We start from the raw sequence: 121,896 nt of genomic DNA, 5'->3' as shown, positions 1-121,896 counted from the left end.
GAGGCCACCGCCCGCTGGCTGATGCACGGTCCTGGGAGCTAGTTCACAGTCCCCGGCGCTGATTTACACTTCTGGGGTGTCTCGGGTGGGGTGGGGGGTCTCACGTTTCTTTTGATCGCAGGGCCCGGCTTGCTGCCTTCCTCAGCAGTGTCAGGGAGATCTCAGGGTCCAGAGCCTGGTCCTTGAGGACCACGGATTTAGACCCCAGCTGCGCGTGTGTGTCTCTCGCACGCCCCTTTGTGTAGGGCCCGCCTGGCTCCCCCACGGGAGGGGAATGGGGGGGGGGGTCCCTCTCACACTCACCAGGGAGCCCAGGGGGGTGAGGGAATCGCTTTTACTGGACCAGCTTCTGCTCTGGTACTGAACTAGGGTGACCAGACGCCTTGATTTTATAGGGCCAGTCCTGACATTTGGGGTTTTTTAATAGGGTGGCACCTATTACCCCTCGCTTGCTGTGGGGTCGCCCCCGCGCTGCAAGGGCAGGGCGCCTCCCGGCGGGGGCGTCACGCACACGGGCTCACCCCCGCCCTCGTGCCCAGCCCTTTAAAGCCGGCCCGGCCCCGCCCTCCCCGGCCCGGATTGGCCCGGCCCCACGCTCCGCGGCGGGGCTGGCTCGGGCGCCCGGCTCCGCTTCGGGCTTGTCAGTTTCACCGCGGAGCTTGCGCGGCCCCGGGCCCCAGCCCCGCATCGCTCCGCGGGGGGGCGGATGGAGCAGCGCCCCGCGCCCGGCATGCCCGCGCCCCCCGCCGCCGCCCCCCGCCCCTGCCTGCCTCCGTCCCCAGCTGAACCGGGGCGGCTCCGGCCCCGGGACCCCCGGCCCCGCCTCGCCTCCCATGAGCTGTAGCCCCCCCACCCCCCCGCAAGACACGCCGCGGCCGGGGTGGCGAGAGGCCGCGGGCATGGCGGCCCCCGGGGACTGCTGCGTCCAGGTGGCGGTCAGGTAAGCGGCCGCGGTGAGGGGCTGGCGCCGGGAAGTGGGGTGATGGGCTTGGGGGGCAGACAAAGGTACCGGGCGTTGGTCCAGCCCCTTCTGCGGCTCGCCCCCTTCCTCCTGCTGCTGGGGGGGGTCCATGGGGTTAAACAGAGGTGCAGAATTCGGGGGGGCGGGGAGGGGCTGCATGGGGGCGGGGGGCTGGGTGTGCAGATCAATACTGGTGGGTTGCGTGCCTTGCGGGGGGGGGTGGGTTGTGTGAGCTTTATCTGGATCCTGGATAGGCACAGATCAGGATGGGGGCTGTGCGCCTCCGCAGCTCGAGGTTGTTCTGGTTTTTGCCGGGGGGGGGGGGGGGTGTTGTCTAGGATGTGTGTTTCTGAGGCACAGATCAATATTGTTCTGTCTTCTGAGACAACACTGGGCTGCTCTCTGCCTCTCTCTCTGAATCCGGCCGGCGCTGACCGCTCTGAAAGATAACCAGTGAGGAAATCCTGTATTTCGCACACTAGCCTAGCAGTTTGCTGGGTTTCCTCCCCGCCTGGCGTGCGCTCGATTTATTCTTGTTATATTTTTGTAGCCCAACAAAGCCCCGGGTCGTACAATGAAAGAGCTGTCTGAGTCCCTGAGGCCTGGATGACCCCCCCCTTTATCTCCAGCCACCAAAAATCCGTTTCCTGGCCTGACAGTTTGGGGGGGTTTGGTTTGGCAAGAGCTGCTCCTTTCTGTTGTAATTTGGGGTTAATCTGTTGTAACCAGGACTCTCCTCTCCCCTTGGTCAGAGTGGCCTTCCAGGTGTGTGGGAGAACATCCCAAATGTCCTTGTTGAACGTCAATGCTGCTTTACCTCCGTTCTCCCTTGCGGGTTTCCGCTTTGCAGCTTTCCCTCATCAAATGTGCTTGTTTCATGGCCATTTTGTGTGTGTTTTAAATGCAATCGGTGACAAATGTGGCTGCAGCAGTCCCTTTATCCTCCCCGAAGGTGTGAGTCTCCTGCTTCAGTGGGAAGGTCGGAGACACTGCCTCAGCTCGGCATCCTTTGTGCTTCCTCCTGGCCTGGGAACAATAGGGGAAAGATTTTGCACTTGCATTTTTTTTAATAAAGGATCTGTAAATGGCATCTAATCTGTTTGCAGTTAATGGGACTACTGTGAGCTGTGCTGTGTGTCTCTAGGTGGTGGTAGGGTGCATGGGGCGTTAGGGGAGAAACTGAGGCAAGATTTCTAGTAAGGTATCGGCACTGGGTCTCAAGGAGGATTGCAGAGCCCTTGTCAGATTCGGGGGTTCTTTGTTGAAGCCGCAGGGCTGGGTGTATTCTGAGTGCAGCCACTAGGATCCTGGAGCCGACTGTCATCTTCATTGCGGCTCGTTGCCAAGAAAGGAGCGGTGGGGTGAGGGAGGGGAGACCCTGCTGCATAAGCGCACCTTATTGAGCTACCGTCGGCGCTGGGGCAGGTGGGAGGGGAGGTAAGCAAGTCTGTTGCAGACTGAGCCACTGTCCCAGCGTGGAGGACGGGCTTTGACTTCTGGCCCTGGGCAGCACTTCCCCTTTGGGAGGTGGCCGTCTGCCCCGTGTTGAGTGGTCACCAAACCCGGGAGCCTATCTGCTGGATCACCCAGTTCAAGTGACCCTGGCCTGGGCCCTCTTAAAGCCACAGTGCTTGCCTAAAAGCACCGAGGGACTTGGGGGGTCTAACGGAGGCAGGATTAGAGGCCCTGGTGTTTAAACCTGGTGTTTCTGGGGAGTTGGTCTCCATGGAAAGTCTCTGAAATATGGTCCAGCTGAATCGGTTTTGAATCTGATTGGGCCAGGCTGTGTAGACAGGGCCTAATAGTCTCTCCAAATTCTTCTCCCTGCCTTCGTTATAGTGGTAACCTCTCTTGTTTTCCATTGTCTTCTGTGATGGGGGTGAGCGGTGGGATCTCTGCCTGTGGGGAGTGCTGCAGACCCCTCCGGGAGGCGGCGGGCAGCTAGTGCTAGACTGATGATGCAAGAGACTATTTTAAATGCAGCATTTGAAGCAGGCCTGTGTGTGTCTGGGGAATGGCCATCAACGGGAGCTGCCCTGCGCCCCAGGTCACTCAGATCTCCTATGGCTTTACCTGGGAGGCAACTCGTCCTTCCCCCCCCGCACCCCCGGCTCAGGAGAGGATGGCCCTGGTGGCCCAGATTCTGATTTGGCTTGAGCTGGTGTAAATCTGGAGTGAAGTCAATGGAGTCTGCACTGACTCACTAAGAACCCCTTAAGTGGAGCAGCCAAGCCCCTGACGTCAGGGGGAGGAGCAGGTACTGCTTGGAGACCTTGTCAGCTCCGGGATATTAGCTCAGGTAACCTGCACAGTTACTGTGTTGCACGGGTTTAAATTGTCTCCCATGGGGGTTTGCACTGGTGCCCCAACACTGGGTGTGTGCCCAAGCACAGGGGTTTCCCACTGGTTGGAGACCCACCCGTCATTCATCTTGCATTTCTTTCAGGACAGATCCTCTAACAAAAGCCCCCAGTCTGGGCTGCTGGAAGCTCCCCCTTTCTGAGGTGAAAGGATGGCTGTAGTCCTGGTGAAGGACTATTGTGGGCCTTTATAATCGGCGGTGCCTTGCTCCCAGCTAATCCCCATTAGCCTGTGTCTACTAGAGGGATTCTCAGGCTCACGTGGTGCATTGCTGGCGAGCAGCTTTTGAAAGCCCTCGGTGGCCCAAGGGTGAGCAGAAGGGCTGGGGGAGGGAGAGAGGGTATCAGTCTCCGAATCGTGCGTTCTGGAGAGCGTCAGCGACGTTGGTGTTTGGCTGCGGCTTAGCTCGGATGGTGGAGGATGAGATCAGCAGAGGGAAGGGTGTGTATATGGGAGCATGTGCGCTCTGTGGGTTCTCAGGCTGATCCTTACCCAATCTGCCCTGTGCTCCATTGTCTTTAGAGCCTCTCCTAGCTCCAGATATTGGTTCGGGGCGAGGCTGTTTGCAGCTGATCTGGCCAATGAAAGCTGGTTTGGGGCGGGGGGAGGAAGAACAGGGCGCATGCATTGGAAGCGGAAGGTGAATTGGCAGGACAAAGGAGGGGGTTTAGAAATAAATGGTAATAATGAGGCCAGTGGTGGCCAATGGGACAGCAAGGCAGGATTGCAGCACTGGGCTGGAACAGTACAGAAAGGGTCCCAAACACCAGCCCGGGCTGTGGAAGGGCCTCGCGCTTTTTGGCTGTTTCCAATACAGTGCTAGGACTTCCAGTGTGTTGGAAGGGGGAGGGGGTTGCCTGTCCAACTCCCCTGCAAACCCAGGCCCGAGCGTGCTGGGCACTTGGAAATCTGTAGCGCGTTATCTGCTAAGACCCAGACAGACACGAATGACTCTGCCCTGGGGGGTCGAGAGCTTTAACCCCATTTTCAATCAGGCTGTGGGATCGCCGCCTTTGGAATGATACCAAACCGCCCTTGCCCAGCCAGCAGGAGCAGCTGGACTCTGGCACGCCTGGGGTGTGCGAACCCCTCTGTGCGTGACCAGGTGCCTGCGTACGCAGAAGTGGGGAGTCGCAGCTCTGCAGCGTGACCCGATCTGGGAGGTTCTGGCTCCATGGAAGGCAGAGAAGCAGAGGGGTTTGAAAAGCCACCTTTGGCATGGGAAGGAAGGTGAGGCGATGGCCAGAGGTTTTACCCTCCCCCTTAGATGCACAATGTCAAAATTTGCCCAGCCAATGGCTCATCGGACTGGTGCGATCGAGGCAGGTCAGTTTCATAGCTATGGCAGGAAAACCATGTGGCCAGCATCCCGTCCAACTGCCTTTGGCTGTCCTGCCCCAATGGATCAGGTACCCGGTATGCAGCTGGGTGAACTGGAGGTGGCCTTTCAGGGTGAGATTGAGCGAGACTTGAACCCATGACCTTCAGGACTTGCAGTCGAGCGCTCAGACCCTGCACCTCATTCCATGGATCCACCCTGACCCAGAATTCACAGGAATCTTTGGGGTACCCCTGGCTTCTGCTGTGCTGCGTGCCCCGCCAGTTCCCAAGGATCCTGGGGCCACACAGCTATGGAGGTGCTTATATGTCCCTCCTCATGGTGGCCTCCCAAGAACGCTGCTCCCAGGAGCTGCCTGAGTGTGGCTGTCACATGGGGGTGGGAGCTGCGGCACCGTGGGAGAAGGAGCCCATGGTTCTGGTTAGGATCAGGCTATTAACCCCTTATGCCCCTGGTGAGCAGTTCCTTGTGAGGGTCCGTGCTGGAGCCAGGGCTCCCTGAGGGAGGAAGGGACTTTGCAGACTGGCCCTGTAGGGAGGATCTGTCAGGCTGTGCAATGCCTGGATGGGACAGCACAGAACCTGCTCCAGCACCTGCTTGGAAAGTCGAGACCTGTGGAATTGAGTTTTCAATGCATTGGGGAGGGGAATCCCAGCACCATCTGCAGAAATGCAGTAAAACCCTTAAAAAAAAACCCAAAAAATAAAAACAAAAAAAAAACCAACACAATACCAAATACCTGCTTCTGGATCAAAGAGCCGAGCCTGCAAAAGCAACAGGGAGAGAGGCGAGTCTGTTTAATAGATGCACTTTACACATCAAAGCAAAATCAGCGAAGACAGTGGCTCTTCCTTGAATGGCTGCTGGTTCAAGGCACAGACCTGCCAGCAAGGTGTGCTGGGATGTGCTTTTATTACCTACCTATGACAGGCAGTGATGTGGCCAGCTTCTGCTCATGTGGCTGAGCTGGCCCTGTTGGCTCCCCAGCTTGCTGCTTATTCAGATGCCTTTTTAATCTTCTCTCATGATAATGCAAACAAACAAACAAACCCCTTTCCGTTTACACTGCCCAAGGGCTGGACTGCCCATCTGCTCTGCTACAGAGATGGAGCCAGGCCTGTCCTGGAAACTTGAGGGCAGAAGGGCGAACAACCCATGGGGTTTAGGCCCCTTTTTTGGTTCATCTCATGATGTGCAGTAGGAGGAAAGCCTAGAAAATGCTATTTTTGTTTTCTTGACTGTTTTCCTACTTCTTTTACTGCCGAGAGTGAGGCTGTCTCTCTTCCCTGGATGACTCTGTGTATGGCTGCAGAACGACTAGGTTTATGACATCACAAGTCCCATAGAACTTAAAACTGAGCAACTCATTATGATGTATTGAAAATGCTGTTAAAATTGTAGGCTGTCGCTTTAAATTTCAAGGGTGTGTTTTTGGTTTGGTTTGTTTTTGATCCGGCCTGCAGATTAGGGGGCTCTGGAGGGAAATGTGCAATCTGGGCCCAGCAGCAGTCAGCAGATGCTTAGAATAAGGTGGGGTGAATTGTGCCTCTCTAGTTTAGGGAGCAGCCTGTTTTTTCTCTGTGTGTGTGTGTGTGTGTGTGTGTTTGGATCCTTGTGTGTTCGGGTTCTGGATTCTAAGGAATAGTTACATTGCAACCTTCTGGCAAGTGCATCTGTTTTGATCTAACTCCTCTGTGTGTGGGCCATGAAACATAACACTGGCAAGAGAATAGCAAGGTCTAAATAAAAACCTTACGCTGGATTTTTAGCCACGGATGTACATGTGCCAGACCAAAGTCCTAATATACAGTTTACACCAGGTTTTCAAAGCAGGGTAAGCTGCACCAGCAAAATTGCATCTGTGGATTTACACCAAAATTAGAGTGTTTTGAACTTCTTGTCTTTAACACCACTTCAACTCAAACACCTGACAATCAAATGGGAGAAAAGCTCTTTGTTCAATATGTAACATGTTTGCCCTTTCAATTAAGGGCAGTGAAAGCTTCCACTCCAGTTCTCTGGTCCTCCAGGGAGACCTCTGGCAGAAAGAGGAAAGGTAAGGCCTTGTTTAAATATAAACTGCTCTTGTTTAGTCAGTTTCAAAACAGCTTTTGTTAAACTGGTGCAAATCCCTGTGTGGATGCTCTTAATTTGCTTTCAGTCTTGTTTGGATTGATGGGGAAATGAGTTAAGAAAAATGGAGATTAAACTGTGCTGGAACTAAATGGATTGTTCCCTGCGTTTACACTGGTTTAACTGAACTAGTTTAAAATCACACTGTTAGTTAAACAGTGCAACGCTAATCATAGACAGGGCTGAAGACTTTATTCCTGATAGTCCTAAAGTTTAAAAAATCTAGTAGTCTTTCTTTACTGAAGATGGGGGAAGAGAACATGCCCCTTGTTGTTTTTCCTTCTCATAGGTGACCTCCAGGCTGTGGCCGTCACAAGTTAAGTGTCTTTGCATGTAACTAGACCGCGAGCACTCTGCGTTTCCTGTTCTCAATTCCAGAAGACTTTCTTAATTTAGCCTCCCATTCGCCCCGTCCCAACTGCCGGCTTCACAGACTCCGCCACAGGTCCGAACTTCAGCTGGTTCTGATGTTGTCGGAACAGGGCTGGCGATGCGGCTGATGGTGGACAGACTCCAGGCCCCACTGGGCTCATGGGAGCAGACCCTGGCTCCCTCTCCCATGGCCAGGCTGGCCCTCCAGGCTTGTTTGTGTCAATAGAGAGCCCACTGAGCGCTACTGTTTCTGTGTGTGCCCAGGGTTTGATTGGAGGGTTGGGGAGGCTGCGGGGATGGGATTGGGCCCTCCTAGAGCTGCTTTGGGGTAGGGGTTGGGGGAGTTCTTCACAAAAGCGTCTGTGCTGGGTTTCAAAGAAGTTTTCAAATATAAAATAAATACAAAACTACCCTCAAAGTCCCTAGCCCACGTTTCCTGCAGCAGCTGAGCATGCCCGAGAAGGGCCAGGAAATGGAGCTTGTGAAATTGGGGAAGGAAGTCGAGTCAGATTTCAAGTTTATTTAAACCCTGCAACCTCCAGACCTCAGGCTCTCTTCTAAACACACTGCTGAAACATGCAGCCTTCCCCTAACCAGGCTGCTGATTCGCTCGTGGCCAGGCCGAGCGCCTGTTATCCCCAAAGCTGCTGGGGCTGCTCCCCTCTGCCCTGTCAAGTGGGGAGGGTGCATACCCCCTCCAGCCACGGGGGCTGGCTCAGGTTCAAATTTGGCACTAGTTTTGCAAGTGGGGTGGAGAGACCTGTGTAGCCAGAGGGAACAGCTTGGGTCTTGTGGGGGTGCATAGAACCATAGAAGATTAGGATTAGAAGAGACCTCAGGAGGTCATTTAGTCCAACCCCCTGCTCAAAGCAGGACCAAGCCCCAACTAAATCATCCCAGCCAGGGCTTTGTCAAGCCCGACCTTAAAAACCTCTAAGGATGGAGATTCCACCACCTCCGTAGCTAACCCATTCCAGTGCTTCACCACCCTCCTAGTGAAACAGTGTTTCCTAATATCCAACCTAGACCTCCCGCACTCCAACTTGAGACCATTGCTCCTTGTTCTGTCACCTGCCACCACTGAGAACAGTCTAGATCCATCCTCTTTGGAACCCCCTTTCAGGTAGCTGAAAGCAGCTATCAAATCCCCCCTCACTCTTCTCTTCTGCAGACTAAACAATCCCAGTTCCCTCAACCTCTCCTCATAAGTCATGTGCCTCAGCCCCCTGATCGTTTTTGTTGTCCTCCGCTGGGCTCTCTCCAAATTGTCCACATCCCTTCTGTAGTGGGGGGCTGAAAACTGGACGCAATACTCCAGATGTGACCTCACCAGTGCTGAATAGAAGGGAATAATCACTTCCCTTGATCTGCTGGCAATGCTCCTACTAATGCAGCCCAATATGCCGTGAGCCTTCTTGGCAACAAGGGCACACTGCTGACTCATATCCAGCTTCTCATCCACTGTCACCCCTAGGTCCTTTTCTGCAGAACTGCTGCTTAGCCAGTCGGTCCCTAGTCTGTCGCGGTGCATGGGATTCTTCCATCCTAAGTGCAGGACTCTGCACTTGTCTTTGTTGAACCTCATCAGATTTCTTTTGGCCCAATCTTCCAATTTGTCTAGGTCACTTTGTATCCTATCCCTACCCTCCCGTGTATCTACCTCTCCTCCCAGCTTAGTGTCATCTGCGAACTTGCTGAGGGTGCCACCCACACCATCCTCCAGATCATTAATGAAGATATTGAACAAAACCAGCCCCAGGACCAACTGTTGGGGCACTCCGCTTGATACCAGCTGCCAACTAGACATGGAGCCATTGTTCACTACCCGTTGAGTCCGACGATCTAGCCAGCTTTCTATCCACCTTATAGTCCATTCATCCAATCCACACTTTTTTAACTTGCTGGCAAGAATACTGTGGGAGACCATATCAAAAGCTTTGCTAAAGTCAAGGTATATCACGTCCACCGCTTTCCCCATATCCACAGAGCCAGTTATCTCCTCATAGAAGGCAAACAGGTTGGTCAGGCTTGACTTGCCCTTGGTGAATCCATGTTCACTGTTCCTGATCACCTTCCTCTCCTCCAAGTGCTTCAAAATGGATTCCTTGAGGACTTGCTCCATGATTTTTCCAGGGACTGAGGTGAGGCTGACCGATCTGTAGTTCTCCTTCTTCCCTTTTTTAAAGATGGGCACTATATTTGCCCTTTTCCAATCGTCCAGGACCTCCCCTGATTGCCACAAGTTTCAAAGATAATGGCCAGTTGCTCTGCAATCACATCAGCCAACTCCCCCAACACCCTCAGATGCATTAGATCTGGACCCATGGCCTTGTGCATGTCCAGCTTTTCTAAATAGTCCCGAACCACTTCTTTCTCCACAGAGGGCTGGTCACCTCCTCCCCATGCTGTGCTGCCCAGTGCAGCAGTCTGGGAGCTGACCTTGTCTGTGAAGGCTGAGGCAAAAAAAGCATTGAGTACTTCAGCTTTTTCCACATCCTCTGTCACTAGGTTGCCTCCCCCATTCAGTAAGGGGCCCACACTTTCCCTGACCACCACCTTGTTGCTAACATACCTGTAGAAACCTTCTTGTTGCCCTTCACATCCCCTGCTAGCTGCAACTCCAGGTTTGCTTTGGCCTTCCTGATTACACCCCTCCATGCTCAAGAATATTTTTATAGTCCTCCCTAGTCATCTGTCCAAGCTTCTACTTCTTGTAAGTTTCCTTTCTGTGTTTAAGTTCACCGAAGATTTCTCTGTTAAGCCAAGCTGGTCGCCTGCTATATTTGCTTTTCTTTCTGCACGTCGGGATGGTTTGTTCCTGTGCCCTCAAGAAGGCTTCTTTTAAATACAGCCAACTCTCCTGGACTCCTTTCCCCTTCATATTAGCCTCCTAGGGGATCCTGCCCATCAGTTCCCTGAGGGAGTCAGTCTGCTTTTCTGAAGTCCAGGGTCCGTTTCCTGCTGCTCTCCTTTCTGTCTTTTGTCAGGGTCCTGAACTCGACCATTTCATGGTCACTGCTGCCCAGGTTGCCACCCACTTCTACTTCCGCTACCAATTCTTCCCTGTTTGTGAGCAGCAGGTCAAGAGGACGACGGCCCCTGGTTGGTTCCTCCAGCACTTGCTCCAGGAAGTTGTCCCCAACTCTCTCCAAAAACTTCCTGGATTGTCAGTGCACTGTTGTATTGCTCTCCCAGCAGATGTCAGGGTGATTGAAGTCCCCCATGAGAACCAGGGACTGTGCTCTGGAAACTTCTGTTAGTTGTCCAAAGAAAGCCTCGTCTACCTCATCCCCCTGGTCTGGTGGTCTGTAGCAGACGCCCACCATGACATCACCCTTGTTGCTCTCGCCTCTAAACTTAACCCAAAGACTCTCAACAGGCTTTTCTCCAGTTTCTTCCTGGAGCTCTGAGCAATCCTACTCTCCCTTACATACAGTGCAACTCCCCCACCTTCTCTCCCCGGCCTGTCCTTCATGAACAGTTGACACCCATCCATGAGAATGCTCCAGTCATCTGAGTTACCCCACCAAGTCTCTGTTGTTCCAATCACTTCATGGTTCCTTGACTGTGCCAGGACTTCCAATTCTTCCTGCTTCTTTCCCTGGCTTCTTTTGTTCGTGTACAGGCACCTAAGATAACTAGCCGATTGCCCTGCTTTCTCAGTATGAATCGGGAGGCCTCCCCTGTTGCACCCTCCTCCTGGTATCCCACTTCCCCACTTACCTCAAGGCTTCAGTCTCCATCCTCCAGCGAACCTAGTTTAAAGCCCTCCTCACTAGGTTAGCAAGGCCGCTTCCAAAGATGCTCTTCCCTCTCTTCGTTAGGTGCATCCCATCTCTTCCTAGCCATTCTCCTTCCTGGAACAACATCCCTTGGTCGAAGAATCCAAAGCCCTCTCTCCGACACCACCTGTGTAACCATTTACCTCCACAATTCGATGGTCCCTACCTGGGCCTTTTCCTTCAACAGAGTGCATGTGATTGCAGCCCCTCCCGCTGGCCCTGGGTGATGCTGAGCAAGAGCCAGGGCTGTACTGAGAACATACGTCCCCTTGGAGCAGGGTTGCTGGGGGAAGGGAGCAACCAGGCCTGCCCAGGATGGGGCGTTGGCTTCTCTGCTGTCAAACAGGTGGTGCTAACGTTACCAGCAGAGATCGGCTGCGTGTGTTTGTGCACGGGGGCCGGAGGGGGGGGCAGAATTAGGTCCTGGGCTTGGCTGTCTCTGCTGTCTGAGATCTCCTAGGAGGCTGGCTGGCAAACCAAAGAGGTTCTTGGCTTTTCAAGGCAGCAGGGGAGTTGAATGCAGTTCCAGCTCCACTTACTGCCAATTCTGGTGTAGATGGTGGAACGAGAATTGGCTAACTGCTGTGTTAGAAGGACCCTGCCACCGGGTGCCCCCAGGGCAGGGAAGATGACTTGGGATTGTGTGGGAGATGCCAGGCCAGGATCTTGGTCTTCGTACTCATTGTAGATGTTGGCATCTAGAATTTGTTTGGTTTGTTATAAGAGAAAAAGATTGAAACAGCTGAATGAATAATAATTTTTTTAAACAAAGATACCAGACCAGTATGAACATGGACACCAGTGATGATCCCAGGATTTTTAAACTGGGAGCAGTGGTGGAAACTGGCTCCTGAATGGGTGATAGCCCTTGGAGGATCCTAGCACTGACGTGTGGGCAAAGCCTCTTTCTGGGCCGAGAGGCGGCAGGCTGGGGTCCCTGTTTCAGAGCCGGCCCTGGCGCATTACCACCGGAAAGCACCTGCTCTGAGCCTGTATCTGGGGAGGGTGGTGGGAGTGCAGTGCGGGCACTGACGGAAGCCTAGGAAGATGATCATGGTGGGAGGCCTTCATGACCATGGAGGGCAGCTCTGAAGTGGCCACAGGTGACAGCTGAAACATGCAGGCAGGCTGCCCATGTTGCAAATCCTCCAGTTGGGGAGCATCCCGAAGCCCCTAGCTGGCCCCTGTGCCATGACATGGGGCAACATCTGCCGCCTCTTTAATTGTCACTAGAATGCTGGTGGGTTTCGCCATCTGTAGGAATGCCTGACTATTGTGAATCCCACTAAGCTTTGGGACTCAGTGAAATCTTGTGGCAGTGAGTTCCACGGGTGTGGGTGTGAAAAATATGTATTTCCATCTCTTTGAAACATGCTGCTTTTTCAGTCCATTGACTGTCCCCTCGTCCTTCCACTAGGAGATGGGCTGAATAGCAGGGTCTGACCAGCCTTCTGTGCCCCATTCGTTGTTGTGGACATTGGCCTCACGTCCCCTCTCTATGCTCACCAGCCCCAGGCCCTCAGATGAGTGGCTCTTATGGGCTGTCTCTGACCCGCATCTCCCTCTACTCTGCCCCCTTGGAGATGGGCTGACCAGAACTGGGCACAGGGCTCTAGACCCCAGAGCTGCACTGTGACCCTCACTGCTAGACTGGCTGAGGGTTCTCTCTGCAGGGCTCTCTACACGGAAGGGAATTCAGTGCAGCTGCAGCTAATCTGTTGCCCCCCTGCCTCCTCCATTTGGGGTCCATAGTGGGCTTAGTGTCATGCTACTTAGATCCCCATTTGCCTCTGCAGCGTGGGGAAGGTGCAGAATCCTGTGGGGAGGAAGCTTTCCCGCAGTAATTAGCTAATCGTTTACTCAAATTACAAGTAGAATTAGCTGCTCAGGGAGCTGCTGCGGAGGTGGCAGCTGCTTCAGATGGGAATCTGAATCCGGTGTGGGGGGGATAGTCAGGTCTCTGGGAGCTGGGGCAGGTGGGATGTCCTGTCTGCTCTTGGAGAAGTTCACTGCAGCTCGGTTTATCCCCCAGATGCAGGGATTGGAGCAGGCAGTTCAGGTGGTGCTCGAGAATCGTCAGGCTGGCCCTGGTTGCACACCCTCCATTGCTGGTCAGTATTTCAAACCCTGGGGAATGCTCTGCAGGGCTGGGGGAGGAGAAATGGATAGGAACTTGGTGCCGTCTCCTGTCCGTCTGCATGGATGGAAATAAATGGGGAAGCTCCCGGAAGAGAGCAATGAATGGCTTTTTGTGCACTCGTGGGTTTAACTGACTTCAAACTAACCCCCACAGGTTCCCTAACCTCGGGTTTCAAGTCCTTCGGTGCCTGGAGCCAGGGGTTCATATTACAACCCCTGGGTTCAGCGCGTTCCTAGTATTAACCCTTGACAGAATGCTCCTTGGGCTGGGGATCTCATGGGCCTTCCTGGGGTGGGAGCGTGTCTTGAAGGCCACATAGCTGGAACGGAGAGTCTTCCAAAGACGGGAGTAAAAGCCCCTGTTCAATGGGGCCTGCACCTAAATAGGGATGGGTGGCCCAGAGGTTAAGGTGCGTGCCTGGCATTTAGACCCGGGTTCAATTCTCTGCTCTGCCACAGACTCTGTGTGTGACCTTGGGCAAGTCACATGGCTTCTCGGTGGCTTTGTTCCCCGTCTGTACCATGGGGATAAGAGCAGTGTGTGTGTGTGTACGGGGGGGAGAGGATAAACATGTTTTGTGAGGCATACAGTGATGGGGGGAGGGGGCATATAAATACCTTAGATAATCCAACAGATTTTCTAGCTACCTAAAATAGTCTCCAGCATCCTGATCCAAGCTGGACCCAAGGCGACTCCGGTCTTGTGCCCAGATCTCATGTGAGCAGCCCATTTGCTGCATCTGAGCAGCTCTGGAAGAATCAGTCTCTTGTGGTTTGGGATCCGAGCCAGTCGGCTCTCCGAATAGGTGGGAAGGGGTCATCCTTGATTTGATGGGCCTCTCTGGTCTGGTTCCCTGTCGGTGGGGTTTATGTGGCCTCCTGCCCTGGCTGGTAAGATACAAAGCCCTAATGGGCTGACGTCCATTGTCACCGCGGCCTTAGGAAGTCAGGCAGTGGCCACGGGGGAGAGCAGGCTGCCCTGCTGCGGCTCGGGGCACGGCCCTCTCGGGACGGTGCGAGTGAGGCTGAGAACAGGGCACCTGCAGCCTGGCAGGGCGAGAGCTAAAGTAGGCTGAAAAAGTGTGTGTGTCTGTTGGCTATGGAAATGAAAGTGACGTCCCATCTGCCTGTCCTCCCCAGCCCACATCTGGTCTGCCCCCTCCAGACCCACTGTGGGCCCTTTTCAGTTCTGTCCTCCCAGGCCTGGGAGAGCTGCAGCCAGGCTCCCTGTGTTGGGGGGCACACCCCATTACACCAAGGATGGGAGGGGGGAGAAGAGAATAGAGCCACTCCGAGCTGCGTCTGCGGCACCCCTGACTGGCTGCTCTTCTCCAGGGGGCGAGAAGTGGGGGAGGCAACCAATCGGGGAGATTCCCCCTTTGCAGGGCTGAAATGAAGCCCCTCAGAGACTGGCTCGAGCTGTGGTCCTCGGTTCTCAACCTGGCATGGTGTGAGCACTGGGCATGGCAGACCAGGAGCACCCCCCGCCCCCATCTTCCTGATGCTCTTCACACTACAAAACCACTGGGGGTGGGGGATGAGGTGACATGGGCTGGACAGGCTGGAAGGAAAATGCAGGAGACTCAGTAAAAGCTCCTTGGAAAATGTAACTGTTCCAGCCAATGGCAGGGGCCCCAGGGCCTGGGCTCCCGCCTGCAGAGATGGGGGGATGGGCGGGAGGTCGCTGCCCCACCTGGCCTAGTGTTGGCTCCAGTGGGGGGAGTGAACCCTGATGCTCTCAATGGGCTTCTGGCTATTTCCTCTTGCAAGCAGCTGCAATCCCCCTCGGCCCTGCCCCCGCTCCCCCACTGCTGGCTCAGACCTCTTTTTGAATCTGGGTTGGCCGGTGCATCCCCCCCAGCCACCACCTGCCCTGGATGGCCCCAGTCCCCAGGAAGGCGAAAGCAGCCAGTGTCTTGGCGGGGGGCTGTGGGTTATGAGGATGGGACCCAGGTGCGCACATGAGATGGACGTAGAGGGAGATAAACAGGTGTGATTGGGGTGAATGGCTGCAGGAGATCCAATCTTCAGGGGAGTGGGTGGGGGCTCTGCGGGAGAAAGCAGTGTCCGGTCTCATGCTCGGGACCGCTGGCCCAGGGGGTTGGGTGTGGTGGCTGCAGGTTTTCAGGGAGCTCAGTAGTGTGAAGGATCAGCTGGCCCAGCTTCTCTCTAGAGAGGATTTGGGCCTGTGACAAACACAGGGGAAAGGAGCTGGGTGATCTTTGCCTCGTCCCCAGGGGGTCTCTGGCCACTGGGCTCCCTGCCAGTCGGCTTCTGTTCAGGAGAGTTGCCGGACAGGAGGCAGCAGTTCAGAAATGACGCATCGGTGGAGCTGTGTGGGGCGGCCCAGAGCTGGAACAAGCATGTGGCTGTGGGTCAGCACCGAGTGGAGAGGGAGCTTTAGCCAAGGCTTTGCTCCGCTCCAGCCACTGCTGTTCGGCTTTGCATTTTCATGAACACTCAGGTTCACCCAGTATCTATTCCCCTAACTCCAAACCACCGTAAAGAGAACGGAGCTCCAGTTCCCGGGGGGGCCGTGGCTAGGGCTGGAACCGCGGTAATCTCCACTGTAGGAGGTAGCAAATCTTTGCGTGGCTGAGGGCTGAAGTCTGGAGAGGTGTGACCTCGTGGAGCAGAAACCTCGTGAAACCCCAGATCCCGTGGGGTCCTGTACAGCACGTTTTGGGGGATCTAGCCATGTGAGGCATGGAAAGACAGCTGCAGCTTCCCCTTTCAGGTGCCTGCATACAGCAAGGGGAGACCTACCCCAGTAGCTAAACTGCAGGGGAGTCTGATGGGAATTGTCTGGGTCAGAGAGCACCAGGCAACTAGGCAGAGACCACTAGACCAGTCAGTTTCTTTTTCATAGCTAGTCAGTTTCACTTCCGGGTTCCCATGCCCTAGCAGACCGCTGTTGTGTGTTTGGCATCCATTGCCGCAGAGAAGTGGTTTAAATCAGCCGCTTAAAATGGTCACAGGAACTCTCCAGGGCAGGCGCGACATCGAGTCACTCACCCTTTCCGCTGTCGGCTCGGGGAGCGTTGGGTGACTCATTCCGGGGCTGTGCAAAGATCCTGGAGAAATAAAGCGCAACTGACTTGCTCTGTAAACAGTCTCTTGCCTTAGATGTGTGGCTGAGCTGGAGTTTTACAAAGCTGGCTTCTATCCGCCGCATTTTTCGAACTGATGTGAAGAACGTAGATCAAATACCTCGTTGGTAATGGGTTTTGCTCAGTCTACGTTTTTGTGGCTAAAATACCCGACCGTGCCCCTTTGATTTAAACAAGAAGAATATTCCATGCTCTAGGAGCCTCTTCCCAGGCTTGACCGGCGTCCTTCGCTGGCTGTGCGATTCGTATGTTCAAAAGTGATTTAGGGGCTCACTGAAAGTCAGTGGGATTTAGGCATCTAAGTCCCTTTGGTGCTTTTGCCCACCGCATGTAGCCCACGTGGAAATGCCTCCACGTTCTCTAGACTCACTCTTTCACGGTGCATTTACAGCATTAAGTGGGGCAGGTTCTGTTTGCAATGCTCCGTCTCCGCACAATGAATATCCCCCGTCCCATCTCTGTACCCAGCACCTCCAGATCCAGAGCATAGACCATTACCCCGACACTTCCGAAGTAACTTCAGTAACTGACAGCAGTAGTAGATTCTTATCCTCTATGTGGACCAACTAGTAGAGGGGACAAAACACACTTAGCTATTCCTATTCTGTGCCTTCCAGCCTTACATAAGAAGAACGAGGTAATTCCCATCTGAATAACCTTAATTTTATACGAAGAATGAAAGAGAGTTCTGCATATGAGGGGTGTGTGTGTGTGTGTTTTCCTCCTCCTTTTCCTGGGCTTGGATCTCGCCTGGAAAAGGAGCCCCCCATGGAGATCAGTGTTGTTCCAGGGGATGCACCCTGCAAGGTGGAAAATGGGGATCAGGGGAGATTTTAAGGCTATGGGACAGTTGGGCTGTGGCAGCTCTGACCTGGTGGTTTAGCAATGTTTAATTATGGTCAAGCAGCATAATTAGGGTGGAGGTTGTGGGAGAAAATGATGGAAGGCGAAGCTCTAAAAAAAAAAAAACCCCCAAAACCCCAACCTGCTCAAAATAAGAATCCAACATATCAGCCGGAGGCAGGGCACTTCTCCCAGTGGTCCCTGGTGCTAATTGAAAAGCAGGCAAGCTTCTTGTTTTCCCCATTTGTCAGGCAGGCCTTTTTGGTCCCGGAGGGGATATCCCCTACCAGAGGCTGTCAAAATACGAACGTGTTGTTAGATTAAACAGCTGAGAGGCTTGGGACCTGCCTAATTGCACCAGGAGGTCATGCAGGGCTCTGCCACAGAGGCCTCCCTGTTGGGAGGTGCGCAGTGTGGGGAGGCCTGTGGGCAACTGGGTGGTTTCCGCCTGTGTTAAGTGCTAGCAGGTTTCTGCCCTCTCCACAGTTTCTCATTGGAGGTTAAGCATGTGACCTTGCCATACCCTGGTGATTTTCTTAGCAGGCGCGTGGCTCGCACTAGGCAGGTGCTGGGGGTTGCTTTCCCGGGATGGCTCCTTTTCCATGACTTGAATGGGTTGGATACGTGGGCACTCGGCCCATTGAGCAGATCGGCTGCTGTCTGTCAGGCTTCCCTTCTGCACACAGCAGGCATGGTAGGTTTATTCCCAGCATCCCGCTTTCACTGGAGTTAATGTGTTGGGAGCAAAAATCAAACCCTGCTGTTTCTTTCTGCTGCCCGAGAAGGTGGGGCTCAGACCCAGCTGTTTGTCTGCCAGGCTGTCTGTGAATTGGGGCGCCGACCCTGGGGGTGCAGTTCCCTTTGTAACCATGATGTTTTTGTTTTCTGCGGGCTGTCCCTTTAAACCTGCAAGGACTCGGCTGCTTATCTCTAGGGACAGTAATAGCGAGTGCAGCCTGTGATCTGTCTCTTGAACTTCTCTGGACCTCCCTTGTGTAGTATCTGAGCCCAGCAGGGCTTTTACTGTCTTTATCCTCAGGCAGCCCTGCAAGGTAGGGTGGTACTGTTATCTCTATTGTGCAGATAACATCTAGCTCTTCTCGAGCACTTGTCATCCATAGATCTCAAAGCACTTGACAAAGGAGGTCAAGTTTCATTGTTCCCATTTTACAGCAGGGGAAACTGAGGCACAGAGACTAAAGGGTTTTGCCCACATAGGGAAATTGGCTGGAACAGCTCCACATGTGGACACTCTGGTTCTGGAATAAGAGTGTCTTTTTCTGGCTTAAATTTACACCCTGCCTTAATCTGGATTAATTTCCCTGTGTAGACAAGCCCTGAGTGACTTGCTCAAGTCACACGGGGAGTCGGAGGTGGAGCAGGACTCTGAACCTGCGTCTCAGGAGTTCCAGGCTAGCGCCCTGACCCTGTTTAGAATCAGAGAATCTTAGGGTTGGAAGGGACCTCAGGAGGTCGTCTAGTCCCACCCCCTGCTCAAAGTAGGACCAATCCCCAATTTTTGCCCCAGATCCCTAAATGGCCCCCTCAAGGATTGAAATCACAACCCTGGGTTTAGCAGGCCAATGCTCAAACCACTGAGCTATGCCTCCCCCCAATCCCTGACCCTGGGCCATCCTTCCTCCTTTTTCTCATTTTGCTTCCCCTCGACCCAAGCGGAAGGTCATTCGGGCTGGCTGGTCTTTATGCAACGGCAGTACCCAGCTTCTGACCCCACCCCAGGCTTTGCCCACCTCTGATACAGCCCTGAGTCTGTCACGCCGCGCTTCCCGTCTGCCCCTCGCCCTATGACACAAGAACGTGTTGGCAGGAGCCTCTTCTGGGTGAGACTTTTCTGCCGCCGTTGCCCATTTCCAAGCCTCGCCTTGTGGGCTAGAGCGCGGTGAAATGTGTCATGCGGGGGGGGGGGGGGGCGGGGGGGTTGATGGCCAATGCGGTTTCGGCCAACCCAAGACGATGCGCATAGTTGACGTGAATAATTTTGGCCCTTCACAAAATGGCCAAAGGAGAAGGTGCCGTCCCAGCCTCCCTTTTCCGCCCCTACTAACCTTTAGCCAGGTGATTGGGCACTCAGCTGGGGTGTGGAAGACCCAGGTTCAAATCCCTGCTCTGGAACAGACCCCAAATGGACATTTTCAATTCACTGAAATGTCCCAAAAGCTTCAGTCTGTTCAATACGAACAGAATATTCATTTTATTTTTTTGGGGCGGGGGAAGCTGCTGCCAAACCAAATGTTCAATTCTTCCCCCAGCTCTGCTGTCGTCCCCAAGGGGCAAAGCGCCCATGGATGTCACAGGCACCTTGGCTGGGAGCAGGCCCTGTGGTTCTCACCCTGCTCGGCTCGCTCTGACCCGCGCTCTTTGGCTAACCCTGCACTGGCATCTACCGCTCGCTTGCTGGTGGCCTGGCTCTCTTCAGTGTGGCACTACTGCCTGCCTGGCCATCCAGCGGGTCCCTGCCATGGGGCTGACCTAGTCCAGGAGAGTCTCCCTGAAGGAAACCCAGGGGCCATCGGGTAGGTCCTTGTGGGCCACAGGGGTTTTTCACTGGCGTGCAGTGCTTCTTCTCTCCCAAGGCTACGGTAGGGCAGCACGAGTCTCCGCATCCCCTGGCCAGGGCTTGCTGGCGGCAGCCCCTGCCCCACCCTGACTGCTCTCCCCATGAATTTTCCTCTCTGGAAAGGCCCCAGCCGCAAGCCTGGGGTGGTGTCGCTTTCAAACAGCATGGGTAATGTGTAGACATGGGACAGCGACTGCAAACTCCAGCCCCGAGCCCCCAGCAGATCGATGAGTGAAGGACCCCGGCCTCTCTTACAGCCGGGCTTTGCCGCAGGAAGGGAGCGGGGCAGCTGTTAACTTGTCATGGGCCCGTCTCTCCCCTCCCTTGGAGAGAGGTTCCCGAGGGAGCGTTATCCCTCAATGTCCTGACCTTTACCACCGAGGGACAAAGCCTCCCGTTATGGCCCCCACTGGGCCTCTTCTCCTTTCTCGCCTGGAGCAGCCTCAGGCCTGAGGCCCGCGTCTGGGTCTGGCGGGCACAGAATGAATCCGCCCCTGTGTGTCCCCGAGCTCAGAGCGCCCGGGCCAGCCCCCTCCCCGAGCCAGCTGTGCGGTGCGGGTGGTGGCAACGGGAAGAGCTGGCTGGAGGGGAGCCTGGGTGATGAGAGAGAGCTCTTAACTCTCGCACCCGGGGGCCGTGATCCGACACCCCTGTGGTCGGGGCTTGTGTCTGTATTAGCCACCCTAGGGCTCTGGACCTCAAAGGTATTTAGGGGCTTCAGAGCGAGGAACAAGAAGTGCCCCCTAGTGGACAATGATGGAATAACCTGCCAACGGGGGAAGCTTCTTCCTGACCCCTGTCAGCCAATGGCTGGTGCATGCCCTGAAACATGAAGGTTCGTATCCCTTAGGTACGTGTGTCCTGCCCAACGGAACTGTGGGTGACCATTTTTAAAGGGCCCCTGCCAAAGCTCTAACTCCCCCATTCCTTCTTGGCTTGTGTAGGCATCACCCTGGTGGTGATCCCCACCGTGTAAGTCTGTACGTAGGGTGGGAGCTCTTCAGCGCAGGGACAGTGAAATATTCTGTGTCTGTACAGCACCTACCACTATGAGGCCCAGGCAACTAGGGGCTACCTCCATAGACCTGCAGTTCAAATGGGAAGGTGCCAATCCATCTCCATAGCCGTTCCTGAGTCTGAATCTAGCTGAACCTTTTGCCAGGTGGTGCTTGTGTGTATTGGGTTTTTCAGAGTCCGTGGCCAGAAGGGAGCCCTGACCGTTCAGTCTGACCCACTACATAGTGCAGGGTGGAGACCTGCCCCACAATGAACCCGAGAGCAGATCTCTCAGAAAAACCTTCCCACCTGGATTTAAAAATTGCCAGGGCTGGAGAAGCCACCACAACTCAGGGCTGGAAGGATGGCTCAGTGGTCAGGGCGCTCGCCAGAGACCTGGGTTCAGTACCCTGATGTCCTGCCTGACCGTGAGCGAGTAAATCTCTCTGGGGCTCCATCCCCATTTGCCCAGTGGAGGGGACAGCCCTGCCCTGTCTCATGGGGGGTGAGGATAAATACAATGAAGACTGGGAGGTGCTCCGAGACTCTGCTGATGGTGGCCTGAGACGGACAGCCGTGGCCCCTTAGTGCTGGGCACTGCATGCTTGCATAACAAAAAGGGAGGTCCTGCCCCAACGAGCTTGCTGTCAAAGTCATCTGACTGATAAGCCTTTCCATCCCAAAGCCTGCGACCGAGGGGGGGTGGGGGGTGGGTGCTTTCGGTGAAACAGGACTGCGGCGGTGCTCACCGAGATTCGTCCAGAAGTGAAGCCGGCACTTGTGAAAGCTCAGACAGCAAGTCGTACGCGTGGCAATCGCCTCGCCCAAATGGGGAAGTGCAGCCACCTCTGGGGTGGGAGGTAGCAGCTGTTTGACAGTGCACAGAAACATGCAAGGTGACACCGGGAGGGAAGAGGGACTGAGGTGTCCCACTGAAGCTCTTAACTGGCTGTATTCCTGCCCCTGCTCCTATGGAGTGTTTAAATATATGGCAGAAAAGGATTTACAGTCCAGTGAGCCGCTGTTTCCATACCCCATTGACGCTTCCTTCCCTGGCAGCTGGGCCGGCAGGCCTCAGAGCCTCATGCCCTGCAGCACCCCCTGTGGCTGTGGTTTAATAGGACATGCTTCCTTCCTCCCTCTGAGGGCAGCCTCTTGCAAACCTGCTGCCCCATCAAGCAAAGCATGTGTGCAGGGTGCTGTAGTCACTGAGGGAATGAGACCCTAGAGAACGTAGCCTTGGCCTTGTGTGTGGCTGAGAAGGCAGCTGGCTACAGGACTCTTGGTCCGACCTTGTTTCTCCTCTGCCAGGCCCAGCGCCTTCTCTGACCAGAGAGGAAGCACGGTCCAGAAAGGACCAATTCAGCCAGGGCACCGGGGCTTGGACCGCAGCAGCTGGAGTTCTTAGCATGGGCTCAAAGAAGTGGAGAGGGGTTGGGATGACAGCCAGCTGCCGGCCCTCACCACTGCGCTCCGAATGGGATGGGCAGGTTAGGATGGCCCGGTGAGGCAGCTGAGAACGGCAGGTCGTGTAGCAAAGGCAATAGGGATAATGCACTTTATTGTCCTGGCAGATTTCTGCATGAATCAGATGGGGCGTGTTAAAAACCAGGCGGATACTTGCCCTACGGCTGGGGGTTCCTGCTATCAGCTGTAGTAAGATAAGCGGAACAGGGTCAGAATCCAGGGGGGCCTAGTTTGGGGTGACATCAGGGGCTCAGGAGTGCAAACTGGACCAGGCTGCGACCAGCCAAATACTGGCCTCTAGCAGTGAACTCTGCTTCTTGAGGATGAAATACCCTGGCGGTGAGCTGTGTGTATGTGCTGGGGGCTGTCTGGTTTTCAGTTCCCAGAACTACTGACCTGCAGCTCCTAGCGTGGTGTGTGTGTGTGGGGGGGGCTGCTTGCTCAAAGTGTGTGAGGGTTGATGTCTGCCCGTGGGTCTGCACTGGCTGGGGGGGGGGGGATGTTGTTAATGCTCTCAAAGCAAATAGCACTCTCTCTCCACTCCTCCCTCTCCGCTGGGGGCGACAGGCACTTGGACGGAAGGTCCGGCTCCGGCCTGGCCAGCTGACTAACAATGTGGCCATTGCGGCTCAGGCTCCGAAGCCTCCCCGACCCCCTAGGCTGGAGAGTTTGTGCCGAAATGTCCACGCCGCTGTATTTAGCGTGTTAGAGCGAGTCTTGTCCGCCCACCTGGCCTGGGAGAGTTGCTCCCGGCAGCAGGGCAGACGTTCCCTGCAGGGCGATCGCCCGTTTCCTGCCTTGCTTGGCTGGAATGGGATTGTGTAACTGACAAGCTCCTTAGGGTTGCTCCTTGCAGTGTCTCCTGTGTCCCCACCACATGCAGAGTGAAATGCTGCTTAGATGGGAAGCTCTTTGGGGCAGGGACCGTGACTGTGGTGTTTGTCCAGCGCCTAGCACCGTGGGGTCCTGGTCTGTGACTGGGGCACAGAGGGGCTCTCGTGATCTAAATAGTAACACATTATAATAGTGTGACTTGGCTTGCACCAACATGAGAGGAGAATGCCATTTGCGCTTGTTTTGCATAGCTGGAAATGCTGATGTAGGGGGCAGGGGCGTGAGCGGAGTTTCGTATCCCATGCACAACAGAGTGAGAGCTCTTCCCATTCTCTTGTGGGGGAATGGACGGGGGAGGTCAGCCCAGAAAATAGGGAACCCCCACCTTCTACGCTTGGGCTCCAATGGCCCCAGCTCCCCGCTGTGTCTGCGGCTGAGCTGAGCTGGTTTGTTAGGACAAATGGGCCCCTCTGGGCCATCATTGCCGGAATCTCTGCTCATCTATATCTCATGATAATATCCCCCGATGGCTTCCTTGCTCTGTCCTGCATTGATTTATTCTAGGACAGCCCCCTGTTGTCAGCGAGTGGGCTCAAACCTGGGACCTCTGGAGCTTAATGCATAAGTCTCTACTGCCTGAGCTAAAAGCCACACGGCTCTTCGCTAACGCTGTAGCAGCCTCATTAATCTCTAAGTCGTCTCAATGCCACTGCACGGGACAGAGCACCACACCCAGAAGGTGTGTGGGTTACACCGGGCCTAGGGATTCTGACCCACTGAACAAAGGACTCGTTCCCCTCCCCATTCACAGTGCTGGGGCAGGGCCTTGTTTTCACCCAGGGGTGCAGTGGGGTCGACCCCGTCCATGGGTTCGGGTTCCAGGCCAGGATTCTGGGAGACCTTGTGTTGACTCTGGGCAGTGCCCATGGCATCCGTTGGCCAGGGAGCCCGAGAGAACCGCGGGGTCAGTCTGTGTCCAGGAGCCTCAATAAAGCATCCCAGCTGTATTCGTCTCCACCCAGCCCTGCCCTCCTGCACTGCTCCAGCGTCCCTGCCCCGCATGGCTGATCCAGGGGGCAGCCTGGAGAGGGGAACAAGCTCTCGGAGAGCCAGGAACTCTGAGAACCTGGGCTCAGGGAAGACAAGCCTTTAAAGCTTCTCGCTGTGGAAAAGCAAAAAATCCACCAGCCCCTTCTCCCACCTTCCTGCCCCCCCCCGGGTGCTGCATTGTCTCACCCCCTGGACCCTGCATACCTTCTGCCCCGCCCCCGGGTTGTCCTGTGCCCCTAGCTCGCATCGCACTGCTCTGTTTGGTGGACTTGCCGTGAGAGAAGTTCGAGCCGGGGCTCTGGTGTTACTATGCTGTGGCATCTGGTTTTCCAGGACACCGTTTGTTTCTCCGCATCCATCAAAGAGGATCAAAGTGGCAGCAGCATTCAGGGCCGCGAGCAGAAGAGAGCAAGGCGAGAGGGAGCCCTGCCGCTGCAGCGCTGTACCCTCCAGTTCTCGTGGTTCTCAAGCTAAGCAGGCGGAGGCAGGTTCAGTCGTGGATGGGACACGGAGAGGAATGCTGAGAGGCTGCAGGAGAGGGTGCCGGCGACCCGGTAGGAGGTGCCTTTCCCTCTGGATCCGCCTGGCCCCTGTCCCCCCTCAGTCATCACCAGTAGTAGTGCCTACCCACCACCCCAGTCATGGACCGGCTCCCCATTGTGTAGGCCCTGGATAAACACTGAGCAAAAGGCCCCCCAAGGAACTTACACTCCGTGTAATAAGCCGCTCCAATTTCGGCAAGGACGTGAAATACTCCAAGACCCCCTAGGCCCGTGCACGGGATAAGTCAGCCAGCCATCGGCACACGGCCCATTTGAAGGCAGGGGTCAGGGAGGAGGAAGCCTAGGGCCCGCGGCACAGGTATGGGGCTGGAATGAAAGCGGAATTCCTCTGCGGTGTTGCTGGCATGACCGAGCGTTGGCCAGCCGCTGCTTTCACACTAATAGTTCAGTGGCTGGTAGGGGTGGGGGCCCAGAATCTCCCCAAAGAGCGTGGAGGGCGGCTCCTGATCAGAACCCTGCCCGTCTCTGGGAGGGTGGAAATACCCAGGAGAGGGCAGTGCTTGGGCACCAGCCTAGCTCAGGGCCGCATTGTGTTAGGGGCTGTACGAGCACACAGTAAGAGACCAGCGGCCACTCAGCTGCTAGAACCAGGGCCGGCTCCAGGCACCAGCGAAGGAAGCAGGTGCCTGGAGTGGCCAATAGAAAGGGGCGGCACTCGATGCGTTATTGGGGCGGCACGTCCGGGAATTCGGCGGTGAGTCCTTCATTCCCTCTCTTCCTCTTTGGCAGCAATTCGGCGGCAGCTCAGTCGGTGTGGTGTGTGGTTTTTGTCCCCCCCTCCGTCCCCATCCCCGTCCACTTGGGGCGGCAAAAAAGCTGGAGCCAGCCCTGGCTAGAACAGACAAGCCGAGTGATCAGAGGGGAGCTGCAAAGGGCATGTCAGCGCGATTCTTCTTTGCAGGGATGGGTTGGTGTTTTTTTCTTTTATTATTGTTTTTCTAAGCTTCGTTAGCGTGTGGCTCTAGAATCCAGCACCAATACGGACAGCTTTGTGTGATGCTATTCGAGACTCTGCTGAGAAACCCGACGGCAGAATCCTATAGCTGGCCTGCCAGCCCCCCAGCCCAGCGTGAGGCTAACTTAAAATAAGGTGGAGCACTGGATGCTAATGTTTGCCCCTTGTGTTTCTCTGCTGGGGTTTTGGTTGGGCCCCTGAGGTTGGGGCTTCCCTTCTCCGATGCCTTCTCTGGTTTAAACCCTGTGTGTTCGTTCCTCTCTGAAAACCCACCCAGAGCCTGCTGCTATGAAACACGCAGGGCAGATGGCGTGGCTCGGCACAGGTGTGCTACGCCAGAGCTAACGAGCTGCACATGTTGGCTGCCTGATGCCTGATTTAAAAGGCTTCCCTAAACCCGGGAAAGCCCAGAGACTGGGATTATAGGGGCCAGGGAGCCAGCTCTTTATGAGCTATGCATTCTGGACAACGGGGCTCGAGTGGAAGAGGGGGGCGGGCCCTGGGCCCCCAGCAGAGCCCATCAGTGTGGCTCCTGAATGGCTGGAAGGGTTGGGGGGAGGGAGGTGAGCAATCCCCAGCCTCTGCAGGGAGCTCGGGTGTTTCCTGGGCTGCTCCCTAGGGACGAGGGAAGGACTTAAACATGGCCCTTGTGGAGGGCAGGGCAGGGAGTGTCCACTGGAAGGATTGCTCCTGATGGGCAAAGGCTCCATTCTTACAGGATCCCGTGGCCAGACTGAACTTGTATGGAGTGCCATGCTGGAGACAATCCTGGTAAGGGGGGGCGGGGGCACTTGTGCAACCCCGTGCACAGTAACAAGAGAGGACCTGCTCTGGGCTGAGGGATCCCTCCAGTCTGTCCTGTGTAACCCAGGCCACAGGGCTCCCCTGCTTTAACTCCTGGTGGAACTAGAGCAGCACTTGAAGCAAACCCGCCCGTCCTGATTTAATACTTGCCAATGCTGGAGAATCCACCCTAGCCACTGGGAGATTGTTCCAAGGGTTAAAGACCCTCCTTGTTTGAGTTTGTCTAGTGTCAAGTTCCAGCAGCTGGATCTCATTAGACCTTCCTCTGCAAGGCGGAAGAGCCTGTTATTATCAGCCGCGGGCTCCCAGGGGAGGTCTTTGTAGGCTGGGATCAAGTCACCCCTTAACCCTTTGGTTAAATTAAACACATTGAGCCCCTCCCTTATCTGGCCCGCACCTCTGGGGTATCTGCACCCCTCGCAGCCAATCATGTATGCTCCCCTGTGGCAGGGCAGTGCTGTTACCCCAGAGCACAGATTGGGAAACTGAGGCACAATATGGATTACGGGACTTGCCCAAGGTCACACGAGAACTCTGTGGCAAAGCCAGGAATTGAGCCCAGCTCTGCCGAGTCCCAATTTAGTGCCCCAGAAGCTAGGCCATTCTGTCCGGTCGTGGGCTTTGCTTGCTGCTGGGGGGGTCTCCCTAGAAGCTCCGCACAAAGCTCAATGGCCAGAGGCTGCAAGTGCCTGGCGCGTCCAGTACCCGCTGCAGGCAGGCGCGCTGAGGACCAAGCGAACGCCCTGCTGGAAGGTGACTAATGGTGTCTTTTAATCTGCGCCATAGGGGAGAGTGCTGGTTGATCAGGCCCGACAGTCCTGCGGGAGCCTCATTTGATTTTCTCCAGTCACCTGAGCTGCCTTCCGGCTTCTGTAATTAAATGCTTCACTTTGGCTTGACCAACCAGAGAGCCCCATGTGCAGACAGCAAACTCTCTCCGCATGTGCAGGGCCCGGCCGAACCCAGAGCCAAGCCAGTGACAACTTCTCCTCCTCCTCCTCCTCCTCCCGCAATGTGGGAACTTGGCCCCTTCCCTCCAGAGGACAAAGCAGACCCAGCATCTCTCCCCTGCCCCACAGGGAACGCCCCAGATCTGGAGTGGAGGCTTGGCTGAGCTGGTTGCCGCAGCAGAGGAAGAATGGCCTGTGGATAGGGCGCTAGCCTGGGACTCTGGGGACCTGGGTTCAAGTTCCCCCTCTGCCACAGACACTCCGTATGGCCTTGGGCAAGTCCCTCAGCCTCACATAGCTCCTCTGGGCCTCAGTTCCCCTCAGTACAATGGGGTAACAGCAAAGCGCTGTGGGGGGTTGAGGGTCAGTGCATTGGTCGCTGAGCATTCCCCAGGAATGGGGGCTGTGTAAATACCTTGGAGAGAACTCATCTGAACATGTCCACTGCGCCTCTTCCCCCCCCCCCACTCCCGGGAGGCTGGCAGCCCTCTCTTGCTGTAGCCAGAGGCTTAGTCCTCTGCTGGCCGGATGTTACCGTGATCAGAGCCACGGCATGCATATTAGCCTGATTCTCCCCACCTCACGCCTTGTGCCACCATGTACGGCGAGGTGAAATGCTACCAGTGATCCAGGGCACGTGGTGACATGAGGGAGGCGGGGATCAGGGCCTTTCACTGTGGTCTCTGGGTCGCAGCAACAGCTCTCCTGGGTATGTCCCAAGGGAGTCGGTCTGTGTGGGCACTTGCACCTGCTCAACACTGTGGATCTGGACCTTGTGCTGTGGGAGAGTCGCTCTGGATTGATCTTACCAGTGCCAGAACAAGAGGCCTCGCTCTCTTGCTGTTTGAGAGGCGAGCGCCCCGTCTCCTTGGAATCTCTTGCATCCTTTCTGCAGTGGACAAGGGACCAACCTGTGAAACAGGGTCCTCCATCCCAGTCTCTCTGGGTCCTGGGAGAATGGCAAAGCAGTGGCCAAAATGGGTCATGGCTATTGTGTTCCTACAGATATGGTGCACTTACAAGAGTAGCAGCCTATGGGCCAAAGCGTTTGGGGGGCGATACTGGCTCCAGTCCTCGTCAATATTTTTAATTAGCGACGTGGAGAATATTCATCACGCTGGTGGCCAACAAGCTTGACCTAGGCACTTATGCTGCCCGCAAATAGTATCCGGGTGCACTCGAGAATCAGGAGCGACCCCTAAGCTGGGGAGGATGCATGGGGCTGAGCAGCAGCACTGGAGATGCAGGCTGGAACAGAGCCCCCCACTAGCATGGTTTGTGTGGGGAGAGCTGATCAGAAGCCCGATGAGAATGGAGAGGACTGGCTAGGCAGGCAGTCGCACCACATCGAAAGCTCAGGGGGATTGGAGCGGGTGATGGATTGAGTGAGTCATCCAGGCGTGGCTGCTGCAGAAATAGACCAGCACGGCCTCTGCTGTCCACGAGGTGACAGGAGCCGGAGCTGCAGGGGAGCAGATGTAGGTTACACGTGAGGCAGGATCTGCTCCGCCCTTCCAAGGTAGATAAACGGAGGCTGGGACATGTGGCTAGAAGCAGGACTGGATTCCTCCAAGTTGCTTTGACCTCCTTCAGCTTCCCTGTGCAACCCCATGGCCAGTGTGTGTTGCAGGTCCCCTCTGGGCTGATCCATAGAGGACACGAGTCTGAGACTGTTCGCTCTCTCTCGCTCTTGCTTCTAGCTGTGAGCGTCCCTGGTGCATTGGCCAAGGTGGTACCTCTCACGCTTGCGACCCTCACCCCGCCCATAGCGAGCTACAGCTGTGTTTGCAGACCTGACCTCTGAGGTCTCTGCCAGGGGCAGATGGTGCTAACTTAGCAGTAACACCCCATCCGTATTCCAGCGGGGCCAACGAAAAGCCACGTTTGAGTGGCACAAGGGTAGAAGCCCCCAAGGACTCTGAGCAGCCTGTCCACTCAACTAGTCTAATCCCTTTGAAAAGGGGAGCTAGCTGGGCTAAACAAGAAAACCCTCTGTCTAAGCCAGCTGCTGGCTGCCTTCTAGGATCCCAGAGATGAGTGTACCAAAGAGACATTTCTATCCTTCCTAAATGTAGGGCTTCCTGCCCCACCATGTGGGGGATCTCTTCCCCCCATCTTATGTCAGAATCTTCTGTCTGTCAAGGTAATCTTTGGCCTGGATACTGACTTGCATTGAGCAGAGAGATTTTCTTGCCTCCAGACCATTGATTGTTCATCAGTCAAGTGTTTTGTGTGAAAACTCCCTAGAGTGTGTGTGTGTGTGTATTGAGCCACTGAGGGGAGAGTTCCCTGGTCCGGTGCATCGCAACCCCGAGAGTTTGCATTGTTTTTATTTAATGATTATATCCCCCTGCCTGCCTGCAGCTGTCTGTCCCTGCAGTCTGCAAGACCCTGCTGTCCAGTGTGGGGTGACCCTTTGACCTCTACAGCCACATCCATTCAGCAGCTGCTCTGGGCAACTGTGCAGACCGCAGCAGCAGGCCCTAGCATGAGCTACAGGTTACCAAGCCCCTAATTGATCAGACAGCATAGCAAACTCTCCTGCTACTCCTGGGCACAACTCGGTGGGTGTCTCGGAGGGTTTGGGGATGAGATGTTAAAAACTGTCTGCTTAGCGTGGGTGATAAAGAATTCTTTCCCCCTGTGATAAATGAATGGGGGAGGGGGGGTAGCTCCCTTTTATGAACAGCCAGCCAGCTATAAAATCCCTGTTAGTAGCTGTTTTCTACTTGCTTTACCTGTAAAGGGTTAAAAAATTCCAGAGGTAAAAGGAAGGGAGTGGGCACCTGACCAAAAGAGCCAATGGGAGGGCTAGAACTTTTTAAAATTGGGGAAATTTTTTTCCCTTTTTTCTGTCTGTCTGCTCTCTGGGGAGAGGGGACAGAGCAGACACAGGGCTGGAGCTATGCTGTAAAAAGCTGTGGACCAGGTAGGAAAATCACCAGGTCATACCTAGAAACTACTCATTTGAAACCCCAGCTATGTCAGTAGATCAGGGAATGTCCAGGAAGACGTGAATAGGTTTATCTCTTTTTATTTCTTTATGGCTTGTGGACTTCTCTGGGCTAACCCCAGGTGCCTTTGTTTTGCTTGTAACCTTTAAGCTGGACCTCAGAGAGCTATTCTTGATGCTTAATCCTTGTAATTGCCTTTTTTTTTTTAATCTATCAAAAAGCGTAGGTTCCAAATGTATTTATTTTTTTCCCCCAAACAGGATTGGATTTTTGTGTCCTAAGAGGGTCGTGCACACGTTGTTTAATTAGCTAGTGGCAACAGCTGATTTCCTTTTTCTTCCTCAGCTCTTCCCTGGAGAGGGGGTGACAAGGCTTGAGGGTATCCCACAGGAAGGAATTTCCAAGTGCACCTTTCTGGGTTCCAAAAGGTGGTTTTTGCACTTGGGTGATGGCAGCATCTACCCATCCGAGGTCAGAGAGAAGCTGTAACCTTGGGAGTTTAATACAAGCCTGGAGTGGTCAGTATTAATTTTTAGAATCCCTGCGGGCCCCCACTTCTCATAAGAGCAGAGGGTTTTCCCAAGTGTCCAAGGTTGTTTTTCTCTTTCCCCGTTTCTACTGCATGCCTCTGCCCCAGAAGTGGCTGCATTTCAGTGTTGCTGTACACTTACCGTGCTGGGGGTGGGGGGGAGGGAGGAGGAAGCACTGGAGATTTAATTTAGTGCTGGATTTTCAAAACTGCTCAGCTCCCAGCAGCTCAGTGGGTGGTGGGGGCTGTGGGGAGCTGAGATCTCTTGAAAGCCAAGGCCAGGTTAGGGTCTGTGCTGGGCTGTTCAAGTATTACTTGGCAAAGTGCTGTGGACAGAATGGAGTTTGATCGATGTAAAATATTCCCACCGAGATAATTTAGCAATGGAAGGGGAAACACAGCAGAGGTGACCGGACAGCACCCTCTCTAGAACTTGAGCAAATCATCTGGGTTTGTGCCCTGAGCTTCAGGGGAACCAAGTCCTCGGGTCTGAGTTGCGCGGACTTCATCTGCAATGAGGCTGTGTGTGAACACAGCTTCAAAAGACTCTTATGTAATCAAATGCTTCTTAGGGGCCCTTGATGAGCTGTGTATGCCGGGACAAGGGGACATCCCCTTTTTTAAAAAGCTGGTTTCCCTTCCTGTCTGGTCCATGGTGCAATTGGGTTATTGATTTGATACCTGGAGTGGTGGGTGCCATACAGAACATTGGGGGAATGAACCCCTGATCTTCCATACTGTTACAGGGAGCCTGGGACCCGTCTGGCACAGTTCTGTGGAATTGTAGCATCTTTCTGGACCAGCTCTTTCTGTGCAGTGGGTCACTGAGGCCTCTTACTAGAAGGAAGCAAGGCGGGGGAAGGCTCCTTGAATCACTCGCTGCTGGCGTGGGGACTGCGGACTCGCTGTTAGGCCGGTGCCCATTCAATACTTTGGATGCCAGCCCAATTGGTTCCCCCTCTGTCAATGTTGGCTTACGGTGACGGAGCTGAACAAGCCAGCCATTGTGCAGCTCAGGGCCACTGGAGAAATTGGCTGGGGATTTTTATAAGCGTGTCTGTGTGTGTGTGTCAAAGCTTTTCACCCTTCGGGTTCAGTGTCCCGCTCCCTCTTCCTCTCCCTGCAGATGCTTGGTTGCCATGACAATCTTGCCATGGTGACGGCTGCTTTCACATCCTGCCAGCAAAGAAAGAAAAGACCGAGAGGCTCCCAGTTGGGGAGCCCCCTGTACCGCCTCTATTGCTTTACAAACTGCTCTGTGTCTCTTTCCTAGTCGAGTCTGGCTCCCGCGCAGCCCGGATGCAGGATAGGGGCTCCCTGGCACACAGGGGCCTCCTGGCTCTGGGGGCCCAGCACTGTCCGTCATCGGCCCAGCGAGAGCTCCCAGTTGGAAAGGGCAAGATCTCTCCCCCTGCCCGTGTCTCTGTCTCTACCAGTGTGTCTGTCGGCCTGCGGCGTTTGTGCCTTGTGTGTTGCTGGCTCTGTCAGCTGGCCAGGCCCAGGTCTGCGAATAGACTGGCCCTGCAGGAAGGATCTGCAGCTCCGGCCGCCCGTGTCAATCAGCCCAGGGGCTCCAATGGTCCTTGCTCGGACCAGATCTATTTGCTGCTTTCCCACCACCCACGTCTCCAAACAGCTCAGCCAGCTGGATGCGCCTTAGTAGGGCGGGGGACTCTTGTCCCTCCCCCCCCTCAACTCCTCTTGCACCCAGCTGTGGCATCTGTCACACCCCCATCTCCTCCCTCCGGAGGGTCAGGAAGGCTCCAGCCGGAGCATCTTGCAGGGCTGTTTTGCTAACAGTGAACGCTGTGCGGTCCTTTGTCCTTTCCCTCTCCCCCACCCTGCACCCCCATCTGGGGAACCCCGGCGCCGATGATCTCGCGATGATCCTGTCTCTGGGCTTGTCAGCCAGTCTGACTGCACCCAGCCCCGAGGGTGGCTGTACTCCCAGAATGCCTTGCCAGTGCCCCCGGGATGCTGTTGGTGTCGTGTCTCCTGTGGGGCTGTCCGTAGGAGGGAGCGGGTGCTGAGCCAGGGCTGGGGCGCACACCCTACTCCTAACAGGGCTCAGTGGGAACTTTCAAGCCCCCCCCCCCAACCCTAGAAAAGTGGCTGGCAGACGTTTTCCCCCTGAAATGGAGACTGGAAGCGGCTCATGTGGCTGGAACAAGCCCTGTCCTGTGCTTCCTCATGCAGATGGGGCTCGGGTTCGATCCTTTCCAGGCAGTGCCTGCGGGAGGCTGCCTCGTATCCGGCGTGATGAATGATTTCCTGGCCTCTGAAGCCCTGGTCTGTTTGAGCTGCCACTCCATGACCAGTGGGTTACTCCCTAACTGCCAAATGGGCTTAGGCATCTGGGCGGACAAGTGCGATGCTTGATGCACTTTGGAGCAGCCCCTGGAGTTACCGGGAGTCTTGGCACTGGCTCCCGTGGGTTTGGGATCAGGTTGGGAGCAAAGTCCACGCCCCGCTTTGCTGTTTGGGCTACATGGATTCTGACGGGACGCCTCCAACATCTGCAGTGTCCCGCCACTCCTCAGCACAGCTTAATAACCGAGAGGGAGCCGCAGGGAGGCCTCCCGCCACGCTGACCTCCAGGGGCCAAATGCACCCCGGTGCAACTTCACTGCTTTCGTTACGAACGCTTTCCCGGCCTGGGCTCTCGCTGTGCTTTGCGATCACGGCTGGATCCAATTTCCTGGCTCTGTGTGAGGCTAATCAGTGTGATTAGCCCCACTGAGTAGGTGGGGAAACTGAGGCATAGTGAGGTTGAGGCAAGGTCACATGATGGGTCAGTGGCAGATCTGGGATTACAACCCTGAGTTTTGATATGTAAGGGTCTAGTCTTGTCCTGGGCTTTATTTTAATCTTCTGTGAACATAGACCTGCCGTGCCTTATCCTACCTACCTCAGGCATGACAGTAACTGACTAGAACAGCACCATCTGTCTGGCCTCATTAGTGCTGTAATACTGTAACCATTAGACACATGATCAGGCAAGTTCGTTAGTTATACAGGGTAATCGTGTGGCTATTTCCGTCTCTAATTTGTTATTGGGAGCTTTCGGGAATGCAGCCGAGATAAGGCATGGAGCGAGCATCATGGGGGCTCTGCAAGGTGGACAAATCTGTGCTCTACTAACCCTCCTGGAGGTTTCTTCCATCTCTAATGCCGGTAGGTCCGGTCCCGTCCATCTGCCTGCTCCCCGGCCAGCAACCAGGTTTAGGAACTGGCATAGCCCAATTTCTAATAGGGGGCAGCTGCTTCAGGGAAAGGTACAAGAACCCCCCCTCCAGCCCCCATGAAAATTAAGGAATAATCTGCCCACAGAAAGTTTCTTCCTGACCCTCATTGCTTAAGAAGTTGGCTCATGCCCTGAAGCATGAGGATGTACAACTTTTTAAAAATAACCTTCTCAGGTTCTCATTATCTTTGTAAAATATCCAGCCCTCTTGAGTCCAACTAAGCTCTTGGCAACTGGGCTATGTGATAGCCTGTGGAACTCATTGCTAACTCTGTGCTGGGTAATAAAGGATTATTCTCTTCATTATATTCTTCATGACTTTTGTTCTGCATTTCCTGATGTTCAGTCTTGATTTCCTTTGCTCAGTTCTATCCCAGTGCTCCTAGCTCTCCTGCCCCATCCTTCCATGTCACACTGAACACATCCCCTGCCTCTTCATTTTGCACCACCCTTCAGGTCCCCATGGTTTAAAAGATCTCGGGCATGGGGTGCTGTGCTCTGGGCATTTGCCTGGTGAAGGTGTACAGAACCTGCCACTTGGCTCCTGTGTCTGGGTGCCATTTGACAAGCCCTGATGTCTTTTTTTTTTTCTTAAAATCTGGGGAAGAGGCGGAGCAGGGGGTGGGGCCTCGGGGAAGAGGCGAAGCCTCAAGGGTCCAGTTACCAGCCATGAAAAAGGTGGCAACTCTTCTGTCGCTATAGGGCCTCTATCCTGACTTGTACCTCCAGGCACTCCCAGAACTTCAGTGTTAGAGGACACCAGGCATTGGCCTGAAGTAGGACTCTGAGTGGTTGGGTGTCTGGTGAGATCAGGTCTGAAAGCTCAGCCAGGAATACCTTGCCTAGCTCAGACCCTCTGGCTCTGCTTATTGGTCTAAGCATGGGCCCTGCGACACTGTGGGTTCTGTTTGCCTCCCTTAGCACAGAAGCAGAGCAGCGAACGGCAGGCAGGGTGCCGGCTCTCCCAGCTGTACAGGGTGGCATAGGGAAGCAGGGCACGGGATGGGGGACAGCAGGGTGCTATTGGGCATTAGGGTGAAGGCCAAAGCATTTAACAGTAGCTTCTTGTGACTCAAAGGGGAGAGATCTCAGGGAGGGTGCAGCTGTCCATGCACAGTTGCAGTGGGCCAGAGCATTCAGAAGGGCTCAGCAGCCCCAGCTGGGGCTACCTATTCCTGCTGCTCCCAGTGTGACACTTGCAGCCAGGCTTTCATGCGAGCTGTGCATGTCGGGTGCTGGCTCCTTGCCTGAGGAGGTTGTGAAGGCTGGAACGATAACAGGGTTTAAAAGAGAACTGGAGAAATTCATGGAGGTTAAATCCAGGATCTGAGTTACTACAGAGAATTCTTTCCTGGGTGTCGGGCTGGTGACTCTTGCCCACATGCTCAGGGTTCAGCCGATTGCCATATTTGGGGTCGGGAAGGAATTTTGCTCCAGGGCAGATTGGCAGAGGCCCTGGGGTTTTTTCGCCTTCCTCTGCAGCATGGGGCACGGGTCACTTGCTGGAGGATTCTCTGCACCGTGAAATCTTTAAACCACAATTTGAGGACTTCAGTAGCTCAGACATAGGTTGGGTTTGTTACAGGAGTGGGTGGATTAGATTCTGTGGCCTGTGTTGTGCAGTAGGTCAGACTAGATGATCATAAGGGTCCCTTCTGACCTTTAAAGTCTATGATTCATTAATGGCTATTAGCCAGGATGGGTAAAGAATAGTGTCCCTAGTCTGTTTGTCAGAGGGTGGAGATGGATGGCAGGAGAGAGATCACTTGATCATTATCTGTTAGGTTGACTCCCTCTGGGGCACCTGGCATTGGCCACTGTCGGCAGACAGGATACTGGGCTGGATGGACCTTTGGTCTGACCCAGCCTGGCCGTTCTTATGTTGAAAAATATCCATTCTTTTTGCAGGAAATATTTGAAAACATTTTACTCCCCTCTTCCCCCCAAGAAACAATGAAAATTTTGATCAAAAAAGGTTTTTCTAGTCCACAACAAAAAGGTTTTTCTGGTCCAAAACAAAGCGCTGCGTTTTACTTACACACACACCCCGTTTTTGTCAAAAAGCCATTTTTTTGCCCAAGGGGACAGGGAAGGAAATCTCTTTGGGGAGAAGAAACCTGAGCGGCCCCAGTGCTGAGCCCTTCTGAAACTCTGAACCTTGCTGTTGTCGCTGAGCTCTCTTTGGAAATTTGGGCCCAAAGGGCCCAGTTGAGCCTTGGGCTGTTTGATTCTGTTTGTACGCTTTAAACCAAGTGCCAGCTTGGGAACCCTGGGGAAAAGCCCCCACTTAGTGAGACTTTTGTGCTGGCATAAGCTGACCTCCCTTTCCGTCCTTCAGTGGTACACAAACTACAGAGGATTCTTTCCCAGGTGTCTTGCCCACATGCTCAGGGTCTACCTGCTCACCAGATTTGGGGTCTAGAGGGAATTTTCCCCAGGTCAGATTGGCAGAGACCCTGGGGGGGCTTTCGCCTTCCTCTGGAACATGGGGCACGTGCAGGTTTAAACTAGTGTGAATAGTAGATTCTCTACCTTGAAGTATTTAAACCATGATTTGAGGACTTCAGTAACTCAGCCAGAGGTTACGGGTCTGTTACAGGAGTGTGGGGGGGGGGGTGAGGTTTTGCAGCCTGTGATGTGTGGGAGGCCAGATGAGATGATCACGAGGGCCCCTTCTGGCCTTAAAGTCTGAATCTTTAACACCTAGCTCTTACACAGTGTCTTTCATCCAGAGATTTCAAAGAGCTTTACACAGGTATTTGATATCATTATCCCTGCTTTACAGATAGGGAAACTGAGGCACAGTGGCCATACAGGATTTGTTTCGCCCATGGCTAAAGTACATTAAACAGTAGCTGAGGATAATATTGGACACTATTTGATAAGCCCCACTTTAGTGAGAGGGGGCTGGTGGTGGTATTAAGCATGTGGTCCATTCTCCTGGCTTCCATGGCTTTAAAGGAATTAATATAAATATTTATAAAACAGCCAGTGAGGGGAGTTGTTTTGTCATGAAGTCTCCAAAAAGCGTTTTTATCAGGGTCTTTGGTGTCATGTTGTCTCTTCTCCCTGATTCTTCCCAGGCAAGCCAGCTTCAGAGCTGCCAGGCCAATCCCCTGAAAACAGGAGACTTTAAAATCTCAACAAATGCAGCTGTCTTACCAAGCAAAGCTGCAGGTCATTTTGTTAGCAGTACATTTCTATTAGTTGATTCCTGTGTAACAGCAGGATTTTAGGTGGGGGTGCGTGTGAAATTCCGACTAATTGATCTGATTTGGGTTTTTGGGTTGTGCAGATGCTAGGGTGGTGTTCATGGCCTGTGAGCTACAGAGGTCAGATTGGCTCATGGTTTCTTCTGGCCTTCCGCGCTCGGATTTAGGCGGTAAGCAAGAACTTGAGAGCGAGTACTGAAAAGACCCCTAGCAGAGCTCTTACCTTCCTGGCTCAGATTGTGTTGGTTTTCATCTCTGGCTTCTCCGGTCTCGCTCATGTAGGGTTTGTACTGTCCCTTTGCCTTGTCAGTTTTGATTAGCAATATTTGGGGTTTATTTTTAATGACTGATTTGGGGCAAAAATGTTTAAGCCTCGAATTGGTAGGATGGGAAACTGTCAAGGGAGCTTTTAATGGTGTGGATTGAGCATGTGCACTGCAGTAGTCTATCTGACAAAGGAACAATGAGTCTAGCGACTGGGAGCTGACGGGTGAATTCAGACCGGAAATAAAGTACAGGTTTGTGTTTTATTTGAACAGTGTGGGCAAGTAGACCCCAGAACCATTTACACAGGGCTGCGGTGGATGCTCCATCCCTTGAAGCTTTGAAATCAAGAATGTGCATCTCTAATACATCTGCTTTAGCTCAACCACGTGTCATGGGATTGATTCCGAAGTTACTGGGGAAAGACGGTGTTATGCTGGAGACGAGACGGCATGATCAGAATGGCCCCTCCTGGCCTTAAAATCTAGGTATTGATAAACAGCATTTTAAATGAGCGAGCGTGCATTCTTCTATATCCCTGAATTGGGCATGCAGTTTGGGGCTGTGCGCAGATGTGGGGGCCTACCTACATATGCCTTGCAGATTGAGGATCTGCTGGTCTAAACCAGGTGTTACGTGTCCTAGTAGTTTGTATATGCCCAGGCCATCCAAACCTGTATTCCAGTTAGGACTCTGATGCACCGACTGCCATAAATTAGCAGCTGGGACCCCTACGTATTTAGTGGGGTGAGGGGTTGCAAGCAGTAAAGGAGTGGGAGAGAAGTCTGGAAGGAGAAATAATCCACCTGAGGGCCCAACTTGCCCCTGGGAGCAGTCTTTTAGGACCATCCAGCATCTTCTGACCTGACCCACTTATTGTGCAAACGAAAATGGGAGCTGGTCAATACAAACTTTCAATATCAGCCACGGATTTGGGGTGCCTCTGCTTCTGGGGGGGCCAGCATGAGATGGAATGGGCCTTGTTTCCCCCCCCCCCCCCGAAGGTTTGAACACAAGGAAATCCAGCTGAAGTCAGTGGGAGCTGTGGGACAATCAGTAACTCTGGGAATTGGGCCCCAATTGTCTCAAAATGGGCTTCCCAGAAAGAGAAGCCTCCAGAATCAGAGGCCACTGCTGAAAACATGGGCCTTACTCTTTTTCTAGCAGAATGGGGTGAGGAGGAGGAGAGAGACTGGCATCTGACTAGGCCAGGGAGCCATTCATAAATAGGAAAGGTGCTTCTAAGACTTTAGTTAGCCTTTGGCAGGGCCATGTTTTCTTGTGCTCGTCGTCTGTCAGCAGCCACTTGTGGTCTCTCTCAGTTGATCATCAGCTCTTTGGGGCAGGGACTGTCGTCTTGTTCTGTGTTTGTACAGCGCCTGGCGCCACGGGGTCATGATCCATAACTTGGGCTCAGATGAGCTACTGCAAGACCAATAATAATAAGGAACTATTTTTATAATAGCGGAAGGATATTTCCCATAAACCTTCCCCTACAATTTACTGTCCCTCATATATAATGCACACACGTACGGACACGCACACGCATCCTCTTCAAAACACCAGAAAATGTACCAAACCTAGGCCAGGCCAGGCAGTGCCATGGGAGGGAAGGGCTACTCAGTGTTTAATTTGTGCCAGGACTTGCCTGAGCTGAGCCCCGGCACCTCTGATGCGACAAATTACGCACTGAGGCTACTGGTGTGAACTGCTCCAGAGGTTGAAAACACAAGGCCCAAGTCCTCACTAATGTGTCCCCCTTTGCAGCTTCCTGCTCTAGCAGGGAGAGCTGCTTGGGGGATATTTCCATCATGTTTTTTTCTGACAGAAAATCCCTTTTTTTGTTTTTTTTTGTTTTTTTACTAAAAGTGACATTTTTTCAAATGTCTGGGTTTTGGTCAAAAAAGCAACATAATTTCTCTTAAGTGATCGTTTTCCTTACAATGTGTATTTTTTCATGGTCTGTGTGTATATAAATCTCCTCACTGTATTTTCCACTTTATGCATCTGATGAAGTGAGCTGTGGCTCACGAAAGCTTAAGCTCAAATAAATTGGTCAGTCTCTAAGGTGCCACAAGTCCTTCTTATAATTTTGTAGAGAATAGTTGACAAAAATGAACAATTTCCTTTTTGGACTGATTGATTTACTTGGGGGACTGGGGCTGGGAATCTGCTTTCTCAATCAGCTTGCGTGATGCTTTTGTGGGAATGATCCTTGGGATTCTCCAGAGGCTTGAGAATAATCTGCTCTTAAACGGTTTTCGTAAGTGTAACTCCAGTTTGCTAGCGTCAGGCATCCCGGTGAGTCACCTCTCTCTCTAATTCTATAAGCAAAGTGTCTTTCAAAAGGAGCCGAAGTTCTCATAGAGTAAGTTCATCTCCAGCACTAAATATAGTCCCTTCAGAAAGGGCCCAATTCCCGCAGTGCCTTCTGGCTTGTGCAGTCACTTACAGCTGGGTAAATTGCTTATCTATGAGCATTAATTCGGTCTACTTGGTATTCCTGAAACCCGGTGGGATGATTTGCACAATTGGAACATTAAAAGCAATGGTTCTAATCTATTTCGGAAGGACTGAATGGGCAAAAGGGGTGGGGGAGGGGCACTCTAGGTCCAAAATGGCATCACCTGTTTCCGAGTCACTGATAACTTGGAAGAAAATGATCTTGAATGCTCACAGATCAATGTGCTAACAGAGAAAGCACAAGGTGGGGACTTATTTGGTGTCTGCTACAGAGCCCCAAATCACACTAGGGAATTGGATGACCAGCTCCTTATGTACCGATCGATGACGTGTAGGGGGAAAGAACCCTGTGTGATGATGGGAGACTTCAATTGGAGTGACTGCTGGAGGTCTCCTGCTGCCGGTACTCAAACATCCTCTGAATTTCTAAATATTATTATAGATGACAATTTCCTAACTCAAAAGGTGGTGCAGCCAACCCAGGGGGATTCTGTATTGGACTTTGTTCTTACAGGTAAAGAGCAACTGCTCACAGAACTAAAATATAATGGTAGCCTAGGAACAAGTATCATGACTTGATCACATTTATAATGTGCAATCAGAATAAAGTGCAGACCAGTGATATAGATACTTGGTGCTTTAATAGGTCCAATTTCACAAAGCTGAAAACAAGTATGAGCCAAAGCTGCTGGGAGAAAGAATTTAAACAGAAAAATGTGAATGATAATTGGGAATTATTTAAGAACTCCTTACTAGATGCCCAAAAAGCCACAATTCAGGAAGAAGGCCGCACTGTTTAAAAAACCACCCAGGTTTAGAGGGGAAGTGAAGGAAGCTATACAAAATTTTAAGAATGGAAGAAAGGGTAACTAGGTAGTAATGAATATAAATCAGAAGTTAAGAATTGTAGAAAATTGATCAGGGAAGCTAAGAAACACAGGGAGAAATTGATGGCCAGCAGAGTAAGGACAATACGGAGTTTTAAAAAATATATTTGGAACCAAAAGAATCTGGACAATAGTATTGGCCCTTTAGTTAGTAGCTGGAAATGGTAGAATTATTAATAATAATGCAGAAATGGTCAGATGTAGAAGTGGTATTGGGGGGCAAAAAATGAATGATTCAGTCTCATCATATGGTGATAACACTCTTTCCATTACCCTTGTATCTCTGGAAGATGTTAGAGAAGCTACTAAAGTTAAACATTTTTAAATTAGCCAGACCAGATAACTTACATCCAAGAGTTTTAAAAGAGCTGACTGAGGCACTCACTGGACGGTTAATGTTGATTTTCAATAAGTCTTGAAGCACTGGGGAAGTTCCAGAAGACTGGAAGACAGCTAATGTGCCAATTTTTAATAAGGGGAAATGGGATGACCTGGTAATTATAGGTCTGTCAGTCTGACATCGATCCTGAGCAAGATAATGGAGTGGCTGATATGGGATTTGATTAATTAAAGGAGGAAAATATAAGTAATGCAAATCAACATGGGTTTATGGAAAATAGATCCTGTCCAACTAACCTGATATAGATATAGATAGATATATTTTATACAATTACAGGTTTGGTTGATAAAGGTAATAGCATTGATGTAATATACTTAAACTTCTCGTAAGGTGTTTGACTTGATATCACAGTATACTTTGATTAATTTTATATTTTGTTTTTTAGTGTGCCACACATTAAATGGATTAAAAACTGGCTAACTGATAGGTCTCAAAATGTAACTGTAAACATGGAATAGTCCTTCAGCAGGTCTGTTTCCAGTGGGATCCTGCAGGGATTGGTTCTTGGCCCTTCACTAGCTAACATTTTTATCAATGACCAAGAAGAAAATGTAAAATCATCACTGATAAAGTTTTCAGATGACCCCAACATTGGGGGATTGGTAAATAATGAAGAGGACAGGTCACTGATACCGAGTGATCCGAATCTCTTGATAAACTGGGGCCAAACAAACAATGTGTTTTAATACAGCTAAATGTATAAATCTAGGGACAAAAAATTTAGGCCATACTTATAGAAAGGAGGACTCTATCCTGGGAAGCAGTGACTCTGACAAAGATTTGGGTGTTGTGGTGGATAATCAGCTGAACACAAGCTCCCAGTGTAATGCTGTGGCCAGAAGAGCTAATGCATAAACGGGGAACCTTGAAAAGGAATAGAGAAGTTATTTTACCTCTGTATTTGGCATGGATGTGACCACTACTGGAATACTGCATCCAGTTTGGGTGCCCACAATTGCAGAAGGATGTTGATAAATTGAAGAGGGCTCAGAGAAGAGCCACAAGAATGATTAAGGGATAGACTGTCAGGTTGGTGGCAGTGATCACTGGGTCCCACCAATCTCGCTTGCTATGGGCCAAGCAGCCATCACATGGGAATTGCTGTCAGTAAGTACTGACGGGGGGATTTGAACCAGCAATATTGAGGTGACAGTCAACACCACGGTCCCAACCCTTTGTGTGGTCTCTAATATCTCATTGCATTAGTCAGAGGAGTCGGGAGGGGTCACCCTGGCCAAATTCCAGCTGCCTTTCTAAAGCCTGCATCCTGCAGTTTCACCTGGGTGTGGTATTCCTGTTCCAGACTGTTACTTTGTGTGCTTAAGCAGCTGCTGCCATGTTGCAGCCCAGAGGTGGCTGCATTTCACTGTTGGGTAGGGTGATCCCCCTTGCTGCAGGGATGCAGGGTGCTCTGGGAGAGGTAAGATTGCTGTGTCCTCAGTTGTCTGTCTTCTCCCACTGGCAGGATCCGTCCCCAGCTGTCAAAGGAGAAGATTGAGGGATGCCATATCTGCACTTCGGTGACCCCCGGGGAGCCCCAGGTGCTACTGGGAAAGGACAAGGCGTTCACCTACGACTTTGTCTTTGACTTGGACACGTGGCAGGAGCGGATCTACACCACCTGCGTCAGCAAACTCATAGAGGGCTGCTTCGAAGGCTACAATGCCACCGTGCTGGCGTATGGCCAGGTACCGGCTGTCCCCGTCCTGGGCCTCGGCGGTAAACCTGGGCCATTGCATTGATGCCAGGCTCGGGTGTTAGCCGTTGTGGGCTATCTGGCTGGGCACTGAGTGCTGCGCCAGCGAAGCCATGCCGGAGGGTGGTGGGCTGGACCTACAGGTCGGAGTTGAGGCTCATTGGTGGGGTGCAGGGGCAGAGGCCCAGGGCTGGAATGTTGGGGGGTGGGGGGGGCTGCGGGTTGGGATTTTGGGGCATCAGCAGCGCTGTTGGGGAACAGTCAGGGAGGGGTGGCTGCAGGTTGGGTTTGGCAGCCCAGGGCTGGAGCTGCAGGGGGCTGCTCTTAGACTGATGCGCCGTGGGGCTGTCTAAACACCCGTCCTGTGCCCTTTCAGACCGGAGCTGGGAAGACGTACACCATGGGCACCGGCTTTGACACAAACATCTTGGAGGAGGAGCATGGGATTATCCCGCGGGCCATCTCCCACCTCTTCAGTGGCATCGAGCAGCGCAAGCGGGCGGCGCAGGAGCATGGCGCAGCCGTGCCGGAGTTCAAAGTCAGCGCCCAGTTCCTGGAGGTGCGTGTGAGCGAGCAGGGGACGAGCTGGGGCTGGGGAGTGCTCGGAGCTGCCATTCCCACACCCCGGAACAGGGCATGGGCAGGGGTGTCCGCCCCAGCGGCCACAAACCACAGCTGCTCACACGCTGCAGCAGGGGGGCACGTGCGATGGGCCCTACATAAAACAGAGCTGACAACTTATGTTCTGGCTTCTCGCGGAGGCCATGGTGCTGGTTATCTGTGGTCCCTCTGTGTCTGGGAGCTGGAGGGTGGCTCGACCTCAGACAGTGTACTCTGCACCCACTTGCCGACATTCGGATTTGGCCCAAAGTCCAGTAGCTGTACAAAGGATGCAGGTTTTCCCAGCCTTCCCCAATTCAGGGGCTAAGCAGGAAGTCTGTGGCTCCTTCTACCCCATCTATTGCTTCCAGCTTTCTTACCAACTGAAATGATCACCTTGAAAGTAACATACTGGCCCTTGCCACCCCTTTGCCCTGTTTTTTAGTCCCTAGAGCCTGAATCCAAATCTTTCCTATTGCGCCTTTCATCTAGAACGATCCCATCATGCCTTGCAGACTGCGTGTACTTTGTGACCGCTTCAGCTCTTCCGCACATGCAGCTAGTTCTGGGGTGGAATGTGAAAAAGCCAAATGCAGCATCAATCAGCAGTTCAGGACTGGAATGGGTTTAGAATGTCTTCTCTGGGCGAATGCAGGAAGGCTGTATATAGCTAGCCCCGCTGTTCTGACAAAATTTCTATTTTGGTAATGTCCCAAAGGCATATGAAAAAGCCAGGAGATCTTTAAAGATCTTTGCCAAATCAGTTTTGCATAATTTCATGGAATCCTGAAACTTCAGCTTTTTTTTTTTTTTTTTAGAACGTGCAAAATCTCAAGTGATCTGAAAACTAGTCACACTCCAACATAGAAATGCCCCCTCTGTTGGAAAAGTGGAGAGGAGAAAGCATCTGCTGTGTATCTAGCCTAGAAAGGACTGAAAGACTGGGAGCGGGGAGGTCCTGAGTTCTAATCCCACTGTTAACACTCCATGCCCTCAATGATCCTTGTATATCTATCCCTTCAGAGGCGTATTTTCTTGGGCTTCACAACACCTTGATGAATGGATATAAACTAGCCACCAGGAAGTTTAGACTTGAAATTAGACGAAGGTTTCTAACCATCAGAGGAGTGAAGTTTTGGAATAGCCTTCCAAGGGAAGCAGTGGGGGCAAAAGATCTATTTGGCTTTAAGATTAAACTCAATAAGTTTATGGAGGAGATGGTATGATGGGATGACATGATTTTGGCAATTAATTGATCTTTAACTATTCATGGTAAATAGGCCCAATGGCCTGTGATGGGATATTAAGTGGGGTGGGATCTAAGTTACCCAGGAAAGAATTTTCTTTAGTATCTGGCTGGTGAATCTTGCCCCCATATGCTCAGGGTCTAGCTGATCACCATATTTGGAGTCAGGAAGGAATTTTCCTCCAGGGCAGATTGGCAGAGGCCCTGGAGGTTTTTCACCTTCCTCTGTAGCATGGGTCACGGGTCACGGGTCACTTGCTGGAGGATTCTCTGCTCCTTGAAATCTTTAAACCACGATTTGAGGACTTCAATAGCTCAGACATAGGTGAGAGGTTTTTCGCAGGAGTGGTGGGTGAAATTCTGTGGCCTGCGTTGTGCAGGAGGTCAGACTAGATGATCATAATGGTCCCTTCTGACCTAAATAGCTATGAATTAGATAAATACCAATGGTCCATTTTACAATGGAGTACAGATAGTGTCTTGCCAAAGATCAAGCGAGCCTGGGTCAGAACCAGAAGTGGATTGCACATCTCCAGATGATCAGGCCCAAACCACTAGAGCACAGAGTCCCCCTGGAAAGTCTGAGCTCCATTTTCTCCATCTGGGCAAAGATTTGAGACCCATATGGCTTCAGACCCCCGTACCTGGCTGGGTAAGTTACCCCCATATTGCAGCTTAGGAAACCTTCCCTTCCATGACGCGCTCCTCATCTCTTCTGCCCCAGATCTGAAGAAGTGGGAAGCGTGACCGTGTTCCCAAAGATCTCTAGCCTTGGCAGGGTTTTGGCTCTTCCGTGAGCGCCCGTGATCTGGCATGGAAGCAGGACGCGGGAGGCCTTCCTGCTCATTGTCCCCTCCTTTGAAATCCCTTTGTCGGGGCGAGGCTATTCCGAGTGGTGGTTAACCCTGCTTCTTGTTCAGTACGCCAGCAGGACAGCACGGCTGGGAGTGCCCCTCTGCCCGCAGTGTTGTGTGACTGCCCAGCCCCGGGCATGAGCTATAGGATCCGACACAAGTGCTGCAGTGAATCCTGCGAGATCCCGTCTAGCCTTTGCTCCCTGCTGTGGCAGGGTTGCCTCCTATAACATCTTCCCCAGAGCCAGGCCAGCTTGTGAATGCCACAGTGTGCTGGGACTCCCACCGGGTACATTGCCACAGTAGATCTCACTGTCAGGGAAACCTCCTGTTATTCAGCCTATGTTTCCCTTTGCTCGATCCCTTTCCTCCCAGCGACATCCCCTTTGGAAACACCCCGTTAGACTTTACGGGCTGGGGTAACTCCACTGACTTCAATGAAGCTGTGTCTGATTGACGCCAGCTGAGGATCTGGCCCCACTGCGTTGGCATGTGGAGAGTGTGTGCGAACTTGGCCAACGCCGTGGACCCTTTACATGGCCTGAACCATCCCCCCTAGGCTAAGAGGAGCTACATCTGAAAACCCTTCACCTTGGCCTTGCTCCTGATCTGTAGGTTCAGCACCAGAAGCCGTCCTGTCTGACGGCAGGGCTGGCAGATGCTAGCTTCTTGGCTATAGAGAAGCTTTGACCAAGCCCGGAGGCTGCTGAGACTCCAGCACTGCCAGGGTTAATGACTGCCAGGGGCTGCCTGCCGAGTTCTGAGTTTGTGTCCTGTCTGTTTTCCGGTCAGGATATTTTTGCCTGTTAAATAGTTTCAGAGACTCAGATGTCTGGGCTACTGAAGCATCCAGTCCCAGCGTGAGGCAGGAGTTTCCTCCAGACAAACCCCTCTGGTCTATTTCAGAGTCGCCCGTTCGTAGTGCCCTGTGCCCAGCCTGGCTCGGACCAGGCGATCCGCAGAATCACAGTGACGGCGAAGGCGCTAGTGTAGGCAGAGCTCAGGCTTTACCGTCGCATCATCTAGAGCCAGCTGGTACCTAGCACTTTGCCTCAGGAGAGCTCAAGGTGCTTTACAAAGGAAGATCAGTATCTTGATCTGCATTTTACAGATGGGCAAACTGAGGCACCGAGAGGGGAAGTCACTCACCCGGCAAGTCAGTGGCAGAGCTGGGAACAGACAAGACCCAGGTCTCTGGAGGCCTAGCTCAGTTCTCTAGCCCCTAGACCACACTGCCTGCTCCTGTGCAGCTGCAGCCAGTCAGCAGGGGATGGCTTCGTTAGCTGCCTGCTTGGTCCAACGCATGCAGGGCCCGGCTCAGCTGACCTATAGCGCCTGCCCTCTCAGCGCTGAACACCCACGCTCCCTGCAAACCCAGCAGGGCAGCGCGGCCCTGTGGGAAATGGTTTGCCCCAGTGTCCCCTCTTCCCCTGGTGGGGTGTGCTGATGGCTACCCTCCACCCCAGAGGTGGCTGCATCTCAGCACCGTGGTGTGCACAGCTGGAATAAAAGGTGCCCTCGTTGGAGGGTGACCTTGTGGGTCCATTAAAGCTCCAGCATGCAAGGTGACAGGCGGCTGCTGTTACCGCTGTGTTCCGAGCCGTGTCCTGGGACCTCTGCCCTCTCCAGGCAGGTTCATTAGAGGGGAGGCTTTACTGGGGTGGAGCTAACTTCCTCCAGGGGCAGAGTGGAACAGATTAGCCTTTAGCTTCAGAGCCGCTCAGCGGTGCTTTCCCGCTGGTCCCTGAGCTGGGATTGTTGCAATGAACTGCGTGCCGAGCCTAATGCCAGCCAAATCTTCCCAAATCGATTTCAGTTCTTCCTTGAAGCAAGCTCCCGGCTGGAAGGTTGGCGTGTGACCAGCCAGGGGAGCCCCAGAGAGCAGGGGGCTCTACCAGCTGTTCCAGCAGGTGCCATTAGAGTATCTTAGTCCATGTGGCGGCCTGTGTGGGGCCAGCAGATCCAGTAGCCAGCTGGGACCCACTGGCAAACGACAACGGGAGTTTCGCGGTGGTCTGCGTGGACTCTCTCTAGGATACTCCCTCCTCCAGCGCAGCACGGCCCCTGTTCACCCCGCAGTGGCAGGAGATTAGCCGTGAAGCCAAGCGCTGGGCTCTGCCGCGGGCCCCGTGCCGCCCAGTAACCTGCTCCCGTGTCTCCCTCCCCCGCAGCTCTACAACGAGGAGATCCTGGACCTGTTCGACAGCGCCCGGGACCCTGACTCCCGCCACCGCAAGTCCAACATCAAAATCCACGAGGACGCCAGCGGCAGCATCTACACCACGGGCGTCACCTCCCGTCTCATCAGCTCCCAGGACGAGGTGGGCGACGCCTGGGGCCTGGCTGCTGCCGTGGGTTGGCCGCTCTGGGTCGCCGGAGAGCGGGCATGGGCGGAATGCAGGGGCCGGGTGCTGTGCGGGGCAGAGCCCCCGTGACGACGAGGGGCGTCGGGCACTAGCCCGCCAGAGTCCCAGGGCGGAAGCTCTCCTGCAGGCTGTCCTAGCCAGCCCTGGGAGGCTCTGGCTGCTGCTGGCCTGGGACAGCCACGGTCAGGGTGTGGCGTTGACACATGGCCGGCTGATGTGCCCCTGGGTGGCATGAGGGCACCGCACCAGGATACGAGCCCTTTGCATTTTCCTACGACCATGCTCCCTGGTCCCAAACCTGGGGGGCGGCAGAGGGGGATGGGCTGTGAATGGATTTTTCCCTCCTCCCCCCACCTGCTCTACTAGCCCCCCCTCGAAGGGGAATTGTCCCCCTGCCGATCCCAGCCCTCTCTTCTTCCCCACACTCAACAGCCCCCCTTGCAACAAGAGGGGACCCAGCTTGGACAGGGTTAACCCTCTCCTTGCCAGCCCCCAGAAAGGAGGCTTTTTAAATCCACTCCCCACCTCTTCACTCTGTGTGCTTGGATCCTTCCTTCTCGCCAGGCCCCCTGCTCCTCCCCTCTGTGCCATGTGGTGCAGGGCCTAGGGAGAGTGGTCCCCTGGCATCCTCAGTGCTCATGTGCTCCTCCTTTGTTATCCGAGGGCAGGAGTCTGGGTTCCATGCCCAGCCCTCCCTTGCCCCCCCGTGGTGTTGGCATGCGGTACCTGTCTCCCATGGGAGCAGCATCCTAGGGCGAAGGGGGGGTGGAAACGCAGCCCCCATCCTGTAGCGCCGGGGCGAGGGAATCGCTCGTCCAGCAGGCAGTGAGAGCCATTAGTTAACCAGGCATCGCTGCAGGAGGCTCTGGTCCCAGGGGAGAAAAGTCAGGCGCCAAAGGCAGGACTGTGAGCGCGTGATGCTGGGACGCGTCTCTCTCCTGCTGCCTCAAGCAGGTATCTCCGGGCACAAGTGCATGGAGGGGGTTGGTCCTGGAGAAGCCCCTGCCCTATGCGTTGTCTGTGAGCGGGAACGTCTCTCAGCCATCTGGGGATAGCAGAAATGACCCTCAGGACCTGGAGGTCAGATCCCTCCTCTGTTGCCCCCAGGCACTTTGTGTGCAGCAGAGATCATGGGGGGCAGCGTGGACCAGTGCTTAGGACTCTGGGCTGGGCCCTGGGAGAGCTAGGTTGTTACCCACCATGCCACTTGCTGCTGTGTAACCTTTGCAAGTCCCTTCTCTGTCAGCTCTGTGGGGCTGGGGCTGGCTCTCACTGCGTTTGTACAGCACCTAGCACACCGGGGCCTCGATCTGTAGAGTGTTACATTACTCACCATGGCTGTGCATGGGCAGATTCCCACTCCCTTCTCTGAGCACACAGACCCTAAGTGAGCCTCCGCCCTGGCCTCAGGTTTGGCTTTCTTGGTAACTCGTGAGCAGGGCTGTTCTGCGGTCTCCCTGCAGCGCCTGCTCCCTCGTTCCCTGTGGCCATGGGAGACGCTCCCCAGTGTCATAGGGCAGGGATCTCCCAGTGCGGGGCCCAGGCACCTGGGCCTGCATGCCGTGCAGGGGCTCGGCTGCCCGCATCCCAGGGTGACTATGGCCCATTGACCTAGGGCGCCCTCCCACTCTGGCATCGTGCCCCCTCCCAGCAGGATGGGGTGGAAGTTTCCTTTTAACCCTTTCCTTGCTGTTGCAGCTGATCCAGTGCCTGAAGCAGGGAGCTCTGTCCCGCACAACCGCCAGCACCCAGATGAATGTCCAGAGCTCCCGCTCCCATGCCATCTTCACCATCCACCTGTGCCAGATGAGAGTCTGTGCCCGACCGGACCTGGTGAGGCTGCAGCGGGATGCTCGGAGCGGGGTCGGGTTGGGAACTATCAGCGCAGAGGGATAATGCCCCGTTCCCCCGTGGGACGCGCTGACGCTGCGGCGTGTCTGCTTGCCAGGTGACCGGCCTTCCCGAGGGATCCCAGGCCACCGGCGAGTACGAGACCCTCACCGCCAAGTTCCACTTCGTGGACCTGGCCGGTTCGGAGAGGTTGAAGCGGACGGGAGCCACGGGCGAGAGAGCCAAGGAGGGCATCTCCATCAACTGCGGCCTGGTAGACGCTTAGCGGGCGGAGGAGGTCGGGACGGGCTGCAGTGGATATAAAGGGGCTGCCGGGGGGTCACGCCGAGTCCTGGTTCGGTCATTAGCTGCGCTATCCAGCGCCGTCCCTAGTAGGGGTAGATTCCTGGATCTGGGGGCTCAGGAATAAAGTGGAGGCAGGAGAGGGGCAGCACACTGTCTGGCTGATACAGCTGCAAGTGCATCTTGTCCAGAGCCCCCTGCTCCCCGGAAAGAGGTGGCTCCGATCACCCTGAGCTTTGTTTTCCGCAGGGAAGGGACCTCCCCAGCATGGGGCGAGAACTCAGGCCCTTCTGTTTTGTTGGCAGCTGGCCCTGGGAAACGTCATAAGCGCCCTTGGAGACCAGAGCAAGAAAGCCGTGCACGTACCCTATCGAGACTCCAAACTGACCCGGCTCCTCCAGGACTCCCTTGGGGGGAACAGGTACCAGGCACCCTGAGCCAGGGCATGGGGTCACCCAGCGGGTGTCCGCTGCGGCTGGGTGTGCATGACCCAGAATGGAAGAGCCGTACCCTTGCTGGGTCTGGGGTCTGTACCCTGGGTGTGTCACCTGCGGGGGGTGGGAGATTTCTGAGTAACTGGAGGGCCGCTCTGGCTCAGGGACGGATCTGAGGTGCCGTGTGCGTTTCCTGGTGCGGCGCATTGCCAAGGATCCGGTGGTGTCTCCATGGCGGCTTTTCCAATGTAATTATCTCGGCTCTCTCAGTCCCGAGCCCCAGACGCAATTAGGCAGCTTTCTCGGAATTACCTCTTGCAAAATGTGTCTGAGCCCTTCGTGATCCGGGACTTGGCAGCTGAGTTTCCCAGCACAAGATTGCTCTAATCCTTCCTGCCTCAGCGATGCCCCGGGTGCCCTGCCGTGGGCCGCCCTGGGTGGCGACTCCCTGAACATCACTTTGTAATGAGCAGGGGAGGTCGGCACTTTGCAGCACGAAGCCTGTGCTGGCCCAGGGTGGAAGGGACCCAAGGCATGGCCCGGACGTCAATCGCACCCCGGTTATAAAGTAAATAAAGGCCAACGGGGGTTGTGGCTGGAGCTGCCAATGGGCCCTCACGTGCCAGGGTTGGAATTGGCTGATCTGATGTGGCCCAGCCGTTGCGTTGTTCGATGGCTGCTCTGGTTGACCCCGCTGGCTCTCCGTCCTCCCCAGTCAAACCATCATGATCGCCTGCATCAGCCCCTCTGACCGGGACTTCATGGAGACCTTGAACACGCTCAAGTACGCCAACCGGGCTCGCAACATCAAGAACAAGGTGGTGGTGAACCAGGACAAAACCAGCCAACAGATCAGTGCCCTGCGGGCCGAGATCGCCCGCCTCCAGATGGAGCTCATGGAGTACAAGGCGGTAAGGGGCGGCTGAGTGGGCGAAGCCTCGCGCATGTACGGCCCACTCGGGTCACCGGCGCGGATCGAACCCAGGACTTTCTGTGCCTGCCACTTGGGCTAACGGACTAACTCCCCTAACTGGGTTTGTGGCAGGCTTTTGCAGTTGCTGGGGCTGGCTGCTAGAGGGAGATCTACTTCCATGTACAAAGCCTGGGTATGATAGAAACACGTGGACTCTTTGCCGTCACCGGTTCAAATCCCAGCTGCACCAACACAGCCTTGAATGGCGGGGGGAAAGTACTCCTGCCTCCCCTGCGCAGACCTGGCCCCATGGTGTGTGTACAGCTACACGTCTGCTGGCCTTGGCCAGCACCACTCCTCCTGGGTGTGGTATATGCTGTGGCATTGGGCTCCACCCCAGAGATGGCTGAGTTTCAGAGACGCTGTAGTTTGTGGGTAGACTGCAAGGGGCTATGGTGAGGTAGGCTGTTAAAGGGCTGTACATCATGCTATGAACAGGGAGAAGGCTTCAGAGTATCTTTCGGAGCTGGGAAGGCATCTCCTGCTTTATATCCCTGTCCCATGTGGCATATCGGACATCCTGCTTCGTGCTGAGCTTGTCTGGGCTGGTTTCCCATGAGCACCAGCCCTTAGGCAGCCAAGGGTTGCTATTGAGCTGAGTCATGTATCTCACCAGTCTGAGAGGAAGGATGGCCCAGTGGTCACGGCACTGGCCTGGGACTTGGGAGCCCTGTGTTCAAGTCCTTGCTCTGCCACAGACTCCCTGTGTGACCTTGGGCAACTCCCTTAGCCTCAGGGCCGCAATCCCCATCTGCCCAGCGGGGGTAAGAGCACTGCCCTTCCCCTTGGGGGTGCATGAGGGTAAATGCATGAAACTGGGAGGTGCTCAGCTCCTGCCATCATGGGGCTCAGATTAGTACCTTAGCTGTAAAAGGCATTTACAGCATGTCAGCTGCTCCCTGTTTCTGCCATCCCCCAAGCACGGCCTCCCCATGGGCACACCTGCCATTTTTTTGATTTTCCACGTTTCTCCTCTTGCTGTGACCCATCTTTAAGGGGACCACATTTCCCAAAGAGAAAACGGAACACCCTGCAGGCCTGGCCCGAGCCCTCCCTTCCTTCCCCACGTTCCTCTGCACCCCGCTTTCTTGACAAAAGTGAGTGTCCCGTTTGCTCTTGGAGACAAATGCCCACTTTTGCCAAAAAGTCGGGTCACCCGGGACATGCCTTAAAAAAGGGACTTGTCCCAGCCAAAACGGGGATGTAGGATCACCCTACCCATCTTCCTCTGTGCGGAGACATTGAGTGCATGACCGGCTGGGTTCGGCCAGTGCTGACGGATGCTGTGGCTTTGCCCTCTCTGCATCTCCCCTTATCCTCTCCCCCCAGGGCAAGCGTGTGATCGGGGAGGACGGCTCCGAGGGCTACAGCGACTTGTTCCACGAGAACGCCATGCTCCAGAAGGAGAACGCCACCTTGCGCATGAGGGTGAAGGCCATGCAGGAGGCCATAGATGCCATCAACAGCCGGGTCACCCACCTGATGAGCCAGGAGGCCAATTTGATACTGGCCAAGGCAGGTGAGGATGGACACCCCTGGAGGACGTGTATGTGGGGTGGGGAATACGAACTGGTACCATGAAAATTACAGCCACCCCAGAGCTCAGGGTGGTTGAGTGGCACCCTGGTTCCTAGGTGTTTTTGATCTTGTCCGTGATTCTAATTCTCTCACTCCAGGTGACGGCAATGAGGCCATCGGCGCCCTGATCCAGAACTACATCCGGGAGATCGAGGAGCTCAGGTGGGCGCGAGCCACGTTCTCTCCTTCCGCCCATCCGGGGGGCCGCGTATCGCGTGCAGCTTGAGGGGACCTGCAAAGGGGCAGCACGGGCTAGCAGGGCGACGCTGACCTGGGAGGCCCAGATTCCCTCCTTGGCTCTGCCGCTCCTGGCTGGGTGACTGATGTTGTGGGCACTGAGTTCAAGTAGTAGGCTGGTATTGCAGCTCTGCCAATGACCTTGGGTGACCGTGGGCAAGTCCCTTCCCCTCTCTCTTGCCATTGGTCTGACGTGACCATTTAGATTGTCAGCGCTTTGGGGCAGCGACTGTCTCACGGGTGCTTGCAGCACACGGCACAACAGGGCCCTGATCTCGTGTCTTGGAGCTGCTGAAATATAAATAAAAGCCCCACATTCGAGAGGGAAATGTCCCCATCCTGTAGGGTGTTCTGTCCGGCCGCCTTGTTCCCAAGCCTTCTCTGGAGCCTTAGCTGATCCAGACTTAAATGCCTCCGAGAGGTACGTTGAGATGCAGTCTGATAGCTAGTGCTGTTCATAAATGTGGATTTTGTTCCAGAGAAACTGACAACCCCAGAGACAGGAATCCCCTCGCTCATTCTGTACCAGATTCTCAGCTGTTGTAAAATCAGCATTGCCCCACTGGGGTCCATGGAGCAATGTGGATTTACCCCCCTCCCACTGAGGATCCAGACCCCTGTCTGTAATGCTAGAAAACAGAGGTGCCCCCTCCGTGTCTAGCCCAGCGGCTAAAGATTAACCGTTAGGCTGCTATGGCAGTGAATCGCCATTGCTGTTGAGACCTGGCTGTCGGCCAGGGTTGCTTCTCTCCCGTTAGTGTTCAGGCCTGATGGGAAGCCCTGGGCTGAGACGCCTTTGTGACGTGGTCCGGGCTGTATTGCCATCCAAGTGAAGGCACTAAATCCGGGAAGTGGCATCTGATGGGACTCTTTGCTCTCATGAGAGGCATGAGGATGGTTAGTGGTGGCCCTTCTGCAGCACCCCTCCCTAAGAGCGGAGCCCTGAGCCCCTTGGACCGATCTGAGCAAGGGCAGTTTAGGTTCCAGACACACACTCTCCCGGTCACCCCTCCTTAGAGGTTGGGGGGGGCGTGTCTTTTCCCCTGGGGTTCTTGGACATCTGCCCAGGGTGGCAGATCTCCATGACCAAAAGCCCCTCTGGTCCCCAGGACAAAGCTCTTGGAGAGCGAAGCCATGAACGAGTCGCTCCGCCGCAGTCTGTCACGGGTCTCCTCCAGGCCCCCGTACTCCCTGGGCTCATCTCCAGGGCCAGGCCTGGGGGCACTCAGCAGCCCCGTGGTCTCCATGGAGGCAGAGGCCACCGAAGTTCTTCGGCGGGCCAAGCAGGATCTGGAGCGGCTGAAGAAGGAGACCAGGCAGCGGAGGAAGAGGTGATGGCCAACTCCCTGGCTGGGCGGGCAGACGGGGGGCTGTTCTGAGTGCGCCCACGCCTGCCTCTTTGTTGTTATGGCAGGACCATAGTTATTGGGGTGCCTACTTCTCCCTGGGCTTCCAGCCCTGGCACCCTCTAGCTCCCATCAGCCCTGCTGGTCCAGACATCCTGCTCCCCCATCCCTAGGGGAAGCCAAAACCATACAGCAGAGAATCAGGACTCCTGGGTTCTTTTCTCAGCTCTGCCTCCAATGTGCCACATGACCTTGGGTGAGTCCCTTCCCCTCCTTGTGCCTCAGTCTCCCCATCTGTTAACACTGCCTGGCCTGTTTCTCCGGAGGGCTGGGTTCATGAAGGGCTCTGAGATGGAGGATGTTGGGGGTGTTCTAAGGGGACCATGTGCTAGTTCTCCCCCGTCACCAGGGCTCATCCCTTCTCTTCCTGGCAGCCCGGAGAAGGAGGCCTTTAAGAAGAGGCCAAAGCTACAGCAGGAGAACGGGGAGGAGACGGACGAGAATGAGGAGGTGAGGGAGGCTTCCCCCGTGGAGTGGGGGGTGGGAGCCCCATTGCTAGCCAGAATGGCAACAGCCTTCTCTGTGCCTCGCTGGCATTGGGACAGCTGCGTCTGGGAGGCAGGGGCAGAGTCCATGACCACCCCCCCATAGGGCAGCCAGTTGGCTGCTGTTTGGCCCCACCTAGGTGTGGGGAGTGGGGGCTGGGCACGGGCCGAGGATGGCGGGCAAGACCATCCCCTCTGCTCCCTGGCAGTGCCCTGTGCCATCTGGCGCACTGGCGACATTGGGGCAGGGCAACTAGCCACAGGACTTTCTGCGCAGCTGGGCTTTGTCCCGTGAACCATGTCCCGTCTGCCCCATCAGGCCCTTCGTATTCAGCTGCCATCTCAGCAGGGAGGGTGGGGGGCGTTCCTCAGACATGGCCCCCTCCCTTTGCACACCCCACATCCTGAATGGTGCGGGATCAGCCCTGCCCCTTGCTCTCTCTCCTGCCTCTGCCTGGCACTGGTTTCTGAGGCAATCGCTTTAATTCACCCACGTTCGGGGCTGACGGATGGAGAGAGGCCTGAGCCCCTGGGACAATAGGAGAGGGGCCAAAGGCTCCTGATCTCTGCCCTAACCCTGCGCTTGTTTCCCAGGAGGAAGAGGAGCGGGAGGAGAGTGGCTGTGAGGATGAGGACGAGGATTCGGGCAGTGAGGAGAGCCTGGTGGACTCAGACTCAGATGCTGAGGAGAAGGGTAACTCTGAGAGCACGGCGCCAGGCTCTAGGCTTGGGCTGGGGGCGTCTGCAGTGACTCGGGGCCAATGCCCCCTTTGGGGAGGTGGTAGGGGGCTGCAGCGGGCCTGTGGGGTGAGCTGGGCAGGTCTTGGCTGGAGGTGCACGAGGTGCCAGTCGGGGTGATGAGGTGGGCCTGCTCAGCTGGTGCTGAGTGGCACAGGCCTGGCTGCCAAGCTGGTGCCCCTTCCCACCTCAGCTCCCCGCATTCGCCACCGGCTTGGCTGGGCTAAGACTGCAGGAGCGAGATGCCATCTCCTCGGCGTCCTGCCTCATCTGCCTCCTTTTCCCCTGCAAAGCCAGAGTCCACAGGGGACCCATGAGCCAGGCACTGCCCCTCCCGTCTCCAGGCCAGCCCAGGGCTCCCTGGCACTCTCCCCCTGACCTCCCTGGGGTTGCCTGGCTGACTGACTCTCTTCCCACCGCTAGTGGTGAATTTCCAGGCTGACCTGGCTGACCTGACCTGCGAGATCGAGATCAAGCAGAAGCTGATTGACGAGCTGGAGAACAGCCAGCGGCGCCTGCAGACCCTCAAGCACCAGTATGAGGAGAAGCTGATCCTGCTGCAGAACAAGATCCGCGACACCCAGCTGGAGAGGGACCGGGTGCTGCAGAACCTCAGTACGGGCAGTGCCCCTTCCACCCCGCCGGCTCATCCCACCACACGGGCCCTCTGAGCCAGCACTGGCAGGAGACCCCCGGGGTTCTCCCGGCGCCCAATGAGACCCAAACTGAGGCCGCTCCCCACTCCATTCCATGCCCCTCTTGCAGTCCCCAGCGATTACCGCTGGCTGCTCAGTGTCTGGCTTCCCACCTCGTGGGATTGACCCCTCTCCACGGTCCCCCGGCAGCGTGCCACTTGTCCCACCTCTTGATCAGGGCTGGGCAGCCCACTGGCCGTGGAGAGACAGTGGGAGTAGGGCCTGTGGAAAGTCTCTTCCCCGGCACCTTCCCTCGGAGGAGCTCCAAGCTCTGACATGAGCTCTGCCCCCTTGCGAGACAGGCCCAGGTAAAGAGCTGTGCCCAAAGCCAGCTGGCATCTGTGGCCAAGCTGGCTGTAGAACCCAGATCTCCCAGCTGCTCCCGACTTCCTCCCAGCGAGGAAACTGGCTCCCCAGTGCAGGAGCAGTAGCGTAGCCTGCCCATGCAGAGAGCTCGGTCTCCAGGGCTTTTCAGTCCTGGGCATCTTCCCTGAGGGGGGCAGCTGATGCTATAACTGAGACTTTAGTGATTGAGACACCTGCTCTCAGCTGAGTCCCACCAAACTCATCTCAGCAGCGTCCCCCTCTGGGGTGGAACGGCAATGGCTGCCTGGAGGAGAACAGGGTACGCCCAGTCCCTGGAGTGGTCCAGTCCCTGGCACACGCCTGGCACTGCTCTGCTGCGAGGGTTATTGGTCTTAAATAGGCCCAGGGTTCTGGCTTGCAGGCCATGACTGGTCTGGGCTACTCAGCTATTGAACGTCTCCTGAGCTGCTGGACCAGGCAGGCTTGTCTCTGGAGGCCAAGAGTTAATCTAAAGCGCCCCACAATGAGGGTGCTTTCCCTCAGGGCTGGGTGGGATGGAGCATGAGGGGCTCGGCCTGGCCTGGCGCTCTGAGCGTCCCTGCGCCACCCTCTCCAGGCACCATGGAATGCTACACGGAGGAGAAGGCCAACAAGATCAAGGCGGACTACGAGAAGCGGCTGAAGGAGATGAACCGGGACCTGCAGAAGCTGCAGGCGGCCCAGAAGGAACACGCTCGCCTGCTCAAGAACCAGTCGCGCTATGAGCGGGAGCTCAAGAAGCTGCAGGCCGAGGTGGCAGAGATGAAGAAAGCGAAGGTACCTGGCTGGCAGAGGAGGAGGGGGCTGGAGGGGCATGGCCCTCTTGTGCCAGCTCTCCACACTAGGGCAGGGGCGGTGGATGGGCACGGTCCACTGGGCACGCTCCTTATGCTGGCTGTGGGCTGTTGGGGGTGTCACGGAGTCCCCGGGCGATGCTCTGGAACTGCTCCCCATGAAGCCAGGCAGGACTCTGGGGCAGTCACCTTTCTGCGAGCAGCCTGTCTGCAGGACAGTCAGCTCACCCGGCTTCCACCTTCCTGGGTCTGACCTCTGAGCATTCAGCATCCTCTGCCCCTCCATGCGCTTCCCCCTGCGAGTCCACCCAGGCGGGGTCCTGCGGAAGCCAGAGGGTCCTGCCCCCCAACTCTGCAGACAGACAGACTCTCAGCCAGCCAGCCAGTAAAACAGAAGGTTTATTAGACGACAGGAACGTGGTCTAACACAGAGCTTGCAGGTGCAGAGAACAGGACCCCTCAGCCGGGTCCATTTTGGGGGGGCAGTGAGCCAGACAACCACGTCCTTCACTCCATGTCCCCAGCCAGCCCCCAACTGAAACTCCCTCAGCCCCCTCCTCCTCTGGGCTTTGTCCCTTTCCCAGGCCAGGAGGTCACCAGATTCCTTTGTTCTCCAACCCTTTAGCTCTCACCTCGCAGGGGGGAAGGGCCCAGGCCATCAGTTGCCAGGAAACAGGGTGTCGGCCATTCTCTGTGTGCAGATCCCTGCACACACCTGCCCTCTAGAGCTCTGCAAGGATATCACACCCTTATCCCACCCCCTAGAGACTTAAGAACTGCCTAGGGGAAACTGAGGCAGCCCCACACTATTCGGAGGAAGCATTAAGAACAGTCCCGCTTCGTCACATCGGGCCCACAGGTGGCACTGATGAAGCAGATGCGGGAGGAACAGCAACGTAGACGGCTGGCGGAGACCAAGCGGAACCGGGAGATCGCCCAGCTGAAGAAGGAGCAACGCAGGCAGGAGGTGAGAGCCCAGGACCTTGCCAGGGCCCTGCAGGCCCGGCAGCTCCGGCTGGGGCCTGCACCCCTCGCTCGGCTTTGAGCTCCCGCACCAGCTGGCTGGGGCGCAGCGGGGAATGCGGGTTCTCCGAGGGGTCTGAGATGCCCCAAGCCAGGCTCCTTGGGGCCGGATGGGGAGGGTGCTGAAGAGCCCTTGCTGATGCATGATGTCAGGTCCCCTCCCCTGTGCGCAGGGGAGCAGTTACCTGTGTGAGACCCAGAGCCCCTGACGCAGGGTGCGGCGGGGACAGGGGTGCCCCTGTGATCGGGCAGGGCTGAGCAAGGGGGTGGAGCCATTTGGGATGTGGGGGCAGCAGGGAAGCCCTGCAAAGCTGGGCTGAGCCGCGGGGATGACTGAGCAAGGCGCTGGGAAATCTGGAGCAAGCGCTGTACCAGTAGAGGACTAGATTCCGCTCTCCATGACGCTGGTTGTAAATCTGGAGTAACTGCATTGACGGAGTCGCTCCAGATTTACACCGCTGCCGCGGAGATGTGAATCCAGCCATCGCCTGTATCAAGGACGTTCCGTGGTCAGCTCTGCCCTGCCTCTGCTTGACAGGGTGCTAGAGCTCTCCCGCGTGCCCAGCCCCTGGAATCAGTGCCCGGCTTGGCCCCCAGGCCCGTTCCTCTCAGAGCCTGTGATGGGCCGCTGGCCTGCCAAGGCCTGCAGGCTGAATCTGCATCGGGGGAGGGTCTGTGAAGCCAGCTGCCCCACCGTCTATCTGGGGACTCAAACAGCATCCGGCACCCTCCTCCCCCTATTGAAAGCACAACACGTCCCCTTCCCTGACCATGTGTCAGTCTGTCCGTCCATCCCCTGAGATCAGCACCTGGTGGGGTGGCAGGTTCCTCCCCACGGTCAGAGGAGGTGATTGCTTCCTCCTGCATCTCTGGTTGTTGCTCAGGGCAGGTGCAAATGCCACAGTTGTTCCAGGTTTTACACCGCTGCTGGTGAGATCAGAATCTGGCCCATGGCCTGCACTGAGAACATCCCATATGCTGGCCTCACGCAAGGGGGTGTGGGAGCCTGGGGTCCTCTCCCCTTCCCCCATTCCTGCCATGGGTTCTACCCCAGAGCCCGGGTTCCTCTTTAGCGGCTCACGCCCGCTCAGGACTCACCTGAGGCTCGGCTTCTCTCCCGCACAGTTTCAGATCCGGGCGCTGGAGTCTCAGAAGCGGCAGCAGGAAATCGTGCTGCGAAGGAAAACCCAGGAGGTGAGTACCAGCCCCTGCATCTGCGGGAGTCTGGAGAGCTGCTCGCGGCTGTGACCGGATGGGCACTGAGGCCTGGCTGCTGGATGGGGCCCTGGGCAGGGCCTGGGGCCTCTCCAGTCCCCTCCGCCATCCCGGTGGGTCGTACTCAGCCAGTGCTGGGTTGTTCCCAAGGCACTGGCCCTGGGTGGGGTGGATTTCCCACAGAGCCTGGCGGTTTTATGGCCAGGAGTAACCAGGCTGGAGATGACCGCGATCGGGGCGGGGGGGGAGGAAACACCTGCCTCCAGTGGCAGCTGATCTGGAGTCAGGAAGGAGGAATTCTCTGCATGCCATGTGGGAGCGTGCACAACAGGCTGTGCCCCCCTCCTCCCTTCCTGGGGCTGGATCCTGGCCCTTCTCTGATCCAGTCAACACCAGCCCCCTCTGGGTCCTGGCAGCTGAGTCGGTCGGGTGATTTGTCCAGGCTGCCTCCCGCCCCAGCGCCCGTACAGCTTGCGGGACGGTGCTTCGATCCCATCTCGGGGTCGGTAATCTGGACGGGTCCCCAGCCCCTCCTGATGCATTCTGGGAAATGGCTCTCCAAGGGTACCGGACCTCCACCCAGCCCAGATAGGCTCAGCTCTCTTGAAAGGTGCTCAGCCGCTCCCGGGCTCTCTGTGCCACCTGAGACGGGTTGGAGTCGCTCTGCCACTGGGATGGCTGGGGGGCGATGCCCCCTGCGGGTGTTCCCCAGGAGGCCCAACCCTCCGGCACTGCTCTCGCCCAGGTCTCCGCTCTGCGCCGCCTGGCCAAGCCCATGTCGGACCGGGTCTCTGGGAGGCTGAGTCAGAAGCCGGCCATGCTGGACTCGGGCGCGGAGGTGTCCGCCAGCACCACCTCCTCGGAACCGGAGTCCGGCTCTCGCTCGGTCTCTAGCATCGTGCGTCAGTGGAACCGGAAAATCGACCACTTCCTCGGAGACCCTTTGCCCTCCGTGAATGGGGCTCGGCCCGTCAGGTCAGACCAGCGCTTCCAAATCCATGTCCCCCGCCGCCCCGTTCCCTGCTTGGTCCTCAGCCCCCGGGCTCCTGGGTGTTAGCCGGGAGCGGAGTTCTGTGGCCAAGAGGCACGCGGGAGACGATCGCTCTATCGTCGTGGGTGACTCTGCCCCGTGGTTTGACATGTGGGACTCCCCCCATTGGCTGGAGGCAGCCCCGATGTGTAAATGCCCCCCCCCTGTCCCGAGCACTAGCCGAGCGCCCGCCCGGCGGGAGCCCCCTGACCGCATCCCGTCCCACTGCAGGAAGAAGTTCCCGAAGAAGGGGGTGAGCCAGTCCTTCAGCAAGGCGGCCCGGCTCAAGTGGCAGTCTCTGGAGCGGCGCATCTTCGACGTCGTCATGCAGAGGATGACCATCGTCAACCTGGAGGCGGACATGGAGCGACTGATCAAGGTGAGGTGGGGGAGGGGGGCCGTGCCCCGGTGGGCGTGGGGGGGGGATTGGGTGGCCTGAGCATGACGGAGGGCTGGGAGGCTGCTGGCACCTGGACGGCGCCAGCTGAGGCGTTCCCCTCCCACCCGCCCCCCCAGAAACGCGAGGAGCTGGCATTGCTGCAGGAGGCGCTGCAGGGGAAGAGGGGAAAGCTGCAGGCGGGGAGCCCGGAGGAGCAGAAGGGCCTGCAGGAGCTGAACGAGGAGATTGAGGTGCTGACCGCCAACATCGACTACATCAACGACAGCATCGCCGACTGCCAGGCCACCATCATGCAGCTGGAGGAGACCAAGGTGCCGGGGGAGGGGGCCTGCGGGCGGGGGCGAGGCGCAGGGGTCTGTGTATGGGGAGATGGTCTCACGGGGGCGGGGATGGGAGGGAGATCACAGCCGGGCATTGTGTGCTGTAAGGGAAAGGGGGTGCGCTGGGGGCTGGCCGATAGATGGGGCTGGGCGTGGGCAGGAGGCTGGCTGGCTGGACTCTTCCTCTAGGCAGTTTAAGCGTAAGGGTTGCAGGAGGCAGGTTTGCAGTCTGGCTGCTTTCTCTGCTCGTGGTCGCTGAGGACGGCTGTACAAGGCCCAATTCAGCAGGTGCCTGACCCCTGGCGGGGCTGGTGCAATGGGCTGCCGTAGGCCCGCAGGCGCCAGGCTAACGGACGTGGCTGCGGCTTGGCTTGGACCAGCAGAGGCCACGAATCTGCCCTCTTCGTCTGCACGGCTGGGGCCAGGATTTAGGAAGGCCCTTATATGTTGGTCCATCAGGGTCTCCATCAGTGCTGGATGGACGGCTGCTGAGACCATGACGTCCACCACCAGCCACTAGGCCCAACAGCCCTGATGGGAGTTCTGCACCCGCTGGAATCAGTGGAAGCCCCGTCCGTACAGGGGAAAATCTCTCTTCCCCCCACCCCACCCCCATGAGAAACTGGAATTTTTTGTCGTTTTTGAAAATCAGTTTTGATTAAGACAAATAATTGGGGGACTTGGGAAAGAGTTTCCCTTCTGAGAAACTGCAAACTTCTGCTGAAAGCTGTTTTCAAACATTAAGAGTCTTCTGATGTCAAATTTTTGTAAACGGGGTGGAGGGATTTTGAGCAAAAAGGAAATTTTTGTTTAATCAAAAAGCCATTTTTTCATCCAATATTTCCACCGAGAAATGCGGAACAGTAGCCCTAATAATGAGGCCTTTCTCCCTGGCACCTGTAGCATGTGTCGGTGCTGCAAGGAAAACCCCACAGCCCGTCTCGGAGCCTGGATCCATTGCCTTCGGCTCGCAGGGCTCGGGCTCCAGGGCTAAAAATAAGAGGGTAGACACTCACACTGGGGCTGGAGCCTGGGCTCTGTAACCTGGCCAGGGGAGGGGTCTCAGAGCCCAGGCTCCAGCCTGGGCAGGAACGTCTACGCTGCTACTTTTAGCCCCGTAACGCAAGCCCAGAACCATTGGCCTGGGCTCTGAGGCTCGCTGCCGTGGGTTTTTCTTTGCTGTGTGAACGTACTGTTAATGACATGCGGGCTCTGACCCAGGTTAGCACAGTGTCCCTCTCTGCTCCCCTCCAGCGGCGGGCGTAGGTAAATCGGTTTATTAGTATACGTCTATGCTTCAATGGCTACCGCTGCAAGGCTTTAGTGCTTGGTGTAGACGCTCCCCGTCAGAGTAGCTAATCCGCCTCCCAAGGAGGTGGCTGTTTAGTTCGGTCCGCATAGCTACTTCTCTCTGGGGCGGGGCAGGATTGTCACACCCTGGAGAGACATAGCTATGCTGGTTTAAGCTCCCAGTGTAAACCTGCCCTGGGTCTGCTCTGGTCACCTGACTAATGAGCAGCTCCTGCCGTCCAGGCAGTAGAAGCTCATCTTCTTGAGATCCCGCAGGTGTGTGGTTCGGTGCCCACAGACGGCCCAATTGGGGGCCTGGATCCAGGCGTGCATCCAGTGCACAGAGTGCAATGGGCCCCTGACTGCAAGTGCTCACGCACAGTATTGGCGTGCAAGTCGTCGTCCCCACCATCGTCAGCCAGTCAAGGGAACCCCCCAGTTACCTGGCGCCGGTGTCTCTGCTGGACCTCTTCTTTCTGCCCTTCACCCCGCCCCCAGCGCTGTTCTAATTCCCCCTCCCTCGGGGTCTCTCCTGCACCGTAGGAGGAGCTGGACTCTACCGACACCTCCGTGGTGATCAGCTCCTGCTCCTTGGCTGAGGCGCGCCTCCTGCTGGACAACTTCCTCAAGGCTTCCATTGATAAGGTCAGGCAAGGGGCCGTCTGGGGCGGGGAGGTGCAGCTCTGGGGGGCGGGTCGCAGAGCATGGGATCCCAGGAAGCCCCCTGTTGGGGTGGGATCGCAGTCGCTGCAGGGCAGGTTTGGAGCCGGGGCTATTGGGCTGGGTCTGGGGCATCCTCTTTGCGCGGGTGAGGGAGACTGAGAGGCTGGCCCAGGCTGTGTGCTGCTGGTCCCAGGGAGGGGAATGGGTTGCAAGCAGCATCTGAGTGAGGCTGGTGTGGAACCTGCGTCTGCCCAGGGATGGGGATTGAAGCCAGGAGCCAATTTCCCTGACCCGCCCGCTGGCCCATCCTGTGTGCGGGACGGAGGCTAACCTCCTGCTCCTGCCAAACAGGGGCTGCAGGTGGCTCAGAAAGAAGCCCAGATTCGCCTGTTGGAAGGGCGCCTGAGACAAACGGACGTGACCGGCTCCTCCCAGAACCACGTCATCCTGGATGCCCTGCGGGAGAAAGCGGAGTCCCACCCTGAGCTGCAGGCACTCATCCACAACGTGCAGCAAGGTGGGTGCTGGGCTCTTCCCTCCTGGGCACCCCCGTGGGTATGGGGCACTGGCTGGCAAGGGAGCCGGCAGCGCTGATGTGGGACCAGGGGCTGGCAGCAGCTGGGAAGGCTCGGGGTGTTTCCCTGCCCCCTACAGATGGCATGTCTGCCCATTGGGACAGATGGAGCCCACCCCAGGGCTCTTGGCATTGCTCTGACTCCGTGGGCAGGAGTGATGGGCCCGCTTCTTCCAGACGTATCCGCCCATGTGGTCACAGCCTGTCCAGCCGTGAGGATGCACTGATGGTGCTTTGGTGGCATAGAGTTAATGATACGATAGCAGTGGTCTGGGGGGTGTCCCAAGGACCTAAAGGGCCACACGCTGATCGGCAACCACCTGCTGCCTGGCTCTGATTGGACTGGCCCAGCGCAGTGCCCTCCCACCCTCTGTCGCGTTGACGCCCCCTTGTTGGCTGTTCCTTGTGCAGAGAATGGCTACGCCAGCACGGACGAGGAGATCTCGGAGTTCAGCCTGGCCTCGGAGGGGAGGTGAGCGCACCAGGGAGCATGCAGTGTCCCAGCCTCGTGTGCCCCTGAGCAGCCGGATCTATGGAGTGAGCGAGGCTGGGGGAGGGAGTCACATCTCTGTGGCACTTGTTGGCAAGAGAGACCCGTTAGAGCTTGGCAGCTAAATTTTCCAGCTTCTGTCTGTACCGAGCATGCTCCAGCCCCTCAGAGTTCCTACATGTGACCGGACAGTGCACACGCAACCCACACACGATGACTGGCCTTGCTCAAACCCAGGCGTGCAGGGGCTGTACAGAACCATCCCAGCAATCATTCCTCTTGAGGACCAGGGGCAAGATGGAGCTGAGAGTGGAGAGGGCCCTGAAAGGGACCAGGGGATGGGCTGTACCTCAGGGAATGGGAGGAGGAACCGTAGCCAGGCTGATGATAGGGTGTTATGGGGTGGGGGTGATGGACAATGGTTTCTTCCTTTAGCTTTAGGTAAAACCTTTAAGGGAGTCGGCCATTGAACCATTTGTTCCCTACAGCTTCTCCCAGTCTTTCACCATGAAGGGCTCGGCCAGCCAGGATGACTTCAAGTTCAAGGTCAGTTCACGGCCACAGACGGGGCCGTTTAACATAGTCCAGGTGGCCGCGGCTGGATGTGGGTGTGGGGTCCTCGGTCCATTGTAACCCCTCTCCCTTTGTGCTCACAGCTGGGTGGTGGCCCCTGGCTGGTGTCTTCTCCATGGCTGGAATGCCTTGAGGAGCTGGGTCTGGATCTGAAATAGCCTGGGGTCTGGTCTCCTGGTGGCGTCCGTGCCTGGCGTGTTACTTTGGCCCTATAAATGGCTCCTTGAGCGGTAGACCCCACTTGAAACCCCCAAATGTCACATCATTGGGCTGTACTGGGCTTCCCTAAATCCAGGGAAGGTGTCCTTGTGCTGCCTACCCCTCCTCTGGGAGCAAATAAAACCCACACGATACCCTGGTGCTGTGCACCCTTTCCAGCAATTAATTGACTGGACCAGTCCCTCCATGTGCCGAATCTTCCTGGGAGAGCTGCTCCAGTGCCCTGGCCATACAGGGCATGTTCTAGCCTAGCACGGGGGCGGGGGGTACTTCCTGTTGCCCTCACTAATGTGTGTATGAAGCGTTAATGCTGGCAACCAGGGCCCAACTGAAAGGTCTTCCTACATCTGCCACTGCTGAGTGCTCGGCCCAGGGTCGTCTTTGAACTGAGTGGCCAAGGGGTGCCAGACTCACTCCATGTGCTACCCTTGGGGCAGTGAACTCCTCCCCTCTCAGACTTCCTCTCCCTCTGCCCTGCCATAGGGGGAACCCAAGCTGTCAGGCCAGATGAAGGCTGTGTCGGCCGAGTGCCTGGGACCCACGCTGGACATCTCCACCAAGAACATCACCAAGTCCTTGGTATCCCTCATGGAGATCAAAGAAGACGGAATCGGTTTTTCCATCCGAGATTCCTATTACAAGGATAAGGTCTCCCGCACCATCAGCCTGCCCACCCGCGGCAGCACCTTGTAAGCCCTGGCAAGCGTTGGCTCCACATACTTACAGGCTCTTGGGGGGCGAGGTGGGCTGGGCCATCATATTCTGCCCTTGGAGCCTTGAGTGTGGACTCCTCTTGGTCAACCCAGCCTGTCCCCAGCATGCAGGGGTGGGGCCAGCTCTCCTGGCTTGCTCTCCCATCCTGGATGGACAGTTTGTGGCACTGGCAGTCGGGGGGACGGGAACTGGGGAAGGTGGGACAAATTGGGTTCCGCTGTGGGACAGAGTTGGGCGTGCAGTCTCCATGGCCGCCTTATCAAAGGCATGGAGCTGCCTTGTCCGGCAGCAGAGTCTCGGTGATGAAGCCAACAGGACCTGCAGTCAAAACACAAACCCTTAGCCGGGGCCACTGGCCTGACCTTGGGCCCTGCCGGGGCCTGATCCAGCCTGCTGGGCCCCTGGTTCGGGAGGTGGATCTGCGTGCTGCCCCAGGGCTCTTGGCTCGCTTGCTCTGCGGTAGGCTTGTTCGGTGCTGAAGGGCCCAGGGCTCAAGGAGGGGCGATTGCTGACCAGGTCTTGCTCTGTTCTAGCCCTAGGCAGTCCCGTGGCTCAGACACCTCGCCTCTGACCCGGAGGAAGTCCTACGACCGGGGGCAGCCGACCAGGTGAGCTGGGGAGCAGCTGGAGAGCACATGGGCCTAGCTCCCCGTCGGGGACCGGCCTGTGCAATCGGCAGCGCCCTGGCACAGAGCTCAGTGCTGGATCCAGCTGTACCATAGAATCCTAGAAGATCAGGGTTGGAAGAGACCTCAGGAGGTCATCTAGTCCAACCCCCTGCTCAAAGCAGGACCAACACCAACTAAGTCATCCCAGCCAGGGCTTTGTCAAGCCAGGCCTTAAAAACCTCTAAGGATGGAGATTCCACCACCTCCCTAGGGAACCCATTCCAGTGCTTCACTGCCCTCCTCATGAAATAGTGTTTCCTAATATCCAACCTAGACCTCCCGCACTGCAGCTTGAGACCATGGCCCCTTGTTCTGTCATCTGCCACCACTGAACAGCCGATTAGAGAACAGTCCTCTAATCGTTTCCGTTGCCCTCCGCTGGACTCTCTGCAATTTGTCTACATCCTTTCTGTAGTGGGGGGCCCAAAACTGGACGCAATACTCCAGATGTGACCTCACCAGTGCTGAATAGAGGGGAATAATCACTTCACCATGGGCTGGCACTGCAGGCCTCCCTGTGCTGAGTGGAGGGGTGGGGGGAATAGGGCAAGGGGGTAGGTTTGTAATCGTGGGTCTCTTTCTGAACACCCCGGCTCAGGACTTCAGACGTTGGCTTTACGCCTCCCTCGTCCCCTCCCACCAGGCCGCGCAACGACCGCAATGTCTTCTCCCGCCTCACCAGCAACCAGAGCCAGGGCTCCGCGCTGGACAAGTAAGAGTCTCACGGGGCAAGGAGTGGGTGGGGGCGTGAATCTCCGGGGAAGCCCAGCCCAAGAGCAGTGAATGGCAGATGGTGACTCCCATGGCTGCCCCCTGATACCATCCCCGCTCTGCCCCGGGGCCCGGCAGTCCCAGCCGGAGTCCACCCCGGGCTCGTGAATTGACCCGGGCGAAGGCAGAGAGCTGCAATCCTGGTGCACTAGAACCTCACACGGGGCAGCGTCTCCCTGGGCAGGAGCCCTATGCCAGGCCCCACTGATATGGGGGGTGGGGGTCTTTGGCCCCCCTCTACTGGCTGGACCTTGTCTCGGGGCTGCCCCTGAGCGGCCAAGCCTGGGCCTTTCGCTCAGGCAGAAGCAGCTGCTGTTGCGAGCCTGGGGCGGCAGGTGCCCTCCCTGCAGACGCTCCCGCCAGAGGCTCGGCGTTATGTTGCACTGCCAGAGCCCTCAGGCCAGGCCCGACGCGGTGCCCCGGCCTTGGCGCTGTGCGCGCACACATGGCAGTGCCAGGGCCCCCGCTGGGCCCGTGGGGATCCCCTGGGGGGCTGGGGCAGTCGCAGGCCCCGCTAGCGGCCCTGGGCTCCTCAGGTCCTGCTGGTAGCTCTGGAGGGCCCTGGTGTCTTGGCCAAGATGGCCGCCGTCACGCTGGCGGCCATCAGAGGGGGAGTTTCACCCGCAGTGACGCCGCTGGGTGGGTTTGGCCGCAGTTCTAAAGCGGGTGAGGTGGGCCCAGGGGGCTGTTAGCTGAGGACGCTGAGCCGCCATCCTGTCCCCGCCGAAGCGTGGGGCTCGTTGGCGCTGGGCTTGGCAGGGGTCCCCAGGCGGTGGGGAAGCTATTTCCCAGCTGGCCCCACCCCTGGTTCTGGGGGCACCGGCTATGCCATTGCACCTGCCCCTTCGGGGCCGTGCTCCCCCTCCCGCTGTGTTCAGTGGGGAGACACCGGCTGCTCGCAGGCCCCGGGCCCCCTCAGGAGGTGATATGGCTGCTCTGTGTGGGGCGAACTTTCCACCAGGGTCCCGTCGGTGCTCCCTGATTGCTCCTGGTGCCAGGGGATGTGACCCTTTGGTGGTTGGGGGCGTGCGCTCTCCCGTGGGAATCTGGGTTTCCACGGAGGATCGAGTCCACCTTAGGACCGCCTTTGACAGTCACAGGCCAGCCCCTCAGTGGGTACAAATTGGCCTAGCTGCCGTGGGGGTAGCGGAGCTGCTTTGATTTACAGCCCCTGAGGGCCTGGCCCTAGGGGAGCAGGCAGCAGCCACCTCCCATCTGCCTCCTTGCAGAATCCCAGTTTGGAGGTGACGTTGTAACCGGGGGGGGGGGAGCCCATGGTGCTGCCTGCAGCTCAGGAATAGCCCCCCGTCCCCATCCCATCTGCTAGCAAACTGCACGATAGCGCAGAGCAGGTCTGTGTCAGAACGCCCCGGCTGGACCCCGAAACCTGGGGGGCTAGGTTGGATCGCTGGTGGCAGTGATGGGACAGGGGGGACCATGGGAGATGAAATGAGGACTCGATGCAGGAATCCCCGGGCGAGGCCTTGTACAAGTCAGACTGGGTGATTGTAACAGTCCCTTCTGGCTGAACGACTCCAGCCCAGCCGGAAAGATCTTGTGTCCGAGCCACGTGTCCCTTCCTGCTCCTCTGCCCCTTTCCTCTCTCTGGTTTTCTGTGTCCGCTCCTCCCTCTCTACCCCGCTAGCTTGGATGCAATAACAACGCTCCACTCTCTGACTCTGCTACTGCCTTTCTCATCCGGGATTTTTTCTCCCATAATCCTGCTAATTTTCTGTCCCTAGGTCTGACGACAGCGATTCCTCTGTCTCGGAGGTGCTGAGGTACATACAACTTTCTGTTGATGAGAACTCTCCTGCTTCTTGCATTTCCCTCCCGTTGCCCTGCATGCTGAATCTGTGCTGGCCAATCTCTGGGCCTTGCTTCTTTGCTAAATCTATTGGGACTCTGTCGTGGTGTGGCTCTTGCTTGTTGTGTGTCCCTCTTTCCTTCTCTCTGCTGCCCCGCATGGCCCTGGCATGCCGTGTCCGGCTGTGGAAGTCCCTTTCTGCCTCTGGTCTCCAGAGCCTTAAGGTCTGAGCCATTGTCTTGAAATGCGGTGCTGGGTGTTTAAGCAAATAGCGTACGGTGCTTTGACTGGATGGGGCCAGCTGCATGCTCTATTCTGCCTCGAGGGCAGGGCGGGTAGGGATGATAACTTGCGCTGTGTCTAGCCTAGCTCCAAGAGGCAGGGCAGTCCAGCTGTTGGAGCTGGTGGATGTTTGGGGGGGTCCAGACTATGATGTTTTGTCCTCTTCTCTCGCACCTTCAATTCAAACATCTCAAACACTTGACAAACGGGGCTTCAGCCTCCCAACACCCATGGCGAGGCTGGTCAAGATTGTTATCCCTGTCTCGCAGATGGGGAAACCGAGGCACAATGATTAAACACCTGGGGTGCAGCCTCTTGGCACTGAGGATCCTATGGCTGCTGCTGAGGCCTATGCAGCCTCCCACATATATTAGAGCAGCCTTGGGGTTGCTCTAACTCACTGCAACCTCCCAAGGGGCTGCTTGCTGACTGTGCCACAGCCCAGAGTTCCCCTAATGGGGTGCGCTAAGGCCCTGGCTCTGCCCCCAGCATGCTTGGGTTGGCAACATGAGCAACACAGAACCAATTACACTAGCCCAAGGAAGACAACTCTTCCCTCCCCCATGCCCTGCACATCAAAAGGGCCAGGCTGGCAGAGGAGCATCTCCCCACTGGCGTTTGGGTGCCTATCTGAGACACCGTGGGCCTGACTCTGACACCCTCAGCACCATCAGCTGGAGTAGAGGGTACTCCGCGCCCCTCGAAAAATCGATTCCAGCCATGCCACAAATATACCGTGTGACCCTGGGCTAGCCCTTTCCCCTCCCTGTCCCCACCTTAATCCAACCCCGCTGGGAGGAGGGGAGGTGCTTTGAGATCCTGGCTGGGAAGCTGCTCTGGAGATATTGATTCCCTCCATGACGGGCTCTTCCACCTGGGCTCTTTCCTCAGGGATGTCGAGTCTCATGTGCTCAGCGCTCTGGAACCTCCCTCTGAACTCCCCTCACAGCCCCATTGGCTGTTGTTGGGGCAAAGCCTAGAACTGGTTTGAGACAGGATTGTCTCCTGGCTCAGGAGCCAGAACTCCTGAGTTCTCTCCCTGTTCTGGGGGGATCGAAAACTCCCTGGGCTCCTTTCCTAGCTCTGCCATTGATTTGCCATGTGACCTTTTAAAAATCCCTTCCCCATCTGCCAAACTGGGGTGAAGCTCATTGGGAAACTGGAGTGGGTCAGATGGAGAGAGGGCGCTTCCCCATGCTGGCCATGGTGCTCTTTTATGCCCCACAGCACAGCTGGAGCCAGGCCCCAGTTTGTTCAAGCTTGGAGGTTCTGGGGGTTGGGTCCGGAGCCAGCCTGCCCCTGCTCCGTCCTAGGTCACCCAGCCAGTGCCCCCTTGCTGACGCCCTTGCTCTCTTTCTCTCTCATGGAAGGGGCCTCATTAACCCCGTGGGCAGTGCCAGGAGCGCTCGGACAGCCCCGCTGCAGTGCATATCCATGGCGGAGGGACACTCCAAGCCTGTTCTCTGCGTGGATGCCACCGACGAGCTGCTCTTCTCTGGATCCAAAGGTGCACACCTCAGGGGTGCAGGGGTGGGCTGGCTGCTGAGCGCTGGGTGTGATCGCTGGGGAGTGAGTCTGTTACCCAGGGGAGTAGCTGAGCCAACCCGAACTGCGAGGACAGGACACGAGCCTCCTGCTCGGACGGCACCGGCCTGCCTGAGAGCCCCCTAAGCCACAACAAGAAAAGGAGTACTTGTGGCACCTTAGAGACTAACAAATTTCTGTAGTCATAAGCTACAGTTCACTTCATCAGTTGCATTCAGTGGAAAATACAGTGGGGAGATTTTGTATACACAGAGAACATGAAACAATGGGTGTTACCATACAGACTGTAACAAGAGCGATCAGGTAAGGTGAGCTATTACCAGCAGGAGAGCGGCACGGGCGGGGATGGAGGGATGGAACCTTTTGTAGTGATAATCAAGGTGGGCCATATCCAACAGTTGATAAGAACGTGTGAGGAACAGTAGGGGGGGATAAACATGGGGAAATAGTTTTACTCTGTGTAATGACACATCCACTCCCAGTCTTTATTCAAGCCTTAGTTAATTGTATCCAGTTTGCAAATTAATTCCAATTCAGCAGTCTCTCGTTGGAGTCTGTTTCTGAAGTTTTTTTGTTGCAGAATTGCCACTTTTAGGTCTGTAATCGAGTGACCAAAGAGATTGAAGTGTTCTCCGACTGGTTTTTGAATGCTATAATTCTTGACGTCTGATTTGTGTCCATTTATTCTTTTACGTAGAGACAGTCCAGTTTGGCCAATGTACATGGCAGAGGGGCATTGCTGGCACAAGATGGCATATATCACATTGGTAGATGTGCAGGTGAACGAGCCTCTGATAGTGTGGCTGATGTGATTAGGCCCTATGATGGTGTCTCCTGAATAGATGCTCTTGTTACAGTGTGTACGGTAACACCCATTGTTTCATGTTCTCTGTGTATATACAATCTCCCCACTGTATTTTCCACTGAATGCATCTGATGAAGTGAGCTGTAGCTCACGAAAGCTTATGCTCCAATAAATTGGTTAGTCTCTAAGGTGCCACAAGTCCTCCTGTTCTTTTTGCGGATACAGACTAACATGGCTGCTACTCTGAAAACTAAGCCACAGCAGGCCTGTGCAGTTCTGGGTCCCCCCAGTAGAGGGCAGTAATGCTGCACAAGTCATTATGGCTGAACAGCTGTGTGGTGACATGGACTCATGGAATATCAGAGTTGGAAGGGACCTCAGGAGATCATCTAGTCCAACCCCCTGCTCAAAGCAGGACCAATCCCCAGTTTTTTGCCCCAGATCCCTAAATGGCCCCCTCAAGGATTGAACTCACAAGCCTGGGTTTAGCAGGCCAATGCTCAAATCACTGAGCTATCCCTCCCCATGACACCCATGAAGTGAGTTGTTGGGGCCTCTGCCCAGCCCCTAGTGGCTGGGTGTCACCTCCCACCCGGCACTTATAGACCCTCCCCCTGTCTGCAGTTCTGGTGGAGGTGCCAGGGGGCTGAATGGGCCACAGGGACAGAGCTCGCTCCTCGCCTCTGGGGCACCCCTGGGGGCCAGCGTGGGAGGGTAGGGAGCCATGGGGTTCCTGTGCTGAGGACAGGAAGGGGCCACAGTGTCATGGGCTCCCGCCTCCTCCCGCAGATCGGAGCTGTAAAATGTGGAACTTGGTGACGGGCCAGGAAATCGCCTCGCTGAAGGGCCACCCCAACAATGTGGTGTCCATCAAGTACTGTAGCCACTCGGGGCTGGTGTTCACCGTCTCCACCTCCTACATCAAGGTGTGGGATATCCGGGACTCGGCCAAGTGCGTCCGCACCCTCACGTAGGTACCTGGCGCGCTGAGGCTGCTCTGGGGGCCTGGCCGAGCTCGACGCGCTGCCCTGCCAGCGTCCCACACCCAGGGCAGCATAGCAAAGGCCAGGCGGGCTGCAGGGCTGAGCCTAGGAACGGTGCAATGCTGGTCGCTCTAGCCCGGCCTGGCTCGCGGAGGCTCTGTGGCTTGGTGCTCTGCTCTCAAGGCAGTTGCTTCTTTAGTCTGTTTCAGGGGGCCCCGTGCACCCTACTGCCTACGATTGCTTTGATCAGGGATGGGTAATGACCCATCTGCAGCTGCCAGCACCGTTTCCAGACCCCAGCGAATCAGCCCCTCTCTCTGGTGCCCAGCCACCGACTGAGACGTCTCCTTGCCTGCAGTCCTTCCCCAGACCTAAAATCAGACTGGCGGGAACGGGCCTGGGCTGCCTGTCACCATCAACTCCAGGCAAGGGGCGGGGTTTGTGTTGCTCCGCCCCTGGGCGTGGGTTTGGCTGGCTGCTCGGCAAGGCACCTCCCTTGGGGCCGCCCCCCGAGAGCTGCTGCCTGGGTCACCCTTGCTGTGCCGTTGCTCCTGGTTTGAGGGGACGTGGGGCTGAGGGGGGGTCTCATCCTGGCACCACTGGCACTGCATGGGGCCAGGAAGTGGCATTGCTTTGCCCTCTAGATGGCTGGGGACAGACGCTCTCCACCCTTCTAATCAGTCCACAATGGACCAGATCTTCCATTGCACACTGTGTAAATCCCCCCCCACCCGCATTTCACCTGCCCCCCGCCCCATGAGGGTCTCTGCCCTGAGGCTCACCTCTTGCTGTCTCTTTGGCTTAGCTCTTCGGGTCAGGTGATCTCCGGGGACGCCTGTGCCGGGACCACGACCCGCACCATCGCCAGCGTGCAGGGCGAGCACCAGATCAACCAGATCGCGCTCAACCCCGCCGGCACCATGCTCTACGCCGCGGCCGGGAACTCCGTCCGCATCTGGGAGCTCAACAGGTCAGGGCAGCACCGGGGCTCGGGCCCCCAGGCGAGGGCAGCTCTTGTGGGGCGGGAGCCGGCTGCTGCCCAGGCAGAGGGAGCCGCCGTGCTGGGCGGGGCTGGGCCCCGCTCCCTCCGGCCTGGAAGCTGTTATTGAGGCGGGGCAGATTTGGACTTGGCACCGGGAGCAGCTGCACAGGCACAAACCCCAGCGTGGAGCAGCTTGGCCTGTCTGCCCTGGGGCTTTGCACTGCAGCAGCTGCTGGGGCCGATGATCAGGCCCAGGGGTGGCTGAAAGCAGGACCCCGCGCTCCTCTCCCAGCTGCAGCCCTTAGGGCGGGGTTGGGGAATCTTTTTTCTGTCACGGGCCATTGACCCACAAAAAAATCCATCACAGGCCACTCCCCTGCCTCTAGGGGTGCAGGGGCTTGGGGCTTCCCCTGCAGTGGGGCAAGCCGGTGCTAGCAGCTCCAGCCCCACAGGGGGTGGGGGGTCTGGGAGGGCGCCACGGGCCGGATGAAATTAACCAGCGGGCTGGATCCAGCCTGCAGGCCGTAAGTTTCCCCACCCCGCCTTAGGGGCTCAGCAGACAAGCTGATCACCCCCTGGCACTGCACCTGAACCCAGCTCCCCACCCCTAGCCTGAGGCCAGGATCACGGCCCACGGTGCTGAGGGACATGGTATCGCCAAGGGTGCTCCGTGCTCTGCGCCCTGGAGCCCGAGGTCCCCACTTCTGCTCGGGATGGTGGAGAGGGGCCTGGGGCTGGAAGGATCCCTGCTGAGAGCCTTGGAGACAGGGCCAGCGAAGGGCCTGCAGGAACGAGCGTCTTCTGCTGAGCACGCCCCACACCCTGACGGCCCCGGCTCCTGCTTGTAGGTTGCAGCCTATCGGGAAGCTGACCGGCCACATCGGGCCCGTGATGTGTCTGACTGTGAACCAGACCACGAGCAACCACGACCTGGTCATCACCGGCTCCAAGGATCACTACGTCAAGGTACCCTGGGACCCTCCCTCCCTCCCGCTCATGGGCAGCACAAGGGGCCTTTGAGCCCAAGACCCGCTGCTCGCACCAGCCCTCCCCAGCCCCGTGCATAGCCGATCTCCTGTAGGTGCCAGATACAGGGGCTCGCTGCCCACCAAAGGCCTGGCGAGGAGGGGACACGCTGGGTGGGGTTGTCCAGAGCGCTTGGTGTCGGCCTAACTCTGCTCTCACGGTGGGCGGGAGGGAGCCGTTCTGTTAACCTCAGCGGGAGCAGAGGGAGGCCAGCGCTGAGCACATCTGCAAATCCCGCCAGGGTCTGAGAAATGCCATGAGCCCCCCAGGACTCGTGGCCTGAAAGACCTGGCAGCTTTGCAGCTGGCCAGCCTTCCTGTCCCCCCCGTCTGCCAGGTGCCTCTGTGGGTCACAGGGAGCAGGATCTGTGCACTGCCCCTAAGAGCGTCTTGGAACCCAGATCCGGGAAATGCTGGAGGAGCTGCCGTGTCTCAAAGTGCCGGGCCGCTCGCCAGCCCTGGAGACCGGAATTCCAGGTGCCCGGCCCAGGCCTTCCCTCCGCGCCCCCTGCCAACGTGCCTCCTGCGAAGGTGGAACCGGCCTCAGCCTGCCCTCTGTGGCCTCTGCTGGACCTGTCTCCCAGGGGGTATTTTGTCTTTGCAACGTGGCCCCCTGCCAGCCAGGCGCTGATCTGCGCCCGCACGTCGGCCGCCAAACCATTGTAGGAGGTGGAGATTTCCAGTCCCAGCTGAGCCGGGCGAGGTTCAAACCAGTGACCTGTGTCCCAGCACTGAGCCATCGTGTCTCCACATGGCCTCCCCGCAAGGATCGTGGCCTGGCGTAAGCAGGCAGAACCCCGCCGCTGCCAATCCATCCCTGTCTCATTGCGCCGGGCCCTGGCTCAGCATCCAGTGGGAGCTGTGTGGTCGGATGCATTAGCCGTACCCCTGCCTTGCGGGAAGGGCTGTTGCTGGCCAGATGACCCGAGAGCGGCTGGTCTCCTTCGCCGCCGGGGTTCACAGCGGCTGCCCTCCGGGCTGTTGCCTTGCAGATGTTTGAGATCGCGGACAGCGTGGTGGGGAACGTTGGCCCCACCCATAACTTCGAGCCCCCGCACTACGACGGCATCGAGTGTCTGGCCATCCAAGGCGATGTGCTCTTCAGCGGCTCCAGGGACAACGGGATCAAGAAGTGGGACCTGGAGCAGCAGGAGCTCCTCCAGGTATGGAGTGGGGTGAGCAGGAAGGCCCTGCTGCTGGGCTCGGGGGGCGGCATTTAGATGGGCCTAGACCCGCAGCGTGCCATTTCGTGTGCTGGAGAGCGAGGGCCGGTGCCAGGGGCTGGAGCAAGGATGTAGAACTGCTGGAGTGTCACTGTACAATCTGGAGCGTGCTCCCGCCATGTTGGGGGTAGAGGACCAGAGGGCAGATGCAGGGACCCCATCCCTACATTGCACACAGGGCCTCCGGGCAGTGGAAGAGCCCTGGGGGTTGCAAACCACAGTGGCTGGCATGGTGGGTCCTGAAGGCAGTTTACAGCCGTGGGCAATGCATGGTAGCCAGTTCTATAGGGCTGTGCCCCACCTGTTACGGCTGAAGGGCTCAGTGGCCTATGGAGAAGGGGGACAGGTTGATCTGCGGGTAGATAGCGCTCGGCGTTTTCCCTATTTCGGATCCCCGTGAGTGTGGCTCTGGTCTCTGGGCCCCACATGCCGCAGTGCCTGGTTCCCCAGTTCAGTCGGGGCACTCAGCATTGCCGGGACGGCCTCCGGCGGCTCCGTGGGTCGGGGATAGAGCAGCAGCCAAAGCGGACGGAGGGGGGAATCTCTCTTATTGGGCCAGCTTCTGTGGGTGGACGGGACAAACTTTCAAGCCCCACCCCAGAAGAAGTGCTCTGTGAGTTTGCAGACTTGTCCCTTCCCCCACCACAGAAATTGGTCCAGTCAAAGAGATTCCCTCGCTCGCCTTGTGTGTCTCATATTCTGGGGTCATATCATGGTCGCCGTGAATTAATCGGAGCTTGGAGATCCTCTGGCCAGTCCCAATGAGCAATTGTCTCATGGGGCGTAGCCCTCTTCTCTCCTGCTGAGCTGCTTCTGTAGCTCACCAGAGTCCTGTTGTCTTGAATTCGAATCCTCGGCTGCTGCTTGATGAGAAATTGAGCAGAGCTTTATAATTCCAGCTCTAGCTCTCAGCCACTGTGCAGATGTGGGGTGTTTGCCTCAGCCCATTCTAGAAACAGCAGCCAGCTGCAAACCCAGGATCTGGCTCTGGCTGCTGGTCTGACCCTGCCCCAGAGCTCAGGGGGGCGGTTTGGGTCTTGATGGTCCCAGCTGGCAGCATGGGTCGGGCGCTGTCGGCCCGAGGGCGCTCACTGGCTCTGCCCTGTCTCTGTACCTGCCAGCAAATCCCCAACGCACACAAGGACTGGGTCTGCGCCCTGGCCTTCGTCCCCGGCCGCCCCATGCTGCTGAGTGCCTGCCGTGGGGGCATGGTGAAGGTCTGGAACGTGGAGAACTTCACTCCCGTTGGGGAGATCAAGGGCCACGACAGCCCCATCAATGCCGTCTGCACCAATTCCAAGCACATATTCACTGCTTCCAGGTGAGGGGCGTGGGCGGGGCTAGGCCCCTGCGGCATAGGGGAGGGAGGTCTGACCCCCAGCTCACCCCAGTGCAGCAGAGCCGCAGGAGCTCTCCAAACCCACTGTTGCGCCCCCCAGATAGCGGGGCCCGGAATGGTACAGGGAGCGAGGGATGGGAGCCGGCTGCAAGCGGGTTTAGTGTGGGGCAGCAGGTGGGGCGGGGGGAGCGCGCTGGGGGCCCTGCAACCATCTAGCCTCTCTCCTCCATCTCTCAGCCATTGTCAGCCCGCCCCACAGCGAGGCTCCTCTGCCCCATCCCGTTAGGCCGAGCGCTGGTTCTGCCCTGCCCTGCCATGCTTTTGGGATGCTGCTTGCCAGGTCTGGTGCCGCTGGTCCTGCCACCCTCGGCGCAGAGAACGGGCTTCCTGCCTGCTGGGCACCAGCTCCTCCTCGAGGGCACCTTGTGCATCTCCAATGAGAGCGCCACGGCCCCCTCCCTCCGCTCCCCGGCCTCTGTGCACAGCCCTGGCCCCCAGAGAGGGTCCCTGAGCTCACGCCCGCCCCTCGCGATGTCTCCGGCACTGTCTCTGATCTCCTCTTTTCCGACCATTTCCCTTTTCTCCTTTCCTTTCTTTTCCTCTCTTCCTCCCTCTGTTTCTCTCTGTGCCGCAGTGACTGCCGGGTAAAGCTATGGACTTACGTGCCTGGGCTCACCCCCTGCCTTCCTCGCCGCGTCCTTGCCATAAAGGGGCGTGCCACTAGCCTGCCTTGACCCTCCTCCTGCTCTCTCTGGCCTGCTCTCTCTCTCTCTCTCTCTCTCTCTCTCTCTCTCTCTTCCTTCCCCTCTCCGCTCTGGTCTCAGCTGCTTCCTAACGGTATGAGATTCTTTTGGATTTTCCCCCTACGTAGAGTTCTTTGCAAGAGGAGACTGTCCTCTTGGCCCCTCCCTGCCCCCCAGGTTACTCTATGCCTTTGCCCTGGGGCGGGCTGCCTGCCCCCTTATAGCAGTAGGGAAGGGGGGCCAGGGCTGGCAGCTCCCCCGGCCCCTCCAAACTTCTGTGAAGGGGTGATTGGCTCCAGCAGTTGGCTCAGTGCTGCATGGGGTTTGCCCCTCTGACTACTGCTCCTCTTGGGCCACTGCTGGGGGGATCCACGTCCCTGGCCACTGCCAGTGAGATGCCACTGGCTGAGCCTGCGCTCTGGCCCAGTGCCCCGTTACTGGCGCTCTGGGGATTATCCCGCTGGCAGGCAGCTGGGCGCATCTGCTCTCTCCTTGCGCTGGTGCACAGCGGCCTGGCTCTCCTGGGCGGCAGCATGATGCCTTTGGGAGCGGGGGAGTTGCGGGCAGGACGTGGCCCACAGCTGATTGTATTCGCTGTGCTTCCTCTCTTTAGCTGGGGCGGGGCTCAGGTGGGGGCAGCCCCCCGGCCTCACTTCCTCTCTATCTCTCTTCCTTCCCCAGTGACATGACAGTGAAGCTCTGGAGCAGGAGACGATTCCTGAATGGCCCGACCTAGGGGCTGGAAAGGCCGGAGCCAGGGCGACTGGCAGGCTCCCTGGCAGGCCCAGGCCCCAGCCCCTCTCCCCGGCCACGAAGAGGTGGGAGCGGCCTGGCCTGCATGTGCCCCAGTTCCCAGGACTCTGGGGTGATGGTGTCTCGGCTGGGTCTTTGTGCGTCGTTGCCGTCCAGCCCCACGCTGGGTTTCCAGCATGCATAGGGCTTTCTGCTGACTGGGGCGTAGCCAGGCAGTGCTTCAGGACATGGCCTTGCCAGCCCTGGGGAGGACCCTGAGCTGAGACACTCAACGGGATCGTTCCAGTCTGCCCCACAGCCTATTCAGTGCCCCCACACCCCGGAGCCTGGATGTGCATGAAGGATCCTGCAACCTGCACCCTGCTGCTGGCCTCCGCACCGCCCTGGTGCCTGGGGTCTCATTCCCCCTGGAAGCGGCTGCAGGCGCCCCTCTCTACACCTCATCGTTCAGCAGAGCTGGGTTCTGCCGGCCGGTACCGAAATACGGAGAGGGCTTGTGTGCTGCCCGAAGATCGCCCCAGGGCCGCGCTCAGAGCCTACCCCAGCCTGGCACCAGCAGGGTGCATGGAGCACTGCTGGGGAACGACCCACTCCCGGAGACGGCCTCCCAGCCCTGGCGCTGCACTAGGGCTCCTTGCAAGGAGCTCCGGCAGCAGCTCCATTGCTGTGTCGCTGGACCAAATCCGCATGCTGTCTGGCAAATGTCGACCTCTGCACCTGACCCACCTCATTCTGAGCCAGGGCATCCCCCCTTTTGCCCCAGGGGTGGAGAGAAGGTAGCTGGCACATCGGGGAAAATCCCTGTGGGCGTCTCCAAGGAAAAGCGGAATTTCTGGATCTGTTCTCTTTGGGCACCCCCCCACACATCCGACTGAGCCTTCATCGCACACTGGTCTGTTCGCTGTTCCCTGTGGTCCCCACTGCCCATTTGGACATCCGGCTTGGTGCCATCTCTGCTGAGCATGGGAGTAGCTCATTCCCAGCTGCTGCGGGAAGGGATTGAAGCTTTTATAGTGGGGTTTCAAAGAATTTTTTAAGCACCCTTGTGAATTGATTGGGACCTGGGGATTTTTAATAGCTGCGAAAGGCTTTAATGCTGGGAAAAGGGGTAAGCTCTCCGCACCATCTCACAGGAGGGGTTTAGGTTTGCTTGGGACAGATTCCTGCCTGCCAGCCTGTGGGGCCTGGCCTGGGAGAGGTCTGGGTCTAGAGTAGTGGGTGGAAGGGCAGGACGGGCGGTGGTTATATGGTCAGGAGAGAGGCGCTTTGGCAAAGGCGGAGGGCGTGGGGTGCTCTGGACGGGATCTGCAGCGGGGAGTGGGGCAGGGCTAGAATGGAGTTGGATGAAGGGAAAGATGGGGGTAGCGGGAGGGGCCCACATGAGACTTGAGGTGCATTATCAGAGCTGGGGGGCAATGAGGGGTTGCCCATGGCCTGCCCATGCTCTGCTTGCCACCCACCTGCACGGCCAGTATGGCACAAGACACTAAATCACCACGGTCACCCCAGATTTCAGTTTTACAAAGGTCAAAATTGCATAAGGTCTCTTGCCACCATCTCCCCCACCACGCTTGGGTGCCCCACTTCCTCTGGGGCATCCACGGCACTACACTCCCCAAAGCACATGGACTCGCTGTCACTGGGGTCTTTCGCTCCCTCCTCCCCTAATGACTGGCTAAAGAGTCCCAGTCCCACGCAGCCAACACCCAGTGCAGCCAGAACCTTCGTCAGCCAGCTTCTCGCTGCTATGTAATGCCCTTGGGGTGCAGAGCTTGCTGCGAAATGGACCTGAGGGAACGGCAGCAGGCTGGCCCTTTCCACCAGGTACGTTTCTTGCGTCGCTCCGCCCGTCACATAAGAAGCAGCGGCCGGACTCTGGTTTTATTGATTGATCTTCAGCTAACCCCATCAGCAATGGATTGTGTGTTCTCTAGGATGCAAGACTTTCAGTGTCCTTGGTTAACAGGGGATTGCCCCGGGTTTCCTTCTACCCGGCAGATCGAAGGAGAACACCAAGGGGTTCTTACCCCAGATTTGACCTCCTTTGAAACTGATACATTGGACAGGAAACGTTTCCACTTCGTAAACAGCACCAGCCTCTTCGTTCATTTGTTTTGCCTTTTGATAATCTGTCTTGCAGTAGCGAGCCCTGCCAAACCAGTGATCGCCCCCTGCTGCACAAAGTAAAAATGGCCTCCAGTCGCTGCTGCTCTGGAGTGGTTCTGAGATGGGAAAAATTGTTCATTTCCATCAAGCCTCTGAGCATCTGGATACTGACTGGGATGGGGAGCTCTGAAGTCCTGCCAGGGTGCTGGCTCTGGTGGGACCCAAACACAGTGACTTGGTTTGCTCAGCTACGCATCACACCCACCCATCATTCTCCCACTGCTGCCACCAACGAAAGGAGAAGTGTCCCCAGGGCTCTGCCGATGGCCTGGGGGAAGGGAACGCAGGTTGAAGTGATGCCTTCCAGCCACCAAGAGAGAGTGGATTATATCCAAGATCCCCCCCCCCCCCCCCGATGGGACAGGATTAAACTGTCTGGGAGAGAAAAGTTGGATTTTTCCAGTTGGCAACGAGGGACAAGCAAACGTGAATGGTCTGAAATGAAGGATCTGAGCTAGGGGCTCTGAGACGCGGGTGGGTGGCCTATACCCTGGCGGATGTTGCCTGAGTCTCTGCTTGTCACAATGGCTGTTGAATGTAACACCTGCTCCGCCCTGGCAGGTGTGAATGGCTCTGGGGGCAGGAGGGAGCCAGGGCAGCAGTGTGTCTGCTTCAGTGGGGCTTCATCTGATCTTTAAGAGCTTGATCCGAAGCCAGCAGAAAGTCTCCCATTGACCTCCATGGATTTTGGATCAGGGACTCAGTGCGGGTCGCTGCATGAGAGGGGAAGATTTCACCTGCATGTAGCCCAGTAGCCACCTGTTGGGATTCCCTGGTTCTTTCCCTCGGGGCTAATCCCAGGCAGCTCTGCTCCAGTGACCCCAGCACGTTGCAAGACTGAGTGCTCGTGGCGGCTGGGCCTCGTTCTGTCTCGCACCGAGCGACTGCATCTCGTGGCGTTCCCGGCCGGCGAAACCCCACAGGAGGTCAATAGGAACAAGCAGGTTGAAAGATGGAAATTTCCTCACAAGTTGTCCTGAGGCCGCCCAGCCAGCCAGCATCAGATGATCCAGTACCGGGCACCTGGCGTGTGTCCACTGTCCGTTCCCATGTGCTGGGCACAGCCCTTCCCTTGAGGTGCCCCTGCCGGCTCCTCTCCCTGTGTGGAAGGGAGAGCAGGCGGGGGCTGTGTTGTACTGTAGCTCTGTGTGTGTGCGGACGGTCTCTTTTTCATTGGGAGGGGTGTCATTTGAGGGGGGTTCTTTCGGTTAAGCTACCTCATGGTCTGAGCCATTTTTAAAACTTTTTTTTTTTATGATTTTGAAACTTGAATTTGTCCTGGAATCACCACTTGCGTTGCTGAGCCGCTCGGGTCCTGGGGGCTTGTCCTGCCTTAGCGTTGCAGGGTGACCTACCGCACCCTTGCTCTGCTTGAAAAATGCCCCCCTTAGCCTTTAAAAAAGGACCTCTGATTGTTGGAGGGCCCAACTTGACACTTGAAAGGGGTCTGATCTCCAAACGGGGTGCTCACGGCTTTCTCTTTAAGGGGTCATGGACTGGGCCCCTGAAACAACTAGCCGCTCTTGAAAATCATGACCCTGACTCTTACATGGAGGCCCTGTCTGCAGGTTGTCAAGAGGAGCTCCGAATGCCACCCTGAGCCAGCGTGTGCCAGGCGGACATCGGAATGCCTCTCGAGCCCACAATAGTCCTGCTGCAAGCCCAGAAGGGTCCATGCCAACCCCCCAGCTGCCTGTTCGTGAAAGCACTGACAGCCTGACGCTGATTCCCAGGTCTTTCACTTCACCCGAAGTGGGGCCCTCTGCATTTTAGTGAAACCAGTACGCGCCCCCCGACCCTCCTGGTCCTGACGCTGGCCGTGGCCACCTGGGAATGGCTCCTTATCTGGAACCATGCAGTGACCGATTTTACCATGATCTGGCTGCACTTAACCCTAATTTAACAAGAGCCTCCTGTGGCATCATATTCAGGACCCATGTAAGAGCAGGGTTATGGAATTTCCCCTGAGCTCATGTATACAGCTTGTGTTTGGCTGAAACGTCCCCTAACAGGGACTCTTTCCCAGCGTTCGGATTAATGTCCATCTCTTTCTGAATCCTAATGCCCTCCCTTATCTCGGGCCAGATCCTCAGCTGGTGAAAATGGTCACAGATTCATCAATGGAGCTAGGATGGTTTACACCAGCTGAGGATCTGTTCCCTGGACTTTTAGGCACAAGACTATCCTTCCTCTTAGCCAGGGAACAAATCCTGGAAGAGCCCCAGCTGAAAGCACAATGCCGCTTAATCTTGGGAATAAGGGGCAGCTTTGTAATGTACAATCAAAGGGGAAGCCCATTCCCCTAAAATATATATGCTGCACCCCTTCTGGGGGCCAGTAACTCAAAGCACACCCCCAACGTACCCCTGCTGTCATTAGTAGCTGGGCGCGTTAGCCTCTTGGAAGAACTAAGGAGTCCTATTTGTTCCTTGTCTTCAAAATCTGCCTGCTAGTGATTGCACGTGATTGTACTTTCAGGCAGCAGGACAGGGAAGAGGATGGCACAAATCAAGAGGTCCCTTTGGGTGCAGTCATCCCTGATGTTACCATGTAAGGTGGGGAGATGGGGAACAAATGCCTCCATGCAGGGGCAACGAGTGAAGGTAACCGAGACCGTGTGTGATCTGGGAGAGTTTAATTGGTGTGTCTGTGATGGGAAGCAGGTAACGGGGCAGGACAGCGAGGGCTCAGGAGATAAATTCACCCCCACAAGTCTCCTTGGCGTTCGCAGCAGCGCCCGGGGCAGGCTGTAGCCCAGTAACTCAGGGCTGAAAGGAGCCCAAGGTGGATGAGGGCCTGGGAGCGGCAGTGAGCTGCGTCTCCCGAGCCCTGATTCTGATCTTGCCCTGTCACTGCAGTGTCTGTGGGGCCATGAGTCAGGCCCGTCGGCACACACTCATTTACAGATGCGTAACCTCCACCCTTATGAATGGCATCTGCATTTGACCCCCAACCTCTCCCCACCCTGCTCCTGCCTCTTCTCCCTCCATCCCCCTTTCTGGCCCTGAAACCATCCAAGACTCGACAGGCCAGTGGCTACCTTCCCCTACCCACTGCACATGAAGGGGGATTGAATTCAGGGAGCGGCTCCGCAGGGGGGGGGGGGGGCAGGTCAGTGCCGGGAGCCCTCAAGGCCGCTGCAGCAATGGTGCCTCCTGCAGACCGGTGGTGAAATTGAGCCGGGGGGAGACGATGGAAGTTACAAGTCTGAGCTGCCTGGAATGACTTTTTTTGTGTTTATGCTGCAGGGCACTGCATGTACCCCTAGCGTGGCACCCACGGGCCCTGTTCCTTTACCTGCTGTCTGTGCAGACCCTGCTCATGCAAACCTCTCTGGGGGGCCAGAGCCAGGGAGGATGCCCTAACTGACGATGGAGACAACTGAACTCGTGGTTGCCACAGCTCTTTTTCTGCGCTATTTGCTCTGCTCTCTCTAGATTCCTGCCAGGCTTCCCACCCCAACTGCTCCACCCTTGTCCTCTCCCGACCGTGCGGGCCATACAGCTCCGTTCACAGCACTGGCTGTGGTACCCTCCTGGAGCTGGGACTCGCTCTGTCCCATCTGCTGCTGTTTGTGCTGTAGGGGCAGGGCTGATGAAGATCTAGCACCCCACGGCTCACCCCTTTCAGGCCCCCAGTTAGCTGTTAGCACCGCAGAGCCGCTGCTAGCCCCATTCCCTCTAATCGCTGGTGACCTGGCATGTCCAGTCCAGGAACAGAGACTCCTTTAGCCCCCAAAAGCCCTGGGGGAAGCCTGTCGTCCTGAGGGGTCCCTCCCATCCCTCGTGCTCCTCAGGACCTAGGAGTAACCCCCCTGCTGGGGGCTCCATTCTCAGCCCTTATGTTGGGCAGGGATGGGTCCCTGAGGCAGGGGCCTTCACTTGGAAGAGCTCCCCAGCGTAAGGGTTACAAACCTGGGGCCGCCCTACTGGAAGGTGGATTCTCATGAGCACCAGGATGTGTCCTGGCACTGATCCTCTCCCAGGACCCTGATTCCTTCCTGGTCCTTTACTCTCAGCCCTTCCCCCCCACACACGCACACTGCTGGCCGTATTCCCATCCTGCCTCCCGCTGACCCCCGTTTCAGGTACGATTCCCCCAAAGAGCACAAGGGTCAGATTTCTTTCTGAGCTGACTGGTGCCATCCCATGGTCAGCGTCTCCCCTTCCCTTCTCACCCCTTTCAGCCCTAACAACAAAGCCTCTGGGCAAAGCTTCTCTCCTGGGGGAGCTGGGTTGCGAGACCCAGCAGGGTAGGACGAACGGCCTTCATCAGTGGCCTTGTGCCTCTGCAAAGGCAGTGGGCCATTGGCACTGGGATTGACCCCGCGCAGGGATCCTTCCACCCCTCCCCACAGTTCCACCAGGAGATTCTTCCGGTGCCCAGCCTTGCAACTCTTAGCTGCATTTGTCCGGGGGCTCCTCCACCTTACACTACAGCCCTGCTTTACCCTGGGACGATGCCTGGCCTTTGGTGTAGTCGTCTGTGTGATTTCTCCCCCACCCCCTGGGGCAGGAAGGAGCACTGCTTTACACTGAGGTTCTTTTGGTGATGGGATAGTGAGCTTACTCCTGCCCTGCATTATGAGCGTGAGCAGCTGTGTATGGCGCCTCAGCCAGTAGAGACGGAGCAGACCTCACACTGGTCACTTAGTTTAGCCCTCACCCTGTGTCAATACTGTACAAGTGTTGCAAACAGCCGGTGCCTTTTCTTGCCCTGGGATGTTTTTGGAGCTGTCAACGCTTGCTAAGGCTTTTCTCTCTCTGGGTTGTGTGATCCAGCGGGGCGGTCTGTGTCCTGTGTATAGGACAAGGTGTGTATATATTTTATACCTCGATGTATCACTGTAAATGGGGTTGTTGAAGCCTCAAGCTGTACATGGTTTTTCCCGATGGATGTGTCTGTTCCTTGCGCTGTCTTCGTAAATAAACGCACCAAAATGAAACCGAGGCGTGGGGCTGCTCTGTATGAGGAGGGATTGCGTAGGGAAGGGCAGGTGGCCGATGGGCGAGAAGCCAGGGTTTGGGATGGTGGGAAGAGCCTCCCCCGTAGACACCAAGAGTTTCACCCCGCTCAAGCAGGTGCCGGGGCACAAAGCCCCAAAGGAGGGAGGCTGGCTCACCAGCTGGAGGGGGGGCCTCCAGCCACAGTCACGAAGTCACAATAAACCCCGTTCACCCACTATTTATAGGACTCCCCCTAGACTGCAGTATCCCTGCCTGTATTTACGTGTAACCTCCCCACCTCCTGGGTGTGGTGGTCTGTCCCATCTAGCGGCACTGAGACCACTTAGAGAGAGAGAATGGGTCTGCTCTACAGCCTTAGCTAAGAGCCATGCACTGAGCTCCACAGGTCCCAGGTTCGATCCCGCCTGCCGACGACTGGGGTCTGTCGGCGTTACAAGTGGGGGCTTGTCCAGGATTGAACCGGGGACCTCTAGAGCTTGGTGCATGAACCTCTACAGTATGAGCTAAAAGCCAGCTGTTAACCAAGACTGTAGAGCAGACTCATTTCCCCCCTCCCCCTGCCAGTGGGCTCAGTGCCACTAGATGGGACAGAACACCACACCCAGGAGGTGTGTGGGTTACATACCCTCCCTTTGCCCCCCTCTCCCCCCCCCCCAGTGGACAGATGGGCACTTAGGCCCACAGAGAGGGAAATGCACAAAGGGGGCTTGGGTGTTGTCCGGCTCTACCTAACTGTAGGTGCCCTCCTGCTGCCACCCAAGGATCCCTGGAGGCCAGCATGCTGTGCGCCCCCCCTTCCCCCCAGAAATGCCAAGGAGGGGGCATGCGATAAGCCCAGCCTGCCCAGGGAGCTCAGCCCTTATCTAGCTCCAGCTGGGATGCCCAGCTGTGAACCTACTCCAGGAGTGAGGAGGCTGTAATTTTCACTCCATGCATCTGAAGAAGTGGGTTTCTTAAATAAATCTGCTAGACTTAAAGGTGCCACTGGACCCTCGTTGTTTTTGTGAATACAGATGAACATGGCTACCCCTCTGAGCAAAATCAAATTCCACTCAGGCTGACTTAAATTCTGCTGCAGTGAATTGTGGGCCATTGTCCATCACTAGTTCTGGATACCGAAGTGAGCAAACGAGCACTTCAGTTTCTCAATAGCACTGCAACATGTTATGTCTTTCAAGTACATTGTGTCCATATAGCTTGAAGAATAGTCCACAATGTCCTGGCACTGCTGTCCTCTGAATTCACAAAAATCTGCAGCTAGTCCCTTCCCAGGCCTCTCTCTTGTAGAGGTGGTTGTTCACTGGTTCAGCATTGCCTCTTAAGTTAGTTTGGGCTAGATCACCTTTCAAAAGCCCAGTAGCATCAGATCCTCAAGTTCTTGCATCTTTCTCACTCGGCCCATCATGGCTCCCACCCTGCAGCTGAGAAGGTTGTTGGTCTTTGATCCCCTACACACTGAACGCAAAGTTTTTGTCTTTGTAAATTGGTTCGGTGATGAACTGGCCCACGCAGTTCGGGATCCCTTCAGGGAGGGTCAGAGCTGTGTCACAGGAAGGCTGGGAGGGGTTGACGGTGATATTAAGTCCCTGCTGAGATGGCTGAGACATCGGCTCTTGTCAATTTTAAACTCTCTAGTCTTGCTTGGAATATTCAATGACACTCTCCGGGTGGGCGCAGGTGGGACCAGGTATGGACTGGCTACGGAGCTTGCTTACACACACCAGATGGGCAGTGCAGGGCCTCAAGCAATTTTTTTACATTCCTAACTGATGCAGCAAGCCCAGAGGGGCCGGGGCTCTGATCTGCCAGGCCCAGAGGTGCCGGGGCTCGGCCCTGGCACACGCTGAGCACTGCAGATGTAAAGGGCTCACCCCAGGGCGAGATCCTGCATCCTCGGTCTGGGCTGCCCTGTCCCATCGGTCAGCTGGGGATCCAGGAGACCCTGGGAACAGCTTTAGCCGGCCCTGTGCCATTGCTAAATAAAGAGCGGCCGGGTCCCAGCAGAGTTGGGGAGGGCTGCGGGTAGGATTTAGCGTTGTGGGAGCTGGGTGGTCCCTCTAGGAGCCCCCACTGGGGCGTTACCCCTGGAAGGCAGTAATGGATGGGTCCCTTCCTCCCGCCCGCTTTGCTGGATCTCGCTGTCCAGTGGGGGAGTGAACATCAATCTGGTGAGCGCACCGGCGGGGGCTAGTCTGTGGTTACGAAAGGCCTGGGGAGAACTAGCCCCTCCTTTGACGCTGCCCTGCCCTGAGAACGAAGGGGAGCGGAAAGGGCGGTAGCTGCAGAACCTACAAAGGGAGCTGTTTCCTTATGGAGCTGACAGGCCAGCTGCTGGATTCCTGGCCGGAGGGGTGGGGCAGGAGGGGCACGATTTTCACCAGGGTACCATCACCTGGAAGCCAGCAAGAGCATTGCAGCACCCTGTGCTGCAGGGGCCCCCTCGCTGCATGAGGGCTCAGGAATGCATGTCCTTCCCCAAGGGGAGCCTCATCCCCAGGCTGCCCTAATCCTTCTCACCAGGCCTGCAGGACACCAGGGTTCCCACCCTGTCATAAACATACAACTAAGGGTAGCATAAAACCAAAACCCCTCCTTTCCCTGTAAGGGGTTAAGAAGCTCAAATACCCTGGTTGGCACCTGACCAAAAGGACCAATGAGGGAAGAAGATACTTTCAAATCTGTGGGGGAAGGTTTTGGTTGTGTCTCTTTGTTGTTCTCTCCAGGACACAGAGAGACCAGGGCAGGAAAAACACATCTCCTAAAACCCTACCTGAAATAAGCATCTAAGATTACAAATTGTAAGTAATAGCGAGGATGCGTTAGATTATCTTTGGTTTTAGTTTGTGAATTTTCCCTATGCTAAGAGGGAGGTTTATTCCTGTTTTTTGTAACTTTGAAGTTTTGCCTACAAAACTCTGTGTTTTAAATCTTATTACCCTGTAAAATTACCTTCCATCCTGATTGTACTGAGGTGCTTCTTTTACTTTTTTCTTTACTATAAAGTTCTGTTTTTAAGAATCTGATTGGGTTTTAGTGTCCTAAAAACCCACGGATCTGGTCTGTGCTCACCTTGTTTACCTATTTGGTTGGTATATTATTCTCAAGCCTCCCCAGGAAAGGGGGGGAAGGGGCTTGGGGGGATATTTTGGGGAAACAGGAACTCCAAGTGGTCCTTTTCCTGAATCTTTGTCTAACTCCCTTGGTGGTGGCAGCGATACCGTCCAAGGACAAGGAAGAATTTGCGCCTTGGGGAAGTTTTTAACCTAAGCTGGTAGAAATAAGCGTAGGGGGTCTTTCATGTAGGTCCCCACATCTGTACCCTTGAGTTCAGAGAGGGGAGGGAACTCTGACACACCCTTACTGCCATATGCTCTGATGGAGAGTGGGGTAGCAGAGGAAGGTGGGAATGGGCTCACGTCATTTATGACAATCCTTTTTCTGGCTAGGACCATAGCACAGGCCCTGCTAGCCCACCCGCCAGCCCCCACTCACACGTCCACGGCTTGAAGGGTCTCCCGCGGGCCGCCAGGCCTTACATCATCAAAGAATGGCAGGAGTTTCTCAGCCACTTGCACAGCTGCGGGGCTGGTGCTCTCCCTGTCCATGCCAGTGAAGATGAGGTTCAGGTCAGTGATGGCCTTGGCGATGACGTCCCTGTCTGCCTCGTGTAGCCACTTCTGGATGTCTGGCAGCAGATGCTGGAGTTTCCCCACCTGCGTGAAACGAGGAGCTGCTTTACGAAACACCTCCAGTGACCCAACAAGCCATTTCCAAAACAACGTTACAGCCCAGCCTAGGGGAGGGAGCCGATTTTGCACACGAGTTCTAGGGTTGGTCTGTTACTAAAAGCCAGATTCAAATTTCTGTATTTGGTTTTTGAACCTTTCAAAGACAGCCCCACAAAATCTCAACCGGCATCGGGGGAAAAATGTGTCCAACACAGGCTAACCGGTTCCGGAAGGCAAAATGAAACACAAGCAAGTGAAAACCAGGCTGAGGCACATGGAATGACGGCAATGGTGTATAGCAAAGAGAATTACAGTCACGCCCTCTCCATGTTTGATCTATTCATAGTCCAGGTTTAATAAACCGGACTGACCCGCTATTCTGAGAGTAAGTAAATTGTCATTAGCGAGAGTTGCCTTCAGATTGTCTTGTCTTTGTCCAGGCTGCCAGATCTGTGTATTTAAGTCCCAAGGGTTTTCTCTGCCTTCACCAGACTGTGTGAATCAAACTGGTTAGGAGGTCTTATCAGCAAAAGGCCCTTCTCGAGCTCTTCAGAGGAGTGAGTGCTGCGTGTCAGAGCCGTGACGTCAACAGTTAAAACCTACAAGGCTTTAAAAGGGAGTTTGCTGGAAAAAATGGTTCCTAATTGATGGGCCGAGGTCATACAAGGGGAACGGCGAACCACGGCCACTGAGAGCTGCAAGCTGCCGTACCTGCAGACACTCAGGTAAATAAAGCTTCTCGTGGCCTGCCAGGGGCTTACCCTGAACAAGCTGTGAACCAAGTTTGGGAACCACTGCCCTAGTGGCCATGCTGGGGTGAACAGGACCAAAGCCCATTTGGAGAAGTCATTTCACTGGGAGGGAATGGGCAAGGACATTTCTACCTATATCTGGCCTTGTGAGGTGTGCCAGGGGCTGGGAAAGCCCCAAGACCGGGTTAAGGCCCCTCTCCAGCCACTTCCCATCATTGAGGTTCCATTTCAGCGAGTAGCTGTGGATATTCTGGGTCCTTTCCCTAAGAAGACACCCAGAGGAAAGCAATACAGACTGACTTTCGTGGATTTTGCCACCCAGTGGCTGGAAGCAGTAGTTCTAAGCAACACCAGAGCTAAAAGCGTGAGCCAGGCATTGACAGACATTCTTGCTAGGGTAGGTTGGTCCTCCAACATCCTTACAGCTTTGGGAACTAACTTCCTGGCAGGGGCCATGAAATGTCTTTGGGAAGCTGATGGGGTGAACCACTTGGTTGCTACCCCTTACCACCATCAAACGAATGGCCTAGTGGAGAAGTTTAATGGGCCTTTGAGGGCCATGGTATGTAAATTTGTGAATGAGTACTCCAAAGATTGGGACCTAGTGTTGCAGCAGTTGCTCTTTGCCTACAGGGCTGTACCACATCCCAATTTGGGATTTTCACCCTTTGAACAGGTTTATGGCCACAAAGTTAAGGGGCCATTACAGTTGGTGAAGCAGCAATGGGAGGGGGTTACATCGTCTCCAGGAACTAACATTTTGGACTTCGTAACCAACCTGCAAAACACCCACAAAGACTCTCTAGCCTTTGCTCGGGAAAACCGACAGGATGCTCAGCAAGAGCAAAAGGCCGGGTATGATAAACATGCAAGATAGCATCCCTTCAGAGTAGGTGACCAAGCATTGGTCCTAAAAGCGCTCCAGGCCAATAGGATGGAAGCGTCGTGGGAGGGGCCATTTATGGTCCGAGAATGCCTGGGAGCTGTTAATTACCTCATAGCGTTCCCAGACGCTACCCTAAAACCTAAAGTATACCATGTTAATTCTCTAAAGCCCTTTTATTCCTGAGAAATCAAAGTTCTCCAGTTTACAGCCCAGGAGAGAGATGACACTGAGTGGCCTGAAGGAGTATACCATGAAGGAAAAAGCGACGGTGATGTAGAAGAGGTGAGCCTTTCCATGACCCTTGGGCGTAAGCAGTGACAGCAAATCCGGGAGCTGTGCACCAGCTTCGCGCCAATGTTTTCCGCCACCCCAGGACGGACAGAATGGGCGTACCACTCCATTGACACGGGAGATGCTCGCCCAATTAAAGCCCTACCCTACCAGATGGCTCCTCAAGCCAAAACCCCAATAGAAAGGGAGATCAAGGACATGTTACAGATGGGTGTCATCCACCCCTCTGAGAATGCATGGGCCTCTCCAGTGGTTCTGGTTCCCAAACCAGACAGGGAAATCTGTTTTTGTGTGGGCGACCATAAGCTAAATGCCGTAACTCGCCCAGAGACCTATCCAATGCCATGCACAGATGAACTATTGGAGAGACTGGGACGTGCCCAGTTCATCTCCACCTTAGACTTAACCAAGGGATACTTGACCCCACCAAGGATAGGTCAGCCTTCATCACCCATGTAGGGCTGTATGAATTTAATGTGCTCCCTTTTGGACTGTGACATGCACCCACCACCTTCCAGAGACTGGTAGATAACCTGCTGGCTGGATTTGGGGAATTTGTAGTCGCCTACCTCGACGATGTGGTTATAGTCTCAGATTCATGGGCAGAACACCTGGAACACCTCCAAGCTGTCTTCCAGCACATAAGGGGGCAGGATTAACCATTTAGGCCTATTTGACACTTTTTGGCCTTAATAGGGTAACGTACCTTGGACACCAGGTGGGCCAAGGTACTATCAAGCCCCTGCAGGCTAAAGTAAATGGTATCCAAAATTGGCCTGTCCCTAAGTCAAAGAAGCAGGTCATAGAATCCTAGAATATCAGGGTTGGAAGGGACCTCAGGAGGTCATCTAGTCCAACCCCCTGCTCAAAGCAGGACCAATCCCCAACTAAATCATCCCAGCCAGGGCTTTGTCAAGCCTGACCTTAAAAACTTCAAAGGAAGGAGATTCCACCACCTCCCTAGGGAACCCATTCCAGTGTTTCACCACCCTCCTAGTGAAAAAGTTTTTCCTAATATACAACCTAAACCTCCCCCACTGCAACTTGAGACCTTCTTGGGCTTGGCTGGCTATTACTGACGATTTGTACCACACTACAGCCGAATTGACACCCCACTGACAGACCTGACCAGGAAAAAACAGCCAAATGCAGTTCAGTGGACTGAGAAGTGTCAGAAAGCCTTTAACCAGCTTAAGGCGGCCCTTACGTCTGACCCTGTACTGAGGGCTCCGGACTTCAACCAACCGTTCATCGTAACCACAGATGCATCCAAGCATGGTGTAGGAGCAGTTTCAATGCAGGAAGGACCAGATCAATAATTCCATCCTGTCGTGTTTCTCAGCAAAAAACTTTCTGAGAGGGAAAGCCACGGGTCAGTCTCAGAAAGAGAATGTTACGCCATTTTGTATGCTCTGGAGAAGCTATGCCCATACATTTGGGAACGGCCTTTCCACCTGCAAACTGACCATGCTACATTGAAGTGGCTTCACACAGGCAGAGAAACTAACAAAAAACTTCTTTGGTGGAGTTTAGCTCTGCAAGACTTTAATTTGAAATACAACACATTCCAGGAGCCTCTAATAAAGTGGCTAATGCACTCTCCCAGGAACATTTCCCAGAATCAGCCGGGTAAAAATGTCCCTGTATTCTAAGTCATTGTAGTCCCTGAAATGTAAAAAGTACTGTTTAATTCTTCATGTAATTATTAATAAAATTAGTGGTGCATGTATCTTATTAACTCTGTTTCCTAAGCCTCCAGGAAGAAATCTCAGCCAGTGCGGACCCGACCTGAACCAGGCTGGCCAGCACCGTCTGTGATTTGGGGGGAATGTGATAAAGAAAGTGGGGGGATAGCTTTCTTCGATGGACACCCAGCCAGCCACTTAGCTGTAAAATCCCTCTTGGTAGCTGTTCTTTACTTGCTTTACCTGTAAAAGGTTAAAAAGTCCCCCAGGTAAAGAAAAAGAAAAGTGGGCACCTGACCAAAAGAGCCAATGGGGACGCTCGAACTTTTTAAGATGGGGGAAAAAAACTTTCCCTTTGTCTGTTGTTCTCTGGGCTGGAGGGACAGAGCAGCCATGCTATAAGCAACTTAAGCCTGGCATGATCATAAATCATGAGATCATGTCTAGAACCACTTATCTGAACTCCAAATGTGTAAGTAGATCAGAATGTTTAGCTAGACGTGATCAGGGTTATTTCTTTTATTTCTTATGGGCTTGTGGACTCCTCTGTGCTAACTCCAGATGCTTTTGTTTGCTTGTAAACTTTAAGCTGAACCCCCAAGAAGCTATTTTGGGTGCTTGATTTTTGGAATTGCTCTTTTAAAATCTAACAGAAGCCTAAGTGCTAAATGTGGTTTGTTTTTTTTAATAAAATTTACCTTTTTTAAGAACAGGATTGGATTTTTGGTGTCCTAAGAGGCTTGTGCTTGTTGTTTGATTAGCTGGTAGCCACAGCTAATCTCCTTTGTTTTCTTTCTCAGCTCTTCCCCAGAGGGGGGGTGAAAGGGCTTGAGGGCATCCCACAGGGAGGAATTCCCAAGTGCTCCTTCCTGCGTTCAAAGGGGGTTTTTTTGCACTTGGATGGTGGCAGCGTTTACCAAGCCAAGGTTGGAGAAAAGCTGTAACCGTGGGAGTTTAATACAAGCCTGGAGTGGCCAGTAAGAATTTTTTAAATCCTTGCGGGCCCCCACTTTCTGCACTTGGAGTGATAGAGTTGGGATTCAGTCTTGACTGTCCCCCTTGCGCTCTCTCTCCCCCACCAAAGGGACCTCATTAACCCCGTGGGCGGTGCCAGGAGCGCCCAGATGGCCCGCTGCAATGCAGGTCCCTGGTGGAGGGACACTCCAAGCCCGTTCTCTGAGTGGACGCCACTGACGAGCTGCTCTTCTCTGGATCCAAAGGTGCACACCTCAGGGGTGGGCTGGCTGCTGAGCGCTGGGTGTGATCGCTAGGGAGTGAGCCTGTTACCCAGGGGAGGGGCTGAGCTGCCCCGAACTGCAAGGACAGGACACGAGCCTCCTGCTCGGACGGCACCAGCCTGCCTGAGAGCCCCCTAAGCCACAACAGGCCAGTGCAGTTCTGGATCCCCCCAGTAGAGGGAAGCAATGCTGCACAAGTCATTAGGGCTGAACAGCTGTGTGGTGACATCCATGCAGGGAGTTGTTGGGGCCTCTGCCCAGCCCCTAGTGGGCAGGTGTTCACCTGGCACTGATAGACCCTCCCCCCATCGGTAGTTCCTCCAGAGATGCCAGGGGCTGGATGGGCCACAGGGACTGAGCTCACTTCTCGTCCCTGGGGCACCCCTGGGGGCCAGCGTGGGAGGGTAGGGAGCCATGGGGTTCCTGTGCTGAGAACAGGAAGGGGCCCGCAGTGTCATGGGCTCCTGCCTCCTCCCGCAGATCGGAGCTGCAAAATGTGGAACCTGGTGACGGGCCAGGAAATCGCCTCGCTGAAGGGCCACCCCAACAATGGGGTGCCAGTCAAGTACTGCAGAGGTGTGGGACATCCGGGACTCGGCCACGTGCGTCCGCACCCTCACGTAGGTACCTGGTGCTCTGAGGCTGCTCTGGGGGCCTGGCCGAGCTCGACGCGCTGCCCTGCCAGCGTCCTGCACCCAGGGCAGCATAGCAAAGGCCAGGCGGGCTGCAGGGCTGAGCCTAGGAACGGTGCAATGCTGGTCGCTCTAGCCCGGCCTGGCTCGCGGAGGCTCTGTGGCTTGATGCTCTGCTGAGATAACCTGTCCCTAGGAGCAGTGTCTGTGAGTTTAGTTGTGATGGTAGCTCCACCGCTCAGGGTAGCCACTAGGAGGCATAGAGCAAGGAGGTAAGGGTCTATGTGAGCAGAAAACCAGGCTGGCATTCGCCTTCACCCCGGCTTCTGCGTGCTGGGTCTCTGAATCACTGCACTGTGTGAGTGATGGGCTCAAGGAAAGACCCTGACTAGTGGCTCTAACAATCCTCAGCTACCACCACTGTTCCTGTCCGATAGAAGGCAGAACGAGGAGTAATGGTCTCAAGTTGCAGTGGGGGAGGTTTAGGTTGGATATTAGGAAAAACTTTTTCACTCAGAGGGTGGTGAAACACTGGAATGCGTTACCTAGGGAGGAGTTGGAATCTCCTTCCTTAGAGGTTTTTAAGGTCAGGCTTGACAAAGCCCTGGCTGGGATGATTTAGTTGGGGACTGGTCCTGCTTTGAGCAGGGGATTGGACTAGGTGACCTCCTGAGGTCTCTTCCAACCCTGATATTCTAGGATTCTAAGGTTTCACAGTGGCAGCCGTGTTAGTCTGTATTCGCAAAAAGAACAGGAGGACGTGTGGCACCTTAGAGACTAACACATTTATCTGAGCATCAGCTTTCGTGAGCTACATCCGATGCATTCCGATGAAGCGAGCTGTAGCTCACGAAAGCTGATGCTCAAATAAATTGGTTAGTCTCTAAGGTGCCACACGTCCTCCTGTTCTTTTTATGATTCTAAGGCAGCTCATGCCCTGAATCAAGCAGAGGGAGCCTTTCCTGAATCTCCCTGCACTCCTGGCCTTGCTGGTATTTAACGGCAAGGCATTGCACCGCCATAAAGTAAAATAGAGCCCTCGCCTCACCCAGAATGGTCTCTGGTTGTTCGGCGGACAGAGTGCATTTGGAATACCACATCCAATCCCTTCCCATGTTCTGGGGAATGTTCCAGGCAGTCACAGCCAGAACCTGATTGATCTGGGTGGGAAACAGAAAGGGGGGAAATGGGGGTCATGGAGCCTCTACCAGCTCTTTGGCACAACCCCAGCCTCCAGTATCGCTGCAATTGTCTAGAGAGCAAAGACCTGGTTGATGGGATCCGTGCATGCCTTCCAGCAAAACAATACCCCAGCTCCTCTTTGCTCATCCTCCCAGTCACGGCGGTATGTGTTGACGGACAGATGCTTGTGCGCACACACACAAATACAGGCAGACAGCTCACATGCACAATCATAGCACAAGCACGCACACAAACACAAGTGCTTGAAAACACACAGGACTATAATGGGATGGCTGGCCCCTTAAGAGCTGCAAGGCTTGGGATGAGCCAGCCCTTATCACAGAATGCGCCACACGTGGGAGAGATCTGGATAATTCCCTATAAAGGGCTGCAGGTGGCTATAGTGTAGGGAAAAGCTTAGGGAACAAGAGATCAGAGGCTTCAGCCAGGTAAGGTCTGGGAGCAGGGTGAATTGGAGATTGCTAAGCATGAACAGGCTCCGGCAGAAACACCTGAGATAGGGGGTTTCTCTACTGAGACCCCAGGCAGGAAACACCTGTGTGTGGCCTACTATGAGGGTAGAACCAAGGGGCTGTGTTTGGGGTCTTTGAGGTTGATTTTTGGAGCTCTATTTATGTGCATACACGCAAAGCCCAAGGAGGAGCGATGAAGTGGCATGAAGCCCATGGGTGAGGTTTGTTTCAGACGCCCTTTGCGGGAGAAATGGTTAGCAGAGCACCCTGTGCATAGAATATCAGGGTTGGAAGGGACCTCAGGAGGCCACCTAGTCCCACCCACCTGCTCAAAGCAGGACCAACACCAACTAAATCATCCCCGCCAGGGCTTTGTCAAGCCGGGCCTTAAAACCCTCAAAGGAAGGAGATATGGGGAGGGAGGTGCACAGGAAGCAGCTGACTCCTTTGCAAGGATGGAGACACACAACCGCTCCCCCAAACCAGCAAGAAGAGCTCTGTTAAGGACTCTGGCTCCCTCCTCTCTCGGCGGGGAATGGAGAAAAGATGGCTGTCCCTATCTTTAGCTGGCTGGGAAGTGCTCAGAGGCTGCAGTGGTGGGAGTCCGACAGCAGGATGCACCAGACAGTGTTCTATATTGCCAGGCTTTTGCAGTCCGTGGGTGGGTAGGAGAAGTGACTCCATTACTCTTGTCAGCCTGGGGCAGTCGTAGATTCCCCCCACTCGGCACCTGCCATGTCCTGCTGAACCCAGCCGGTGGCTGGGAAAAGATCCTGGGGCAGAAAGGCTGGTCTAGACAATGCATCTGACCCTGCACGATGTCCCAGCCAGGGGCTGGCTGTGATGGTGCTCATTGATCAGGGGGGGCCTGTGCCATGAGTTTGTGTGTGCTGTGCAAGGGTTTGGGGGTGCAGCTGGGGGAGAGGATGTGGGAGAAATGCCTGAGGACAGGCCGGTGGGCCATGGGGGCAGGGCAGCGGCGGCTGGTGCTCTCCCTGCACTAGCAAATGGAGCTGGTGTGCCCCCACCAGGGCAGCTCCACCTGACTGGGAGTATGGCGGGGCAGAGACGCAGGCAGGGACTTGGGTGGCTTTAACCCCAGGTTGCTGGGGAGTCACTGATCCATCTGGACAGATCCCTGGGCAGAAGAATGGCCACACTGGGTCAGACCAATGGTCCACCTAGCCCAGTCGCCTGTCTCTGACAGTGGCCAATGCCAGGTGGGTCAGAGAGAGGGAACAGAACAGGCCAGTTTTGAGTGATCCATCCACAGTCAACCAGTCCCAGCTTCCGGCAGCTAGAGGTTTAGGGACACCTGGAGCATGGGGTTGCATCCCTGACCATGAAACTCCTGTTCTGCCATGGCCTGGCTGGGACAGATGGCAGATGCCCCCTCCCCATCTGTGTACCTGGAACCCATCCACTGTCCCCTAACTTCCTCCCCACTGCCCCAGTTCCAAACACACCTCATCTACCCCAGCCGGCCAGGCAGAAGGGACTGGCAGGCTCCCTATGGAAGTGGCAGAGCCCAGGGCAGTGGTAGGGGCTGCTGCGGCTCCTTGACCACCCTGGGAGGCAGCTGGGCTTCATGACGCGAAGACAGAATTGATGTTCCCCACTTGGGCCTGTGCATCCTCCCGCCGCCTCCACATCCCAGGGAAATGGCTCCACCAAGGAGACTGTCCTCTGGAGTGAAGGAGGTGCCGGAACTGACTCCTCTCCGGCCAGCATGGCTCCGCTGTGGCTAAGAGCCCAAAGGACCGCTGATGACCCCGCTGTTGGCAGGCAGGTCTCTGGATTCCTCCTTCTCTTACCCAACATGAGCGACAGACTATTTCCTGGCCTGGTCTCGCAAACTCTTTTTTCCATCACCACATGCCAGAGCCTCGGCGCCCTCCTCTCCCTCCCTGACCGCGTCAGCACTGCAGCCTCCGGATCCTCCCTCCCAGACCCCGCACTGTCTCCAGGCCACTGACTCCTCCACACTTGGGATCTGAGGGCTGGGGTATGTGTGAGTGTGTGCGGGGGTGGGGGGGGGCAGCTTTTAATGAAGTGGCTCTAGGACTGGTAAAAAGGAACTGGGTGAGAGTCCTGGAGACCAAAGCTCCCTGGTCTTCCACAGCTTGGCCTGGCAGGGACACTGGGGCTGGCCTCATCTCTTCTCAGGTGAGAGGGGAGTTCAAGTCTCCAAGGCCCATTTGGTCCATGGCCTCTCTGGAAGGTGGTTCCATGGTAGGGATGCCTGGCCACTGCACTGAGTCCTACCAAATTCATTTCAGGTATGGGTCGCCACAAAGTAGCAACTTCTGGTACCACCTAACATGGGCCACATTTCACCCTTTGGGAGAAAGAGGCTCCACAGACTGTTGGTGGCTCCTCAAGCCATGTGCTTCTGTGGCATTCAGAGGTTTGGAAGCGATCGCCTTCTCCAGGAGAGGGATGAAGGACCGCATCCAAGGGCCAGACCCTCAGCTGGGGTGGCTCTATGGAAGGCAGCCAAGCTCTGTTAAATTACACCCGCTGGGGGTCTAGTCCCAACTTCTTAACACCCATGGAAGGACATGGGCTGGGTGGGATATTCTACCAAAGCAAACCTCCTTGTGAAAAGTGACCCCCTCCATCTGTCCCCATTGCACTTGGCAGTCACATGGCTGGAAGCTCCAGGGCTGACATGAGAGAGTCTATTTCTAGGGACACTTATTTTCTGTTTCCCTGCTGCATGCTAGAGTTTGGGTGACCTGCCCTCCTTGGCAAGCGATGACATCTTGGCTCGTCCTACCAGGGATCCACAGGCATTTCTATTGCCTATCCAGCATCGCGACGACATCCTGGCCGCTTCAGGGCATTACTGACTCATAATGTGAGGTGAGGTGGGCTCTGGTGAAACATGGAGCAATGGAAGCCAGTCAGAGACCGTGTGGTTGTCTGGGGGAGACCGGGATGGCAAGGGGCTGGGGAATGGTTAAATAGAACTGGCCCTGGGGCAATGGAGTCAGGATGTGGGTGCATTGTCAGAGCTGTGTGTGAGGAGACTCTGGGGCTGTGGTGTGGGTAGGGATTGAGGAGCACGGGCAGAGCTCAGAGGGAACCTAGGTTGGGATAGCCGTGGGTGGCGGGTCATGCTTTTGGGGAATCCGCAGAGCTGGGCTGAGGTAGCTGGTTGAGGTGATGCTTGCTCAGCCCGGCTGTATCTGTCTCCCCCTTTCATTCTCTCTGGGCCCTGGGATCAGCATGGTGTGAGAGGGGGGAGCACGGTGCATGGAGGGAAGGCCAGTACTGGGAAGAGAATGCCGGCTCTCGCCAGCGTGGGGATCCTCTGCAATATCTGAGCGTGCTGGCCAATTCACTCAGCAGGCGGGGAAGCAAATGGCACTGGAATTCACGTGGGGATGGATCCAGGATATGCTGAGGCATCCTTCTGGGCAGCTAACTGTTTCCTTTGGACTTGTGCCCGGGGCTCTTAGGAAATGTTTTCCTTGGGTCCAGGGATATTTAACCAACACTTTGTGTAACAGTCTCTTTCGGAGAGGTTGGGCAATATCGGCGGCACGCATTCAGTGCCCGCTAAACAGCCTCCCTTGACTTGGATGTCTTGCACATCTTGTGCTGCTGCTTTGACCCACAAAGGCAAGCTGAGGTCCCAGAGCCTGGCACCCCTTGCCCTACGTACCCATGACCCTGCCTGCTGCCCACGTCTCTGCAGTAAAAGGCTCAGTCTAAGAGCCAGCAGAGGGGCTTGACTAGACCAGGGCTCCAGCGATAAGGACTAGGCTGTTGGGGGGGGGGGGGTTCTTCCTGTTCGGTGGGGAAAGCATCATTACAAGAGGCCTGAAATGAAATGGTGGAGGTTTGGGGGGCGTGATTTCATGGGGTGTCCCCCTGGCTTTGCACAGCTGGATGCGGGGGGCTCAGCCTGGATCCCAGGGCATGGGTGGCTGGAGCATAGCTTCCTCCCACACACGCTCCCACTGGTGCTAACTGGCCCCGCACTCCTGTTGGCACTGACATCAGAGAGACCCAAGGACTGTGGAGGCTGAACTGCCCTGGGACCTCGGCAGCGGGTCTCAGGGGCTCAGAGCGGAGGCACATCAATGCAGGCAGGTGAGGGGGCTTCATTCACAAGGGCGCCCTTGCCGCCCCTTCTCGCCAGCCAAAGCCAGGGATGGGGCTGGCCCTTGGGTTAGGCTGAAGGCAGGTTCCCACATGATTGGCTGATGATTATTTTTTTCCCCCTGCCCCTCAAACGTCTGCTGTCCCTGCACCCGCCTCCATGCATGGGGAAGCTACACTGTTCAGCACTGGACAGGGGCAGCCGGGACTTGGCCAGGCCTCTGGGAAGCCACTGACAACAAAAGAGCTGCTGGAGGCTACTTCCCTTCCAGGTAGGCGGCTGCAGAGAGAGCTCCGCATGGTGTGAGTGACCCTGGCAGGCACAGGGTAGCTGAGTCCCGCAGTGGCTCACCCACTGGGCTCTGCGGCGCACCAAGGGCTGGAGGGGGCCGGGGGGTCCTCTACTCAACTATCAGCTTGGTCATAGACTCCCAGGCTCAGCGTGAGCTGGGAGTGGAGGGGAGATGGGTGGGCAGTGCATGATTTAGAGCAGAGCTACTCAAAGTGGTGGTCCGTGGACCGGTGCCGGTTCGCGAGCCAACGGCTGCCGGGCTGCCGGTCCCCCACTTCAGATAGCTTGAGAAGCACTGATTTAGAGGATCCTCTCCATCCCAGTGGCATGAAGGGGATCTGCCTGGAGAAGGGGGTGCAGGACACCAGGAGGAGGAAGGGATAGGGACTGTAAAGAGGCAGGGGCGAGTCGGAGAGGGTTTGGGGTGAGAGCTGGGAAGCAGCCCTGAATTCTTGTGGCCAAGTTGGTTTGGGGAATGAGCCAGAGCTCTGCAATCCTGGCCTGTGGCTGGAAAGTTGGGAAGGGGGAGCCGTCACAGCCGTTTCATGTGGGTTTGCTTCCTCCTCTCCTTGTGGCTGTTCCCCCTGGCGTTATTAAGCAAGTTGCTGTAGTCTAGGGAAATTGCCGCCACTTGCACCTTGAGGTGCAGCTTCAACCTACAAAGGACCTGACTCCCGTCCTGGCCCTTCACCGCCTTGTGCCCAGCGGGCACCCCTGCCCTGAATGCCTGGCTGCCCCCCTCTCTCCCTAAGAGAAAAGGCCTGGAGATGGAACCAGGCAAAGTTTGAGTCAGAAGTCTAACCAGCTGTGACCCAGCTGGCCCAAATCAACCCAAACTGTAGGAAGGTGGACGGGCCGTTTGGCCTTGTGTGTCATGCTGCAGCAGAGCCAGGCCATGCTTCCTGTTATGGCAGGCGGCGCTGTCCCACGTAGACTTAGAAATTCCTTTTCTTGGTGTGTGAGTGGCACAACGTCTTGGAAGACATGCTTAGGAAGTCCTGGTTGGCTTTGTAATGTCGTATCTTTCAGGGGGAGCTGTTGCAAGCAGCGGGAGACTTGTTTCTCTGCCTTTAATGTCAGGACAAAGGAAAGGAGGATTTCCTCTCCCCCTTTGAATTGAGGCACAGAGAGCAAGAGCCTTAACTCCTCTTCAAGGCGCCACTTTCTGGGAACATGGGGCAGCTGAATATGGCTGGAGTCCTGCAACTGAAGGTTCAAATTTGTTGCCTTCTGGCTATAAGCCAAATGGCTCCCCCACCATCCACACTGACCTTTCTGCTCCATGCCCCCCTCCCTCCACATCCTGGTCCAGCTCAGCACCCGCCTGAACTTTCAGGGAGTCTACAGGGCCTCCATGGCCCAGATGCAAACTCCCCTGGGCAGCAGTGAAAGCAGTGAAAGCTTCTTGAGAAGCCCAGCAGGGGAAGAGCCAAAGAGCAGGGCTTTTGCCGAAGCGACATGGGAGGTTTGGTTGCTCAAAGTCTCTGTCCAGCTGCCACGGTTCACTGTTGCAGGCCAGCCAGTGCCTGAGGTCTGGCACCGCGCCCGCCCAGGGCTCACTGAGAGATGTTTAGTAAACACTTAGACATGATTTGGTGAGAGCTCACAGAAGTGTCTCACGCTGTAATTAAAGCCTTTGGCTGCAGCCTGGAAGTGACTCAGCCCCGGAGCCGTTAGACCAAAGGCAAACAACATGGTGTGCTGGAGGCCAGTGGGCCTTTCAAGGTAGACACATGAGCATGGCCTGACTCTGCTATTCCAGTCCTGGAATTCCCCGCATGCAGCTGTGCCAGGGCCCTGCATCCCGCCCCACCGCAGCTCCCTGCCGTCCCAGCCCTGGGCTCCCCTCACGCAGCTCTGCCAGGGCCCCGCGTCCCGCCCCACCGCAGCTCCCTGCCGTCCCAGCCCTGGGCTCCCCTCACGCAGCTCTGCCAGGGCCCCGCGTCCCGCCCCGCCGCAGCCCCCTGCCGTCCCAGCCCTGGGCTCCCCTCACGCAGCTCTGCTAATGCTCCTGAGACGTAATCCAGGTCTCGGCATTTTCTACGCAGAGACACTGCTGAAGCCTGGGAGGAGGAGAGCCAGGCTGTCCCCACCCTGCCTGAGACACCAGGGGATGGTGGTGATGAGTGGATGGAGGATTGTGTGGTGTCATACAGACCCTGTACATGCAAGTTAAGCTCTGCAGCCTGGTCTGGGTTTTTCATTCCCAGCCTTCCAGTCTGCAGTGTAATCGAATCATAGACGATGAGGGTTGGAAGAGACCTCAGGAGGTATCTAGTCCAACCCCCTGCTCAACGCAGGACCAATCCCCAACTAAATCATCACAGCCAGGGCTTTGTCAAGCCAGGCCTTAAAAACCTCTAAGGATGGAGATTCCACCACCTCCCTAGGGAACCCATTCCAGTGCTTCACCACCCTCCTCGTGAAACAGTGTTTCCTAATATCCAACCTAAGCCCTGTCTACACTGGCAGGTTTCTGCGCAGTAAAGCAGCTCTGCACTGTAACTCCCGAGGTGCACACGCCGCCAAGCCCCTGAGTGTGCAGGAACTGCACCGTTGCGGCATTGTAACCAAAACCCACCCCGCCGAGAGGTGTGCAGCTGTCTGCGCCGGGGGCTACAGGGCCGCGGTGCCGGTGTAGACACCGAGGGCGACTACGGACTGCCACCGGCCTCCAGGAGGTGTCCCACAAAGCCTGTTCTCGCCTCTCTGGTCATCGGTTTGAACTCAACTGCCCTGCCCTCAGGTGACCAGCCATGAGCCCCACCCTGGACAGTCCTTTGGAATTAGGAAAGTCCCCTTCCTGCTTGCTCGGTGATGCATGCAGTGGTCTAGCCGCATCTTTCCAGGTGGCCAGGCCTGCTCCATGCACCAGGCAACCCCCATGTGGAGCTATACCGAGCTGATGGACCTCATCAGGATTTGGGGAGAGGAGGCTGTGCAGTCCCAGCTGCGCTCCAGCTGTAGGCATTATGCACGTATTTCACAATGCATGACAGAAAAGGGCCATGACCAAGACACGCTGCCGTGCTGCGCCCGCAAGGAGCTGTCGGGTCTACAAAGGACGCAACACTGGGCGGCGACCCCACCTCCACGGTGGATACTTCGGTGGCTCGCGTGCCAGTCGAGAGTGGATCAAGCCAGGAGCAGGAAATCATGGATGTGGAGGGGCAGGGGGACCCAGAGGCAGAGGACGACTTTGAGGCCAGAGATGCAGGCAGCCAAGAGCTCTTTTCTACCCCGGAGGAGCCTAGCCTGTCACAGCTGTTGGATGCTGGCGAAGCGCAAACAGGAGAGGAGGCCCCTGGTAAGTGGCTTTGATTTCTGGGAATTGCTGCGAGTTGTTGGGGGCAGGAGGGTTGCAGAAAGCAGGCTTGTGTCTGTATGACACACGTACCAACACATGCCCAGTCTGAGCGGTAGAACAGGCTGTTCATAGACTCATAGAATATCAGGGTTGGAAGGGACCTCAGGAGGTCATCTAGTCCAACCCCCTGCTCAAAGCAGGACCAATCCCCAATTTCTGCCCCAGATCCCTAAATGGCCCCCTCAAGGATTGAACTCACAACCCTGGGTTTAGCAGGCCAATGCTCAAACCACTGAGCTATCCCTCCCCCCCCGCACTTCACGGGAATCTGCCTCTGAGATCTCCAGGAAACACTCATGGAAATACTGGGCAAACCGTGGCCGCAGGCTCTTTGGCAGAGCTGCTTTGTTTCTTGCCCCATTAACGGTAACTTTCCCATACGACTGTGGTGCCACCGAGAGAACCATTGCTGCACACAGGTGAGCTGCATAAGGGCCAGGGCGGAAGCCGCGGTCTTGGAGAAGACCCTCCCTTGATTCCCAGATCTTCCATTATAATCACATCCTGTGGAAAATGTGGGGACAGGAATGATTATCAGCCCCTCCTCCGCACGACAGTGCTGGTGCTCCCCAAGAGCCACGTGCCCAGTGTACAGTAGGGTCCAGGGACACTGACTTACCCTACCCCTGTGGCTACTTGCCGTTTTGGGGGTCTTGGGGCTCATGTGTGCTTGCCTGGGGTCAGCTGGTTCGTGACAGGTGTGTGAATACTGGCTGTTTTTTAAATCCCTGAATCAGTGGTCTGTGTGTTGCAAACAATACTGCATCTGTAAAATGTTGCGTTTAAACTTCAGAGATGACCGTGGGAGCCCAGCCTCCCTCTTTGTTGTCGCCAGCTGCGCAGAATTAGAAAGTGGCCATGAAGAACTAAGGAGGACTTTCTGCGTGACGTTATGATTCACTCCATGGCTGAAAAACAGGAATGGAAGGAGTGGCGGGACAGCGAGAACAGGGAACAACAGGAGAACGCGGCGTGCCAGAATGAAGCCACGGAGCGGCTCTTAAACGTTATGGAGCGCCAAGCGGACCCACTCCAGGTGATATGAGCTCTTCAAACCGAGCAGCTCTGCACCCGCCTTCCCCTGCAGCTGTTGTCGAAAAACTGTTTCCCATGCACCCCCCAGACACCGCCAACACGCTCTTATCAACCTCCTGGCTCCAGGTTGTACCGACTGCATTCCACTCCTGCCCCGTGACAGTTCAGGCCTGTGGACTCCCAGTACCCACTGCACTCAACACCAGTCCCTCTGCAGTTTAGCCCTGCTGAAGTACAGAACCCGCTGCATTGTACTCCAAAGGAGAAAGTTGGATATGGACATACACCAATCTTTAGTTGTTCTGGGAACACACCTCCTCCTGGGACACTTCCATCCCCCTTGGTGCTGATATGTTCTTTTGTTTGTCTCTCTCCTCCGGTTGTTGTTTTCCAATAAAAGAATTGTATTGGTTTGAAAACCATCTTTATTATGTTAATTGAAAGCAAACAGATCCCTGTAAAGCAAGAGACAATTATGTTAAACCTTCATATTGTGCTTGGTGCAGACAATACAATCGCCTCCTAGCATTACAAGTCCTGTACTCCCAAGAGTAGCAACAAATATTAGTGGCTTTCAGCTTCAAATTGCTTCCTCAAGGCGTCCCTTATCCTTATGGCTCTGCCCTGAGCCCCTCTAATAGGCCTGGTCTCTGGCTGTTCAAACTCGCCCTTCAGGTGCTGAGCCTCAGCTATCTAGGCCTGAGAGAAGCTTTCACCCGTCCCTTCACAAATATTATGTAGCATAGAGCACGCGGCTATTAGCATTGGAATATTGTCATCGGCCAGGTCCAGCTTCCCACATAGGCAGTGCCAGTGGGCCTTTAAATGGTCAAAAGCACACTCCACAGTCATTCATGTTGTTGAGCCGCTCTTTGCTGCTGTCAAGTTGCCCCGTGTATGGCTTCATAAGCCATGGCATTAAGGGGTAGGCAGGATCTCCCAGGATCACAATGAGCATTTCAACTTCCCCTAAGGTGATCTGGTCTGGAAGAAAGTCCCTGCTTGCAGCTTCCTGAACAGGCCAGTGTCCCGAAAGATGCATGCATCATGCACCTTTCCAGACCGGCCTGTGTTAATGTCTGTGAAACGCCCACAGTGATCCACAAGCGCCTGGAGAACCATTGAGAGAGACCCCTTGCGATTAATGTACTTGGTGGCTAGGTGCTCTGGTGCCAGAACTGCAATATGCGTGTCATCGATTGCCCCTCTACAGTTAGGGAAGCCCATTTGTGCAAAGCCATCCACAGCGTCACGCACATTGCCCAGTGTCACGGTCTTTCAGAGCAGGTTGCGATTAATGGCCCTGCAAAATTCCATCAACATGAGTCCAACGGTCGACTTCCCCACTCTGAACCGATTTGTGACCGATCGGTAGCAGTCTGGAGTAGCCAGCTTCCATAGCGCAATTGCCACACGCTTCTCCAGGGCAGCTCTCATTCTCGTGTCCTTGCGCCGCAGGGCTGGGGCGAGCTCAGCACACAGTCGCATGAACTTCCTCATCCAAAATTCTGCAGTCACTGCTCGTCAACCCAGACGTGCATCACGATGTGATCCCACCACTCAGTGCTTGTTTCCCGAGCCCAGAAGCGGTGTTCCACTGTGGTCAGCACCTCCATGAATGATAGTACGCATGGCGAGATCAATGTAACCCTCCTCTTACCTTTGTAGTTTAAGAAATAATTCCCCTGCCACTTGTGACGTGTTCGTCAGAGCGAGCAGCATTCTGGTCAATGGCTCGGGATCCATTCCTGCAGCCCGAAGAGGCGGAGTGCGCAGTACACAAACTGTTGAAAGACGGCTCCAAATGCGGACAGATACACAGGGATTGCCGGGATGTGAAGCAATGCGTGACGGGGCATTGGGACGGGACCCGTGATGCCCCACACCCCCCTCTGTCTTCCCACCATTCTTAGCGGCAGAAGAGGAAGAGGTGCTCTGTGAGATAGCTGCCCAGAGTGCACCGTTCCGAATACCGCAAGTGTGAACACACAACAGCGGTTTCCCTTCAGTACTCTCTGAGCAGGGCTGTAACTGCCGGGGCTGAAACTCTGCCAGTGTAGACAAGGCCCTAGACCTCCCTCACTGCGACTTGAGACCATTGTCCCTTGTTCTCCATGTCACTGAGCCACCCAGCGCACAGCAGCCGTGGCTATCCTGGGGCAGCTCCAATCTTGGGGGGAGACCTGTTGATATGGCAGTGGGCTCTGTCTGCAAGTCTATTGCCTAGTGCAGAGAACTAGACTTCCTGGTTTCAGACCGTCTGGGGTTCTGGTTCTGAATCAGTGTAGTCTCTTCTGAACTGGATTTCTGCCTCATTGGACACCAGTGACTGAAGGTAAGGGCCAAACTAACAAAAGATGCTTTATTGTAAATGCACTCCAGTCTCCAGAAAGCCCCACTTTATGCAAAACCCAGCGCCTAAGAGGAAGTAGGGATAATGATTAGACCAGGGGGGTGGGTAGCAAAGACTTCTGGATTCTTGTTCTCAATCTGCATTGACCGACTGCATTGCCTAGAGCAAGTCACTTCCCCTCCTTGTGCCTCAGGTTACTTATCTGTAAACTGGGGACAATTATTAGAGCTGGCTAGAAAAAGCAATTATTTTAGGGTGGATAGAGACTCCTAAATCCTTTTTGCAAGAAAAATTTTCCAGCTTTTAAAGCCAAAGTAGCTTTAAAAAAATCAAACATTTTCAGTGAAAATCAAACCTCTTTTTGGGGGAAAAAATCATTTTTTGGTGAAATAATGGAAAATTTCAACCAAAATGACAAAAAAAAAAAAAAAAGCTCATGGAACTTTTTCAAAGTGTTTTGGCAAACCAATTCAGCCTAGTGTGACACAGCTCTGTCCTTGCCTCCATGGGTCCCGCGTTTCCTGGCGGATTTTGCTAGCCTCAGAGGCTCACTGTGACCCTCCACATAACCCTTCTTTCTCTAGAGACAAAGGTCACAGTCTACTGAGCCATTTTCATCATAAGCCAGCAAGGGAGGTGAGGAGAAGTTATCCTTCCTTGCGCAGTCTCTGTTGTCTCCCAGTCTCAGTGATTAATGAGGGGGCAAAGGTGCCGGGGGGAGCCCAGGCCCACCTTCTACGCCGGGCTCCAGCCCAGGGACCCTAATAGTATCAGCTATGGTAGCTGACCTTTTAGAAACATGACATGTACAATTCCCTGGGCTACTTCCCCCACAGCAGCCCTCACTTCCTCAAGCTCCACTTCACCCTTACCTCAGGGCTTCCTTCCTTGTGCCAGATATGGTGTGTACTACTCAGCCTCTCCAACAGTGCACCTTCCTCCCACAGCTCCTGACATGCACACCCACCTGGCTGACTGGGAGGCTTTTAACTAGTTTCAGCCAGCCCCTGATTGGCTTCAGGTGTCCCAATCAACCTAGCATTCTCCCTGCCTTCTGGAAAGTTTTTAATTGGCCCCAGGTGTCTTAATTGTCTTAAGCTGGAGCAGCTTCCATTTCACTTAACCTGGTAGCAGGGATTTGTTTAGCCTGGAGCTAATATATCTATCTCCCACTACTTTTCTATGGCCATCTGACCTTGCCCCGTCACACTAGTTTAATGATAGGTTTCAGAATAGCAGCCGTGTTAGTCTGTATCCACAAAAAGAAAAGGAGTACTTGTGGGTGCCACAAGTACTTCTTTTCTAGTTTAATGATATTTACATAAGAGGGGTTATTTAATGTTTGTAAAGGGCTTTGAGATCAGTGGATGATCTCAACGGTCAGAAATCCTGGTCCTGCTGAAATCATTGACTCCAGTGGAGCCAGGATTTCACCCACTAGCTATAAATTATCAGTAGGTAATTCATTATTATCAGCATCTCTCGCCTCTGTCCAAACAAGAACTGGCTTTAGTTTGTGTAAGCTGTGATTTAACATTTATATTGCAATTGCACATGGTCCCTGTGCCAAAAATCTTATAGTCCAAGCCGGCAAACGGTATACAAAGAGGGGAGAGATAGACAGTCAAATATAGAGTATAAATAATATGTTGCTCTTATCAAGTGTTTTCTACTAGACTAGGAATTATTTGAGGCCTGTTACACAGGAGGTCAGACTAGATGATCAGTGGTCCCTTCTGGCCTTAGACTCAGTGATTATCCATAGAGCCCAAAGTGCCTAAAAGCAAGGTCAATATCATTACCCCTGTTTTTATAGATTAGGAAAACTGAGGCACAGAGCAGGGACGTTCCTGGAAGCAGAAAGCAGCCCTTTATGGGTGTTTGGATTCAGCTGAATGCTAGGCCTGGTAGATGGGTCCAGAGCCCGGGATGCCAGTCCACATTTGGATGGGCTGCTTCCATCTGCAGCTCAGGTTTGCAGCTGTCCTCAAGCACGGCAGTCTGAGATGCCCAGTGCTTCCTGGGAGGTCACTGGGAGCTGGGGACTCTCACCCCTTGCAGACTGAGCTGTAGAAGTAACTCTGCCCTGAGGTTCCTTCTCCCAGCCAGGCTCCTGGGGGAAATCTAAAACGAAAGCACTTCTGAGCAAAGAGGAGGGAAATGAAGCTTTGTAGCAGCAGAATAGCTGGGGAGCCTCTAAAGGGACAAAGCAGCAGAGCAGGGGTTAAATGCTGACAGCCCTGCTGAGAAGGTTCCTGTCAGGACCAGGGCGTGCTGCGAAATCCTGATTCATTCCATGTTTGGCAGTTGCAGGAGACTCTGGGTTTGTTATTGCTGGAGACTCTGATGTCACATTTTTTTTTTTAACCTGCTTGATTCAAGAAAACTTTGGGGTTTTTGCCCCAGAGTTGACCACTCAGCAGCCAAAGCAGGGCCCTAGTCATACAGGAATGTGATACCTGGGGCTTTGGACCCTGGTGCTGCCCACGCCGCTCCCAGATGGCTCCTGAAATAGCCAACCCCTGCTAGGGACCGGCAGAGACCAATTGCAGCATGCAAATATCCTGGGCCTTGTCAGCTGTTGCCCCAAGCCCTCTGTGGATAAGGAACTGGACTGTGATTCAGGGGATCTGGGTTCAAATTCTGCCTCTGTCCAGAGGAACAACCAGAATTTTCCTAAGGAGGGGGCCCAGGGGATGCTGATTTGGGGGGTGTCCCTGGGGCCAAGTACATGACAGGGTGGCCCCATTGCACAGAGGTATAGCAGGGAGTTTTGCCTTCCAGGGATCATAATCACCTTGAGTCCCCATCAGCCCTGGGCTCCTCCCATCCCTCCCAGCCAGGTGTCCCGGTGCTGTCTCATGGCTCTAGCCGGGCTGTGCTGTGGAGTCGGCTGCCCTCTCAGCAGTGGGGGAAGCTCAGCAGCCTGGCCTTGCTCAGCGGCTCCATGTGGGGTCTGGAGCTCCCGATCCTGCACACAACACCTGTTCCATGGAGCTGCCCAGAGGGAGGGGAGGAACTGGGGGCTGCTGGGTAGGGCTCTCTGCAAGCCCTTAGAGGATGTGGCTCTAGAGGGTTTGAGCCCTGGGCGGGGTTAGGGGGACCTGTTGCAGTCTGAACCTTGACTGATGTCTTTGGCCAAGTGGGGAAAGGGAGCTGACCCCTCCTCATTGTGCCCCTGGCTCTGTCACAGACTCACTGTGTGATCTTGGGCAAGTCACTTAATCTCTCTGGGCCTGATCTTTGTCCATGCGCAGGCACAGAGAGGAGGCAGCTTGTGCCCTCCTTCTGGGGCAGCGAGGGGCAGATTCGACTGCTGGCTGTATCTGTATCTGGCTGCACAAGGCCACTCTGGGCCTCACCGCAGCTGGAGGAACACCCAGAGTTCAGGTCTGCTTTGGCCACCCACACTGAATGCTGCCTGCACTGGGGCTTCTTACAGAGGATCTCTGGAGCAGGGGGTCCCATGTGCTGCTTTGTGTCCCCTTTGCACTGGCATACCTGGCCCAGAGGGGCTGCAGGGCAACAGTGAACTGGGCTCTTTCTGTGCCTCAGTTTCCCTTTGATGGGGGATGATGATCTCCCCTGCGCATGTTGTGGGAGCTCAGATACATGGTGAGGAGGACTATAAGGCGAGAGGAATCCAGACAGCTAGGCTTTTCTGCTTGCAAGAGGCTATTTTTTTGAAATAGCAACAACTCACCGTCAGGTTGCCAGGAGCTGAGCTCAGGGTGGAGTTTTCCTAGGAGAACATCAGCTGCTGGCTGGAGACAGCAGGCTGGATAAACTCTCCGTGTGCACTATTGGCTCCATTTGTTTATTGCGGTTAAGAGTTCTGTTCCTTCGATCTGTGGGTCAGGAGGCTTTGAACAGCCGGCCCCAGGCTGCACACTGGGGACCCTGTTAGAGGGGAGAAGTTAAGTTCAGGTAAAACAACAGTTTGTTTACTGACATGGCAATGATTACGTTGTATACAGCGCCCTTCCACCCTGGCCTAGAATTGCGTGGCCTTTCTCCACCCCGCCCTGAGCTTGAGTTAAAATTAAATTTCACCATTGCTACTCAAGAGGTGTTTCCCTAGTTTAATTTTCCCATTAACTTCTCTCTAGCCTGAATCCCCATTCTCCCCTGCACCAGCCTCACATTGCTTGTCTTTTTCATATCCTCCTCACTGCTTCGTTGCCTTTACAGCTTCCTCTTGTACCGTTCCATCTCCCATGACCTCCAGACAAATGTGGGTGGATGCTCACTTTTCCAAAAGTCCCAAGCGGGACAGAATAATTCTTGGGAACATGAAGGGGTTAGATCTCTGGGGGTCTAGGCTTACTTGCATTAGCTGGGGATCTGAAACAAGATACAGACTGTGATCTGGAATTGAAGTCCTAGCAATCTGCTATACCCAATGCTTCCAACTTGCAAGATGTTTAGTGCTGGTCTTAAAGCCCCAGCTCCTGGAGTCAGGTGATGATTGGAGACTGTTGGCTTTCATTTTTGAAAACTGGTAAGTCTCTAGTCCTTGTGTCTGCAGAGAAATGCTTGAACATGATTCAAGTGGAGCTGGTCGGCATTTTTCAACACAGAACCATTTGTGGAAGAATTCCTGATCTGTTGAATCTAAAGCTGTTCATGACACAGGGCTGGATTCAGCGAATGCTCCGGCTCAAAAACATGTTGCCAGTGGGAAAATTAGAAATGGTTGAAATGAAACATTAACACTCTTGTAAGGAAAAATTCCAATTTCTGTTTTGAAATTTAAGACAATTAGACTGGGGAGGGGAAGGGGGGAAAGTCTGAAAACATTTTGATTGGCCTGAAGCAAAACCAATTTTTTCTGGTTTGAGTATTTTCAAGATTTTTTTTTTTAAATTTTTGTTCTGATTTCAGGAGAAAAAAATTCAGCTTTAATAGCTGTGGGCCAGAAAACCCATTTCCCACAACGCTCCAGAGCCGAGTGCACCCTAAAGGCTCACAAATCAGAAAGTAAATTTTCCCAGCTTATTACTCTCTGCAAAATCTTATGACTTTCCAGCTGATCTCATGATTCTTAAAGGCTTGAGCTCCTTTCTGCTCCAAGGCTGGCAGAGTAGGGGAGATCAGTTGGCTGTCTAGGGCACGGTAACTCCATATTAGGGTTATCAGCTGCCCTGTGGTGGCTCAGTACGGTGTGTGCAAGACTCCTGTGTCTGCTCAGGGTGGAGGCATAGCAGCGAGATCTTCCACCACTACTGACCGTGGATATGGGCCCACAATGAGATGCTGAGCACTCTCCCTGCCCCTCAGAAGGCAAGGGGGATCAGCACCCTGCAGGATCAGGCCCATTCAGTGGGGCTTGTGTCAGAGCTATGCCCAAAGGGAATGGAGACGGATTACAGGAACCAGATGTGTGGCTCATGGGGAAAGGAGGTGCTGGGTTAGGGGTCTAACTGGACCACTCCTGCAGCTGATGCCCATGGGGGCACTGGGGCGGTTGCTTGTCCCTCATGGCTGCATTATTCACACATCACTATGGTCAGTTACATCAATGGCCCTAGACACTGCAACTTTCCCCAGCCTCTGTGCAGGATTTGGGGCCGTTATGGTAAATGGTGCACCACCCTCCTCCAGGTGCAGAGCCGCCCTGGGTCATCCGACTCCCCCCCCAACAACTCCCCCGCACCTCCATCCCAACCCTGCCAGGGAAGTGGCATCTGATTAGACGCAGATGTGGCTTCAGGCATTGGGGAAGAGTCTGGAAATCTTCCAGCTGGGCCTAACCACTGGTATGTTTTGCAGGGTCTCGCAGACTCTCTGTCAGCAAAGCCTGTATCCGTCCCCACGTCACCGAGGTGAAGCAGCAGGCTGACCGCGGGGCAGCGGTTACCCAGACCTGCAATCTAATTGCAGGGTCCCGAGGAACCCTAGCAACTTCTCATCATTTCACGGCTCTGACGGAGACACGTGCTGGCACTTAACCCTTTCATAGTCGGACACGAGGGTAGGCTTGATTTGTAACCGCTAAGAGCCTTTGACCCGGTGAACTGGATGCAGTGGGCAGAGACTACCGGCCTCTCTGGGTGTGGATGTTCCTTGCAATATGCCCCCAAACCAAAGGCCTCTCTGGTCTCCCCAGGAACCCACAGTGTTCTCTGTGCCGAGATCCATCCCTTCCTGCTTTCTCAGTGCTGCCAATGTGACCTCCAGTGCCCCCTTCCCTGCACTCTGCAGCATCCTATCCCCACTCCTAAAGGACAGACAACTGAGAGCTGGCTCTAAGGTTGCTGCGGGGCTCTGATTTGGGGCTTCAGGGGTTAAGATCCAGCCCCGCCATGCCCCAGTTGAGTACAGGGCTGGGGAGGGAGGGAGAGGGAGTTCTTTGGCAGCACCCCTGAAAGTTAGGTGCAGGCAGTGTTCAGCGCCGTGGGTTGTCTGCAACGTGTCGGCGCTCTGACTCTGGAGTAAATCGGGTTGCATCCAGCAATAACCACGTTCACAGCAGGGACTAGAATGCGGCAGTGCTCATCAGGGCACTGCTCTGGGGGGGAATCTGCCCAGCGACTATGAATCAAACCCCTCCTCTTCCCTGTGTGGCTCTCTACGCCCAGCCCCGCAGTCGCGGCGACCCTGAAATCCCTGTGGCTGTTCACAATCTCTGCCCTGCATTCCATCACCCTTAAATCCCCAGGGCTCTTGCCCTGATCCGGGGCCTCGTTCCCTTGAACCAGGTTCCTTGGGTGTTGTCCAGTCCTCTTTCTTGCTTCCTGTGCATTTCCTGGAGCTGATGCCCGGAGGCAGAAGCCGGGCATTATCGGGTACATGCACTGTTGGTTTAGGCCCCAGTCGGTGGGATACACTGCGTAGGTTATTAGCCAGAGAAAACTTTGGCTTGTCCTACTTGAAATTTGAAGAGATAGTTTGTGTTTCATGGAGCAACCACTATCAAGCCACTCTTCCTTACCCCCGCCCCAGCCTGGCTGCAAAGAACACACTCAGTATTTAGAGGCATGTTTTAGTCACACTTTCTCTCCTGAAATCCCGGTGCAGCAAATTAGCCTCTTTCTTGTCTGATCTTTGCAACTTCTACACCTTCCAGGCCCCCAGAATCTCCCTTCTGCAAGCACCCCTGCTCTGCCGCTCCTTTGCAAATACTCAGCGCCCACAATCAGGGCCAGATTTTCAGACGAGCGCCGCACGCCCTCAGCATGCTGGGTGTTAAGCTCTTGTGAAAACTTCCGCAGCCCGGTCACAATGGGAGCCAGGCTCTTTTGAAAATCGGACTCTTATTTGGGTGCCTAAATGGGAGCTGGACCCTTGAACACAGCCCCAGCTGTGGGTGCTGAGCGCTTGGGAATGCGGTCTCTGCGGCAAAGACCCCATCCCAGGGATCCCCACTGCAAGCACCTCAGTCCTTCTACAAACGCTCCCATCTCAACAGCCAATTTCTGCCGGCTCCTAGACACTGCTGAAGGTATGGGGCTCTCTGCTCGTTGGCTGGGTAGGGTTCTTTAGACAGCTGGGCTAAAGTAATTGAGGGGCCTGAGTTCTACTGAAAGCCAAAGGGACTGAGGCTGTGTCTAGGCTTCAAAAAAAGCCCTGGGGCAGTGAGTCGATGCCTGGTCAGGTAACTTTGGGCTCCCTGGGCTTGTGCTACAGGGCTAAAAATAGCCGTGTAGACACTTGGGCTGGAGCCCAGTGTCTAAGGGCCACGGCCTCTCCCTGGGTTTGAGTCCCAGCTCCAGCTAGTTTTAGCAGGTCTATTTTTGCAGATTAGACCTACCCTGAGGCTCCTAAATCACTTTTAAGTTGGTGCAGGGTCCATTGACTTTACTGGAGCTTCACCAGCTCTGGGCCAGTTGGCACCAGCTGAGCACCTGCCGTCACTGCTGTTACCACCAGGAAAGGTCTCCGAGCTGGTGTAAGCAGGGGCACCGATTATTGACTTCCATGGGAGTTACAGCTGCTTACCCCAGGGCTGGCATTGGTACATCCTCGTTCTTTTATTCCCCACTAATTCCACTCTCCCTGAGTGAGACGAGGAGCTTTGTACGAGGGCTGTTGTAACAACTGTGATCTTACTTCCATGATTCCGGGAATCCTGAGAGACCTGGAGGGTGCATCACGGGAGAGAATCTGTCCCTTCGTGTGAAAACATCTTAACGGAGGCACAAGGTGGGGACTGTGATGGTCACCGCTGCTGTGAGTGAACAGTGCAAAGCAGGCTGGACACCACGATACTTGGACAGAAATCCACCAACGCTACCAATCCTCTGACTTCTTCCTATGGCTTCAGGGAGAGACTTCCCTCCCCATGGCTCAACCAGGAGCTTCCCACTTCAGGTGCCTCGCTGGAGACAGCAGCTGGCTCCAATTAGCCTTCATGATTTGTCTCCATAAAATGATTTATTTTTGTTTAAAGAAAAACAGACAAAGCCACAACCAAACAGAGTTGTGGGTCCTGCATTTCCACTCCCAGCTTCCTGCTTCCCTCCAGTCGTATTTCAATAAACAGTTGATGTGAATGGGGTTGTATGTTGGGAACCAGCCGAAAGCCCAAGTGTCTCTGTGGTTTGTCTGCATTGCTCGCTGTTTCATGGCTTAATTTCTTCCTGTCGATGGCATAGTCTACGCCATTGTCCTTGCAGTCCAGCCAAGGTCTAGCTACACTCACCTCCAGCTACCCTGGAGTCCAGATTGGTGCTCTTCATCTGTGGGGCCAGCGTTCTTCGAGCTCATGGTCAGGTCTTGTGAAGGGCGAGTTCCAAAGGCATAAGCAGGATTTATGTGGTGCGTAGACATCGCAGTGACACAAGGATCTACCACAGCCAAGCAAGTTGAGTTAGTTAGTGGCATGAGTTCACATCAGGTGAAGGATTTAGGTCAAGTCACCGGGGGGCGAGGGGCAGGTTCCAATACAAGAATTCAGCATGGAAAGTGGTACAAGCGATCTAGCCGAGGAGACAGAGCGGCTGAGGTCTGCTAAGAGACCGGTGGAGCTGGGGCGTCTCACTGCACATCCCAAGCACCTTCCCATGGGAGTGCCGGCTGGATCGTCTGCCCCCTGCTCCTTCCATTCCGCAGATGGGGGGATATTGATGGGATCCGTGAATTCCTGCCTGCACGCATCAGCCCATGACTAACTGCTTCCCGATTCACCCTCTTTATAATCTGCAGGAAGCTGGGCGGACCAGTTCTGAAGTTTAGCTCTGTGGCTTTTATCAGAAGACCATTAGTCTTTCTCACTTACAGCATCAGTGCTGGGAAATTAAGGAGTATGCCCCTTTGCCTGCCCCTGGAAGGAATCGCCTTCTGTTAAGGAGAGGGCGGAAAAGAATTGACTCTCCATCTTTCTTCAGCCTTAATTTTTTTCCCCTCACTACTCTACCGCTGAACCTGAACTCTGGTTCAGACTGAACATGTACCTACAGGATGCAAGGAGAAATGTAGCCTCCAGGTTTATTCAGTGCTGGATATTCCCCATTCTTTTTGGCCAGTAGAATCAAACTCTGCCCTGGATGACAGTCACTAGAGGCTGCCTGCAGTAGCTTTGTCCCATCCATGAGCTACTCTGTCCCTTGAATCCCAGGTCCTAGCCAGTCCCACCAAGAAGAAAATCGTCCATACAGCAGTGGTGGTGCAGTGTAACTCAGCTTGTTTGTTGTGGTGTCTTTCAACTATATCTATCCCAAAAGACTGTATAGGCTCAGAGGAAGGATGGCTAAGGTACTGGATAGAGATCTGGGTTCTAATCCTAACTCTGCCGAGGTGTATGACCTTGGGCAAGCCTCTCCCTCCTATAAAACAAGGATAACAAAGCTCACAAGCTCTTACTAAGCCAGTCTCTGCACGGATGTGTTTGCACAGCATCTGGTCTTGGTCAGTATTGTAATAAAATATAGTTGTCCAATTAAATAGCCGAGGAAATGAAAAATTAAAGGTGAGATTTTTTCAAGGAGGCCTAAATCAATTGGATTTGGTGCTAATTTTCCTAGGTCCCTTTGAGAACCTCAGTCTGAGAGCCACAAGCAATGAGTGCTGGGAGAAAGCGGGCTGTTTTAGAGGAGCATGGAGATGGACAGGGAGGTTGTTCCAGGTGGCAGGAGCTGGTCTTGGTCCCAGCATGATGAGACTGGGAAATGACACCTAGAACAAGCTCGTACTGGATGGAACTAGGAAAGGGCAAGAAAGGAAGGCAGGAAACACTATAGGCTTGGTACAGTTTGGAACTGCATCCCGAGACAGGCAGGGAGCCAGCAGAGTGGACTGAGAACACAGGCCACATGGCTGTGTTGCTTGGTACATGCAAGGGGTGGCTGTGTAGCAGCCTTCTACTCCTAGAGGCTGGAGGGATGGCACTTGGGAAGGTGGCCACCACACTTGTGTGACAGACAATAGAGATGATGACAGCTGCTGCGATTGTTTCAGATACATGGCTCTACAAAGAAGCTTAATTCTTTCTGACACTTATCCCAAATGGCGGGCAGTAGTTACACACCGTGCTTTCAACAGGACTTAACCCAACCCATAATAATACAAAGATGTAGCATTTAGCAGGCTCCAGAGCCAGGATTGCACTAGAGGCAAGAATAATGAAAGTCTGGAAGTTTATTTTATTTTCCCTTTTGCAGCTGAGCCTTCCATTCATCCTGGCACAAAGCTTCATGGCTTATCATAGAATCTCAGGGATGGAAGGGACCTCAGGAGGTCATCTAGTCCAACCCCCTGCTCAAAGCAGGACCAATCCCCAATTTTTGCCCCATCCCTAAATGGCCCCCTCAAGGATTGAACTCCCAACGCTGGGTTTAGCAGGCTAATGCTCAAACCACTGAGCTATCCCACGAATTATCCTACCAGGGCAAGTGGGCTTGAAGAAAGGAAGCTTCTGTGAAAGCAATTGTCTCCAGTCCAGATCTATGTTCAAGTGCACCCTTGAGATGTGAGGGCTTCATCCCCTGGTGGGCAATTGACTCACTCACCAAGGCAGTGACTAGCAACTGACTTTGTCTTCTTTCCTTAATCTGATGACTTTATGTCCAGCATGGTTATGGGGCAGTCATCCTTACCGGGGCTGGGAGGATGTGTGCCACTGGCTATGAATTTATCTGAAGCTGAAGGGTGTTAACCCTCAAAAACCACCAGTGGGAGGCATCTGGAACTATTGGGAGGTCCTTGCACTGGTGTCTCCCAGCTGGAGATGGGTGGAGAGGAGCAAGCAGTTTCCATAGGAACTCTCGCTTTCTCCATGGCATCAACAAAACAACCCATGCTAGTTAGGGGATTTCCAGTCAACCAGAGGTTGAGGGAGGGTATCAGAAACAGATCTAGTTAATTACAGAAGATGAACACGTGGGAACAAACTGGTTATGGCCTGGTCTGTAACCATTGGCACAGTGTGGCCTTTGCAACACGGCTAGGTCTCTCTAGGTGAGCCACAACCAGCAGGACTGGTGCAGTGTGAGGTACTATAATAGATTAGCCGCTAGCAGAGGACAAAGTGTGAATGCACATAGAGGCCAGCAGTGTGTCCTCAGGCTGATCTCTTCCGTGGAAGAAGCTTGGGGCCTTAAGATTCCATCTGTCCTGCAGGAAAAGTATTTTTTTCTAAACAGGTGCCCAATGCTATTCAATAGTAGACCACCTGCCCTGCAGGGGGAATCCACTAATATTCCTCATACCCCTCTGTATTTCTTATAGGAGACCAGCACAGGCTATAAGAGATCATGGAGGGCTTATTAACAAAGCACCAGAGGATATGCCAGTAATTCACCAATCATGGTGGAGAACATGCCCACCTTCTAGGTAAGACATTTGTCCAAAAGTACTGTTGCCTTGTGCTACAGAAACATCACCTACTGATTGTCACCAGCAGGAACAGCACAGAGCGAAAGAGAGAGCGACGGGGATATTCTCTTACAGCCCTAATTGCAGGGCAGCAGGGAGCTTTAGAATAACTGTCTCTTTCTTCTTGGTGGCGGTGTTCAGGAACAAACAGGCTTTCCTGCTGCAGGGCTTTGTGTGTCAGAACATTTCACTATATGGACAAGGGTTCACCTCTTTCGAGGCATTATAAAGTGCCCTTGCTTGCTCTGTTGAGAAATTAAACACAGGGGTGTGGGATTGGGGATTAGGACTCCTGGCTTCTATTCCAGATTCTGCCCCATGGGATAGGCTCGGACGGTCTGGAAAACAGCACCTATGACATGACCCATTGCAACCAGACAAAGATTTGCCTTGATGTTCTTTCTGTTTTGGTGCCATTTCTTTGTTTGGAATTTTTTTTTCCCCAGATTTTGGTGAAAATGTCATGACTGCAAAAACCCAAGCAATTTAACTGGAAAAACTTATTTTTTGTGGATCTGTCAGTGAGCCCAAGATGGTGATTTAGATCTCGATTCAGATCTTGATTCAGGAAAGTAGTTAAGCATGTGCTTAACTTTTAAGCACATGTTTAAATCCTGTTGACTTCCATAGGATTTAAGCACAGGCTTAAGGGCTGACCTGACTATAGATGCTTCCTGAATCATGGCATGAACCAGTGAGGGAAGATGGGGCTCTCATGACTGGGAGCTCCAACACTGAAGCATTTTTCAGTGGCTATGTAGACACAGCCCTGCTTCTCCATCTTCATGATGCAGACGAAGCATATCATCACAGCATTAGCACCTGTGTTCTCCAGTGAATCAGCATGAAAGACGCCTGTCCATAAAGTGTCTGTAACATGCCCCGTAACCAGGTCCCAGTGGGGGCCAGCCGTGGTCAGCCTCTGTAACTCATTTTTAACCCTTAAACTCTCCAATACCAAAATTAATTGTTGACAAGCATGTGGTTCTGATCCCCAAACCCAATTAACCTGTGGTAATGTGTATCCAAGCCAGACTATGCCAGTGTGACCAGGGTCCCGGGGGGGCCAGCTGTGGTCACTCAATTAGGGTGAACTGCAAAGAATGGGGCAACCAAACCCCAAAAAGCTGGTGGATATTCCTACACTTAAATTTACCAACCCAGCATAAAGCAGCTTCTTTATTACCACACCAGTTACTCAGAAGTCCAAACAACATAGTTCCCTTAAAATGACCCAAGCTCAGGTTTCCATCCAGGTCCCTAAGATTTCTGAAAATCTTACTTTATTATATAAAAGAACAGGTTCTACCACCCCTAAGGATCATCGGACACGTCATCTCCCAGGTTACTGGATATTCCAGATCTTACCCAGATACACGCTACAGCCGATTCTTATTAACGAAACTAAAATTTATTAAAAAAGAAAAGAGAGAGGATGGTTAAAAGATCAATATACAGACAGACAGGAGTTCAATCCGTTGAGGTTCAGATTCAGAGCAGAGATGGTGAGCTTTGTAATTGCAAAGAGTTCTGTCAGAAATAGCCCATAGGTTACAGTCCAATGCTTATATTTCAGGGTGATGCAGTGAGAACTGGGATTTCGGTCCTTGTGGCTTAGGCTTCTCCTGCATGCAACCTTAAGCAGGTCTGAGATGACAGAATCAGGACCCAGCGGTCTTTTATACAGTGTTCTAGCATCCACTTGCCCACACAGTCCT

At 55.2% G+C, this 121,896-nt stretch overlaps 1 protein-coding gene across 8 annotated transcripts; it reads left to right on the top strand.

The window, feature by feature from the left end:
* Positions 1–576: 576 nt before the first annotated feature.
* Positions 577–86,318, top strand: KIF21B (kinesin family member 21B). 8 transcript variants are annotated; one of them, XM_073320339.1, is made up of 38 exons: positions 6,114–6,191; positions 6,653–6,717; positions 12,981–13,059; positions 42,656–42,878; positions 43,263–43,445; positions 47,758–47,907; positions 49,651–49,785; positions 49,901–50,056; positions 50,391–50,506; positions 51,235–51,430; positions 52,822–53,011; positions 53,169–53,232; positions 54,417–54,638; positions 55,088–55,163; positions 55,793–55,892; positions 56,360–56,551; positions 57,554–57,753; positions 58,630–58,737; positions 59,919–59,987; positions 60,754–60,983; positions 61,270–61,417; positions 61,555–61,749; positions 63,592–63,693; positions 64,063–64,228; positions 64,697–64,757; positions 65,264–65,321; positions 66,051–66,256; positions 66,815–66,889; positions 67,548–67,661; positions 69,463–69,501; positions 71,180–71,316; positions 72,949–73,129; positions 73,948–74,112; positions 74,973–75,090; positions 76,142–76,312; positions 77,494–77,693; positions 78,346–78,548; positions 79,136–86,318. In XM_073320339.1, the coding sequence occupies exons 1-37, from the start codon at positions 6,178–6,180 to the stop codon at positions 78,443–78,445; spliced, it is 5,004 nt and encodes a 1,667-aa protein (XP_073176440.1). In that variant the 5' UTR covers positions 6,114–6,177; the 3' UTR covers positions 78,446–78,548; positions 79,136–86,318. The 8 variants fall into 8 exon arrangements, with proteins under 8 accessions (XP_073176444.1, XP_073176445.1, XP_073176439.1 ...); XM_073320338.1 differs by having other exon boundaries at positions 6,108–6,717; XM_073320343.1 differs by lacking the exons at positions 6,114–6,191; positions 6,653–6,717; positions 12,981–13,059 and adding an exon at positions 577–940.
* Positions 86,319–121,896: the final 35,578 nt, after the last annotated feature.

The sequence above is a fragment of the Lepidochelys kempii genome, chromosome 21, assembly GCF_965140265.1.
Source record: "Lepidochelys kempii isolate rLepKem1 chromosome 21, rLepKem1.hap2, whole genome shotgun sequence".
Lineage (NCBI taxonomy): Eukaryota > Metazoa > Chordata > Testudines > Cheloniidae > Lepidochelys > Lepidochelys kempii.
Note: the sequence above shows the minus strand (reverse complement) of the source record. Positions and strands in the feature narration are given on the sequence as shown.

Bases quoted from the DNA above. Each gene is read 5' to 3' on its own strand.
- KIF21B (XM_073320338.1), top strand. From the start codon at position 6,600: ATGGGAGAAAAGCTCTTTGTTCAATATGTAACATGTTTGCCCTTTCAA. The intron at 47,908-49,650 runs GTGGGCGACGCC...TTGCTGTTGCAG, and splicing joins TCATCAGCTCCCAGGACGAG to CTGATCCAGTGCCTGAAGCA. The intron at 57,754-58,629 runs GTACCTGGCTGG...TCGGGCCCACAG, and splicing joins CAGAGATGAAGAAAGCGAAG to GTGGCACTGATGAAGCAGAT.